This window comes from Solanum lycopersicum, chromosome 8 (assembly GCF_036512215.1).
Source record: "Solanum lycopersicum chromosome 8, SLM_r2.1".
In the NCBI taxonomy this organism is placed as follows: Eukaryota; Viridiplantae; Streptophyta; class Magnoliopsida; order Solanales; family Solanaceae; genus Solanum; species Solanum lycopersicum.
In genome coordinates this window covers 57339491-57483669 of record NC_090807.1, presented here as the reverse complement: position 1 = coordinate 57483669, position 144179 = coordinate 57339491, and the positions used below count along the sequence as shown (strand labels likewise).

Here is a 144179-nt window from a genome sequence, read left to right as displayed (position 1 = left end):
TTTTTAATTCTCATATTTTCTACACTAAAGAATGAAAGCGAAAAATTCAACATGAACAACAAACTCAAATAATGATAAACAAATATATTCATAAGGGAGATAATTAAGACCAAAAATAACCGTTGAATTAAAAAGCTCAAAAATAAAATCACGTGAAAAAACTATTTGATTTTCCTCTATGTGAATATTATTTGGTTAAATTACTAAAATAAATAAATTAAAAATCTAAAGTATACCTTTTGTTAGTCAAAAGAGGATATATAAGTTATTTAATTTGCTCATTTAACAATAAATGCATATGTGACATTTTCTTTACGGAATATTTATTATCTCTATATCACAAAATTCAGGATTATATCAAATCCTTTTCTCCTAATAATAATTCAACATAATTTGCACCATATTATTATTATTATAAAGATCAAACAAACAATGTGGTATAGTAATGAAATGTAAAAAAATATTCTATATCTTATTTGATTATTCTATATATAACAATGTTCGTATTATATTAAAAAGAGAGTAGTCAACCTTGATATTAAGACAATTATATAATAAGAAATAACTTTCTTAATTCAAGACATCAACGAAAATTGCATTATTATTAATAGTTATTTAAAATATCTAAGTCCCAAGATTATATTATTATTTTTCTAAAAGAAAAACACGCACGATGTATAAATAGTTAATTAATTAGTGAATAATCGTATTAATCATTATCATTCAAATTGTAAATTTCAGAATCCATATTTATTTTACTTATATTGCATATTGCTGAGAATCCCTGAAAGTAACGTGTTAATTTTAATTATAGTCTTGTATCGACACTATATTACGTCAAATTTGATAATTTATAGATCATTACTCATATTTGTTATTAATATGAAAAAATATAACTTTATAAATTATTATGTTTAAATAAATTTACGCTGTTTATTTGAATATTTTAACATATAATCTAGAACTATATTAATAACGACAATCAAAACTCAAAACACTTTAGAGATGCAAATATCACAATATTATAAAAATCATATATTTCATTCGTGTCGATCCTATTTAACAACAATCATATTGAATATGTGATAGTTTTGCACCCTTATATTATATTGACTTGATAATATGTGAACAGTTACTTATTTATTATTATTATTAATATGAGTTCTAACTAAATAAGTTTATGAAGTTGCGTTCAAATGAATTTAAAATACATATTTAAATAATTTTGTAAGTATAATTTAAAAATGTTTCAATAAAAGTCAAGCAAAACTCAAAACACTTTATATATGATAAACATCAAAACATACAAAAATCATCAAATTTTTATTACTTATAAATATCGACCCTAATTAATTTTTTTAATCTATTTTTATTTTATTATTTAATAATTATATTTTAATATAATTAGTTAGAGATAAACTTAGTTGGAGGTGTAACTATATATTTCTTATAGTACATAAAGTGTAAATGTTTAAATTTGAAATATAGAGAGTGTATTTAAAATTGAGTAATATTACAAAAAAATAATTAATGTATTAATTATATATACATAGAGAATTTGACATTAAGAGTGTGTTTGGTACGAAGGAAAACATTTTCTGGAAAATATTTTTCAATTTTTCCATGTTTGGTTGGGACAAAAGTTTTGGAAAATGTTTTCCAAATCAACTCATTTTCCTCAAAATTAAGGAAAATGACTTCCCTTCAAAAATTAAGGAAAACATTTTCCATGACTCTTCTCCAATTTCAAATTACATTTTTTTTTGGAAAAAACATCAATTTAAAAAAATATTTTTAATTTCAAATTTTTATTTTTTCACCTGATCCTTGACCTTCCCCCCACCGGCCAGCCCCCACCCCAACCCCCACCCCCTCCCCAAAAAATTAATTATGCTTTTTAAAAATATTTTCAACTTTAAATTTTTATTTTTAAACTCCTACCTCCCCTCAACCGGCCAGTCCCCCTACCAGCCTCCACCCATCCCAACACTAAAAATCATTTCCGAAAAATATTTTCTACTCACCAACCAAACATGAAAAAATAAGTCCAAAATCTACTTGTTTTCCAGGAAAACATTTTTTAGGAAAACATTTTCCATGGAAAACATTTTCCTCCATACCAAACACACCCTAAAGCAAATCAATTATGCTTTTTTTTCCAGGAAATTATGATTTTCTTTGTGCTCTTAAAAAAATATTTTACATTAATGAAGTTCCAATAGATACATAAGATAAACTTTTATTGTTTCATTCATAGGATGAATTTAACCAATTTAATTGCTTAAATATAATAATCTATTTTCACCAAATTCTAATTTTTTTATGAGGAGTAAAAAAAATAGTTAAGAAGGAGACGTGAGATGACAAAAAAAAAAAGAATTGAAGAATAATAAAGTATGGGACCTAGAAAATTAATCTTATCAAAATAATTAATGCTCATACTATTTTGAAAATATCAAAAAGTTAATTTTTATTTTGGAAGGAAAGGCTATAATATAAACTTTTTCACTATTCTCGCCAAATTCTGATCACATTTTTCTGGCCATTTAGCACTTCTCAATTAGATATTGATGGAATCAATTTTAAAGTATTCATCAAGCATTATTTAATGATGAAATTAAGTAAGATATGTGAATAAAATGACCCGTACTTTACTCAAAAACATTTTTACGTTTTTTCAAAGCAAAAAGAATACTAAGAGATGAAATTCAATGCACCCCACATTGTAAATGAAATTATGATATTTAAAATTAGTCCAACCTTTAGACTTTCAATTGAACTACTATAAAATAGTATAAATACCACTCATTTTCCTTAAATGGATAAAGGAAGTTGAAAAACTAAAACGATAACTATCCATCTAATTATTTTACAAGATGGTAAACTTAATTTCATTATTTTGACATGAATATGTAATAATAGTTTGACTAATTCTCATTCTTAATTTAGGGAAGATATATTTTTTTTTCAATTGTAATAGACGTATCTGCTTTGAGTGTTTTGTTGATACTATCATCTGCGCAGTTTTATTGGATTTGTGTAATACAATAATTTTATATCTATTTTCTTTTGTTATTTATTGTAATTGACACTTTAGTTATATTGTAATTTTCTTTTAGACAACATTTGAAGTTTCAAGTACAATGAGGAAAAAGGTGAACTTCATTCGAAAAAAATTATATATGCTACAAATTTTAATAGGAGTATGCCAAGAATATCTGAGGAAACCATGACTGGTGAGATGCAAACAGGCTATTGAGTGCATCACTGCAGCTGCATAAATTAACCTTTTTAGTCCTCTTTTTTGTTTTGTGTTAGTGTGTTGTATGAGCAATTTGATTTGTATCTTTGACATTTCACATTAACAATAAGCTCCAGTAATGAATTTAGTTTTCCTATTTCTACATGAAAATCCATTTGTGCAACAATCTTCTTTTGGTAGTGTAATCAGTCCTTCTTGAAATATGAAATGAGACATCGACAACACGTGTTTGCTTCAATAATATCACCAGAATTCAACTCATTCTACACTGGTTGTATGTTGTTCAGGAAATGTACATAACGTATAATTAATGTCTTAAGGACATAAAGTGGCATTTCATACGAAAAAAAACTATACACCAGCATAGAAAGACCCAAACAAGGAAATATGATTCGATTCGTTGTTCTAAGGGTACTCCAATTGATGTAAAAGCACATAACGCAAGGGAAGTTTCTGTGAAGAAAAGAAAATCGAGGGAACAAGACTATTTAGGTAATGACTTGGTTGAAAGTAATGACAATGCTTTTTACAGGAAATTGAGAAAACACAAGAAGTTGAAGGTAATTCAGACTGAAAAAAAGAAGTCCAGTAGAAGCAAGGGTGAAGGGAAATCGAGAAGGAGAGATACAGGAATCAAGGATTCTGCTCCGACAGAGAGAGAACAGCAGGCGAACAAGTATGGAGTAAAGCAACAGTCTCAAGCAGAATGTGGCATGATGCGCAAACCAGTTTACAAGAAGGTCATTGGATATGAGAAGGTTGCGAGTGCCTACATTGCATTTTGGTAGAGGAATTACTGTATTTGCAGTCACTAGTTCTTGTTTTCTGTTAAATTTGTTTATATGTTGAAAGTATATGAAAATAAGCGACTGATGATTCTGCTTCACAAGTTAATTTTAGGTACTTTGAAGATTACTATAGTGAAATAACAAATTCAGGCCAGTCATAGTCTTCTAGATATCTGTGTTACAAGGTTATTCAACTAAAGTTATACTGTAGTGGCATGAATACTTTTAAAACAAATGTGAACGAAAGATTTGCAACCTAAACACTTGTAGTAGAAATTATCAATCAGACTCTGTAAATGATTTGTACCAAAATTCAGTGAAGATGACCAAACCTGTATCCAAGTATAGCAATGTAAGTATGATTCTAGAAATTCTGCTCATCGACAATTTGAATCACAGATAAGCTAATGTTGAAACTTGTTGTCTTCAGACACACAATCTCATGTACTTGAATCCGATTTTCCAGAAGTAGATCATACTGTATGGTTCCCAATTTCTTTCGGTTTTACTGCCTCAACAACCTTCATTGACTTGAAGGTCTGGACCTGGTTTTTGGCCTGATATTCCGGTTCATTCACGTTCTTCCTATTTTCAATTTGTTCGCATCCGGTCCTTCTCATGTCTCTTCTAGGATCATTTTTGTGCAGATGACGGACTCAGGGAATGCTCTGACCTTCACATTCATACTGCATATGATCACTGGAAACCAATCCTAAAGAAATTGTTAAATAGAGAATCAGATTTGTTTCTGATTTTTCTCGTAGCAGCTCTAGACAAGATTAAGACTACAGTTTCTCTTAGTTTATGTATCTAATCAAACACCTTTAATATTAATTGAGAAATAATGCTAATGGGCATGCGGTTTTGTTTATCAATGGTGTGAATAGTCGGAGAATATATTAGAGATAAAGTTGGGCCAAAAGATTTCTTTCATAGAGATGGTAGAAATATTGGGCGATTAAAATTTTTTCAACACATTTATAGAAGTTTTTAAAAAGTTATGGTCAAGAAAGATTAATAATTTACTAATAGTATATGTTTATATAGATATACGTGCAACACACATGTCCAGATTTAGTTGAACGATAACAACCCAGAGGTAGGCTAGAAAGTTGTCATCCTTTGAAGTGTAACTAGGAGTTGAATGAAGATAATGATTGAGACCTGCAAGTGTTTTTAAAATGCTGAGGGTGAGGCTTTAAGCAGTACATGGCGGGAAGTAAGTCCTAAGACACGGTTGCGTGAGTCTCATGGATCTACAGAACGTATATTTCATGTATCTTCAATTTTATGAAAATAAGCGATTGATTCCGCTTCACAAGTTTACTTTATGAATTATGTACTTTGAGGATCACATAAAAGAAGCTAAGATCGAGCTACTAAATTAATTGAACATCAAACTTATAATTCTTGCTATGCTATTTATATAAATCTATTTGGGTTGCTAAGGGTTGGATGTCGAGCCACAAATTCGTTTATCATTATCTAACAAACAAATTCAGAACTTCATTAAAATAGATCACAAGCATAGTGAAAGAACATAGAAATGCGGAAGGGGAAACCATGGTTAGAGGTCATTCATGAAATACGTTCTGCAACAACATCTAAATTGAATTCCAAACACATATATATATATATATATTTCATTTCAAATAAATTAAAAATCTCTTATATGCAAATTCTCAGTCAAACTTAAACTATAATTGACTCTCGAAAAACAAATATTCCCACATAAATGGGGATAGAGAGAGTAATTATATACTTTTTACGTTCACATTTGTTCGTTGGCTCTTATAATTTAAAAAATAAATGAATTATAACATTGATCTCATATTTATTATATTTTTCACTTTTCATTAATTGAAAAACTAACGTGTCTATTTTATTTTAATTTAATATGTTGCCAATTGTATTAGTTATTTAGATTATAGCAAGTCGGTAATAGGTTACTAAATTTCCTATTTCGATTATGCAAATGGCTTATTACAGTTTCTAAATTTCCTACAAGTTACGCTACTTACCTAATTACTTATAAATAAACGGATTCTTTTGTTAGGGTTGCAAAGAAATTTAGAAACTGTGAGCTTAGAACTGGGAATCAACAATGGCGGAAGAACACAAAATTGAAGGAGGAGAAATTTATGATGATTTAGTTTACGGTTATAGTGATGTGAAAATTCCAATGGAAGAAGACGAAGTTGAAGAAGGAGAAATACATGATAATTTTCATATAGACATTGATGCTAAGATTCAAAGTGTTTTGGGGGATTATATGAAAGATTTTGAAGGAGCTGAGAATTTGGGACCAATATTTGGTGTTTATGGTTCGTTCTTGGGGAGTGATCAACTTGTAGTTCAACCACAGATATCTCAAAAACTCCTTTCCCCTACCCCTGTTTCTTCTCACAAACCCATTAGGATTAGGATTAAGCTTCGTTCTTCTAATAAAATTGCTGCCCCGAAGAGTAGTGATTCACCACCACCTGCTCCATTCATTATACAAGAAGATTGGATTCGATATTCTACATGTCGGAAGAGGAGGCTTCTCCCCTATGGTACAAAACCCAATCAACTTTCTCAGAGTTGGATCTGCACTATGTTAGACTGGCTTCCTGGCATGAACTGTTGTGACATTAGTGAGGACCATACCACAAGTGCTCTACATGCCCTCTACCATTCTCTCATCCAAAGTAACTTTCAACTGATGTAAAAGCACGTAAAGGGAGGGAAGTTTCTGTGAAGAAAAGAAAATCAAGGGAACAAGACTATTTAGGTAATGAATTGGGTGAAAGTGATGCCAATGCTTTTGAGAGGAAATTGAGGAAACAGAACAAGTCGAAGGTGATTCAGACTGAAAAAAAGAAGTCCAGTAGAAGCGGGAAATCGACAAGGAGAGATAGAGGAATCAAAGATTGTGGTCCTATTGAGAGAGAACAGCAGGCGAACAAGTATGGTGTAAAGCAACAGTCTCAAGCAGAATGTGGTATGATGCGCAAACCAGTTTACAAGAAGGCCATTGGATATGGAAAGGTTGCGAGGCCCTACATTGCATATTGGTAGAGGAATTACTGTATTAGTCTGCTTCACAACTTCACTTCATGTACTTTGAAGATAACTACAGGCTTCTAATCCCAATTGCAGAATTTACTCACTCTTAGCTACTATATTAATTAAATAACCAATGCTATTTATCTAAATCTATTTTGGTGTTAAGGGTTGGATCTCAAGCCACAAATTCCTTTGTAATTTGTAATAATCTAACAAACGATTTCGGAGCTTCATTAAAATAGATCATGAGGAGTTAAAATGACTTGTGTGGTTATTTGGTTAATGTGAGGAGGGATGGATCTTATTTTGTTACACTTTTTCGATGCTAACTTTACATTCCCCTGCTTAAAGAAATCACAATGTTGTATCCATCTTGTAAAGACTATCCACTGACGACAAGAAGACAATTTTTGTTTGGATATTGGTTTTGAGTATCAAATTGTTCTGTTTCATTAGTGAAGAATTCAGATATCTGTGTTTCAAGGTTATTCAGCTAAAGTTATATTGTAGTGGCATGAATACTTTTAAAACAAATGTGAATGAAAGATGTGCAACCTAAACACTTGTAGTAGAAATTGTCAATCAGACTCCGGTAATGATTTGTACCAAAATTCAGTGAAGATGACCAAACCTGTATCCAAGTATAGCAATGTGAGTATGATTCTAGAAATTCTGCTCATTGACAATTTGAATCACAGGTAAGCTAATTATGAAACTTGTGGTCTTCAAGCACACAATCTCGTGTACTTGAATCTGATTTTCCAGAAGTAGAATATAAATAACAACTCATGATGATAAATATGTGTTCAGTTTTTCAGAATGAAAGCATGAAGAAGAAGAAGAAGAGTAATTCATATATTCTGGAATATTCTCAGAACAGAGAGTTCAACTTGAAAAATATAAGAGTTCATCTTGCCTTATTTACATTCATGTATATATATATACACATTAAAGGAATACTATTACTACTTTAACTAACGCCTAACCAATTAGTCCTCTAGTTTGTTACAAATTACATATATACCAACTTATTCAAGTGATGCCTTCTTTAATACTCCCCTCAAGTTTGAAGGCATGAACAAGTTCATTACACCAGACTTGGATAACAAATATTCATGTTGAGATTTTCCTAAACCTTTAGTTAGCATATCAGCTTCTTGTTCCTTTGTATGTAGATACTTTGTTTCAACTAATTCTTGCTGAATTTTCTCACGTATGAAATGACAATCCAACTCAATGTGTTTTGTTCTTTCACGTAACACTGGATTAGCAACAATTTGTATTGCTGACTTACTGTCACTGTAAACATTGACTGGAGTTTGAATCTTAGCTCCCAATTCTTTAAACAACTTAACTATCCATGTAATCTCAGCTATAGCACTAGCCTACTTCCATACTCAGCTTCAGCTGAGCTTCTAGATACTGTGGCCTGTTTCTTTGATTTCCAAGAGATCAATGATTCTCCCATCTTCACCATAAAACCTGAAATTGATCTTCTTGTGTGTAAACAAGCTCCCCAATCTGCATCACTGTAAACCTTTAAATGTTTGGACCTTTTACTAGATAATAGTACTCCTTGTCCTGCTTGACCTTTTATGTATCTTACAACTTTGAGATCAACATTTAAATGAGATTGTTTTGGTTGATGAAGAAATTGACTCAGTGTTTGAGTAGCAAATGCAATATCTGGTCTTGTAACATTAAGATATAATAACTTGCCCACTAGTTTTCTGTATATAGTTGCATCTTCCAGTAACTTGTCTTCTTTATCTTTTCCATTCATATCATCATACTCCTTAGTTGTTAGTGTAACATATGGATCCAGTGGTGTAGAAACTGGTTTAGCAGCACCAAGTCCTACCTCAGAATTGATTTCTAAAGTGTATTTTCTTTGATGCATTACAATACCTTCTTGTGACCTGGCAAATTCAATCCCAAGAAAGTATCTTAGGTCTCCTAAATCTTTCATCTTGAAATTATTCAACAGTATTCCTTTTGTATCCTTTATCAAACTAAGATCATTTCCAGTAATCATCATATCATCTACATACACTAAAATTACCACCAAGGATTCACCAGTACTTTTTATAAACAGTGAGTAATCTAGATGACTTTGAACAAAACTAAGATTAAGCAGTGCCTCTGTGAGTTTTACATTCCACTGTCTAGGTGCCTGTTTCAAACCATATAAGGATTTAATGAGCTTACACACTGGTTTCTCCCCCTGCACATTAAAACCTTTGGGAGTTTGAAAACCTTGAGGAAGGGTCATATAAACTTCTTCTAACAGATCACCTTGAAGAAATGCATTTGAAACATCCATTTGATGAACATGCCATTTCTCAGTAGCAGCAAGTGCTAATACACTTCTGATAGTAACCATTTTCACTACTGGAGAAAAGGATTATTGATAATCAATACCTTCTCTTTGATTGAAACCTTTTGCAACTAATCGAGATTTAAACCTATCTACCTCACCTGAAGCTAAATATTTGATTTTAAACACCCATTTGCACCCAATAGCCTTCTTGCCTGGGGGTAATGGAACAATAGTCCAAGTGTTGTTAGCATCCAAGGCTGAAATTTCAGAGGTCATAGCATTTACCCATCTCTGATCAGAACATGCTTCATCAAATGTTGATGGTTCTAACATTATTACCAAAATTAGATAAAAATGTCTGATAGGGTGTATGTAAATGATCATAAGCAACATATTTGTCAATAGAGTAAGCTGGCTTATTACCAGACTTGAGTTTTGCAATTGCTACATAGTCTTTCATCCATAAAGGAGCTTTGCTACTCGTTGTAGACCTTCTTTGTTCAGGAATGGAAACATCTAATGTAGATGTACCAGGTCCATCCTCAGTTGTAGATAAATTTCTAGGATCAGAATCAACATCTGATGAAAAAGTAGTAGGAAATAATTGCCAAGCTGTGGAAGCTGGAATTGCAAAAGGAAATGTGGATTCTCTGAACAAGACATCTCTGCTAAGAAAAAAATACTTGTTCTTCAAATCATAAAGTATATATCCTTTAGTATTTTCACTATAACCCATATGAACAACAACTACACTTCTTGGTTGAAACTTATCCTGAATATACATATTTTTGGCAAAACATAAGCAACCTAGTACTCTCAAATGTTGAAGTGAGGGTTGCTTCTTGTGGAACATTTCATAAGGTGATTTACCATGTAACACTGGTGTAGGAAGCCTATTAATAATATATGCAACACTCAATATACAATGTCCCCAAAATTTGATTGGAATATGACCTTGAAACTTTATTGCTCTAGCTATCTCCAAGATATGTTTATGTTTTCTCTCAGCAATTCCATTTTGCTGAGGTGTATGAATACAGGTTCTTTGATGAATAATCCCTAGACTGGTGAACAACTTGTTACATTCAGCATTTACAAATTTAGAACCATTATCAGTTCTAATGATCTGAACTTTGGAATGAAACTGAGTTTGAACTAAAACAAAGAAGTTTTGTAGTACAACACAAACATCACTTTCAACTTGATTAGAAAGATCCACAACATTCTTGTACAATCATCAACAATTGTTACAAAGAATTTATTGCCATCATGTGTAGTAGTATTGAATGGCCCCCATACATCAATGTGTGACAGTTGAAAAGACTGAGTAGACATGAAAGTACTATGAACAAATGGTAGTCTATGTTGTTTAGCTAGTGGACAAATTGTGCAAGTATGTACTTTCTTGGAACATTGAGTGACAGAAAAGTTAAAAAATTGTGTTAAGACACTAGGTGAGGTGTGGCCTAGACTTTGATGCCATAGTAGAACTTTTGAATCAGATATGGATGGAGATACATATGGAGTTTGTGTTTCTTTATTCTCTTCTGCTGTGAAACACTGAGTATGTTTTCCTCTACTGACTTTGTGAATAGGTAAATGATAGAGACCTGCATTTTCTCTACCAACCCCCCTCACCTGCCCACTGTAGAGGTCCTGAAAGATGACAAAGTCAGGAAAGAAGGAAACAACACAATTTAGATCCTTTGTAAGCTTTGAGACTGACAACAGATTAAACTTGAAATCAGGAATTAATAGAACATTTTCTATAGTGTCTTGTGAAGTCAGATGACAAGATCCTGTGTGAGTAACTTTGACATTATCTCCATTTGGCAAATATACTCTTCTAGGTTTATCTGATAAAACTTGCTGTTGATAATCAAGTATAGTAGGCAAGGATGTCATATGATTAGTAGCACCTGAATCTATAATACACCCCTGCTGTTTATTCCAACTGTAAGTGCAATATCTTTACCTGTTGAGGATGAATAATCTTGAACTAGATTAGCATTTCCAGCATTGTTAGACTGTGAAGTTGATCCTTCTGTTCCTCCTTTAGTATTTGTATGTCCAAGCATTTGTAGTATCTGACTATATTGATCCTGAATAACACTCATTCCTCTAGTATAATCATTATGAGTTAAACTTCCACTATAACCTTGACTATAAGAATTGTTGTGTGAACTTCCTTCTCTATTAGAATTAAAATCTTCTGTATACTTTTGTTCTTGATCATTACTAACAGTATTGTGAGCTATATGAAACTATTTTTTGTCATTATGATTTCTTTCTCTTCCATATGATGGTCCTTTCTTCCTTCTTTCCAGACCAGGTGGATATCCATGAAGCTGAAAACAAATAGCTCGAGTATGTCCTGTTCGATGACAATAATCACAGTACACACTTGGATCATAGCTAGGAACATTAGGAGATTTGTGTTTAGGTAGAGATGAATTTCGAGCAGTAAACATTGCATGTAATTCCATATGTTCACTACTAGTAGATTGTGTAATTCTACGCTGACTTTCTCTCTCGATCAACATAGAATATGCCTTATTAAGAGAAGGAAGAGGTATCATCATAAGGATCTGGCCTCTAGCTTGATCATATGATTCATTAAGACCCATAAGAAACTGCAGCAATTTTTGATTGTGCATAAATGTAATAAAATCTCTTGAATCAGGACAACCACAACTAGATATAGGAACCAAACTATCATACTCTACCCATAGCTCTCTCAATCGAGAAAAGTATACAGAGATAGTGCTCATACCTTGACTGATTGTTGTAATTTCTTTGTGTAATTGATAAATTCGACTCCCATCTACTTTATCATACCTTTCACACAAATCCTTCCACACTTCTGCTGTATTTGTTGAGTAAACAATTCCACTAAGCAGTTCTTTTGATACACAATTCATGATCTATGATAGAACAATGGCATTACATCGTTCCCACAGATTCTTCAAATTTTCTCCATATGCTTCCTTCTTGCAAGATCCACTGATGAATCCTAGCTTATTTCTTCCCAAAATAGCTATTCTCATAGCTTTGCTCCACACCGAGAAGTTTTCAGATCCAGATAGCTGGATCGAGATCAACATAACACCTGAATTATCGATGTTATTCAAGAACAATGGATGATTATGGCTCAATTTTTCAGGTAATTCATTATCAACAGTTGCCATTGCTGCTTCAATTTTCCAGATCTAGCTTGAACAAGTTTTGATTATATCTACTGCAAAAGCTCGATACCATGTTCAGTAATTCAGAATGAAAGCATGAAGAAAAAGAAGAAGAGTAATTCATATATTCTGGAATATTCTCATAACAAAGAGTTCAAATTGAAAATATAAGAGTTCATCTTGCCTTATTTACATTCATGTATATATATACATTAAAGGAATACTATAACTACTTTAACTAACTCCTAACTAATTAGTCCTCTAGTTTGTTACAAATTACATATATACCAACTTATTCAAGTGATGCCTTCTTTAATAATATGATGTTGGAGTTAGTTGTACCATAATCAAATTTATGTCTTATATTAATAAAATTTTACTAATATAATCATTCATTTACCCGTTTACGAGATGATTTCACTAGAATAGAAAATAATTTTTGAAGTTAAAAATATTTTTTAAAAACAAAATTAAATTTTTTATGTGTGGGTGGGGGTGGGGGTGGGGGGCTGGTCGGGGAGGATTGAGAGTAGGGGATGAAAAAATGAAAAATTGATGTTGAAAATATTTTTTAAAAACAAATTTAAATTTCTTTGGGGGTCGGGGCTTGTAGGGGGTGGGTAGGGGTGAAAAAAATGAAAAATTGTAGTTGGCATTATTTTTTAACCACAAACTTAAAAAAACTTTGGGGGGGGGGGGGGTAAGGGGGGATCGAGGATAGAGATGAAAAAATAAAATTTGAAGTTGAAAATATTTTTTAAAATAATTTTTTTAGAGGGGTGGGTGGTGAGTGGGGTTAAAAAATGAAATTGAAAATATTTTTCTAAAATAAACTTAATTTTTTTTTGGAATGGGGGTGGGGGTGGGGGGAGGGGCTGGTAGAGGGACGAGTGGGGGAGGGGCTGGTAGAGGGATGAGTGGGGGAGGAGGGTAGAGGGTATGGGTGAAAAAATAAATTTTGAAGTTTAAAATATTTTTTTAAAAAACAAACTTAAATTTTTTTTAGGGGTGTTTGTTGGTGGGGGAGGGGGGGGGGGTCGCTGGTAGGGTGAAAAAAAGGAAATTTTGAAGTTGAAAATATTTTTAAGAAACAAATTTAAATTTGGGGGAGGGGGAGGGGGAGGGGAAGAGAGCTTAGGAAAATGTTTTCCTTAAGTTTTGTAGGGAAGTTATTTACTTAAATTTGCAGAAAATGAGTTGATTTGAAAAATATTTTTCGAAACATTTAAACCAACCAAACATGAGAAAATTGAAAAATATTTTTCGGATAATGTTTTCCTTCATACCAAACACACCCTCAGTGTAGTAGTTCTTTTGTTTCCTTTTCTATTAAATTTGTCTATATGGTGAAAGTATTATCATATCATATATCATACATCATATATATTATTATAAATGAGAAGTTTCGAACTTCAAAGTTAGATTACCATTTTGCTCTTATCTTACTCCTACAATAGATTAAATATTAATATATATTTAATTACTTAAAAATTAAGTAATAGGTATATTTAAATTCACGCTAGCGGGGTAGGCGGGAGAGTATTGGAAGGGAGGAAGGGGGTAGAGGGAGGAAGGGAGGAGGTGGAGTAGAGGGGGGAAGGGGTTTGGGGAGGGTCGAGGCGGAAGGAGGTGGGGGAAGGGTGGTAGCGGGAGAGAGGGTAAGGAGGAGGCGAAGGGAGATAAGGGTAGGGGAGCGCGAGGGGTAGGGGAGTTGGAGGGTTGGGGGAGCGATGAGGTTGGTGGGGTTGGAGGGGGGTAGAGGGTTTGAGGCAGGGTAGGCGCGGAAGGATTGGAAGAAGGCGGGGTAGGCGGGGGATAAGGGGAAGAAGACGGAAGGGAGGAAGGGGGCGGAGGAAGGAAGGGAGGAGGGTTAACGAGAGAAGGGGGAAGTGGGTGGGGGAAGGTGGAGGTGGAGGAAGAAGAGGGAAGGGGGTGGGTGGATGTGGAGAGAGATGGGGGGTAGTGGGAGGGTGGAGGCGGGAAAGGGAGGTAGGGTGAGGCGGAGGGGGGAGGGGTAAGGGGTTGAAAGGAGGGGAGTTGGGGGTAAAGAGGGGAAGGGGGTTTGGGGATGGTGGGGGCAGAGGGAGGTGGAAAAGGGGTGGTAGGGAGGAGGCGAAGAGGGGTAAGGGTAGGGCAGTGGGAGGGTTGGGGGAGTGAGGAGGTTGAGGGGGTAGGTGGTTCGAGACGAGGCATAAGGTGAAGAAGGCGGGGGAGGCGAGGGGTAGAGGAAGGGGGTGGGGGGAGGAAGGGAGGAAGAGGGGTAGGGGTTAGTGGAAGAAGGGGGGAGGGGGAGGGTGGATGCGGGGATAGGTGGAGGAGGGGGTAGAGGGAGAGGGGGCTAGGGGTGAGGTGGAGGGAGGTAGGGGTAGGGCAGCGGGAGGGGTAGGGGGTTGGGGGTACGGGGTTGATAGGGTGTTGAGGGAGCGAGGAGGTTGGAGGGGGAAAAAGTAGGGGAAGGGGGTTGGGGGTTAGAGGGGGGAGCGGGTTAGGCGGTAGGGAGTTGGGGTGGGAATGGGGGTTGGAAGGGGGAGAGGGGTTGAAGGGAAGATGGGGGTTGGAGGGGGGAGGGGGTAGAAGGGTTGGAGCGGGGATGGGGGTTGGAGGGGGAAGGGGGATTGGAGTGGGGAGGGGGTTGGAGGGGGTAGGGGGTGGAGATGGGGGTTGGAGTGGGGGTAGAGGGTAGGGGGGTTGGAGAGAGGAGGTGAGGGGGTATGGGAGAGAAGGGGTAGGGGGTAGGGAGGTGGAGGGAAGAAGGGGAGAGTGGGTTAGGGAGGAGAGGGGTTGGAGGTTTGGAAGGGGGAGGGGGTGTTGGAGGGTTGGAAGGGGGAGTGGGTTGTGGTTGTAGGTGGAGGGGTTGTAGGGAGGTAGGAGGGGTTGAGAGAGGGAGCTGGGGTGGGGTGGGGGGGGGGTAGGAGGTTTTGAGGTTTGGAGGGGGGTTAGAGGGGTTGGGGGGCTTTTATAGCATCTTCTTAACCTGAAATGGCTGGGGAGAGAAAAGGTTCCTTTTTTTGCACACACACACAACCTTAGATTGTCGTTCCCCAAGGCCTCCTTAATTACTTAAAGAAATAAAAAAATATTTACACTTAGACAATTTTTTAAGGAAAAACACATTTTTTTAATCATGTTATTTTTAAAAGATTAGTTATTTATTTTTCAAAAGTACCTATCTTTTGGGAATTTTGAATATGGTTAATTTGGACCTAATGTGCTGATTTTCTTTCAACCTTTTTCACATGTCCTAAAAAACTAACAATAAGGCTGCCAAAAAAGAGATGGTCTTTGGCCCAGTTTTATCACAATCGTGGCTGGATATTTTGAGGGCTTTTGAGCCCATTTTTCGTCCCATATATATAGTGTATGCAACCCATTTTTTGGACTTTTGATCACTTGCAAGTAATTCTAAGCCTCTCGTACGTCTGTTTCTGACTCGAAAAGGGGCAAGACTTGAGCCTCCTTGGCTTAAAGTGAAAGGAAGAAGAGACAAAAAAAAATGAAAAAGTTTGGTGGATTCGGAGTCACATGCATCAAAGAAAGAAAATGCAAAACAAAGAGTTAATATCCAGAAGCAAGATGATAAATAGAATTTGTATAACAATGTTTGATTAAATCAAAATAGTAGAACATAAGCAAACATATACTAATTTGATAGTTACAAACTTACACTAATCTTAAAAGGCATCATGTGAGATGTTTGTAAAATCATTTAGTCAAATTCCAACTTTATGATGAGTTACATCATAAATTCACTACCCAATCATTTAATTTGAACAAGTTAGATAGTTATTAACATAAGGGCACCAAAAGGATGTTGAAATTAACAAAGGAAACTACAAGATTTGACATATAAGGCATGAAAATCAAAGCAAGACAAACATGTGAATCAAAATGAACATAAAAATCAAGCTTAAGTTGCTCCAGATTCGAGTTCATACACTAACTTATGACAACGAATGAATATCACCACATTGAATACTGATTATTGACACCGGTTCATAACCACTTAAAATAAACTAAGACAAACAAAATAACTCAGGACTAATCATGATACACTTCTGAACAACATGTCAACATCTATTAATTAGAAAAAGCAACCATTTGGCGAAGAAACTGATTATGTTTGAATCGATCTATAACAAGAACTCGACTCTTAATCATAGATTAGAGAGAACTTGACCAACCCAAAATCACAAAAAAGAATAACCCAGGCAAAGAGAAATAGAACCAACACAAAATGAAAAACCAATATCTAAATGACAAAATACAAACATCATGGACCTTGAGATGCTTGCAACACCATGTCGGAAATAAAATAAAAAAAATCAAATAAAGCATTCTAATTAAATGATTATTTTGTTGACCGTATGAATGCATTCTAATCAAATATTTTTACCTCGCCCAAAGTCCCACCCCTCCCCCTCCCCCCCCCCCACCCGCAGCAAGCCATACCCAAATGCCCACCCGGACCCCCCCTCCAGTGGCAATGCATTGCCCAGAGGCACACCTGACCTAAAGATTTCATACAACAAGCATCAAGTAAAATACAATATTATCAACAAGTTAATCTTAAAATTTTTATTTAATCAAAATAAATAAGAACTAAATTGTGTGAAAAGGGATTTAATGCCGCAACCATCAAGTCCTTGAGAGTTTTTGAAAAATGGGCTAAGAAAATTTTATTTTTGGTCTTGTTGAGGTTTTATATAAGGGAAGATAGGATTGAAATGGGGGTAAAACGCATGGGAATTAGGACAGAGAAAGGATTTTCAAATTGAAAATTCTTAACAAATACCATGACAATTTTCACACCATTTTTGTAACGCCTATTTCCGCTTTTACAAGACCTTTTTTTTTTTTTATAAATTATCAATATTTTTTATTTTTCGTGCATATTATCCTATGGATAGAGTGTTTCAGAGCTCCCTAAAGAAAATTTGAAATTTTTTTATGAGGACCTCCATAAGGAGTTGTAATGGAACCTCAGAACACCCAAAAAAAATTAAAAAAATTTTATGCGGACCTCCATACTGAGTCGGGGAACAACTACATATAGTCACACCATTTCTTAACACGTATTTTCGCATTTGCAAGCCATTTTTAGAAATAACCTAAATTCTCCAATTTTCCGTGTGTATTACCCGTGAATCTAGCGCCTTAGAACACCAATTTATTTTTGGAAAAAACTTTATGAGGACCAATTTAATAAATTGAGAAACCACCGCGTATATCACATCATTTTTAACGCCTATTTTTTCATATACAAGACTTTTTTTAGGATTACCCAAATTTCTCTATTTTTCATGTGTATTAAACCATGGATCTAGCGCCACAGAGCACCCAAAAAATAATTAAAAACTTTATGAGGACCTCCATAATGAGTTACGAACCACCACATATACTCATACTATTTTAAACACCTATTTCCGCATTTACTAGCCCTTTTTTAGAAATGACCCAAATTCCTTAATTCTTAGTGTGAATTAACCCATAGATCTAGCGCCTTTTCATATAACTACCCAAACGATCGTTATTTAGAAAGGACAAAATTCACAGAAAATCTAGACCAGTCCCGCTACAGCAGGAAAGTCACCGTTGGCGCGGCAGCACTGCAGCGGGGTAAGTTGCCGCCACAGCGGAATAGGCTAGACAGAATGTAATTACGAGAAGTCCCATTTTCTCCATCTTCCTAAAATACCCAGAAAAATTATAAATTACCCTAAAATCTCAGAAAAACTGCTCTTAGTTGGGGAAGGAAGGAGAAGGATATTTTTAGCGTAGGGATGGTGGAATCTTGCAAATTCTTGGCCAAACTCACTTGAATTCGAAAAAGCTGAAAACGAAGTCAAAAACCCCGTACAACCGCTTGGCATCCAGGTGGGCTAGGTTTTATGCATTAAATAGTGCTTACCATGTAATGTATGAAATCAATAATATGGATTATGTGTAGACCTTTGTGCAACGAGTGAATTTCGTGGAAAGTTGTTATAATTCAATATAATTGGGTTAGTGCTTAAGTACATATTTTAATGACTTGTCAATGTTTTCGGAATTTCTTTCTAGAATATAATTGCTTCAAAAACAAGGGTATCAGTAAGGTGGAACAAGATTATGGGTGTACGCTATGTTCAATCTATTATATTCATAAAATTGATGAATTTTAGTTATTAGGTTAAACCTAATGACGAATCCTAGTAAAGAACTAGCGCTGAGCTTGGGCTACTGTAAGTTAGGAATTAAGGAGTAATTTGCAACAAATGGTTGTGATTCCAATTTCGTGTGATATATGTTTGTGATCGCTCCATTATAATGCATGTATGTATGTGAATGTTGTGTTATTGATCGTTTTAACCGTAACTAAGGATAATTGAATAATTGTATACCGTCAATAACCTCTTGTTGTGTGATCCTGAGTTGTGATATGTGAATAGGGATAAGATATCCACGTTCCAACAATCTAACTTGGATCCGGTCTCCACGTTCTGACGCAACTATTGGATTAGATTGCCACGTTCTGACAAGCTAACTATTTGAGTTTGGGTTCCGTGAAAGGACCAACTACTTGTGGTAAATGTGCATTGTGAAGCATGTTATATTTGTGTGTGTGTGAAATCCTTGATGTTCGGGTGTTGGTGGATTTATGTGTATGCATGCGAATATGTGGTGATGTGGATATGTTCTCTAATGTATACTTGTAAGGCAATAGTGGAAGGTCAAGGCAACTGGTGAATAGTGAGGGGTGTTCGTTTGGGTAAGTATCAAAATAAAGTGGGATAAGGTTAGAGCTTGAGGTAACGAAACGACATGGCTTGGTTAGGCAATTTGATGAGAATTTAGGGGTATGACATGATCGACGGGTAGGAATAAAGGTTGTAATACTTGGGAATGTTTGAGAGGGTTAGCATGTTTAGGCTATGATCTAATAAAATCGAAAGTGTTGGTACTTGATATACTGGTTAAAATTCATAGCATTGGTGTAAATTGAAGGTGTTTAAGAGACGACAAAGGTGGAGAAGCGAGTGGTTTAATGCATGATCTTACTATTTATTTCTTATATTATGAGGTGGGCGTTGGGTGGACCAAGGATGCCTACCAGTACGTGAGGTTGTTTTTATACTACTCTTGCTATGTCTTTGACATAGTCTGGACGCAGGATTGATGATGTTTCATTAGGTGAAGACGAATAAATTCTTCAGCAGCTTCTATTCTTCTTTCTTCTTGGTGGGAACTGTGTCTTTTGTTATTTTGTCCAAGTTTTACTCTTAGTAGCTCTTGTACCTGTTAGACTAGATCTTTGGAGTTGTTAATTACTTTACAAGTCTTAACTAGTTCGTTGAAAAATATTTGTTTATAAATATTTTGATCTCTATATACATGTATTTCGTTAATTTTCCGCATGTTTAAACTTTTGGGGTATAAGGTTCTCCTACTTAGGTGTTAGAGTGGGTGCTCGCCTGACCCTGTGTGTTGGATCGTGACACTTCAGCATCCAAATTTTCTTTCAACAAGAAAACTTTATGAAGACCACTGTAATGAGTTGGGAAACTACCTCCTATACTCACACCATTTTTTAACGAGTACTTCCACATTTACAAGACCTTTTTTGAGTAATCAACCAAATTCTCCAATTTTTCATGTATATTAACCCATGAATTTGGCGCCTAAGAGCAATCAAAATTTTTTTTGAAAAGCTTTATAAGAACTTCCTTAATGAGTTCGAAAACCACCGCGTATACTCACACCATTTTTTAACCTCTGTTTCCTCATTTACAAACCTTTTTTTACGAATTACTCATATTCCTCGATTTTTTATTTATATTAGCCCATGATTTGGCGCCTCGAAGAACCAATTTATTTTTTGAAAAAAACCCTATGAAGACCTCCATAATGAGGTAGGGAACCATCGGGTATGCTCACGCCATTTTGTAATGCTTATTTTTCATATTTACAAGACTTTTTTTAATAAAATTTATGAAAACTCCTTAGTGAGTTGGGAACCACCGCATATATTCACATTATTTTTTAGCACTCATCTCCGTATTTACAAGCCCTTTTTGGGAATTACCTAAATTCCTCAATTTTTCGTGTGTATTAAGCCCATTGATTTGGTTCCTCGGAACACCCAATAAAAAATTTTGAATTTTTTTTTGAGGAATTCCATAATGAGATAAAGAACCACTGTGTACATTCATCCCATTTCTTTAATGTTCATTTCCGCATTTACTTTTTTTAGGAATTATCCAATTTTTTCTATTTTTCCACCTATACTCGCAACATTTTTATATCGCCTATTTTCGCATTACAATCCCTTGTTAGGAATCAGCCAATTCCATGATTTTTATTGTGTAATTAGCCCTTGTATTGGGAGCCTCAGAGTAAAAAAAATCTCAAAAACAATTCTGAGGACCTCCATAAAAAGTTGGAGAACTACCACGTACACTGACACTATTTTTAACGCTTATTTTCTTATTTATAGACTCTTTTTTAGGAATTAAGGAAAGAAGTTGCAATAATCGACATGAGACCATGAGAGCTACATAGAATTCGGTGTATTACTCTCACGCCAAAAAGAGAGGGTTAACACTTGCCTAAGGTGTAACCTTTCATACATAGCTATCTAGATGGATCCACTAAGCTAAAGTCCTATGTATGCACATAGTTAAGGTTCAAGGAGATTGTTACTAGAAACCCTAACTTGCTAAATGTGGGGGTTTCCATCTCATGAGACAACACATATATTGGGAACCCGGACTTACTAAACGTGAGGAACCCATGTGGGGAGCCAGACTTACTAAATGTGAGACCCCCATCTCATTTTCATGCTCTTTCGGTTCTAAGCATCTATTCCCTTTAGTAACCATCTTTAGTCATCACATAAGTTCACATTAGCCTTTACTAGACCCTTATGTAAACCTCTTATAATAATAACTCTTGGGTAATCATTAGTGAGAATAATCCTTTCACTTTAGACACACTAGCAAGTGAGTAAACCTTTTACTTTAACACTTCATTATAATCGTGAGACTACCTTTCAATCATATAATAATCATATCATAACATACCTACATACTTCATATCCAATTCAAGTGTATAGGTTTAAGGATGAGGAAATTGTCATCAACACCAAAACGACACATTAGCTACAACATCATTACTATTTGAGTATCATCTTTCATACTCTAAGTCCAAGAAAGAACCAACATTCACACCTTCTTGCCCTTCATGGGAATTCATACTTCAATCACGAAAGAATATATAACCAATACATAAAACAAGGTAAATTCATTGAGTAATATCATAACTAACATCAAAGTAACCCATTGACATGTTTATCCCCTTCAACAATTCACCTTACTCAATACAAGATTTTAGGTAGTTGGGGAAAGACATGGGTCCAAGGAGAACTCATAGAAAATCAACAATTAACCATCAATATATACTTAAACAACATTAATTGATCATAATTCATCACAATTGAGAAAGGAATCCAAGAGTGAAAGGAATCATACCTTAAAGATTATTAGCCACGAATTTGAGTAGAACTTGGGGGATTTGGTCTTATTCTTCAAGCTTCAATGTCTCTTCAATGGAGGTTGGGTGGAGAAAGAATGTAGAGAGAGGTGGGAGTAATTGGGTTTCAATTTGTGTTTAGGTTTTGATGTGGGAATTGAATGATAAATGACTTAAAATCAATATATATTTAACCCTCAAAATACCCAAAATACCCCTCACTAAGTTGGACTTTTAAAATCAAAGTCCAACTTGACCACAACTTAAAATCCCATCCAGCCTTCACGCCCCACTTCATGAGCCGTGAAGTGCTCAACGGCTTGCTTTGGTGCTCGTAAAGTGTAGGGAAGTAGCCTTTCCAAACGTGAACTCCTAGGAGATTCTAAGTAGTCTTCACGATCACCTCTCCATTCTCGTGAACATGCACCATCAAGTGGCTCGTGGTGCTTTGGGCAGTAACCCCTCCAAACTCTCCATTTCCCTAAATGCCTAAGGCAAGACCACGACCAAGCCTTTCTTCCGTCAAGTGCACCACGAGTCGTTAAGTGGCTCGTGGTGCCTTAAACAGTATCTAGTCCAAGATGTAATCCTATCTCCATGGCCAAGGCATCTTCACGAGCCCCCCACTTGCTCGTGGTCATGACCACAAGTTGGGTCATGCTCGTGAAGGTTGAGGCAGTAGCCTCCTTTTTTGGGGCAGTCTTAGCCTTTGGCTTTGGCTTGCCCCTCGAGGTTGGCACTCCTCCCTTGGCCTTGATCCCTTAAGCCCCCTCTTAGGCACCTATATCCATCTCCATCATCTTTCCATAGTTAAACACTTAGAAACTCCTTTTTGTACCATCCTACCACCACTAGCACCACATTAGTTTAGGTTACTAGTTCACCGGACATCATGGTCGTTTTTTAAAATTTAGATTCTAATACTTCTCAATCAAGTTGCTTACACTTATTTAGGTCTAGAATCATCATTAATCATGATGTGAGACTCTAGTCTAGGTCATAGAATTTTCGGGGTGTTACGTAAGCGCATGTATAATTAAAGTGCTAAAGTAAATTTTACTATCAAGCTCAAAGGAAATTTGATGTATTTACTCCTTCAAAATTAAGGACAAGTGTGACCTATCCAATTATAAGAAAAATAATTAACATTAACTACTGATATTTGTGAATGTTAACAAATCATAAAGGTAACATGAAAGCACAAGTAATTCTCGAGACTATAATCGAAATTCTAAAGACACACCTTAACTAAATTATAGTCCTATTATCACTTCGAACCTATTTTATTGTAATTTTATTTATTTTTTTATCTTACGTTACATCCAAACATTTCTCACACGCCTCAACTATGTGGGGTTACAAAGTGTACAACGTAAGCCAGTGACCTCAACCCTTTAAAGATACTTTTTTTTTTGTCTGCAAGAGTAAGTGGTCGTCCAATAGCAAACAATTCACCCAAGATGAGTTGGGCATTGTGTAGGTATTGTGTGATAGAGAGATCGTCTTGTTTTAAGTTCTGTAATTACATATAAAAATTGAGAACTCGTGTATTAGATGGAGAAGATAGAGTAATTAATAGTGCGTCCTAGACTGCCTTTGTTTTATTTAGTCCGATAATTATTGGAAGTATTTCTTCGGATAAATATGAAATAAGAAGACTAAGGATCAACTGATCTTGTTGTATTCAATGTGTGTAATTTCGGTTTGGCTTAGCACTAGCAATATCACTGATAGTTGATGATAATAAACTGGTTAGACTCGTCAATGTAACCATAAAGATTTTGTCTTCGAAAGAAAGGGAATAGTTATATATGTGCCAAAAAAGGTAGTTTTTCGAAAGAAAGACAATAGTCATTTTTTGCCTTATTTCATAATTTTTTATTTTATTTTTACACACCTTAACAAACGATCTCTAATATTATATGTGCATTTCACTACTACATATATTAGTATATAAATAAAATATAAGAAAGTAGAGAATTTTTTTTGGGTGAAAATGTAAAGGAAAAAAATAAGATAGAGTTATTGAGGAATGGAAAGATGTAAGATTTGAAAAAAATATTAATTTTCAACCAGTCAGAGTTTAGTTAGTTTCCAACTGGAAAACTTATGAAACTATTCAAAATTAGCAACTAATTATGAAAAAGTAGATATAGTTTAGAAATATATTTAAAAAAGAGCAATGTGTTATTTTTATAGAAAACTCTTCCCCTCTCTCCTTTGCCTCTCCTCCCTCTCTCTTGCCCTTTGCTTTCTCACCATCTCTCTCTTTCTCTCTCAGTACTCATCCCCTTTCTCCCTCGTCTCTCTCCTCCCTCCCCTCTCCCCTCTCTCTCTCCCCCTCCTCTCTCTCTCTTGCCCTCTCCTCTCCCTCGTCTCTCTCTTCCCTCTCTCTTTCTTGCCCTCTACCCTCTCTCTCTGCCCCCTCCTCTCTCTCTCTTGCCCTCTCCTCTCTCTCGCCCTATATTTCTCTCTATCGAGCCAATAAGAAGGAATCCATTCAAATGTTATATATTATGTATCAATTGTAATCAAATATATGTGAGACTTTTGTATTTTTTATTGTAATTGTATTCGAAAAATTTTATTTTGTATTTTTTTATCAATTGTTTTGTATTCATACGAATACAATATGCAATGATCCTCCCTATCAAATGAGGATGAATATCATTGTATTCGTTGTATTTCAAATACAATTTGATACAAAATAAATAAAGAATACAATGTAAAATAAATTCAAAATACAATTGAAACGAAACAAGTATAGAATACAATGCAAAGTAAATGCAAAATACAATCCTCTCTCCTCCCTCTCTCAATATGACTCATCTGTCTCCTCCCTCTCTCGATTCCGCTCGCCTCACTCCTCTTAATATGTTTTATTTAGATACAAATCAATTTGTATTTGTATTTTTTTTCCTCCAAAATTCGCAAGAAAATACACTCTCTTCTCTCTTCCAGATCTCGCTCGCTTCCCTCCTCGCTCCTTCTCTAGCACTTAGTTATTATTTAATAAATAAGCAAAGTACAACTATAAAATACCTAATGTTTGCTATTTTTGAAAGTTTTCCTTTTCAATTCAAGCTACATCATCTCGATCCATTTATTAGCCCAATTAGAACTGTATGGGCTCAATTCATTTTGACCCGTTTGTTTTTGCTTAGTAACTGAACCCGCTAAATTAGGGCAGCAACACTTTTTAGGCTGAAATTGTCACTTGTAAAAATCTCTACAAATAATCAGTAAATTAGTTCATATTCCCTCGGTTCCATTCTAACCGTTGTTTTAACTCTTCACGCCTATTAAAAAAAATAAACGTAAACTATATTTTATTGAGTTTTAAAATGTGTCAATGGAAAATGAAGAGTTACGACTTTTATAAAAAATTATGACTTTTATGAAAGATTGTGATATTTCCAAAATATTGTGACTTTTCCAAAGGTTTCTAACCTCTCCGGCAAGGCACAATAAGAATTTTTTCACACTACCCTTTAGTGGCAGAGCCAAAAAATTTAATGATGGGGTTCAAAATCTGAGAAGTAAACATACAAACTAGTGGGAGGGGGTTCGACATCTATAATACATACCGAAAAAATAATTTTAACCATATATAAATAGTAATATTATTTCGCTGAGGGGGTTCGGATGAACCCCTCATTATACACTGCTTCCGCCCCTGCCATCCTTTGTTTTTTATAAATTGAGGGATTTTCTCTCATTTTAGTTGAACCAATTTTTCTGAACTTCTTCTACTACAACTAAATCTAGTATTTTAAGTGTACTATACTATCATTGAGTGGTTTGCTGATATCGTGGTTTTAGGTACCGATACACCGATGAGTAAGATCGTTCTATCCTGGGAGGATATATTCCATTAACCTCGGGTACTTAAGGAGAATAATTTTCTTAAGGGGACACTCAAACATTTAGTGGGCTCGATTTTCTTTCTTTGAAAAAAATATTATTATATTATTTCCAATCTGTTTCTGATACTATTTTCTCTACTAGTTTTAATTTTCTAGCTTGAAAATACTTTTAAAACTTTGTTATTTTTTACCAAATTCTTCAAAATTTTGTTCTAAACATCTTTAAAATCTTTGTTAGAAATATAAGATGAACAACGTAATTTACTAAAGTCACTCTTATTTACTACTAGTTTTTTCACAAAATTTTTGAAGGGCAGAACATTTTTACACCCCACAAAAAAAATGAAGACTATTTTGTTTGGATGGAAATGGAATATGACAAGTAAGAGTTGTCATGCTGGCATAATTGAATGGCACATTATTTATATATGAATTGTATGTATCTAACTTGTTAGGAAAAATTAAGGCTCTTTGCTTTTGTATTCTACTAACCAAGTGGACAATGACTATACTTTTTTTTGGAAGCAAATGACAAAATCTTGAAAAAGTAAACTATAATATTAGTTGAAAAATGAAGTTCCTAACATTTTAATTGGAAATGACGTTTAGAATAATCTCTATAACCATTTTATTTTGTCTGCCTAGCTGTCCTAGCAGCATGAATTTTATAGTGCACTGCATCATGCATGAAATATTGTATAGAAAAAAAATTATAGCAACTATAATTTACTTTTTTTTATTTTTTGTTCGATATTTGATATTTATATTGGAGTCTAACTAAATTCAAATTTGTAATAAGTATAGTTCCTATTGTAAGTTGATTGTCTAAAATTATGAAATATATATCCATAGGAATTTATATTTAATTATAAAACTTGTGGCACATATACTTGGAAATATTCTTAAGGGAAAGGTTATGTACACATACTCTTTAGGTTACACATTTAATCTAGATATGTTATTATTGTCGCACTTTTATCCTAAAGGTTTTGATAGATTTTGATCTCATTTCTTGTCATATGTGGCTGAGTTTTAACTTTTAAACATTCGTTAACTAAAAATGGGTGTTTTAAAAATATTTTTAAGACTATATTATTCTTAATTAGAAATAGGCAAACAAAATTTTTAAAAGTTCAAATTTGGGAGTTATTGTATTTTTTCTGATTATGATATAGTTCGATATTTCATATTTATTTTTTTTGCCAGTATGTTGTTGTAATAACAAAATTTTCTAGTATTTTTATTAATGAGTAAGAGCACTTTATTAAAAGCCACTTTAAGTTTATGCTAAGAGTGGCCAATCAGCCAATCAATAATAATGTACAAATTTTTCCATTTTATTATGAACATTGTGCTTCTAACTTGATTACCCCTATCAATAATGAGTTTGGCCGGTGAGATCTATCAAATTCTTTTCGTTCTTAACTAGATATTTTTAAGACATCAGATCGACATCATATTAAAATTTTTTAATAACTTTCATTATTATATCATAATCTTTCTTGGTGTGAAGAGGATTTCATTAACAAATAACAATAGTGTATATATATAATGAATTTTTAACGTAAAGGAGATTCAATTAGATTCTTTCTTTCTTCTATTTGATTCCGCCATTATGAATAGTACATTTCCTTTTTAAATGAATCTTACGCGATGTAAATTGAAATTAAAAACGACCCCCAGCAAGCAAGAAAGATGCAATGTGCACTCAAGAAAACGCGTTAACCCATTGAAATGGACGTTGATTGGTAAAAAAAAGGACAAACAAAAAGAAACTAAAGAAATATAACTAACATTCCATAGATAATTGGATGCTAGTTTCCATACGCAATTTTATTTTTATTATTATTATTATTTTGTAATGAAGGAAATAGTAGTCAATCAGTAACTCTGCAGTAGGTAATTCCCAACGTGTTGAATACGATCAAAATTAACAATTTGACCAGCTTATAAAGACTTTAAGTTATGAATACATGATAATTGATCTAGATTAAAATCATGTTTGTCGTTATTGAAAGGTCAAAAAATATTTTAGAAAAACTTAAGCGTTAGAAAACTAGTAATTTATTATTTAAATCAATTTACAACAGTAATATATTTTTTCAAAATTTTACAAAACTAGTATAAACGTTGTTGATAGTAACGTATTAGGCCATCTATTAATTCTGCCAAGAAACAGACCAAAACTAACGGGGGACGGCGTTAAAGTTATAATACGTTACTACAAGTAACATTTTAGAGTTTAAGTTGGAATACGTTACTGAAAGTAACGTTTTAGAGTTTAAGTTGGAATACGTTACTGAAAGTAGCGTTTTAGAGTTTAAGTTGGAATACGTTACTGAAAGTAACGTTTTAGAGTTTAAGTTGGAATACGTTACTTAAAGTAACGTTTTAGAGTTTAAGTCGAAATACGTTACAGATGGTAACGTTTTAGAATTATTATCTTATAACCCATTAGCCGCACTTCCCTCACCTTCTAACCTAAATAAACCCTATTTCATATTTTCCCCCTTTTTTCATTCCCTCGCTAAGAGAGCTGGTTCTCGTCGTTAATGTTGCCGGAAAAGGGGATTCACAATATTTCAGCGCCATAAGTATTTCGAGAGGTAGTTTCTTTGCTTAAGGTATGTTTTTCTTTACGAAGGAATTGAATTGAATCGTAAGTAGGATTCTATCTTGTATAAATTGAAGAACGTGCCAACCAACTCATGAAATTGGATTCCAAAATAAGTTGTTATCTGGTAACTTGTTTTGTTTAGTTCGATTTAAGGATTGTTTCATGGTCACTGAACTCAGAATTGTTATTTAAAGTTGTAACAATTGTATATTGTTGAAGAAGATTGCGTAGCAGTGCATTGAGAGAATAGCTATAGTCATTGTTACATTGTCTTTTAGATTAGTATATGTTTGTTAGTTAGTTACATAACATAATTAATTTGTTAGCCTAAATTGCTTAACTCATTAGTTGGTTAACTTTGATTATTGTAATTAGCACTTTAGTCATTTATATAAATAGCCTACTGTACAGATGTAAACATATAATGAAACTATCTAATAATGATAATCTATATTCTTCTCTGTGATTCCTTAAATTTGTCTCATCTATTCAAACAATTCTCTGTAAATTTTGATTCTTAACATATATCAACAAAAAGATTATACTCAAGTTCTATTGTTGCTTAGTGTAGTCTAAGATGGTTTGTCTTATACAACACACTTCCAAATTAAAGAGAATGACCTTAAAATTTTTAAATGTGATTTCATAACTTTACATCACTTTTGAAGTATGTCGCCAAGAAAAAACTACATAATAGTTCGGGCTAACATTTAAGTTTACTTTCATGTGTATTTCATAGGTATTTTTTATGGCTAATGATAGTGAATACAAGTTGGATCCCGGTCCATTGGAATCGAATGTATTAACGGGACAACTTACTCATAGATCACAAGATATATGGGAAGGAAATGTTAATATGATTCTTAATACGAGGAGAGAAGATGGAAATTTTTGGAAGCTCATAGAGAAATATCCCATCCATCCACGAGTTCTTGAAGTAATTAGGTTATCTGGATTATATGGTGTTTACAAATCTAATCGGCCTGCTATTGACCGTAGTTTGATCACTGCACTAGTTGAGCGTTGGCGTCCCGAAACTCACACTTTTCACTTTAGAACAGGCGAAGCAACAATTACCTTGCAGGACGTAGAGGTGTTGTATGGATTACCTGTGAATGGTGATCCAGTACTTGGTAATGAAATGATAAGGACCATAGAGGATTGGCAAAACATTTGTCAAAGATTATTAGGTTTTGTTCCTTCTCGTGAAGACTTCAAAACAAATTCCATCAAGGTCGCTGCATTTAATTCATACATGTTAAGCCAGCCACATTTGTCGAACATGGCAACACAAGATATGGTTAATCAGAAGGCAAGATGTTTCATGTTCTGGATGATTGCAGGTATGATGATGGCGGATACATCTGGTGGTTATTTGAAGTTTATGTACCTGCCTATGCTCGAAGACGTCAATAAAATTGGATCTTATAGTTGGGGGAGTGCGACCTTGGCATACTTGTATCATTTTCTTTGTAAAGCTTCACAGAGTACCCAAAATGAGATAGCCGGATTTTTGCCACTACTTCAGGTATACCTAATGATTGTACATATAATTTATTTATATTTCTTTCAATTTGTCTCTGTAGTGTTATTGGAGGATGAAATTTTTTAGAGATGTAATCCTAAAACTCTTTCTCCCAGATTTGGGCGTGGGAGAGAGTCACTGTTCTCCGTCCTCAAATAGTAGCCCACAGAGATGCGAGAACTATTTGTCATGTTGGTTTGCCTAGGGGTCCGCATGCTACTAGATGGTTTGCACATATTAGTTGGACGAATACTACCAAGCATGTGTTGAAAGTTTATAGGGATGCACTTGACTCTGTGATAGAAGATCAGGTACATTGCTTTTACTTATTTATAAATATTGTAAATGTAAAGACTCACTTTGCTCTTTTCTTTTTTCATGTAGTTTATTTGGGAACCGTATTCTGATGACTTAATTGAGAGTCTTCCTCTCTATTGTCATGCTGGACGAGACATATGGCGAGTTAGAGTTCCAATATTTTGTTGGGATGTGGCCGAGGTTCATTTGCCAGATCGTGTTATGAGGCAATTTGGACTACAACAAGCTATACCAACTCCGTTTCCATTTGATTCCAACCACTTTCGCCATGATCGTTGAGGAAGACCAAATACAAATTGGGAGTTGGAACATGCACATTGGTTATCATTTTGGAACCAACGTCTCCAATATAGTTGTGATGCACCGGTTAATAATGAACCACTTTGCTATGATGATCCATATCTTATTTGGTTCAGGCGCATTACTCGTCTTGTTATTGGTAATCCTAATTCACGTCCTCAAAATCAACAAGGTTATGTGCCTAATTCGACGTCATATGAAACTATGGTATGCCATTTATTGATTACTGTTGTTTAGTGTTGTTGCTGCCAAGTGATTTATGTGTCTTTATTGATTTTAGTGTCATTTATCTTGTTTAATGTAGTTGCTGGCAAGTTTTTCATTGTTCTTGGTACTGCTAAGTAATTAGAAAAATGCTAAAGGTAATATATCTAGGAAAATTAAAAGAGTGAGAGTAGTGAAGTGGGGATACTGATGAGGAGATGTAGATGTTATTTTCATTTTTATGAATGATTGGAATTCAGCCAGTTGCATTCTTTAGTTGGCAGTGAATTCATTGCTTAAGTGATAGTCCGATCTAAATCATCAGATTAATGGTGCGTCATTAAATAACTTTCGCTTTAATTTATTTAGGTGCGACATATTCATTCGATGGTTGATGAAGCTAAAACACTTAGTGATAATCCATCATATGAGGCCTTATACATGTTTAGAAAAATGGTGCGAGATCAAGGTTCTGATTGTTTGAAATATGTCCATGAGGCTGACAGGGTTCATGTGTCAGCCGATTATAGAAGAGATGTGGTACAACCTGTACAGTTACATCACCCAGTTCGTAGGCGAGGAAAAGGTGGTGTTGCAGGTAGGAGAGAACGTGCTGTTGAAAAAGCACAAACACATATTGAAATAGATCAGGCCACACAAAATGTCCAAGAAGCCTTAGAAGATGATCAAGCAACATCCAATTATAATATTGGTTCTATTTCAGGAGGTTGCACTCATGAATTCACTCAGGCATCAAATATGACATATCAACTGTCAGAAACAGATATCATGCCATACGTGACGCCACAGACTCTACAAATATCAAGTCATCCAAGTCTTTCATCACTTGAGAATGTCATTGGTAATTTTGAGAATGTCCCAAATTTTAACTCATCTCCTGTGCCTCTGATCATTGAAACCCCTGATGCCACTAATAGTTTAGAGGACCCGAATCATGATGTGGACGATAATGCTCCAAAGGATGCAAGTGAAGGCGGTGATACGACTATTCAAAATAGTGAACCATCAAGGAGGGAGAAGCGTAAAATTAAACTTGAGCCTTGTGGGACTGGTACTTTAACATCTGACATTTTTTATTTAGTTTTACTCTCTTTTAGAATAATAGAATATTTATATTTTCTTTACAGGCGGTCACTATGCTATCCAACATGTCCAAAAACAGAGAGCCAAGAATAAGTAATGAAAATTGATGTTGCTGAAATCTTTTGGTGTTGCTGAAACCTTTTGGTGCTGCTGAAAATTGGTGTTGCTGAAGCCTTTTGGTGCTGCTGAAAATTGCAGCCAGTACTGCTGAAAATTGAAGCTGCTGAAACCTTTTGTGGCTGCTGAAAATTGCAGCCAGTACTGCTGAAAATTGGAGCTGCTGATATATTGTATGTATCTATAGGTGAATTTGCAAAGTTGAATGATGGAGCCATTGATGAAGATATGGAGCTTTGATCTTGTGGCATGGAGGGGTTTCTTGTTTTCAGCATTGATACTTAACTTTATATTCACTTGCCAACTCTTTTTCCTTCAACCCCTTGTATCTGCTTTAGGTAAAGATCAAATTTTTATGATTATTTTTGTTTGATTTTGATTTGGGGTTTTCGATTTTTATGTTAGCTGTAAATTTGGGTTACTCAGATTTGTTTGATTTTTAATAGTGACAGTTGATTTGGGGATTTTTAACAGATTTGAGCTTCGTGGTAAGGGAATTTGTTTACATTGTAGAGGTTTCTGATTTTGAGCAAAATCTTGAATGCATATTGCTGTTGTATATGAGTTGGTGAATCCATTTGTGTCTAATTTCTACTTGGGAAGTGTAAAGATCATAACTTTAATTGTTGAAAGAAATTAGTAGTGAAGAAGAACTTTTTTCGCGATGAATAGGCGTATTGCTAGGCAATATGAGACTGAGGAAGTAGTTTTTGCTGTTCTTTTTGAGGTGGGGTGTCAATTAACCTCTAAGATTTGTATCCTTTATGTTCTTTTTAATGTTGATAATGAGGATGTGAGACAATTTGCTGGGCAATTTGTATCATTTGCTACTCTTGATGTGTAGACGCCAAACCTGGTGATGCTGCTGCATTGTTTGAGAGAGTTACACAAAATGTAAAAGTTAAGAAATAACAATTGAGAGTTTATCCATTGTGTAAATTTGGTTTAATAGAACAAAGTCTATTTCTCTGAAGACAAAAGAATGATATTTATGGATATATATATATAGAAGGATTAATTAGGCTGTTTTTGCTCTATTTTACTTTGGAAGGTGGACAGTGAATATGGGGAAAAGAGAGGTTAAAAGAGGTATAAAACATAGTAAAACTTTGTATGTAACATTAGTTTATATATTTGCTAATGACGCAGTCTTGCACAAATTAAGAACAAAATAGGGATCAATATTGTCTTGAAATTGAAGTAGTATATTATTATAATATTTTTATAAAGTAGGTAAGGTATCATGTCCTTCTCCTTCCCTCGTCTTATCGGCTACGGATATATGTGATTTTAAGCGGGTTTACACTTATTTTCAACTTTTCACTGTGGTAGTATATTATTTAAGTTAGTTTCTTAAAGCTATAAAAATATTCAAGATAGTGAATGAAAGCAGTTTAGTAAAAAATAGTACAATTAGAGCTGTTTGAAAGTTAAAAAAAATACATAATTAGAGCTGTTTGAAAGTAAAAGAAATACATAATTAGACTACCCACTTAAATTTGATTTCGAGTTGGACATCGACGCCTGTCATGCCCAGTTTGTTTACACAATCCACAAGCCCGCCCATATGTTGCAGTATCACGATCCATCTCATTATGAATTCTAGTGGTCCTTGATCGATTGGGACGTCGATAGAATTCATTACTTCTCATTATAAAGCTTGGTGATGGCCAATATGCCTCGTGTCCAATCGGTGAAAATGACCCAGAATATGTTGTAACATAATTCTCTATTGTGAAATGCTCGCTGACAAAATTTCTAGCTAATGCTCCCATTCTTTCAGTAACCTTCATGACATGTGAACACGGGAAGTGCAAATTAGCCCATTTTTCACAATCACATTTTTTTTTCACTTAATGAAATACAATGAGGATTACCACCAATACCATCAATTTGTATTGATCTAACCTCATATACCCCTGTGGATATATTCCAATCATAAACAAAGTGTCTTTTTGAATTTTCATAGTTTTTCTCTCACTTCTTTTTGAAACTGCTTGTCCATAATTCCTTTTGCTCAATAAGTTGGTGAGTTTTTTGACATCTACGAGTATATCGTTCAACGGTTTGCTCCAATGAAAGTCTAACCATAGCAGTGACGGGCAAGCCTCGAGCTTTCTTTAGAAGTCCGTTGAAAGACTCTGAAAGATTTGTTGTCAGTACTCCCCATCTTTTTCCATTATCATGACTAACAGTCCATTTGTCCAATGGAATTCGCATGAGGTATTCATATGCTTCTCTATTTTCTTCTTGAATTTCCCACATCAAAGCTTCAAACTTCCTTACTTGATGAGTTATAGCAGCCCTCCACATAAGATTACTGAGGTCCCTATTTGGAAATTGAGATTGAAAATTACTTTTAAGATGTCTCAGACAAAATCGATGAAAGGCCCGAGGTTCCTGCAATCGCCACAACTCCGATAAACTAGTCAAGATTGCTTTTGCCCTATCAGAGATAATACAAATATCTTCTCTATCTTTTATCACATGTGCACTCAATTTCCTAAAAAACCATTTCCATGCCTCTTTCGACTCTTTGTCAACAATACCAAACGCAAGAGGAAGAATGTTATCATTTCCGTCAACTCCAACAGCAATTAACAATTTTATCTCATATTTACCATACATATGAGTTTCATCTACTGAAATAACAGGACGACAAGTTTGGAACCCATCAATGCATGGCTTGAAAGCCCAAAATACAAACTTAAAAGTTTTTACCTCTGGTGAACTCATTGACTCTTCGTGTTTCCATTCCACAACTGTTCCAGGATTAAAGTATTGAAAAGCTGCAAAAAACTTAGGAAGCTCACTAAATGATTTCTGAAAATCACCATATACCAATGTAAATGCGCGTTGACGCCCAAGCCACGCTTTTCTATATGTTACTTGATGACCAAATTTTTCATGAACCTTAGATATGACATCCACTACCAACAATTTTGGATTTTTACTTATTTGATTTAAAAATAGAGATGCAATTAAATTGGTGTCTAAGTTAGTGTGACCTGTTGTAAGTCCTTCAGTCTCACATCTATGATTATTAAAATACTTTCCTATCTTCCAAAGGCTACCTCCAACCTTACGACCTCGAAGAAACCATGGACAACCCAAAGAATCATAAAATCTGCATCTCACAGTTCATACGCTCTTAGTTGATATTACAATCTCAAATTCTTTATTTTTGCGCAAACTCCAAATTGTCACAGCCCGTTTTAACTTAGTTTTACTACTAAAATACATATTTTTTTCTAAATCTTTTTTTGCATCCTCGACCCAAACAGAACAACATTTCATTTCGGATTCACGAGTAGAGATAAAAATATCTTCCTCAGTCTCCAATGTTGTAAAGTAAGGTATATCATTATTTTGCATTTCATCAAATTGATTTTGAAAATTCACCGCACTTTCATTTTGAGGTAAATCTCCAATATCTTCATCGGATTCACTTTCAATGACTTTACTCTCTCCATCATCTTCTGAAGGTTCATCCTCCTCCGAATTTTCATCACTTCTTTGAGCATGTGCATCATTACACAAATCAAAGGTAGCTTCATCTTCTCTGTAAAAAAAAAAAATTCATGAAATACAAAAAAATGAAAATAATTAATTATTCATGCTATTAAATAAAATTAGCTAAAAAGATTATTCTACCTGATTTCATATTGATTGTGTATACTCTCAATATGTCTTTGACTACCCGAGCCTTCATCAAATGATTGATGAATACCATGTATTGCAGTGTATGTAAAATGAGGCTGACTGAATGTGGCAAATCCATAATTTTGAGCCAATAAATTCATATGATAACCATGTTGATCATTCATTCGAAACAGATTATTTTGATTTATTGGTCTAATCTTTATATACATCTCCAAAAGATTTATATCAATCTTGTTCAAAAATTTCTGAGGAATGGCAAAAAATTGTACCAAAGATTGGTCATTCTCAATTTTGAACTCAATAAATCTTATAACGTTACCTTGAAATGAGCATGAATATTTTCCAGAAATATCCAATTGAATATTTTCTCCATCAGTCCCCATTTTCTCATGCAACAATTTAATTAATTCAACGTAGTTGGTCGAAATAGACATGCTAACAATCATTCTGGCACATTCGTTATATCGAAATCCGTTTATTTCAGTGATTATTTCACCGCCCCAATACAAAGCAATCATCACGTTATCTTCAAAATTAGCCATCAAAAAATCCTACACACAAAAATAAAATGCATTATAGTTATTAAAAATATGTTATAAGTACATTACAATATATTGACAAGCCATACCTATTGAAATTTTGTGAGTATTGATTCAACGATAGGGCATATACGCAGAAGCTTTGTAGAACATTATTTGAATGTGCTAAACGTTCTACACAACCATTTCTTATAATGTTCTGTGGCCAACACTTTAAGAATTTATTTTAAAGTTAAAACGTAACATATAGTAACGTTTTATTGGACGATCAAATCAGCAAGAAATCTTCACATACCCGTGACATGATAGAATCGTTACTTAGGGTAACATTTTAGTCTTAAAACGTGACTCCCAGTAACGATTTAACGTCACATTTTGTACAAAGATTCTCAGGTGGCAGACCTGTGATTTGATTTGATATAATCGTTACTCAAAGTAACGTTTTATATGTAAAACATGACTTCCAGTAACGTCTTCGACGTCAAATTTCGTACAGAGATTCTAAGGTGGCAGGTGGCAGATTTACAAAGATACGTTACTGACGGTAATGTCTTAAGCTTAAAATGTTACTGTCAGTAACGTAATGCTTCTTAACGCCGTCTACCAAATACTTTTAGTCTGTTTATTTTTTGAAGATGAAATATAGCCTAATACGTTACTACCAACAACGTTTATACTAGTTTTGTAAAATTTCAAAGTTTCATATTATTTTGGTGAATTAAATGAAATAATAGATTATTTTGGTCACAACTTCGAAAAATCAGTAAAATTGCTTTCAAGTAGTATTATGTTATTTTGGAGAAGTTAAGAATTATACTACTTATATTTTTCAAGATTAAAATATTTTTTTCATGTATACATATTATTAATTAATCCCTTACGAATTATTAAGTCTCCGTTCCAAAACACTTCAACTCTGAGAATCTAGGTACTGGGAGCGACTCTCTGAACTCCGCGACGGAACTGCAGCACGGACCATCGTAGACACGACGGATCGTCACAAGCTGCGTAACCCGACTGGGTCGGATTTCTGCTAAAAGTTTTAAAGGGGTGTTTTGGACTATTCATGATTATAATTATGGAATTAGTGGGGTAAGTTTAATAATTTATTTACTTGGGGGTTAAAGAAGTTAATAAGAGAATAAATAGTGGGTTACTTTTATCATCATTTATAATTGATTATATGATAATTAGGGTAAAAGAAAAAGAATCTGGAGAAGAAAAATAAAAAGAACAGAGAGGGAGAACGAGCGAGAAAGAGAGAACGAAGAGGAAAGCAAAGGCATTGGGAAGGTAGCTTGCTTGATCACGATTCTTCAGTGGAGGTAGGTTATGGTTTATTTCTATGTGATAGATAAACTCTAAATAGCAATCGATATGTATTGGGTGGTATTGTAAAGTCTTCTATATGCTTGATTGTGAGTTTGTATGTTGTGATTGTGTAATTGTGGTGGTCAGAATGATGAAACTGTTGAATCTTCAATCTTAAATCCTCTCTATTAAGATGGCGCCTTGACATAAAGAAGGCTTAATGAACTAAAATAATGAGATAAATGGGTCGGAGTGTCACGTTCCGACACGGTAGTATTAGTGGATCGGAGTGTCACGTTCTGACACGGTAGTATTAGGAGATCGGAGTGTCACGTTCCGACACGGTAGTATTAGGGGATCGGAGTGTCACGTTCCGACACGGTAGTATTAGGAGATCGGGTGTCACGTTCCGACACGATAATGATAAAGAGAATGAATCTTGAATTATGTTAATGTACTCAAATTCAAAGAACCTATTTCCCAAATGAGTATGGTGTGGAGGCTTGAGTCCTCATAGGTGTGCTTGGTGTTGTTGTCAATGGTTCTTATACTTGTTGATTGTCACCTGTTAAGTATTATGGTTGATTTTATATTATTATTCAGTATATATTGTTTTCTATTTTGAGTTGGCCAATGATACCTACTCAGTGCGTGTTCCTTGTACTGACCCCTACTTGTAATTTTCTTCTTCGTTATTTGTGGAGTGCAGCAAGTGTGCCATCGACTTCGACTCGTCCTCAGATCTAGCCATTCTTCAGCATATCAGAATTTAGGGTGAGCTATTATTCCTAGCTCGTGCTGGATTCTCTCCTTCACGTCTTGATGTCTTGAAGTTCGGACATGGACCATCTTTTTACTATTTTTAGCTTCTTAAATACTTTTAGATTTAGAAATTCGAGGATAGATGTTCTTGGTGTGATGACTTCCAGATTTTGGGAATAATAAGTATTAACTTTAGAAACTTATTTAAATTAATTGCTTAGTATCTTTTGAAGCTTCCGCATTATTTATATTATTTCTAGTTGAACTATTGGTATATGTTGGAGTTTAGATTTGTTGGTTCGCTCACCTAGGAGAGTAAAGGTGGGTGCCACTCGCGGCTCGTTTTGGGTCGTGACACTTTAATAAGAAAATAGGTTTTGAGAAATTAGTTTTTTAAAAAAACAAATTTTAGTACGCTCTGTGTCCTATTTTAACATGATCCATTTTAATTTTTTTATTTATTCTTCTTTATTTATTATTTTTGAAAAATTAAAAAAAATGTAATATTTTTTTATTTATTATATACTCAATTTATTTAGAGAGTTAATGTTTTTAAAAAAGATAATTACTCTTTAATGAGTAAATTGAAAAAAAAAATTAACGATAAATAAAGTGATTTTTCCTTACACTAATCAATCACTACGTAAAATAAAATTTAAATGCACATAACAAATATTCGAAACAGACTATTGAGTATGTATAAAAATTTGTAACGCAATTTACGCAGGACATAGATCAATTAATAGAAGTAAGGGACAATTAATAACAAGAAGCTAAGGAACGAAGATTCCTAAATCATTCTAATCAGCAACTGAATCAATTTGTCAACTGTCATCTATTAATAGCAATGACAGACTATGAAGTATTGAAAATATCTCTTGAGTTTTACATAAATTAACAGTCTTATTCTTCGACTATTAACAGTAACAAAATTTCTATCTACATGACTTATTAAATTTTTGGTACACCTCTGATTTATTATATTATATAGCAAATAATCTCAAATTCTTTGAAAAATATGATTTTCTTAATAGAAAGTTGAAAGAAGTGTTGAAACATGAATATATCTTATTCATATTTTAAATTCAGTTAATCACACTAAAAAAAATCTGTAAATTACATGGGAATTAGTATAAAAATTCGCAAAAAACTTATTTTCGGACAAATTTTCATACAAATTCCCAAAGAAATCCCTATATGATTTACAGTTTTCTTGTAATGTCAATTAAAGAGTATTTTTTAAGGTTATTAATTATTTAAAGATTAAACTTATAATTTAGATCGACTTTAAAGTATTTTCAATAATTTTCTTCTAAATTATAATTACAAAGTATTAAAAAATAAAATCACATAAAATTTAATAAAATATATTAATAATGTATAAACTTAATTTTCAATAATAAAATCAATATTAATCGACACTCCTCAAATACACGTCGCTTCGTCAATGATTGGTAGTTTCACATGTGACATCCTTTGACGATAATGAGAGTGAGTACTACACACGCAGGACCAACTCAGAGGCGCCGCTTTGTTCCTTAACTTTTTCCATGATCCAGAAAATTGAGTAATTTGAAATCGAAAATTTTAATTATTCAAAAAATTTCATTATTTAAAATTAAAAAATTTAATAGCTTAGTTGATTAATTTAATTATTCATATTTAGATATATTATATAAGTATAATACAATAGATTAAAATTAAAATTTTGATTTTATGAATTTAAATATTCAATACTATGATTTTTTGGTATGACTCTTCACATATATTTTGATTATTTTTTTTTATATATATTTGATGTAGTATTGAATATTTATAAGAGGATATTGAATATCGTACTTAATTATATAGTTGCACATATAATTTTTATATATTATTGCAATACTAACAAATATATCATCAAAAATAGTATAAAAATAAATATTTAGACATCGAAACTTTTGACTATTCTATCCTGATTAAAATATATTTCTTATGTAATTGGTTAATCCAAAAAATTATTTGTACTTTCATTTGAATAAACAATCTATATGTGCAAAGTGTCAATATAATAAAATTGAAATAACTTTTTAAAACGTTGAATTCATAATTTCATATTATAATAAAATAGTAAAATCAAACTTTTAAAAAATAAATCTTAAATTTTTCAAATAAAAATTTCAAATATTATATCATGTCTAGGTTACCTATATTCCCATCTTGTAGTCTCTCTTTCTTTACCCGTTATAATTTTTATTTTTGTTTTTTTTTTTAAAAAAAAAAAAACTACAATAGGGAAGGAATGTCGATGAATTCCCCATTTCCCTACAATTTTGGCAATTTAAGGAGGGCGTTTGACATAAGAAATTATGAAAATATTTTTTTTTAACTCAAAATTATTTATACAATGTTAAAAATGACTTTAATTTGTATTTATGGTCAGACACAACTCTTTTAACATCATTGTTCAATTTAAAAGGAAAAAATTGTCAAATTTATCTCTAAACTATCGTAATGATATGTAGATATTTTTTATTATACTTTCGGAATTTTGATGTTTATGTAGTCTAAAAACTAGAGTATATATGACATTTACTCTAACGAAAGACTAAATAGGGACATGTGACACAATCTTATCCGTCGATCAGATATTTAATAAATATCGAGTCAATGAATAAAATTATTACACATGTATGTCCATTGATATAAAAGGTATACATACTCTAATTTTTGAATCGCAAGAACACCAACAAAAATATAACAAAAATTATCTACATACTATTTACAATATTAAATATAATTATCTTTTTTTTCATTTAAAAATAAAACTCATTATCTTAAAATTTCAAAAATAAAACATAATCTAACGCCAACTAATTAAAAACCAAAAATAAACACTAAAACCTCCATCATTTTTTCTTTCTAGAGACAGAGACAAGCTAGTGGGTAGGTGTTTCAATACTAGTTTAATTTAAAGGTAAAGAGGTGCGCTTGTTTGTTTGCAATCCAATTTAATCCACCTTTGACTTTGAAAGTCTAGCCATTAAGAAACTTCTTATTTAGGATTCCTCAGTCTCAATTTATATTACACATTTTATATTTTAACAGTCAAAATAATATAAATTTAATTAAAAATTTATATATAGAATCTTCAATTTTTTTGAAATGAAATTTATATTGTTTGTAAACTACGTAAAAAGTACTATGAATTAAATAATTAATCATTCAAAATGTTTATAAGATCTATGAAAAATCTCGTCAAAAATAAATTTGTTTGATTTTTGAAATCCGAACAGTGACATATGAAATGGGACGAAGGTAGTATTATTTTGCCCCTAATTATTTGTTTATTTTTTTATAGATATACTTATTAAGAAATAATGATTGACATAGTAAGTTTACTATTTTATTCCAATTGATTATGAATTGGATGAGTTCAAAATTTAAGATTTTTAAGAAATTCTAACTTTTTCAAAGTACTTATTGAGGATACAATAGATTTAAAAATTTTCATTTTTTAATTTGTCAAAATGGACAAATAAAAAGGGACAAGTGAAAAAGGAAAATTGGACAAATAATTAAGGATAATTTTTCTATATTTTATTAAGTGAACCTTGAGGTCTTTTTCCTAGTTTAAAATAAATGAACTATTCAAAGTTCAAGATGAATATTTGTAACTTTTACATATTTATCTTTTTATATAATGATAATTTAATATTTAGGAGATAAATTGCACTACTTACAAAGTTGCATCAATGATTTCACAAAAAATAGTACTCCCTCAATTTCAAATTAATTGAATTTTAGACATTTTTATTTTTCAAATTAACTTAATTATTCAATCTTTAAGATTATTTTCAGAATATTCTTTCAATTTTATCCTTTATTGGCTAGTATTGAAATTAGTATTATAATTAATAATTATTTTAATCATAAATTTGACAATAATCAATGAGAGACCAAAAATGAAAAATTTGTTGAATCCATCCCATTGTTTTAATCAACTTTAGCTATTCAATTGGTACAAGCAATTGTTAAAAATGAATAGTGTTGGAGTTGAAAAGAAAAGATTTGGTAGTTGGCAAATTGGTAAGATTTGCAACCATTTTTGACTTTGCTATGTTTACATATGTCATTAGTGACATATGTATGGTTTTATCCTTCTATAAATAGAGCATTCTTGCTCATTTGTAGAACACACCAAGTTAGAGAGAAAAACCATTTTGAGAGCAATGTGAGGTATTCCATAGACTATATAAGAAAATAGTCTGTGAAGAAAAATAGAGTGTGAGCGATATTTTAGTAAGACGGAAACCAAAAGAGTGTTGTTCCTTTTGAGTGTGTAGTAGTCACTTTGAGTGTTGTATTCGTGACTACACAGCGTAAAATTCCTTACTATAATAATATCAATTGCTCCTCTTTGCCCGTGGTTTTTTCCCTTATTCAGAAGGGTTTTCACGTAAAATTCTTGGTGTCGTTATTTTCCCATTTTATTTCCATTACTTTTACCATATATACTTTTGTGCTTGTCCGCGTTTTTCCAACAAACTGGTATCAGAGCCAAGGTTTTATCTGAGTATGCTCTGTGGTTGCAGCACAGTCTGAACTTCCACATCAGAAAAGATTTACTTTGATTTGCGATAACTATATTTTTTGGGGAAAACAATGGAAGCCAACACAAGTAGAATGGTTACTTTGAATGGTGTTAATTATGCCATTTGGAAGGGGAAAATGGAAGATCTGCTTTATGTCAAGAATTTTTATAAACCAGTATTTACCACTGTAAAGCCTGATAATATAACAGATGAAGAGTGGAGTCTGTTGCATAGACAGGTTTGTGGATTCATTAGGCAATGGGTCGACGATAATGTGTTGATCCATATCTCTGGAGAAACACATGCTCGAACCCTTTGGGAGCATCTTGAAAGTTTGTATGCTCGAAAGACTGGCAACAACAAAATGTTCTTAATAAAGCAGATATTGAGTTTGAAGTATCATGATGGTTCTCCGATGACAGACCATCTGAATAATTTTCAGGGGATTATGAACCAATTATCTGCTATGGGCATCAAATTTGATGAAGAAATTCAAGGCTTGGTTCCCTACCAGATTCATGGGAAACATTTAGAACGTCATTATCAAATTCTGCTCCGGATGGTGTAATCTCTATGGATTCCGCCAAGAGTAGTGTCTTGAACGAAGAGATGAGAAGAAAAACTCAAAGCTCCTCTTCGTCGGATGTCCTGATAACTGGCCCCAGGGGGAGAAATAAAACTCGTGGTTCTCAGCATAGAGAACAAAATAGGAGCAAATCCAAAGGCAGACTTAAGGATATTGAGTGCTATCATTGTGGCATGAAAGGGCACACAAAGAAGTTCTGCAGGAAGTTGAAGAGGGAAAACAATAAAGAGGAAACTAAACAAGATGGCAATGAAAATTGCCTAGCCACCATTACCACCGAAGATCTTGTTACCGTTCTTGATGAAAACATGATAAATATTGCTTGTGATGAGTCAAGCTGGGTTGTGGACACTGGTGCCGCATCTCATGTGACATCAAGGAAGGATTTTTTCTCTTCCTACACTCCTGGTGATTTTGGAACCTTGAGTATGGGTAATGAGACTGTTTCTAGGGTGGTTGGTATTGGTACAATTTGTTTGGAAACTAGTTTTGAACAATGTGAAACATGCTCCTGATGTTCGTCTGCACCTAATTTCTGTTGGTGTTTTAGATGATGAAGGATATGTTAGTACCAACGGTGATGGAAAATGGAAGCTCATTAAGGGTTCCTTGGTTGTGGCTCATGGTAACAAACGTCGTGGTCTATACTGGACTACGGCCTCTGCTTGTGTTTATATGATGAATGCGGTTGAGAGCGATAGCTTTTCAACATTATGACACAAGAGGCTTAGCCACATTAGCGAGAAAGGACTTAATGTTCTAGCCAAGAAGAAATTATTGTCAAATTTCCAAAGTGCTAAATTAGAAAAATGTGAGCACTGCTTGGCTGGTAAACAAAATAGAGTTTCCTTTAAGTCCTACCCTCCTTCGAGAAAGACAGAGTTGCTTGAGTTAGTGCACACTGATTTATGTGGTCCAATGAAGACAAAGACATTGGGTGGTGCACTTTACTTTGTCACTTTCATTGATGATTGCTCGAGACAACTTTGGGTCTATGTCTTGAAGACTAAAGACCAAGTGTTAGGTGTCTTTAAGCAGTTTCAGGCTTCAGTTGAAAGAGAAACTGGAAAGAAATTGTAATGTATTCGTACTGATAATGGTGGTGAATATTGTGGACCATTTGACGAATACTGCAAGCATCAAGGTATTAGACACCAGAAGACTCCTCCCAAGACTCCTCAGCTTAATGGTTTGGCTGAGAGGATGAACAGGACCTTGATGGAAAGAGTTAGATGTTTGCTTTCTGAAGCAAAGTTGCCAAACTCATTTTGGGGTGAGGCTTTATTGACCGCTGCACATGTTACTAATCTATCTCCTGCTGTTGCTTTGCAAAGTGATGTACCAAATAGTGTTTGGTATGGAAAAGATGTTTCCTATGATCATTTGAGAGTATTTGGTTGCAAAGCTTTTGTACATGTGCCGAAAGATGAGAGGTCAAAATTAAATGCCAAGACAAGGCAATGCATCTTCATTGGATATGGCCTGGATGAATTTGGTTACAGGCTATATGATCCAATTGAAAAGAAACTTGTGAGAAGCCGTGATATTATTTTCATGGAGAATCAAACAATTGAAGATATTGACAAAGCGGAGAAGGTAGAATCTTCAAATTTTGATGGTATAGTCCATCATGATGAAGTTCCTCATACAAGTGTGCATGATGTTATTGGGTTTGATAATCATGGTGACGCCCAGAATCATGTATCAAATCAACATGTTGATGTTGATAATAACAATGATATTGTTATTGATGATCCTGTTGTTCATGAAGTTGTGGACGAATCAAATATTCCGCTTTGGAGGTCCACAAGACAGCGATTTCCTTCCTCTCGTTATTCACCCAATGAGTATGTGTTACTCACTGACGTGGGAGAACCTCAATGTTATGAGGAGGCCATGGAAGATGAGCACAGGAATCAATGGATTGAAGCCATGCAAGACGAGATGAAGTCTTTGCATGAGAACCACACTTATGAGTTGGTAAAATTGCCCAAGGGCATGAGAGCTTTGAAGAACAAGTGGGTGTTCAAAGTTAAAGTTGAAGAACACAACTTGAAGCCCAGGTACAAAGCTAGATTGGTTGTTAAGGGATTCGGTCAAAGGAAAGGTATTGACTTTGACGAAATATTTTCTCCTGTTGTGAAAATATCCTCGATTCGCACAGTTCTAGGTTTGGCTGCTAGTCTTAATTTAGAGATTGAGAAGATGGATGTGAAGACGGCTTTCCTTCACGGTGACCTAGAAGAAGAGATTTATATGGAACAACCTGAGGGCTTCAAAGTAGATGGTAAAGAAAATTTTGTATGCAAACTCAAAAAGAGTCTCTATGGCCTAAAACAAGCTCCTAGACAGTGGTACAAAAAGTTTGAATATGTTATGGGGGAGCAAGGTTATAAGAAGACTTCTTCAGATCATTGCGTATTTGTACAAAAATTTTCTGACAATGATTTTATCATCCTTTTGTTGTATGTGGATGATATGTTGATTGTGGGCAAAAATACTTCCAAGATTGACGAGCTAAAGAAAGAGTTGTGTAAGTCTTTTTCTATGAAAGACTTGGGTCATGCCAAGCAAATTTTGGGCATGAGAATTACTCGTCTTAGAGATAAAAGGAAGATTTATTTGTCCCAGAAGAAGTACATTGAACGCGTACTGGAGCGCTTCAATATGAAGAATGCTAAGCCTATTAGTATACCTCTTGCTGGTCATATGAAGTTGAGCAAGAAGATATGTCCTACAGCTAGGGAGGAAAAAGAGAATATGGCAAAAGTTCCATATTCCTCCGTCGTCGGAAGTCTAATGTATGCAATAGTGTGCACTAGACCTGATATTGCTCACGCAGTTGGTGTTGTCAGTAGATTTCTCGAAAATCCGGGAAAAGAGCATTGGGAAGCTGTGAAATAGATACTCAGGTATCTTAGAGGAAGCTCAGATGAATGCTTGTGTTTTGGAGCATCAAATCCAATCTTGAAAGGCTACACAGATTCTGATATGGCAGGTGACCTTGATAACAGAAGATCCACTATTGGATATTTGTTTACTTTTTCAGGGGGAGCTATATCATGGCAGTCAAAGTTGCAGAAGTGTGTTGCACTATCTACAACTGAAGCTGAGTATATTGCGGCTACTGAAGCCGGCAAGGAGATGATATGGTTAAAGAGATTTCTTCAAGAGCTTGGTTTGAATCAGATGGAGTATATTGTCTATTGTGACAGTCAGAGTGCAATAGACTTGAGCAAGAACTCCATGTACCATGCAAGAACAAAACACATTGACGTTAGATATCATTGGATTCGTGAGAAAGTGGAGAATGAATCATTTCACGTCAAAAAGATTCACACAAGTGAAAACCCTGCAGATATGTTGACCAAGATGATACCAAAAGACAAGTTCGAGTTATGCAAAGAACTTGTGGGCATGAGCTCTCTCTAAAGAAGTTGAAGATACCTTCTTCCAGTAAATGGGACTGGAGGGGGAGATTTGTTGAATCCATCCCATTGTTTTAATCAACTTTAGCTATTCAATTGGTACAAGCAATTGTTAAAAATGAATAGTGTTGGAGTTGAAAAGAAAAGATTTGGTAGTTGGCAAATTGGTAAGATTTGCAACCATTTTTGACTTTGCTATGTTTACATATGTCATTAGTGACATATGTATGGTTTTATCCTTCTATAAATAGAGCATTCTTGCTCATTTATAGAACACACCAAGTTAGAGAGAAAAACCATTTTGAGAGCAAAGTGAGGTATTCCATAGACTATATAAGAAAATAGTCTGTGAAGAAAAATAGAGTGTGAGCGATATTTTAGTAAGATGGAAACCAAAAGAGTGTTGTTCCTTTTGAGTGTGTAGTAGTCACTTTGAGTGTTGTATTCGTGACTACACAATGTAAAATTCCTTACTATAATAATATCAATTGCTCCTCTTGGCCCGTGGTTTTTTCCCTTATTCAGAAGGGTTTTCACGTAAAATTCTTGGTGTCGTTATTTTCCCATTTTATTTCCATTACTTTTATCATATATACTTTTGTGCTTGTCCGCGTTTTCCCAACAAAATTATGTCTTTTTTATGGTTTAATCTTTTTTTTTCTAAAGGGTGTGAATCACCTAAAAGATTCAATTAATTCAAAATAAATAAAATATAATAATGTTGCATAATCAGAAAATTTGATTAAAATTTAGCTGAAAAATTAAAAAGTCTATAATATCATTCTTATTTTAAAATAAACTAACTTTTTTCATTTTTAATTATAATATGTTATTGTTAAAAAGGTAAAATATTAAAAATAAAATAAAACGACATAGGCTAAATAACATTCTGGCCAAATTAAGGATTTTTTTCTACTTTAAGTTATATCTTTTTAATACCTTTCTTAATAAATAAATATGTGTTGCCTTAAAAAAACAATTAATATGAAATATAGAAATCAGCATTTTATATGACATATAACTATAATTTTAAATGTGTACGTTTCTCCAATCGCAATAAACCTTGATATGCTGCTTAAGTTGCGGCTAATGAAGTCTTTCTTTTTCCTTCTTTAACTAACTTTGAGTTTTTAAATTATTTTTAAAATAAAATAAGTTATTTATATTTTTTATCTCTCATAAAAAAATCACTTTTTATGTACATGAAAAACTATAAATGATTAATTTTGACTTATTTGATGAATATTAATATAATTTATGATCACATATTACATACTATATGCCAAAGTATAAGTACTTCAAAGTAAATGAAAATAAGAGCACAAATGAACACTTAAGTATATAAATGAATTATTCGAAAAGATTCTTTTTATATATAATATTATTTTTATCTCGAGAAATAAATAAAATATCAATAATAATTATTTGAAAAGATAAATTCTAGAGACATTAATTTTATTTAAGCTTCAAAAGAGAAATTAGAGGAACACTAAGCATGATGATGACTTTGAAAATTTTTAACTAATTTTATTTTGATTTAGTAAGTAATTAAGTAATTTGGTATAAATATTTTTAGAAGGTAATCAGTCAATGTGGGAAAGAGACATATTACATAGATTTCTTAAAGTAACTAAAAAAGTTTCATCAAAATTATTGAATTATGTCAAATTCATAATCTATAATATGATAGTTCCATCCCCATTTTTGAACGTGCTTTAAATAAAAAAAATATTATTAAAAAATATAAAGACCTTCTTATATTTAATTGGTTAAAATATTTTCGACATTTTAATTTAGCTTCCACCTATCCTTGCCTCATTCAACTTGAATCCTGAACTAATAATTTGTATATGTTCAATTTTTTTAAGTGTACTGCCCTTTTTCCAATATTTTGTTGTACATTCCTTTCTCATTCTGGTCACATAAACTTGGTTGAATCGTTTTTCTTTTAAAATTAGTGTTTTTGAGTTTAAATTTTATTTACATTTTTTTTATGTTAGGAGCGTTTTCCTTTTATATCAGCCTTGTATGTCTCAACAATTCAACATATATTGAATTAACGGAAAAAGGAGAAAAATATCTTAGAACTATAAAAAAAAAGGTCTTAAAATACTCTTCACTTATTTTTTGATCTAAAAAAAATACCCTTCTACACATCTTTTTGATCTAATCCAATACTGTAGACCAAAAAGATGAGTAGAGGAGTGTTTTTATACCAAAAGATGGATGAGGAATATTTTTAAGCCTTTTCTTGTAGTTTAGGAGTATTTTTGATCTTTTTCCATTGAATTAATAAAACAAATTCAGTACTACTATCGAATATCGGATTAAAAAAAAATTGAAAATTTTGGAGCCTGTGTTCTTTTAGTAGTGACTTGAGAGCCTCGAGCCCCTGGATAAAAGAACGATACGATAAAATATCTCGTGTATACTCTATAATATGATTTCCTATATTTTAACATAAAAATTTCTCGTGAATTTATAATTTGAATATAAAAAAATAACTTTACACGAATCACTTGCTTATTTTTTCCCATTTCATACGTTATAATATACAAATTTTCTGTATAAATTGATCATATAAGTAGAAGAAATTTTGTAGTAGACCATAAATTAATCTAGTTAAAAGTTCCACCAACCCATAGTGCTATAAGCCTACACTTTTTAATCTTTCTTTTTTGGGATTAAGTCAATTTCATTAATTTTTTACTTTTTGACAACACTAAATTTGCTTCTTAACCACTAACCAGACAGAAATTTGATCAATACAATAATTGGTCACTACTCACTATTGGCAAATTAAAAATAAAAAATTAGTCCATTAAGCATGATAATTAAGAAAAGGAAAATGATGGATTTTAGAATATTAACAAATCGTTAGTGCAGAATTACGTTCAAACATTAGCTGGCAACAAACAACTTTTTATCTACACCACATCCAGTCTTCCACTATAGACCAACCAATATAATATTATATTTAGCAATTAGGATAAATTGCATATTTTAAGTAGGGCCTATTTATATTGTCATTTTTCCAACTAATAAAAATAATATTTTCTAAAAAGATAAAAGGGAAATAAACAAAAGGAAAAGAGTTAGTTAATGTTCAAGTTTTCAACATTTCATATTAGAGTCCGTTTCAACCTGCTATATAAAATCATGATTTTAAATAATTTATATTATATTGATTTCAGATTAAAATTTTGTTTGGAAATAATTATAGGTTGTATTATTTCTCATAAATATGAAATTGCTATAGGTTATATGATCCATCAAAATTTTATCAATTCTTATACAATCTTTTCAAATGAGCAAATCGTAATTCATAACTAAGATATCACAATATGCTAATACGTCATATTAAAAAGTTACATATCTCAATTCTTAACGTTCATTATGAATAAATATTTTAAATTTTTGAAATACGTAATTTAATAAATGACAACTTTCACATATAGCAAACACAAAATTCATATTTTTATGCTATAGCAAAGTTAACATAATTGCGCTCCATAGGAAACATATATACGTATAATTTGTTATACATATACAATTAAAGTGAATTGTATAAAACAAATTGTATATATCGATAAAGAGAGAAATTATATAAAGTAAATTGTATAAAACAAGAAGGAGAGAAAGGCAAAAGAGAATTGGGTAGGGAAATATTTGTATTGTATAATCATAAGTGTGTAGGACGATTATATACAGTTTGAATTTATATAAAATGAGAAAGAGAGAAATGCAAAAGAGACTTGGCAGTGAATACACAATTGAATCGAATTTTATAAAACGAGAAAGAGAGAAAGACAAAAGAAACTGGACAGGGAATTATTTTTATTGTATAACTATAAGTCTATAGGACGAAAATATATCTATTTGCATGTGTATATACAATTTTCTCTCGCTTTATACAAACAGAAACGCAATTTATACATTTCGATTCTGTTTGTATAAACGAGAGAGGCAAGGGTGGCGAACGAGATTAGGGAGAGTGGCGAGCGGAATCTGGAAGAGAGGAGAGAGTGGAACAAAAATATATGTATTTATACAATTTTCTTTCGCTTTATACAAACACATAAACATTTTTATACATTTGTGTTTGTATAAAAAGCGAGAGAGGCGAGACTGCCACCAAACGAGAATGGCGAGCGAGATTCCACCAAGGAGAGTGACAAAAATAGTTATAGTTTGTATAAGGTACAATTAAATTAAAATATATTTATAACATTTAATTTAAATTAATAATTTATTATTATATACAATTTAATTTCCCACTAATAAATTCACTAATCCACTATAGTAGTAATAATTTATTCTTAATTAATATAAGTAGTTCACATGTTACAAGTAACATATTTACATCAAGCATGCCTCTTTTTCTTTTACAAAATGTAAAATTTCGGGTCTTTTTCTTTATTAATTAAATTTTACATGTAGAATTTTTAAATCTCGAATCATATTTTTTGAAAAATAATAAGATACAAATTGATAATTTTCAATTACATTATTTATAGTTGGGTACATAACAACAAAAATATTTTTTCGCATGATAAATTACTACATAGTTTGAATTGACGTTGTAAGTCGACAGCTTCCATTTGTTTATGTCTTGGTCCCTACTAAACCAACGCGTGAAAATTTACCGTATCTCTACGAGGTAGAGATGTAATATTTGTATACATTACCTTTTTTCATATTTACTCATTCAATTACTCTAAATATATAATTATTTGTATAATTCACATTAATTTCATATTATAAAGAGTAAATTATATTTTGTTCCCATTTTTTTATATTTATAATAATCCTTAAAATTTATATCTTTTGAATACATTAAAGGCTATCTCGGATACATTATAACATAAACCGGATACATAATATGTAGTTCGGATATATAACTAGTTCAGATACATAATATGTAGTTCGAATATATTAAATACTAACTTGGATACACTATAAAATAAACTGGATAAATACATAATATGTTGCTCGAATACATTAAATACATTAAGAGAGAAATGAGAAATTTTAGAGATTTTTAGAAATAGAAGGGGATATTTCAAATATGGAAAACATAAAACGTGCATTTCATTAATTTTTCCAAGAGGGAGTATAACACAAAACCATTCAATTGAAGGACTTTTAAGTGTGAGTTTATTTTGCGCTATCTAACTACAACCACTTGTAGTGTATCGTCGGTGTATATAATAAGTGTATGATAAATATATGTAATATGTATATTTGTACGTATTAAAGCTAATAAAAACTACGGTTATTTTGTAGTTTATAAGGCAACTTTTTAACCAATAATACGTCTTTTCACCATCTAAAAGGACAACAAATTAAAGAAACAAACTTTATAATTAAGATGATACTCATTAATACTATTATTAATGTTATAAACAATGGAGAAATTCAAGTCTTTCACTAATTAAAAAAATCTCTTTTTTTTCATTTAAATTTCATTTTTTTTTTCAATCATGAGAAATATTTTAAGTAAATTTAGTTGAACAATTAAGTCAACGTAGGTGTAAAAAGTCAACCAATGTATACATCAAAAAACTAAAAAGAATAGTGCGGCCCCTTTCAATATATTCTCATCAAACATAGGAAATATTTAGAAGTAAAAGTTTTCATATGAGTTATTCATTTTATTAAATCAAAAAAATATTCTATATTATCCTTTAATTTTTTTTAAAGTGTTTAGATTTGTTTGTAAAAATTTCAAAAAAGTTTTTTAAAGAGTGAATTACTAACATTATCTTCTTATTTATAATTTTTTAATTTTCTTGTAAATTTTTTTAAAACTAATATGAGACAAAAAAGGTAATGCTATTAGCATTTATTTTTGTAAAATATTTATTTTTGTAAAATATATATGGATTTTTTTGAAGTGTAACGAAATACACTGAAAGCAAAAGTTAATTGATCGTATGTCTAGTGCCTTGTACATATTAGTAATGTGTTTTTAAAGCAAAAGTTGGATTTAGATGTGTGTATGTAATTGAAGGGAACGGGGAGGGAATTACGGATAATCGAATCTTCACTAATAAGATGAAAAATTACGTAGATAATCAACTGAGCTATACATAAAGTGTAAAATATTGTATGTATTATAAACTCCGATAAAGCAACATCAATTTTCTAGTGGCCAACTAAAACGTCAACGAACTTCGGCAACAACAAATGGATGAGGTTAAGGAGTGACCGGCACATATATTATTTCCTTCGTTTTAAAAAAATAATTTTCTTTTTTTTATAACATTTTAATTTTAATTTTTCACATGACATTTGCAAGATCAAACGATTAAAGTGTGTTTTTGTATATTTAACATAAATTTAATTTAGTTTTAAAAAAATGACTTCTTTCCTTTTTTCATGAAATTTTAATTTCAACTTTCTATATGACATGTATAAGACCAAAGATTAAAGTGCATTTGATACATTTGACATAAGTTTAATTTAGGACCACAAGATGGTTCAGTCTATTTTTATCGTCTCAAATTTCATTTCAAGTCAAATTAGATAATTCTTTTCTAACTAAACGGAGAGAGTATAAAATTACATGATTTTGCTATATTTTATAATTATTTAGAAGCACCACTGTACGACAATAAAATAAAATATTTAAAAACTTAATATTTTAAAGAAGTCAGTGTGATATTAAAACTTTAGTGGAAATAGCTCAATGGATTTGAGGTTTTTGGATATCAAAAACAATATTTGATAATTCACTCATGGAGTTTACTTCCAAAGAGCAAGCGTCATCAAAATGATTTATTTATTTACAAACCTTAGTACGAACTTCGATATATTAATTTAATCGCAAACACTTCGACTTCTTAGTTTTATTCTGTGTTTTATTTTATTTTTCCTTAAAATTCTTTGTAATTTGTAAGAAAAAACTAGAAAATATAATATAAAACATACAAGTATAATATTAATTTGTGCTCTTTAAGTACTAACCTTCTAATAACACCTTCCTAATAATATTTTAAAACACTGATAGAAAATGTCTTTTCCAAATAGATTTTATGTAACACGAATTTAAATTTATCGAACTTTAATAAAAACGTCAGATACCGAATAAAGAAAGAAAGAAAAGATGTGTAAGAAAGAGCAAAACATGAAGCAAAGTGATGTATTATTGGTTGGTGGATATATGACTCTTTGGAAAAGCTTTCACATTTTGTCCAAGACTCATATTCAATTTGCCAACTGTTAATTATAATAATTATATAATTGATGGATTCTTTAAAACTCTTTTTCATTAAATTCTCATATCAATTAAAGGAATTCTCAAGACATTTATGGTGTCATTAGCAAGTAGTTTTTGCGGAAATTTAATAATTTATGTCGTGATTTCAATTGATATTTTTGAGTGTGTATAACTAGACATCTAAATTTATTTTAAGTTAAATATATAGACATAGATATTTTATACGATATAATACGAATCAATTCGATTGTGTTTCACACACACTTTCATGTAGGACGAATATGCCTATACTTATTTGATTTTTTACAAATTTAAATATTTATTTGAGGACAACCAAAATTAAAGTACATAGATGTCAACTGAAATTCAAGTTGTATTTATGTATTAAAATTGGCACGGCCCTCCAGAAGGACGTTAAGTATAAACTGGAAAATGTTTAAACTTTTTTCGGGGAATTTTACACAGCTTCTCCTAGTTTTATGAACTGATTACATCCTATTCCTTTTTCTTTTCAAATTACAAAAATTCATTAAATTTGGTGGAATCTGGATACGATATCTCAAAGCGTCCTGGTACATCGCGTCCCGATTTCGGATACATCTCTCAATGTCCTGATACATCTCATCTCGATTTCACATACATCACCCGAAATTCTCATACATCGTGTATGTCTCGAAATATCGCGTGAAGTGATGTATTCAATCGATGAATCGCGTAAAATGATATGCTAAAACTGATATATCGCGTAAAAATGATGTATCAAAAATAGAGTCTTTTTATTGTTATTTTTTCAAATGATAGAAAATTTTAAAAAATATGATAAAATAATAAGTTATGTATTTAAAAAAATTTTACATTTTTTTTTAAAAATCAAACACGCTAAGAAAAGAGTTTAGATTGTGTCTATCAAGGAAACTTCAGTACTATTTTTTTCCTCACTCTTAGGATTATTTTATTTAGGCATAATACATAAATATGCCCTTTAACTTGGTTTTGAATTATATTTGTGCTCTTCAATTTTGGGTGTGCACAAGTAGACACTTGAACTTGTATAAAGTTGAACAAATAGACACACATGTCCTACATGTCATTATATATATCATTTTTTGTCCAATGAGGTGTCCTACGTGTATTTTGTCATGTATGACTCATGTGTTTATTTATTTGAAAGTTGAATAGTTAAAGTGTCTATTTGTGCATAATGAAAGTTAGAGGTCAAAGTTAAAATAAGTCAAGTTTAGGGTCCAATATATGTATTATGCCTTTTATTTACTATATATATATATATATATATATATATATATATATATATTAGATGCTCTCTACTTCTCAATTTCCATGACATCGTTTAACCTGGGTGATATTTAAGGAAAAAAATAAAAAAAATAAACTTGTGGTTTAATATAATTATTATATATTTTTATAATTATAAATTATTCCATTAAGGATAAAAGAGAAATTTTAAAGTGAAATTATTTCTAACCATAATAAATGTTTTTTTTAGAGGAATTAGAAAAAATGGTATCAATTGAGAAGGATAAAGTGATAACTTTAATAGTTGAAGGGAATGGTAGCGTTGCCTTTCATTTTCACTCCATTTAAGATCCTTGACGTCTTATTAGATGCAAAATTACCTAAATTTACCAATTTCACAAAATAATAATTTCCTTAATAATAGAAACAAACCCACCATAAAAGGCTCAATTACAATTTAAAGCTTATGTGTTCTGAATTCCCCATTGAATAAGTAGTTGTCATAGTTGTTGGATTTACAAATAAATATTTATTTATATTTAATAAATTTCTATAGAATATAAATTAAATTAATAATAAAAATATATTTTTTTTAAATATCTTAAGTTTTTATATGAGACAATCACAATTACAATCACAATCTTCAACATAATATTATAATAGATAGAGTTTCTGAATTAAATCTAATACTCTCCTTTTGCCCCTGCGGCTACCACCCCCACCACCTAACTCTCCACCTCTACACGCACCCTAGAAATTCAAACCTGTTATAATACTATGTTGAAGATTGTGATTTTGAAATCGAAACTAATACTCTCCCTTTGCCCCTTGCGGCGGCTACCACCTCACCACCTACAAACCCCCCCTAAACCCCACCCCCAAAATATTAGTATTTTATAATAGAGAAAAGTAAAGAAAAGAAAATAGAGTTGTTTAAGTGGAAGGTCCAAAAAAAAAAAAAAACTTCTCTATATAATAAGCATAGGATGAAAGGGCTTTTTGTCAAATATCCAAATACTATTATTGTTTCACCAATGGCCACTAGAAGTGTTTTGTTCTCTTCTTCTTTTCTTCTCATTTTGCTTTCATTCTCTTTGGAGAAAAGCAATGCTTTGGAAGGAAGAAAAACAATTGAATCCAATTTCCACACTATCCAACTTACCTCTATTCTTCCTTCTTCTTCTTGCAAGCCTTCTAGCAAAGGTAAATTAATTAAGTCTCCCTTTTATATCCTCAAAACAATATGTATTTAGTTTTAGCATACTAACTAATATGTGTATATTAATGTTATACATTGCTATATCACCATTTTCATTTTAAATATTCATCTATTTGGATTTTTTTCTTTGGTGTAGTGTGGTGTGGTGGCCTAAGCTTAGATTCATTTTAAATATTCATCTAATTTGATTTTTTCTTTGGTGTAGAGTGGTGTGGTGGCCTAAGCTTAGATAAGGCAAGAAGGGGAGGGAAAAATTTTTTATCCTTTCGTTTCATTTTCTGTGGCATTATTTTTTATTTAGTATTTTGGTAAAAATGTTATGGCATGTTCTCATAATTATGAAACTACAATCATAATACGATAAAGCTCACAAAATTAAATTTAAAAAGTATTCTTAATTATGTGTTTAAAAAAGCTTTTTTAATTCTTAAATTTTACGATTAGTCAAACATTATGTCTAAAATGAAATGAATGTAATATTACCTCTCATCAACTACTTTATTTTTGTAATTTTCCTTTTTAATTGTCTATTGTTTTTTTTTTTGGGGGGGGGGGGGTTGCATGGGTGTGGGGTTGTGGTCAACGAATGGATGATATTTTCTTTTCAAATGTTGTGGGGTTAAAAATAAAGCAATAACCCATCTACTAATATATTCGAATAGAAATTAATTTACCATAAACAATTACATTTATGCTGGGGACCAAAGTTTTTCCAATATAGAATATTGATGGAGACATTCTCAAAATTCAAAAGAATTAATTACTCTACAAACTTACCTATATATAAATTCACATGAATCAAATAGTTATTAAAAGGATCTTGACTAATCATGTTACTTTGCAATTATTGATGTTTTTCATATTCACTATATTTGTTATTTTATTTTATTTCTTGTCTCACTTTCTCAATTATTTGGAGCTCCACCTTGTCATGAAAGTTTCTGAAAAGTTAAACAATTATAGGGGGACAAGTTTGTTTTTTTTTTTCAAAAAAAAATGAGAATAGAGATAACTCACTAATGGTGAAGATTAAAATAAACAAAAGATTTATCCAAAATTTGGTGAAGATTCATTCAAAATACAACCTAACAAGAAGTCAAAATGCAATCAGTATATATTAATGATTTTAGTTGCAATCAATCAAAGTATAAAATTTCTGCCTAACTTTTCAATTAAGAAAATTAGGAACCAAATGATGAGATTGAAAATCATAGTCTTTGTCTTTATGTTATTAATTTGGAAAATAATTTCTTTATCTCTGCGAGGTAGGAATATGAAAAATACATTTTATTTTTTTAAAATTCTATCTATGAAATTTTATTAGGTTTGTTATTGTTATCGTCATTTTTATAAATAAAAAAATTGAGAGAAATTTATTCCATAGGTTTCCTGACTTTTATTTGACCAACTTTTAATTATTTATTTTTAAAAGAAAGACTTCGTGTTGGTCTTGTGATATATATATATATATATATATATATATATATATATATATATATATATATATAATGCAATTTAACAACTATAACTCTCTCTCTTAGATTTTAATTTTAAAGAATGATATTCTACTAGTCACTTGCTTATATTTGCGGTGTAAACTTGTTTTATGTACAATAATTCCAACTTATTATATTGGAAAATATTTTTCAAACTTCTTCTCCGCATGAATACGTATAACTGATTTCAATTTTAGTCTTTTTTTTTTGAATTTTATAATAACAATTTTAAATAGGCTTTAAATTTAATATTTGTACATATTCCATAAACTTATTGATACAATAATAATATTTAAGCAAAATCTATTGAGTTCAGTATTACCTCCACCCCTGCTAGCACAAACACACATAAAAGATACTCCGATCTTTTCAATTTACATGACATAACATCACTATAACATTTTATGATTATAATAACGTGTCATACTATTATTACATTAATTTTAATTTTTGATTGAATTGTTTTATATTTATCATTTTTTTTTAGGTAAAAGAGGAGGGGCATCATTGGAGGTCATCAACAAACATGGGCCATGTTCTCAACTCAACAAAAAGGGTGAAAAAGGCCCAACTTTAACAGAAATGTTGGCCCATGATCAGGCCCGAGTGGATTCAATCCAAACCCGAATCGCAGCCCAAAACTTCAACCTCTTCCGAAAGACCGAAAAAACCTCCAAAAAGTACAGAGCAAAAGACTCGAAAACCACTCTCCCGGCGCAACCAGGCATCGCTCTCAGCACCGGAAACTACATCGTCACCGTCGGAATCGGAACTCCGAAGAAGGATCTCACACTCATCTTCGATACCGGCAGTGACCTTACATGGACTCAATGCGAACCCTGTTTCAAAACATGTTTTCCTCAACAACAACCAATTTTCAACCCATCGTCTTCTTCAACTTACTCCAACATTTCCTGCAGTTCCACAGCTTGTTCTGGGCTTAAATCAGCTACCGGTAATAGTCCTGTTTGTTCTTCATCTACCTGCGTTTACGGTATCCAGTATGGTGATTCATCGTTCTCTATTGGGTTTTTCGCGAAGGATAGGCTAACTTTATCAGCAACAGATGTGTTTGATGGATTTATGTTCGGTTGTGGGCAAGATAACAAAGGATTATTCGGGAAAACCGCCGGATTAATCGGTTTAGGCCGTGATCCTCTTTCTATTGTGTCACAAACATCTGCGAAATTCGGGAAATACTTCTCTTACTGTCTTCCTACCAGAAGAGGATCTAATGGTCATTTAAGTTTCGGCAAAAATGGAGCAAAATCGAACCTCCAGTTCACACCATTCGCTTCATCACAAGGAACATCGTTTTACTTCATTGATGTTTTAGGTATTTCTGTAGGTGGAAAATCGTTAGCGATCAGTCCAATGGTGTTTAAGAACGCCGGAACAATCATTGATTCCGGTACTGTGATTACCCGTTTACCTTCTACGGCTTACTCTAATCTTCGAGCAACTTTCCGGGAGTTCATGAGCAAGTATCCCAGAGCACCAGATCTATCTTTGCTTGATACTTGTTATGATTTAAGCAATTACACTACCATTAGTATTCCAAAAATCAGCTTCAACTTCAATGGGAATACGAAGATGGACATAGTTCCAAATGGTATTTTCATCGTAAACGGTGCATCTCAGGTTTGCTTGGCTTTCGCTGGAAATGGAGATGATGATAGTATTGGGATTTTTGGGAATACACAACAGCAGACAATGGAGATTGTATATGATGTTGCTGGTGAGAAATTAGGGTTTGGTTATGGTGGATGTACTTGAAAAATCCAAAATACTGCAGTTGAATACTCTATATTGTAATAAGTACTGAAAAATGTATATCAATTTATAGTTTATGAAAGCCTGATCTTAGTTGAATGGTTGCATTCTACTTGTTTTTCTCTATCCCTAATATTTATACAGAAAAGTCACAAGTTATCGAATGAAAATTATGTGTTTTAGCTTAGATTCGATTATTAGCAATTGAATTCTAAAATATAAACAAGTTGTCCATTTGTATCTTCTTGTTGTGTTCTCAATCTTTTTCCATTCATAGGTTTCTTTTATTTTCTGGATGTATTATTAGGATATACTAACTGGCTAGCATATTTCCATCATTGAAACTAGTACACAGATGTTGTCATATTCTTTTGGAAAGCCAAACTTACTCTAACAAAACATGTACAAAGAAAGATAAAATACATGATTTGATAACTAATGATAAACTGTTACAATAAAAGAAGTTCAAAAGGATTACCTCATAAAATAATAATATTAGAGACATCTAAACGAAAACAAAATATATTGAAACTTTGATCGAACCATGTCATCAGGACGGTTAAGTAGATGTAAATAAATAGAGAGAGCATTGGATGTCCATTACATCATGGGAGCTAAAAATCAGTTTGAACCTTGCCATATTCAGAACAATTACCTGAGTCATATTTTTGCTGCTGGAACTAAATTAGACCTTTTGCTGGCCTAACTATGTATTGTATATATAATCATAAAATGTATATATAACTTACCAATTCGATCATTCCTTCAGTTATTTACGATATAAAAACCAAAGTCAAACCAAATACCGTCCATTTTTAAAAAAATGGAAAACCCAAAACTGACTTTCCCCACCCAAAGCAGAATGCAAAAAGTACCTTTGCAACATAACAACTTAGATTTTCATATCAGAATGGCGAGGCGGTGGCATCATAAACTATCTTTTTGCCTGCTGTGTGTAGCCAGCTAGGCTATTATCAAATGAATCTTGAAGACTATCATCCCCACAGATTAAACAGTATACAAAGGAATTATTTCAAAATATACCTAGAAGAAACAGAGAGAAGGATGAAGAATATCAATGGGCCACAAAACAAGAGCTCTGCCGCTGCAAATTCAAGCCATGGAAGTTGTCAAGATCAACCAAAACCAACACATGACTAGTCCAAAATAGGCCTTCACTGACATGAAGAACCCCAATTCCTCCGTACAAGAAATCCTAAATAACATGGCGTGATGATGCAAATCCAATATTTCGTAAGCAAGCAGTCTGAACATTACTCCCTATGCCAATTCTAATAGCCAAGCATAAAAAATTATTCAAAGGCATCATAAATCACACGCACACAACACCAAGCACACAAGTTTTAAGTATCCAAAATGCCGTCCAGAATCCACTACATAGGAAAAGACTATCCATTTGGCCAAGCCATAGTCGCAGAATGGTGAAAACTCAAATACGTATGTCCAGTTGCACTACTCAGCAACTACATGTACTCCTTATCCCGATTCAGGAGATCCATCTCCATAGGAAACCAGACCTGCCTTCCCAGGGGGACTCGCCGAGGATGATACTGACTTGCCTCTGCTGACTTGCTTTGGTGATCGTGAGCCCCGAGATGATTTCGACTCTGATCGGCTTCTGCTCCGAGAAGGTGATTTACGGCGTTCAGCTGATGGTGACCTGCGATATCTGTCCACAGGAGAGCGACTTTGTACAGGGCTTCGACTATAACGGCGACCACGGTAACGCACTGGACTACGTGAGACGCTGCGGCTTCGGCTTCTTCTGCCTCTGTATCTGCATTTTGGCAGTGACAGATTAGCTCCCTGTCAAAGAAAAATCCAACAAAAGTAGCATGTAGCAGAAATAACAAACCTGGGCGGTGTTCTTCCTCTAGGTGGACTCCTATAACGCCTAGGTGATCTCCTGTATCTCGAATATCTTCCAAAAGAAGAAAATTAATGAAAGAAGATATATATTTTAATTTCCTGTACCAATTAGAAAGGTTTGTGATGTTCACCTGTCACGCTCACCATAACGGTATGGCCTAGCAGGGGACCGGTCAGGAGACCGACTCCTGTATCTACGAACATAGGAGTAACGCTCACTAAAGCCCCTTCCCCTCCTAATGCGCTTGGGAGATCCATCCACTGAAGCACTTCTTGAAGAGCTCCTCGCACGATCATACACCGGAGATCTAGCCCTACGACCTGCACTAACAGGACTTCTTGAATAGCTGCGTCGATTGTTCCTGCTAGGAGCCCTACCTGGACTTCGGCTTGGGCTTCGCCTAGAAGGAACCCTACCTGAACTTCGGCTTACACTCCGTCGAGAAGACTTGACAGGGCTTCTGCTAGGGCTCCTTCCAGCAGGCCTAAGCCTTGAAGGAACCCTACCTGAACTTCTGCTTGCACTCCTCCGTGAAGACCTAACAGGACTTTTGCTTGGGCTCCTTCGAGAAGACCTAACAGGGCTTCCACTTGGACTCCTTCTATAAGATCTAACTGGTGTTCGACTTTTAGATTTCACCGACTTCCTTGATGAGGCTCTGTGTGGACTTGGGGTAAGTTGCCTTCTAGGAGATGCTGACGGACTTCTGCTACTCCTTCGGCGTGAATGAGCTCTCGCTGGAGGACTCACACTGACACTTCCTCCCCTCTTGCCTCTCACTGGGCTTCTACTAATGCTTCTTGCGGGACTACCACTACGACTCTTAACAATGCTGCTGCTCCTTCTCTGTGAGACGCGATGAGGACTTCCACTGCGACTTGGACTTCTGCTTACACTATGTCTGGATCTCACACTTGGGCTCCTGCTCACACTGCGCTTTGGGCTAATACTTCGACTTCTGCTTAAACTCCTCCGAGGACTAATGCTCATACTCCTACTCATTGTCCTTTTGGGACTTATACTTCTGCTCCTGCTCAATGACTTCTAATAAAATTCTGATTCTGAAAGAATCCATAAGCAAAAAGAATAACCGAGTAGCAATGAGAAATGAAGAGTAAACCTAGATTTGCCAGGGTGATCATCCACCACATCAGGCTGCCTATCAACAGGTTTATCAGATCTAATTTCCATTTTGGTATTATTGCTTTGACGCTCTCCGTTCTCCTTGGGAAATTCTACCTCCTCTCCTTCAAAAATGTCAGTTGCCTCTTTCTTGTGATGAAGAGAAACTGCTTCTCCCTCCTCAAGCGAAGGAGAATGATTTCCTTCTGCAAAATGTCCATAAACCAGTTAACCATAAGGTTGCAATATGACCAGTATAGATTAAATGTTACATGCATACTGTAAATGCAAGAGCTTAGACACTTTTCAAAACATAATCTCATCAACTAGAAAGTGTGTACAAGAAAACCTCTTAAATATAGATGAAGAATCAGATGTAGTGCCATCATAGATAGAACTTATGAAACCAGAAACGAACTTATAGAACTTCAAAAATCTTAGAAAAATTTAAAGAAAAAAGGATCAATACTTGACAGCAACTAGTGATAACAAAATACACCCAGAAACAGAAGAGAGGTAAATGGATAGCTCAAGGATTTATCTAATTTTCATGAAAAATCACAAAACGGTGAAATAGAATTTGCTGGTGAGTTGCGTGATTATTGGTGCATAAAGAAGCTTGAACAACAGTGTCAATCAATAAAAGATCAACTGCAGTCTGCCCACCTCCAGAATTAAAACCCGTTTGGGTCGACTTAATTGTTCAAATTAAATTAAGTCGAAAAATTCTTGAGACCTACTTATGGTTTCTTAACTTATTTTAAGTTATTTTTAACATGCCAAACACTTCCAAAAACTAAAAGTGACTTAAAAGTGGGTTTGACCGACTTTAAAGCCAATCCAAACAGGCTCTTAGAATTGTTCAGTAATGATAGGCTGAGAACCTTGCCTGATACGAAAGAAACTCAAAGAATCCTGCTGCACATGCCTAACACAGAACGTTGACTTGGAAAAGAGTCAAATAAAACTAATGAAAATACAGTGATTTTGGGGGAATCATGCAGTTAGGTTTGTTATTTGATGCAACCTTAGACTTGATTGCTTTTGAGCATTTTTGATACTACAGATAAATCTTAAGAATCAGTTGGAAAAATATTGTTCTTATTGTATACCTACACAAAAAATTCTACAGTAATTAACAACTTTCTCACCACTATACATGGCCTATTGCTGCAATTATACTGGACGGAACCATCATTTGGAAATGCAAGAGATACAAACGTATGCCAACTTTTACAACTCACAAATTAATAGAGTTTTAATGCATCGGAAAGAGTAAAATCTGATGCACATAATAAGACTTGGAATTGACTCTTGAAACCAGAAATGATCGAAGGAGCTGAGGGCTAGAGACCAGCAAATACAAGATTCTCTGAAGTACCTGTTTTCTTTTCCATACTTTTGTGCTTTCCTCCGGAAGCCCGTCTTACACCATCTTCGTCTAAACCATCACGTCCACTCTCACTTTCTGAAGGACTGTCTGATGCCCTGGTAAAGAATATTGGAATGAAAAGACCGTCAGTCTCTTAAATTCCCGCATTAAGAAGAGATGGAATGAAATTATTGGTCATAGATAAAAGGAAATATTCCAATTGTTACCCCCATTATTGAACATATGGCATCTAAAACTGCACAACTTAACAATGTATGGAGCAAAAGATAGAATACTGAAGAGCAACCTTTTCGATTTGCGCTTAGATTTCTTGTCACGTCTTTTGCGCTTTTTCTCACGTCGCTTCTCCTTTCTTTTGGAACGTCTATGCCTGTCTCTTTTAGATCTCTTCCTCTTCCTCCGTCTATCATCACTTGATGAGCTAATTTCAGAATCAGAAGATACATCCGAGTCGGAATCACTTTCAGACTCAGAAGACTCAGTATCACTATCTGTTGAGCTCTCTGATTCTGATGTATAATATCTCCTCCTCTTTTTCTTTCTCTCTTTGGCGGATTTTTTGTGCTTCCCATTTTTCAATTTATTTAGCTTTCTCTTATCTGCATCAAGGAGAAGAAAAATTAAATAAAGCCTCATAACTTGCAGACTTTTCAATTAACAAAAACTACAGGGAGAAACAACAGTAAAGGAGTATTTCAAAGCAAGCTTCCAAGAGCAATGGAACTGCAGAAGTCTCACCATCAGGTAACTCGCCACTATTGATTATCTTCACAGTTACATCAGGTTTTCCCTCTTCATTTCCCACACTCTCAATTTTCTTAAGAACTTCAAGGCCATCAACAAGTTTGCCGAAGACTACACATTTCCTGTCAAGAAAAATATTATGCAGCGATCTGTTAAAGCAAGCTTCCAGCAGAGTAGGAAATTACAATCAGCATCTACAAGAGGCACTAAACTTTCTTTAGAAATTATAACAAACCTGTCAAGATGATGATCAGCCTGAAAGGTGATGGAAAATATAGAACCGCGTGCATCACGATCAGCAATAGCCATAGATAGTAGACCTTGGGAATCATGTTTTATCTTCGGCGACTCATCTGAAATATTAAATTAATTTCACTTGTTACAGAGCCTGTCTTTTTTCTTTCAACCAATTGATTTAACAGAGAAGGGCCAAATATGCATGGACTATCGCAAAAGGTCAATACACCCTTTCATCAACCTGTTTTGCCAAGAATACCTAGATAGTTATATTTTTGGCCAACCTATGCCCTTTGACTAAGGGTCAAAGCTGAATTTAAGAAAAGTTCATTAAAATAAATCCACTCACCCGGTTTTTCGATTTACCCAACCCGAGCACTTACCAGATTTTGTTTTTTTTTTGTTTATACTCTTCAATCTATTTTTGTGAAAAAACTGGAAAACATTTTTAAAATTATTTTAAACAAGATCAACCTCAACATGTAGACTTTTTCAGTGCCAAAACCTGGAAATATGCAGAGACTTCCAAAGATCAGTTTCACAAAAAGTAACTACTATAATTATTATTATTATTAACAAGATCAACATCTAGAAGCCGGGCTTTTTAGAGTCGAAAACCGGGATCATGCAAATTGACCTCTAGAGGTCATCTTTTTATAAAAATTTTTGAAAGAGTTCAAAATCGCACCAATAATAAACTGACATGTTGAATTTAAATAAATGCTTTCAGAATTCAGTGTTGATCAATGGTCAAAGGAAATAAATGAGCCCAAAATGTAACCAAAGGGGTATTTTTAGCAAAATAGGTGGATGAAGGGTATTTAGGCCTTTTGCGATAATCCGTGGGCATTTGTGACCCTTCTCCGTTGATTTATTAGTTCAAGCTATCACATCAAAGAGATAAATCTATAGGCCCTGCAAAAATTGCACCTCCAAAAAGGTGATGCTAGACCCATTTCATTAAGCAATGGCAAAACAACTAGTTGCACTTGAGCAAGTGCACTATACCATGATTTACAAAACTAAAACCAACAAGACAATTTTAATTGTAAAGTATGCCCTCTCAATAGCCATTATTCCAAAACTATAATTGTTTGTCAGGTTTTGTATGTAGAAATTGATAAGAAAGATCCATTACTGAATCTTTCCAAAAGATATTTCTGTAAGATCACCTACACCTAGAGAATAGTCAGGTATCAATATACCTGTTAACATAAAATGTTTATATACAGATAACGCAAGTATTATTACCCATAAAATTACAAGCAGGCCATTTTTTTCACAAAAGGAACTGCTAAACTTTGCCAATCTGCAATTTTGCCCTAGTGACAATTTTTCTAGGCAATCATGACTAATCAGAAATTCTACCATACAGCTACTGTTCTGATCTGATAACCAATTACCTCAGTTCTGCAGTAAAGTTATAATAGATTTCCCTGGGATTGTTCTGAACAAAATGAACCATACAGAACAATCAAAATAAGGCTTAAATCACTAGGGAAAAAAGCAAACAGCAAATTAAATTTCAAATTCTCAAACTACTATAAAGTATAAAACCAAAAAAACAATATCGACAAAAGCACAGGCAACATAGCCTTCATGTCCCCTACCATTATCTGAGAGGAACAATGTCCAATACCAATGGATTGAAGCTCCCAAGCAGCATAGAATTAGATCAAAGTCTGCCTCAACCTTCACAGGCAATACAAAAGGAAAACCCATGTTCTTTCAAGATAAACGATTTTTTGCTAAAAAGGAATACACACACTGTTGTTTGTGTTTTGATTTACTATCCATTATATTCTAGTCCTCTAAGAAAAAAGTAGGGCAGTCATTCAGTACATGAGACGAACATCAAGCAGTCATAAGATATGAGGCAAATTCAAAAATAAAGGTGGGAATAAAAAAAGAGGTCTCACCTGGAAACTTTCCCCCATAGATGCTTTCCCCATAGTTCCCTGCAAAGAAGTAGGCACATCAACTCAGAAACTTTAACCAGGACCTGTTGTAGTGTTCCGATTCAGCCTATTGCAAAGTTTTGACCGAGTCAAGAAACACTTAAATTTTAAAATATGCATACGAGATTATTTTCAACTCAACAAAAGGTAACAGGATTTACAATTAGCAAATTTAATACATAAAGCAACTGAAACACCGTTTATACCAGCAATTTGTTTTTCCATTCGTTGCAATTAGTTTCTTGAGGCTCCAGACTACACATATTCACTTATTAATTCATCCAAGTTACCTTCACATTGCCAAATGATTATCCTCACAAATCTGACAGAGAATGCCAGAGACTAACCACAGCCAATAATGTCCTCAACTGAGAGACCATTCAAAAAAAGGTGCAACCATGCATAACATCCCTTCTAATCGGTCTACAATAATGTCATTGACAAAACCAGACTACAATCCACCATTCTTTCTACTCATATTTCAGTGTCTCAGGTCATATCATGGGAAGAGACTTGTATAGTTCATTTAACTGGTTAACGTCGTACTTTTCCCAGGATATAGATAAAAAAGATAACACACACAGATACTATAATCAACAACAAATTTTAGTCCCAACTGTGAAACAGGATTCCTTCAAAACATATCGACTCATGTGTGGGGGGGCGGGGTTCAAATGCCTTAGGAAAGCCTTACATCCAAGGATAGGACATACTGGAAATTATGTGAAGAACATAGAGTGTACAAAGGGGGGTAAATTGGGGAAATGAAGAAGCATGTCATTCGCTCCAACTTAATAAGCTGCAAATCTAAAACAGATGACTGTATTCTATATGGAACAAGGCAACAATATCACATCAATCAATCATTCAAATATGACTCCAAAATGATTGGGGTTCACTGTTGATTACAAGAATTTCCGTTCACTCTGCTCCATTCAGTTTTTTCATTTCAATGCTAATAATGTGGTTGTCAAGGCAAATTAGAATTTTCAAAAACTAAGATTCTCAAAACCTAGTACTTAAATTCACATGGACATATGAGTCTCTGGACACACTAGACATAAAGTAACAATACTCAAGTCTTGATGGTTTCTAATTGTATCTAGTCATATCCCCGTACATACATTTTAACACCTACATTTCAAAACAATTCATCTTTCAGATAAATTAGAGCTTTGGAGACCCAACACTCACTAACATAAATTGTAGTTACACAACCATTCTATCGAACTTGTTCAGTAGCTGCTCCCTTCTGTAAAATACTCTAGTAGCACTCCTACATCTCATTCAACCTATACAAATTGTGTGTGTTATATCATATATCTACTCCCAGAAAGACTCAGCCAAAACATATGCCTCGTCTTTGTCTGCATGCAGGTACATCAATTTTGCTGATCTCATTTCACCAACAATTCCCTTAACAGGGCAAAAACACAAATGGTCAAAATTAAACCCAAAACAATAGTATACAATCAACTAAGATTAGTCCATCAAACACTGAATTTTAGCAGGCCATCAGTTGATTATATTCAGAACTTAATGTAGTATGTAGATCAAAGGCATACCATCTTGTCTCAGCATGTCACCTGCCTGAAATAGAGAGGGGAAAAAACAATTAGTTAACTATTACAAAATAACATGAACAATGAGCCTTGTAATATGCTGAAGCTCGGTAATACAGAGGACAAATGACTCAGTCAATACAACCTTAAAACTACATCACAAGAAATGCAGTTGTGACCATCAGCCCTGCATCCTACAGCACAAACAAGGATATCTGACTAAAAGGAAACACCACTTCTTAACCGTGCTCAACCACAAAGCCAAGAGCTGTGTAATGGAGCACTTCTTTTAAGGCAAGAGTGCAATGGAGCACATTCAAACTACATGTCAACAGAACAAGCATAGCAAGAACCTACAAACATACCTGAGCCACGGATCCCTTGACAATACGATGGAAAAAGGTTCCTTTATAATGCAATGGTCTTCCCGTCTTAGAGCTGACTCCTTTCTCCCCTGAAAAATAACAATTTCTTCCTATGTCAGTTGAGGATACCACAGCACTTAACATGGAGATGGATAAAGCATCCAAGAAAACGAAGAAGACAAAGATCAGCTCCCACAAGATGACGATTTATGTCACCCTATAACATAAGGAACTTGTTAAGGTGACCTGAACCACTTTTCTATTAGAAGAAATCTAAGGAGATAACTTAAAGAGCGAGCTGACAAACTTCCATGAATAAAGTGAACATCTAAGCGATTTTATCAACCTGACAGCTGCACTGCAAGTGATTGTTTATCCATAGACTGTTTGCGGGTCAGTGTACATTTTGTTTTTAGAAGGAGTTTCAAGTTAGTTACAAAATATTTTACAGCAAGTTCATTATTTATAATCTTTTTGCCTTTTTGATTAAGTATTATACTTATCCTTCTTCTCATGGGTAGTTACTTTTACGTGGGCAAGCATCGTATAAGAAATTATTGTAGCTTAACAAAGAGAAAATTCAAAGACAGCAAGAAAGTTGACAGATTTTCACTGTGTTTGTGACGGTATGTAACAATTTGGCAACGAAAAAGAATACAACTTTGGATCTTTCAAAAAGAGAGAAACTACGAATTACTCAAAGTCAGTCCCCATTCAATCTGTCTGATTGAGTTTATCACTAATAATTTCCACATTCGGGAGAATAATTTTGCAGCCCTGAAACCCCATGTCATGTTATGGAAACACAATAAGGTCTGAATGCAGATTAGAAGTATGTTAAAGAAAAGAACTCAGCAGAATACGGGCAGGATAAAAGGTCACAGAAGGGAAAGTAACTAGAAAACCAATCCAACAGGCTTAGACTAATATATGATACATGAGCAGCACTCTTATATTTGTCACCTGTACACAGTGCACGGAAGTTCTCTGCAGTTTTTGGAGCCACGTCGGTGAAAAGCTGCAAATAAGATAACTCAAGGGTATCCAACTGTAAGTATCTCGTTATGTGAGTTCAAATAAGTATATTTAGGGATAACAAATCTAGCGGGTGGATAGCTTGATACCTCAAAAGCCATTCTTTCAACTGGGTCGCCATCAATTGAAACATCAAGGAACACCTGCGGTTTCTTCTTACTCATGTTTAAGGAACTTGTTGCTTCGAGAACTCAGGCTGGCAGGTATATCTTCAAATAAGAAAGAGGGGAGTAAGAGCATGAACTATAAAGAATGTTGCAATTCTACTTAACTATGAAAGGAAAGATACAAGGGAAAGCATGTCAAAGGAGGAGGTTGTATAGGTGCGAAATTGTTCACTTTGGAATTAACTACAGAATTTCGTATGCAAACAAAATTCATTTACTTGACGCGAACAAAAACCAAAAAGAACAAAGGAGAAGGTTGGCTGTTAAAATATCCAGTAACATATGGCTAAATTCAATGAAGCATATGGCTAAATTCAATGAACCACACATCCTCTACCAAAGATATGCTTGAAGTTACTCACAACACACAATCATCAAAAAAGGTTGGTCAAAAAGTGCCACACCAAAAAAAAATACTAAGGCCTACACAAGATTTACAAAGATATAGAATGATATAGCGCCCCAACCATCAAAAGAGTAACCTCATATGCATCTTTATTGCTAACAATCCTTTAAAAGGGTATAGACACCAACAAGAAAAAAGTAAAGTGTGTTAACATAACATATCTTGATTAACCCCAACCATTAAGTATACACTGCAAAACTGCACACCCTAAAGGTTATACTCAGCTAAATTCCCATCCATCTAATAACACATACTTAACTCAAAGGGAAAATTAGTACACAGAACTAATTGCAAAAGAGAACAGAGAAAATTCGAGCCACTTGGTCCCAAATATTATTTATAATCTTAGAATCACTAAATTCACCCAAAGACGCTACGAAAAGAGTGCAAAGCCCAACAGAGAAGAGCACAGAAAATGGATCCACTTCAATACACTAGAAACCATCCTACCTATCATACATGACACAGACTCGGGCACATCTACTCATCTAGTAAAGACACACAGCTTAAGGATCCAGGCAGTGTTTGTAGAAGATGAAATGTGCTTGGATTGTTGAAGTTTTTACTCATCGTTTGAAGATTTGTGAGTGGAAGTAGATAAGACACTCCCTCAACCCTTTCAAAAAGAAAACCCCCAAAAATTGAAAAAAATTGAGCTTCAACAATTTTAACTAGTTATATTCTTTAATAACTTGAACGACCTGCAAACAGAAACCACAATCTATTTATATCATAAACTTCAAGCATGAAAACACCAGCATCTTAACAAATTTATGCAAACAAAAGAACCCAATAACCTCGCCATTTGCCAAAACCCTACCCAGTACCTAAAACCCTACTGTTATACCTAATTTCAGCTAACAGTAGCCAATCAACTACATTCAGAACTTCGAAAAAAGACAATAAACAGCACAAAATTCATTGTTAATTATACTACAAACGCTACCCAGCTTCACTAATCAGAGAAAAAAGCAAGTATAAATGGTGAGAAAAAGCGATAAACATCTCAAAATTGAGCAGAAGAAGAGAGATGGATACCTGAAAAGTAGGCATCAAAATGATGAAGGAGCAATGTAAGGACGAGAGCGGCGATATAGCTGTGAGAATTTTAGGGTTTTCTATCTTCTCCAAATTCTGTACTCTGAAGATTTATAAATCACACTATAGGGGAAAAAAATAAAATTTGGAAGGTGCGACAATTTCTAGAATTCTGGACATAATTGTCAATATACCACTAAATTATAGCTCGATAAGAATTAACTTATTCGTATATTAATTTATTATAATATTTAATAGATAGAAGGGAAATATAACATTCTACAATTCTATTAAGGGACATAATTGTTAATATACCACTAAACTATAGTTCGATAATAAATAAGATATTTATATATTAATTTATTATAATATTTGATATGTAGATAGGAAATATGACATTTATGTATAGAATTAATCGGATGTTTCGTTGATAATTTAGAAACTTATATAACTAATACATATAGATAAATTATGTGGAAATATATGTTTGCAAAATATAAAGTAGAATAACTAATATATATTTAACTAATATCTCATAAATAACTAATTCATGCATAAAATAATATCAGCTTCTTTCGTAACTATCTTTATATTACCAATACGTTCATAACTCTAACTAGTTACTAAATTTCATTTAAAATTTGTATCTATTGAACACATCTACACTTTGATTTTGAATCAATTGATATAAAAAAAATTAATAATAAAAATTGAAATTAACGTCTAAGGAGTACGTTTTTACATGTAAAACTTACTCCTCAAATTTTAAGGCTTACGCCTTATAAACTTATGCCCTAAATTTTTGCCCAAAAGCATTTTTGGTATGCTACGCCTTGAAAACACCTTTAAAGATATTAATAAAGATTTAATAGATTATTTCTTAGTATATTTGTCTATTTGCTTATATAATAGATGATTTAAGGTGTAAAATTTTAACTTAAATAGAGCAAATTAAATCATCATTTTCTGTAAATCTAAATTTTTTATTTATAATCTAATATAAAATTGAATTAGTCATCGATATTAATTATGAGAACGATGCTTGTCTACCCTAAAATAGATATAGACGATATGAAACATTAGCAAACAAGTGAAGACACAACTATCAACAAGATAATTGAATTTCTTTTACTATATTCAATCATGTACATTTTTAGAGCACAATTATTAGCTTAATAATATTAATATTTATTGAAACAAAAGTACAAACTACTATGTCAAGCGATATATACATATCTTAACGACATGTGTCAAGAACCACAAGAAATGTATATGTCAAGAAACTAACACATATATAAATAAGGTTCATTTTCTTTTCGTGCGAACTCTTATTTCATGAAAAAATAATTGGAATATAATTCACTTTCGCATAATAAACCTATAAATAGAGAAAATAATATATCAGATTCATATAACCAACCAAACTAATTTAGATCTAAAGTCATTGATTGATGAAGAGTGATCATAATATTAATCGTTTAGATACATTGGAAGTTACAATAACAAAAAAAAAATTAATTTGACCTTATGTGCACCTAGAGGTTAGCCGGGTTTTTCTTATCATAGAAAAAACTTTAATTCGAAACCAAATAGAAAGTTTGGATATGATGAGTTGTTTGTTGTATGAATTTGTAAAGCATTCTTTGATATGCATATTTTTCTTTTCTTTGTTGACACAACTCATTTGCTTATTCAAGCAATTGAGTCAAGTGCAAAGTTTGAATGAAAGAGTTGCTTAAAAGAAACGCTATGTTTAAAACGGAAAAATATGTCAAACAAATTGAAACGGAAGAGTATGAACTTCAACGATACAAGGTATGTTAATTAACTCAACGAAGATCCTATAAAAAGAAGCTCACATATATCCCGACATCTATTTGGGAGAGCTGGAAGCCTCACTGAGAGATGAGGCTTTTAACGCTACCTATCAAGGCGCCCCAATGATGAGTTTGCAGACAAAAATCTAAGAGCATTGCTAAATCTTTATAGATATGTTGAAAAAAAATTGGCCTAAATCATCCTCATATTTATACCAAACTTTGATTACATCTTTAGGATATTCTACATGACTAAATTTAACTGGATTTTAGTCAGAATTAATGGATTTTGGTTATTCCACAAGTAGTATTATTACTTTTATTGGACTGTCAAAGTGCAGCAATAGACTTCTATTATACTACCTCACCAAATGTGTAGCTAGTATCTACATGCAGCGCCTATTTCCCATGTTTTTTCTTCTTAGTTACAAGTTACAACCACAATAATAAACAATATATTCTGTGTAATCCGACAAAGTTGATCGATTGCATATGACTTCCAACTTATCTAGTGGAAAACATAGTTGTCATAATGTCCATAGTTCAATCAAGGATACCACAGTTAGGATGAACTTCTTGAGGAGTGAGCATGCAACGCGTCACCCCCTTTTTTGAACTTTTCACCTTTCTTAACGATAATAACAACAATATATCTAGTGAAAATGCCACAAGTGGGGTCTGAGAAGGAGGGTAAAGTGAACGTAGACCATACCCCTACCTCGTGAATTTTTCACCTTTTCTTTATATTGGAAAATTTGCAGGAAGAAGAAAAGTAACAAAAACATACATATGTGAACTAACAAACAAACCAATTGATGCCTTGCCACTATTCTTATATAACAAGAAGATGAAACCTTGTATTTCTTATTAATTATTTTCACTTCCTCAGGAAATACATTCAATGAATGCCAAAAGCACTCTTGCAGCCTGCAGCTAGTTCAAATTGATCACGTAACATCATCATGATCAGTTATATTCTTATGAAAAAAGAAAACTAAACCAGAATTTAAGAAAACACACATCACAAGAAATGCATTAGTATATGACCAATATCGCGAAGTTACTTTGAATTAAACCATTTCGACCTGACTTCTAGACGTATTATAACTAGACTTAGCAGCTCCAGCAGCAGTATCAGAAAATCCTGCAGATTTCTCAAGCCTATCACCTTGTCCCCAAATAGCATAAGCTTCCTCACCATGTGCAGCTTCATCTCCAATTTCCATATCTTCCTCTGACATTCTGAGTGGTACAATGAGCTGCACCAACAAACATATCAAGCTTGTCATCACAACGTTCACCACCACGATGAACAGAATCCCAAGAAGTTGGAGACCCATTTGCCTGAGTCCTTTGTGGGCTTGTCCGTCGTGAAGCCCATAGAAGAGGCCATAATAGTTGTTATAGTAGCCATAGAAAAGGTAACATAGTCTCGGGTGAGCAAAGAGCCCCGTGAGGAGTCCTCCTAGGCATCCAGCCACAGCATGGGTGTGGAAGACAGCCATTGTGTCGTCCACTTTTTGAAGAAGCTCAGATTTCTTGTGGACTACCATCATTGTGAACCATGGAATTGAGCCTGAACATAGTCCTACAGCTATGGCTGCCCATCCCTGTATAACACCTATACACCACCATGTATTAAGGGCTAAAAATATCGTGTTTAAGTTATATACACTAACACGATCAATATAACTTAATATGTTGTAGCATGCTATTTACTCATATTCTAGGTTATATCATTTTGTTATAGACAGTTAAGTCCTACTAGAACAGCGAACAACCTAGTCTGATTCCCTGAGAAGATTGGTTCAGTAGATAGATGAAAGTAGTGACCAGTACAACCCCATGCTTGCCTACTCGTCTTAACTCACTGGCCTATTTGTGCCTTTCATTGATTAAGGAAATCCCTACTCTTTAAAGCAGAATGACTAAGCATGTCAGTCTAATCTAACCTTTCATGTCTACGCATAGAATCCTTTTATAAATGTATATGTTTTATACACTGTCAGTATACACTAACTTACGCTCCTGATTAGAAAATGCCTGAAATGATCCTAATAAGGAAGTGAAGATAAAATTGTTATGGTACCTGCAGCAGGTGTGATTGCAACTAAGCCAGTGATCATGCCTTGGACAGCACCAATAACAGAAGGCTTTCCAAAGAAGATGACATCAAGAATGAGCCATGTTAACAAGCTTGTAGCAGCAGCAACATGTGTGTTTAACACGGCCAAGGATGCATCAATGTTGGCTGCATATGGATCACCTCCATTGAACCCTGACCACCCCATCCACAGGAGTCCTGCCCCAGCCAACATCAGAAGTATGTTATTTGGTGGAAATCTCTCTCTGTCCTTGGTTGATCTTGGACCCACCTGCGATAATATTTCACTAAAAGACCATCATAGGAAAGTTTACTCTTCAATAGAGAGCTATAGTTTTTTCCTTCTCATTGTTTTCTTCTTTAGCTTTGTTCATTTATTCCTTCTGTCTATTTCATTTTATATTGTGTTGGTTCGGCCAACGTTTAAAAAAAGAGTTTTAGCAAAGTTATCCTAAAAACTTGTGATCTTAAACATATCCAAACAATTCTATAGCTATAAGAACATGTTAGTAACGATAAACTGGCAAAAACGATGTGTCCTTACCCAATAAGCAGCAGTAAAACCAGCTACACCAGAAGAGAGATGAATGACATATCCACCAGAATAGTCAATAATACCATTAACAGACAACCAACCATTAGAAGACCAAATAGTATATGCACCAAAAGTATAAGAAAATGTTAGCCACAATGGTACAAACAACATCCAAGCATAAAAATTCATCCTTCCAAGCAATGCACCCGCTATCAGAACCAGAGTGATAGCCGCGAATACAAACTGGAAAAACACCATAGTCGCGTTAGGAAACATCCCCAGAAATGCTTTCTGGAAGAGGTAATCTTGTTCTAACGCAACGTCTATTTTACCCCATATTGGTATTAGTTTTTCTCCAAATGACATTCTATATCCCCAACAAACCCAACATAGTAGTACACAAGCAAAGGCATATAAAACCATGAAAGCTGAATTTACTGCCCATTTTTTTTTAACTGCTCCTCCATAGAGTATTATAAGGCCTGGTACACTTTGTAGCCCCACTAAGGTGGCTGCTACAAGTTGCCATGCATTGTCACCTTTGCTCATCCACGGAGGATTCGCATCCCCCGGAATCAAGTTTGATGGGAGCACAGAAAAGTTAAAGGCTGGTGGAGATGATAAACTCATATTTCTTGATTTTGTTTTGCTGGTCTGTTAGGAGATTAATTAGGAAAAACGTTGATTTTCATTGTTTGAATTGTGAATGGATTATATAAGAGTTCATTAGAGTTGATTCTCACGTCAAGCTGTCTTTCTACAATGGAGTAGTTTTCTTGTAAGTTTTTTTTTGATTCTAGCTATAGTGAATCTTATAGTATTTATGTCATAATTAGTTAAATATAATTTGTAGGTCATTGGTCACTACGCTTAAGTTTTGTAGAGCTATTTATCTTACGGTTATTACAATGTTATATGGCAGTGTAACGACATTTGCAAGGAAATTTTATAGGAGCTGCTGCAACTTTTTGATCCCTTTTGATCATTAAATTAGTTTGCGACTGATTAATTAAATGAGAAAATTACAAAAAGCAAAAAAGAAGACGAAACCAAATACAATTTTTGACTGCAATATTTCTAGACATCTATTTTTGCATGCTACAGATATTTCTCAAGTGCTTTTTAAAATTACAATATCGAGTAATAAACATCATTTTAACCTGTTCAATCAAGGAGGATTAATGAAATCTACTTCTACTTAATTTCAAATGTTTATTACAATTAGGCAAGCACCTCTTGCGGTTGGCAATGGCTCCAATTACATACAATTCAAAAAATATTGTGAGTGCAGCTGAGAACCATTCTATACAGCCAATATGCAGAATGCAGAAGGGGCATCTCATATCTCTCTTTTTAACGCGATTTGCTGGAGTGAAAACACAACCCTCTTGTTAGGATCAAGTCATTGAAACGCTGGTTACAGATTGTTCTTCTGCATCATCGTGTCAGCACTGTGTTTTTTTTTTTTTTTTGAGAGCATCCATCATCTACTAGACCCTCAGGTTCAGGGGAAAAACTGTTGGATGTGAATTTTTATCCAGCAAAACTTGTGCAGATGGAGCTTCAGATAATAGCATAATCATAATCATGAATGGTTGATGAAGAGATATTGAAGCAGTGGAGCAACCACTCCCACACTTAAACTGTTTCCTAGCATTGCATAACTGCACCAAATACCCCCAAGGCATATATATGTTAGCACGCGATTCTTTTATGAAACCCAGAACAGAATTGCTCAAATCTTGTAAAGAATACAGGAGCCCAGGACGAACTTTCTCATTCTCAAGGGAATAGCATTAAAGCTCACGAAAGTGACAACTGTAATTTCACAAGGCAACCTCGGGCAATTTTGTATCGTATTAATGTACTCGTTTGTTTGTTAATTTAAATGTTCGCTTGTGACAATATGCATTTATAAGTAAGGTCTAATCACCTTCAATCCAACTCAAACAATGAAATGATCAGAATCATGATATACTCCCTCTTTCATGTTAAATGACACTTTCCATTATAGTCAGTTCCAAAATGAATGACACCTTCCCGTATTTGGAAATTCTTGAACTTTAAACTTCACGTTTTACCCTTAATCATATGTTCTTACAGCCATAAAAAGTTCATGGCATGTTTAAGACCACAAGTTCAAACGGTAGTGATGATGTGTGCATGTTTTTCTTTCTTAAATTCAGTGCCCGGTCTAACACCACCACATAAAATGAAGGGGAGGAGGTAGACTGTTTTAAAAATAGGAAAAGTCAAAATGGCCCATAGCAAGACAGGGACATGGAAATTTTCTAAAACATCAGTACAAGATCGACAATGCCCTTAAGGCAAATGCAACATCAGTTTCTATGACTAACAAACAACACTTACATTTTAACAATTTGAACTAAAAAATCACAGGAACTGAGAAAAAATGATTCATGAATAAGTACAAGTACTGGGAAAAAGATGTACCGTTGGCGAAGACTGATGTGTTGTGGAAACTGGAAGTCTTCTGGAAAAGAATGCAAATTCGCAACCTACAATCAAGATCTGTGAGATGGTCTTCAATCTATATTGCTTTATTTCCCAAGAAAGCAAAGAAGCAAGAAGACAACTATTTCACAAACTGAAGAGAAATCAATACCTCCCTAGGTGTGAAGTATCTGAGAGACAGATCCTGCAGTGAAGGCATTCTATTCTCTGGTTTTTCCTGTATTTATGAAATGGCACCCCATGAAATCATTGGAGAGCAATATTTTTAGAAGTGAAAAGCACAAAAAAATTACAAGGTGCATGAGGATTGAAGAGCGTTAAGTGAAGTGCATGCTTCTTTGGAGTCAAGTGTACAAGTTATAAAAAATTAAACACATAAAGAGTTTAGTACCATAATAGCCAGATTACATCTAAAATAACTAATGTTAGCCTCCAATATACAATAATGCCTCTGTAGACACGAGGTGTGACAGCTGCTACTAATCCAAATCCTCAAAGTTGAGATTGCTTCTTACTGGGATCAATTTTACATCATTGTTTGAAGCACATGCTTCTCCATGAAGCGATAACTCCTCACTTCACATCGATTTAAGTGATGAACCAATGACTTTTAATAACACGAGAAAACAGAAGGAATAATCCAACATCAGTATGAATTATCCAGATCAAAACTAAATAAAACAGAAGAACGTTTTGATTAATCATAGAAATCAAAGAGAAAAACTAAAACTTTCAGATACACAACACTTCATCTTGGGAACTAGAGAAACCAGCCTTAATCAAATGTAGCAGTTAAGTACTCCCCCCCACCCCCCTCCATCTTTACATGTCTATAATACTAAAAATGGATGTCCACGATTACTTGTCCAGTTTGGAAGCCAATGAGATAATATGTCACTTTATACCTATTTTACCCTTATTATTAAGTACTAGTTATTTCTAATTCATTTCCCAATGAGTGAGATGACTTATAATAATTAGGGGTAATAAAGTAAAATTACCACTTCATTTATTGCTTCTTAAGGGGTGTGCCAAGTCAAACATGGACAAGTAAAGATGGACGGAGGGAATTTAATGTCGCGGCACGACACAAGCAACTTCATCACTTATACCTCCATTTGGAAGATATGAACCTCCGCCCCAATTTCAAATCAAGAACATGGCTATGCTCATGGGGTGGTGACATCAAGGCAAAAAGGCCACATCCCGGTGTCGCATCTTACACTTCTTCACCTTTAAATGAGGGATGTCATTTTGTCTCCACGATTAGTTTCACAGAAAAAAGTAAGTCAAAAAATCCTCCTCATAAGCAAATCTAGAATTAACTAACAGGCAGTACATATTATAAAACCATTAGTAAAAAAGAAGAAAATTTACAAGTAAATAAATTCTGTTTCAAGTAGATAAATGACCATAACTATTTTTTTATAACGATGCTTTCCTGGTCAAGTTGTGCATACCACAACTATTACATCAGTACCTGCATCCTTCCACTAGTAAATGTATTGGATAACTCTGTCTTCCAAGACTTAATTTGAGAAGAAATTAACTTTACCCTTTGCTGAATTTGAACCTGGGTCAGAGACACTTTGCTTAGTGTTAAATACAAGGTAAAACTTGTGTGAGGGTGGTCATTGCTTGCCAGAGGCATTTGTTGGGCCCGCATTATTTTTCTCTCCCTGTCTCTTCACACACTAGCCCACCAAGCCCAACTCCTATGGGATACGAGGTGGCCATCATGAAATGTAGGCTTCTTTCCGAACTTCATAATACACCATTATTGTGAATTGGGGATATTTCAAGAGTGGAGAACAATGTCCAAGATAATTAGATGTCCAAAAGGAGAGGAAAGAACTAGGTTTGATTATTAACATTCAACTAAGAGATGCAATCCAAAGGAGAAGGGATATGAACTCATACATGAATTACTAACTTGTAGTAATTTAAGAGAGGTTCAAAAGAATGGAACAAATCCCCAACTCTCAAAGAATAACCTAAACTCATGATCGAAATAAATCTCCTTTCAAAGAAAGACCTAATAGCCTATTTATATTAGGGCTCATTATTCCAAGGAAAAAAATTACTAAAATACCCTTTTAGGGCCTCTTCATTTAGGACCAAGGATATGGCTTTACTTCTCCTTTTGGGCTTCTAATTGTCTTGGACCTTGTTCTCCACTCTTTAGATATCCGCATAAGCATATTGTGGGATATGGTCTTTCTTCTTAACTGGCAATTTATTTTGGAGGATGAGTTTAGGTTACTGTATAAAAGTTGGAGTTAAACCACTCTTAAATTACTACAAGTTAGTAATTCATGTATGAGTCATATTGCTTCTCCCTTAGGATTGTATCTTATTTGAATATTATTCTTATTAGTTCCTAAATTCCCTTCATTGTTTCTTTGAGTTAGTTGATTGCACTGCAACTCTAGAACAATCCTTTCTTTCTTCTTATCCTGGATTTAAAATTATTGATTGCATTTACACATGTCTGGGTAATTACTACATAGGTGTGTGTTTACCCTAACAATTGTCTTAATCTTCCCATCCTTTTATTGCTTCCCATAATTGTTCTGGTGTTCATGTGAGATTGAAGAATCCATCTTCAATTTCTTTGAATTCCCAAGCATGTTTCACATCATCTCTCCCATACACGTTCACCCATCAGCATCTTTAGGTGAAGTTCCAGAACTGGTAAGGCACAAAAACCTCAAAAAGTCAAAATCCACTGAACAACCTCTAGGTAGAAAACCTTCCACAAAGATTACCCTGAACCAAACTGGCACAACAACATATCTCTCCCCACAACAAGCACCATTCACAATGGCCCTGGCACATTATTCTACTTTTACAACAGGGGTTATACCCACTTGGACCTGGTTATTCAAGTGAATTCAAATTAAATGCTATCAAGTTTCTTCTCTACCACATTTGACTTTTTATCCCATACATATTCCCAAGGATGACTGTACAAATTCTTGGAACAGATTGGACAAGAGAAAATAAAGTTGGGCTTCATTGTGCAGGACAGTCAATCCATCTTCCACTTCTATTTCTTCAATTAATAATCCTTTCATCTAGTTATTTCCACCCAACTAATAAAGGAGCACAGAAGATCCAATTGATAACAGTGGATGGTTTGTATGGGATACTGGGAAAGGAGGGGTGATGTGACAAGCAGGGAAAGAAAAAGAAAGAAAAAGAATGGATGGGCCCTCAAAAGTCATTGCTAGTATGTTTGATACAGTTAGTGCTATACCTTAGGCCTCAATTAGCAGGGGTAGGGGATGCGCTGGGGGATGTGTGCAAAGAGAGGGAAAGATACATGAATGAGCATTATTGTGGCCCCACAAATGCCACTTGACAAGCAATGCCCATTCTCACACAAGTATTGCTAATTGTATTAACATAGCCAAAAAACCCTCCTCACTCTTCTACCTATTGACTTTTGAAGTAAGAAGCATCCATTTCCATGTTGTAAGCATGATTAGGGTTAAGGGAAGTACTGCAGCTAGATGGTAGGCAGGGGAAAGCGTCAAAATTTCATTCCCCCTTCACTGACCGTTGAACATCCTTAGGTTTTATAACTGCTCCTGTTACTTCAATATCTAACATCTAAAAGAACACTTGACTGTTGAGGGGGTGGAAGAGCGATAAACCTCCATAACAACAAGAAAAGAGAGCCCATGTGACCAGTGTGAACAAGACCCACATGAGTCTCATAGAACAAAAAGCTCAAGTGAGGGTTTGAATTAATTTAAATACAGAAAGAGCCATTATAGATAAGGAAAAACTCTCGTAAAATTATAAAGACTGTGGAACTACTTATTGTAATGGGGGTTATGAAGATAAAAAAAATCAACTTATCCACCATGTCATGCAGAAGCATGGTTACATGTATGATATTGTAAGTTTCTTAGAGTTCCCAAAAGGTTTCCTTCTCCATTTCTACAGAAACCTTCAACAAGAAATATCAAGGTAATCTTATGGAGTAGCGAAAGAGCAAATAAGATTATAACCAACTTTTCAAAGCTACAGAATCTCTTTCTTAATTGTTATATTATATTATAAAGGCAACTGAAACATAGTCAAGGAGAAACGTTAACATCGTGATGATACTTTAAAGCTTTACCTGGAAAGTTGCCTCGGCAGTTGCCAACAGGGAGCCAGTACCCTTCACATATCTGTAATAGCTTTTTGTAAAACAACAGCAACGCTTTGAATGAGGATAAACAATATCTGTGATCTTTTAAGGATGTAACTCAACAACAATTGACGAGCAGAGAGAAAGATATATATATGACATAAAAAACAGAGGAAGCTGTAGGGATCAACAGGAAGAAGGATACCCATGGCACTTCCCCATCTTTCAATCAGGCTTGATGGAACAAAGCACACATCATTTTCCTCATCAAGTCTATCTGATTTTACAGAATCATTAGCATGGAAAGAATAAGTTGATGAGTCCTTCCGATTGCCAAAAGTTTTGAATACAAGAAAATCATCTACAGGATGACAAGCTTGAAGCAGCTCATCCCAGTACTCTGGTGACAGCAGCTGTTCCTTTTCCATTGTGCTTTCAGTCTGCCCAAGTAAAGGACCAGGGGTTCGAAGTAGCTGATTGTTAAATTCAGGGACTTCAAACGATAAAGGTTTCCTCTTGGCCTGCAGTAAAGTAATTTCAGTATTTTAAATTTGTGTTTTGCAAAATAAATAGATTAATACCCATAAGTTGAAGCATTACATAGACAAGGAATGAACTAATTATGAAATGAATTTTGATCGCCAACAAGCCACATTTTGCATCCTAAATTTACTGAACTCCCATGTCTATTTAGTCTTTAACAATTTGTTTTGATTATTAAAGGTTACTTCATTGCAAATACAGCAACAAGAAAGTGCTCTAGAGAAACTACTGAGAGAGCAGCTCAACACTGCAGAAAGTGTAAGGAGCAATCTAACATGGCATCCATATCATTTGCAATAGCCATGTTACACCCAAAAAGGTGAAGGAGATACATCTGTACTTCATGCTGATTACAGATTCAATTTTGCTTTCAAAAACTCTTGCATTCCTTCTTTCCAAATGGTCCATGAAATAGCGGAGGGGATTGAGTTCCAGGTTTGCACTTTTGCCTTTCCCATCCCGTTGAAGAGCCAGCCTCAGTAGCTCCATTGAGGTCCTTGCATTACCCAATTCACTCCCATGATGTTAAGAATGACAAGAAGTGTTGATTATTTAGTTTCCAACTCAAGCAGGTCTTCTGCAATCTATAAGACTGTCCATAAAGTCACCAACACTTCCCCAATACTCCTTTTGCCCAATTTATGAGGCGATGATTGGGCACGGAGGTTAAGAAAGAAATACAAACTCTTGAAACTTGTAATCTAGAAAAAGTAATAGACATTTGTGTGGCTATAAATCGTCTCATCAAGGGTAAAATGAAAGTTCATAGTCAAATGATTTATAGTATGATATTCTTTTTGAGACAAACTAAAAAGGAAAGTATGACACATAAATTGGGATAAATACAACACTAAATAACTGTTTGTTGCCTATGGGATTACATAACAGGTAAGAACAATGGACTAACATAAGGATAACTCAAGACACTGAGGGCTCGTTTGGTGTGAGGGATAAGAATAAATAGTCCTGGGATTAAAAAATAGTCCTTGGATAAAATTTAGATGTTTTGTTTGGTTGACATGTTTGAATAACTTATCCCACCAATTCTGAATGATTGAGAGATTGGGAGGATATAACAGAATTCTATAACTCAGAAGCAAGTTTAAACAATCTGACTGACGAAGTGGACAGACTAGAATGGAACAGAAACAGTAAAGGAATTTTTTATGTCAAATCTGCATACAGGGAGCTAAATGTAGAAGTAGTGAAGGAAAAAGAATGGCCTTGGAAGATGATATGGAAACCGAAAATTCCCTACAAAGTTAACTGTTTCATCTGGCTTCTGGCCAAAGAAGCAGTGTTAACTCATGATAACCTGAACAAAAGAGGTCACCAACTAACCACCGGTTGTTTTTTATGTGAGGAACAAGCTGAGACAATCAACCATCTTTTTTTGCACTGCAAATGGACAGACCAGCTTTGGAAGATGTTCATCAGTTGGAAAGGGATTAGTTGGGTGAAACCTGGAAGCATTGCAGACGTTCTAAGATGCTGGAATGTGGATGGTAATGTGAGCAAGAAGGAAGAAAAATGGAAGATCGTCCCAGCATGTATTTGGTGGTCAATTTAGATTGAGAGGAACAAAAGGTGCTTTGAGGGGACTTAAAACAACATTCAGAATCTTAAAATGAATTGTTTAGGCCTTTATTATTTTTGGTGTGAGCAAAAACTACTAGCTCAAACAGAAGATATTTGTGATGTTTTCAACTTTTTGTAAGGCACAGAACTGAATTACAAGTTGTAAGTTGTAATATTTTTGAAGGGGTACTACACCTTGGTTGTAGTATACCTGTGCATATATAGAAGTAAAGTTACCATCATCAAAAAAAAAAAACTTACTTATCCCACCAGTTATAGCATAGTGATGGGATAAGTTATCTCATATACATGGTGGGATAAGTTATCCCATGATAACTAATCATGGGATAGTTTATCTTGGGTAACTAGTTCCAACCAAACGACCCCTTACATTTTCTTATTAACAAAAAAATTATCAAGTTTTGCATGGCTTAAAACTCAAAATGGATAATGGCCCACTTCTCTACCCTTCTCTGCTTCAAGGCTTTCGTCTGCCACAACGTTTGAACCCTTGACATGCACCTATAACCTATACATTACGCGTTGCCTTCTTACCACCACACCAAATCTCTGGGGGAACTCAAAACAATTACTTACTTAAGAACAGATCAAGGGCTACAATAAGGTAAACCAAGATATGTGAAGCCTAAAAATAAAACAGTACTGCAATTTTTACCTTTAAATTGTTAGTCAACTATGTGACCCAAGTTTTTTTATAAATGAAGCATCCAACTGTATACTAAAATGTAAGATTACTTGTAATGATTATTCAAGCATATAAAAAAAAGGTAACTGAAAAAACAATTACAAGAAAACTATCGTGTACTGAATGTCATTCAGAGGTTTATGAGGAACCATGTTAGTTACTAGATGTTAAACATTTGACTAAGCTTTCTTATCTGTGCTCGTCTCTGCCTAATATTAACCTTGATTTAGACACTTAGTAATCAATCAAACGATATACTTTGCTCTGCACAACATGTTTGCTTAAGCACGACGAACTTTAGGTTGTGAAGTGCAACTTACAAGTTTCAATATATTAAATTTAGTTGTTGAGAAAAATCGACAACAATCAGCAGGTAAAACTAACTATCCTTCCCATTATCTGGGAAAAATAGGAGAACTTTTATTCAAAAAACATGTTGGTTAGCTTCATAAGCCAAAGAAGAGAAATGACCAAGTTCTCCTAATTTTTTTAATGTTTTCTTTGTGCTCCTCAATGATCTTTCCCCGCAAAACACTTTGTCTTTATTGAGGAAATTTCAGTTAGTTCCCATAATGCATCTCAATCATTTCTCATCAATCATGTAAGTGTAATCCATCAAACAATTGACTATACATCAATCGAAACTAGTTGGGTTAGGTATATGAAGTTCTTTTTACTGTTCTGTTCTACTCAGCTCATTTCATTTCAACACATCAATTAATAAGTGTAATTCAAATATTAACAACATCACGGATAGACAACTATTTAAAAAATAAAAGAAGTCCAGAACATGGGCAATGAATGAAAACATACATGTGATGAAGATTGATACTAGTCCTTTTTATTGATAAAATCCAAAGAGGAAAACATAGAGACATACCAAGCAATAATAACGAGGCCGAGAATATGGCAGTCCAAATTGCAGTGGACTCAAAATAAATTCTTGTGTAACAAAATTATTCTTTTCCAATATATCAACCAATATTGCATGGGTATCAGAAGTCTGCAATGAAGGAAAAAGGCTTTATATATATATTCTAAGATGACCATCTGCCCCAATATAGCATAAGACAGCTGGATTAGTAAAAACATAGGTGGTAGAATGAAGCATGAATTGGGAAAGGCACAAACCTCAAATCCTACAACATTTTCCACAAAAAGATATGATGGAGGACGTAATAACTGTGGTACAAGTTCCAGAATTTTAAGAAATGATGATGCACGTGCATCACTAGAACCTTTCTGGAGTCCTGACACAAAAAATGTACCAAAAGGGTTACAGTTAATATGGCCACAAGAAGAAGAAAGAAAAGCTAAATGGGGGAACACGGTTGCTGGCCTGGGCACCACGGTTATAAAAAGAATGGGGGAATGCAATTCATCACCTTGTCGAGTATATGGCTGACAAGGAGGAGAAAGTAACCAAGCATCAGCATTGTAGCCGTCAAGATCAGCGGCATTCAGAGTCTGAATGTTACCCTATTGTCACCCAAAAATATAAACTTTATCAATACTAGTTAAGTATCATAATAAGATTTGAAACTACCAATGTATAAGCAATTTCTCAGTGAAATTCTTTTTTGACTAGTATAAATTATCAGAGACATTTGTATAACATTCATAGAGTAAAATGCTCCCTCCATTTCAAACTGAGAGTCCACAATATTTTTCCATGTGAGAATAAAAAAAGTAAACATTTCATGCATGGTAAAGAACTCACTTTTACTTCTCTGCATACAATTTTTTCTCTACTTACTATGTATAATAGAAAAGGAACCTAAAAAGCTCCGCTATATATGTTTTGTTACTGAACAATGCTTATTGATCTTAGAATGGAAGTTTTACTCCATTCAAGTCCAACAAACTGAATAATCTTGTATCTGAATACCCCGACAGGATTCTGTATTTTCTCCTTCGAGTTTTCATCGACAGAATAAAGACTGGAAAATCTACTCTCACAATCCAAATTTACATGAAATTGTTGACAATTTGATACGTTCAAAATGTAGAATACCATTTCACCAATAAACACTTCTATACAAACTTTCAACACTACGAAATTCAATAAAATTTTCAAACTTCCAACTTTGATATGATATCTTCTCGACTAAATCTACACTAGCTAAACTAATGTACCAATAAACGAGAGGGAGTACAATTTTTCAACAGTGGACGAGAATTAGTAAAAGTAAATTAATTGTTAAAAACAAAGCAATTATGTGGTTGATTTTTTTTCTCAAACACCTGAAAAGGCCGGTGACCGAAGTTGTGCTGGTAAACATCATTAGCAACGTCGTTTATATCGAAAGCTTCTACAACAGTGGCGTCGACGGCGGCTTTGAGCAGAGAATACCGCAAGCCACCAATTCCACTGTAGAACTCCAGCACTCGCCATGGACTTCTAGAAACTTCCGATTCCATCAACTAGCTATTGCCAAGAATTTATAGTAAAACTGAAAGCGATTCGCAGCTCTGCAGTATTTGTCCAGACGCAAGCAAACAACCGTCGGCGGGCAGTGCTCTGTAATTGTTAAAGAGTTTTTAACTCAATTGTGTCCCTTAAGTTTTAGAATTCATCTGTTTTGGTCCTTAGGCCAAACACATACACAGCCCAAGAAAATCCATAATTGTTTTGAAGAGTTTATCTATATTTTAGCGTAAAAATAGTCGACGATGTATGTTCGTTTTCTTTTTTAAGGATCAATTAAATTAAATAATTTTTTTTTGTCATACTCTAAGCTATTTAAATTTAACTCAACAGACTTTTGTTGAATTATTGTTGATTTTTTAAAAAAAATAAAATAAATATTTTTTATCGATTATTCTTCACGTAACAATACAAAGAAACTCTAAAAAAAAATTCTTATTTTAAAAACCAAATTTTCATTAGTCAATTTTTATTTTGTTTTTATAATAATTAACATGGCCAATGTTGATTTTTTTAAAATGCAAATTATAGTTGCTGAGCATATTTTAAAATAAAGAAATCATATATTGATATTTGTGTTTCAAATGCTATATTAAAAATAGAATTGAAGGGTTAAAACGAAACATGATTAAGATAAAGTGTTAAAATAAAAAATAAGGACAAGTTAGAGGGGTTATATATGTATTTGGCCTTGTTAAAATATTTAAATGTGTTTGTGTGGTTAGTTTAAGAGTTAAATATTTTGAGTTTCATGCTTAAATTTATTGAATATAAAATAATTAATCGCACTTTTATTATATGAAAAGATTAATTTTATCTTTATTATATGAAAAGATTAATTTTATCTAGATACTATAACTAAAAGTATCTTTGAATAGGCTTATTACTTTTGACTTATAAATTAAAAATCATAACTTAGATTTTTTACTTAATTATTTTTATAATTTTAACTTAAAAATAAAATAAATCACATGGTCTACTACTCTTAATATAATTTATCCCAAAATTAGTAATCAAACAAGTATAAGACAATTCAATTTTTTTTTATCATAAAACAATTTATTGTTGTTTATCATACAAAATGACCCCTTAACAACTCGTTTGGAATTGAATAGTTGTTATCTATTATCTTGTATTATATCCCGTAAATATAATATTCAGTCGCTATAATATTTTGCTGTGTACGAATCTGCAAATCACATAGGCGATATAATCCCTTATGCAATAGGCTCGACTTATAAGACATTAAAATTTGATAGGATCAATCCAAGTCATTCGTGTAGATAATCACCCTCCAAACTAATTGACTCATTCTGCGAGTAACTTTTATTTTAATTGTTCTAAAATTTTACTTTTAACCTATTATTAAATTTATTGTTATATACTAATGAAACATTCGACGAGCTTGGTAAAAAGGGAGCAAAAGGACACCATTTTTGGGGATTTAGGGTTTATTGTGCTTTTGACTTGTAGGGGTCTTAGCGTTTGCAAACTAGCTAAAAATGAAAGCTTTACTCCCTTCCTCTTCGCAGATTCCTCCATGGCTAATCCTCTATTGCAGACGCCATTTATGCATTTCTTCAACCTCATCTTCACTAACAATCCAACAACCAAAAACTCCTCCGCCTCCACCTCCAGACTCAACTACCAATTCTCTTGATACTGACCATTCTTGTGGCAGACCCAATTCGGAAGATGTTAAGTTCACCAAGAATCATGTCGTTGATGTTCTTCTCAGTCACAGAGATGACCCTGACTCAGCTTATAGGTACTTCCAAACTGCTAGACTCCAAAGGGGTTTTCTACATTCTAAATCTGACCCTTTCTTTGTTCTGCTTCACATATTAGTGAATTCTGCAATGCATCAACATAAATCTCGACGTTTGCTTGATTATTACGCTTCTAGTGACTCCGGTCCGTCTGCTACTGTTGTTTTTAATGGTCTAGTGAAGTGTGGTAAGACTTTTGATTTTGGGTTAAATCCCAAGATTTTCAATTTCTTGGTAAGTAGTTGTATGAAAGCTAATCGATTGAATGATGCTATTGATTGTTTCAATGCGATGTTGGAACATGATATAATGTTGTGGATACCAATCATGAACAGCCTTTTAAAGAAATTGGTGAGGCAGGGCATGGTTGGAGTAGCGGAAGATTTGTATACTGATATAGTGTCGAGAGGAACTCATTATGATTGTGGGACTGTTCATATTTTGATGGAGGCTTGTCTCAGAGAAGGGAAAATGAAGGAGGCTGTGAAGCTTTTAGAGGAGACTAAGATGAGTGGAATTAAGTTTGATGCAGGATTATATAGCTGTGGGGTTTATGTTGCTTGTAAGGAGCAGAATCTAAGTTTAGCGTTGAAGTTGTTGGAGGAGATGAAATGCGGGGGTTGGGTTCCTTCTGAAGGAACGTATACAAACATAATTTTGGCTTGTGTGAAACAAGGGAATATGGTCAAGGCATTGAGGCTCAAGGATGAAATGCTTAGTAATGGCCATCTGATGAACTTGGTGGTTGCAACAAGTTTGATGAAAGGGTATCATCTGCAGGGGAACTTATCAAGTGCTTTGGATTTGTTTGACAAACTGGTCGAGTATGGACTCACTCCGAACAAGGCGACATATGCAGTTTTAATAGAAGGTTGCTGTAAAAATGGGGATGTTGAAAAAGCATTACTAGTTTACAGGAAAATGAAACTTGCAGGTATTAAGTCTAATGCTTATATTGAAAATTCGTTGATAAAGGGATTTTTAAATGTGGACTTGTTAGATGAAGCAATGAATGTGTTTGATGGGGCAATAAATTCAGGGACGGCCAATGTTTTCGTTTACAATAGTATAATAGCATGGTTGTGTAAGAAGGGTCAAATGGATAAAGCTCAAAACACATGGGATAAGATGGTTGCTAATGGAATTTTACCTACTATAATTTCATACAACAATATTATTCTCGGAAATTGCAGAAATGGGAATATGGACAAAGCATTGGATTTCTTCTCCCAGTTGCCAGAAAGACATTTGAAAGCTAATGTTGTAACATATAGCATTTTGATTGACGGGTATTTTAGAAAAGGTGATGCTGATAAAGCTGAGAACATGTTTGATCAAATGGTCTCTTCAGGAATTTCCCCTACTGACTACACATTCAATACCGTGATCAGTGGTATGTCTAAGGTTGGCAAAACATCAGAGGCAAAAGATTTGCTTAAAAGGATTGTGGAAGGAGGAGACCTCCTTCCAACATGCATGTCTTACAATAGTCTAATCGATGGATTTTTGAAGGAAGATGATGTCAGCTCAGCTTTGTCTGTTTATAGAGAGATGTGCAATAGTGGTATTTCCCCAGATGTTGTCACTTACACAACTTTGATTGATGGGTTATGCAAAAGCAATAACATAAATCTAGCTCTAAAACTGCTGAAGGAGATGAGAAATAAAGAAATTAAGTTAGATGTCATTGCATACGCTGTTCTTATAGATGGGTTTTGCAAAAGAAGAGATATGAAAAGTGCTTCTGAACTTTTTGATGAAATTCTTCAAGTTGGTATCTCTCCTAACCTATTTGTTTATAATAGCATGATGAGTGGGTTTATAAATGTAAATAATATGGAAGCAGCACTAGTCTTGCGTGATAAGATGATCAATGAAGGCGTTCCATGTGATCTGAAAACATACACCACATTGATTGATGGGCTTTTGAAGGATGGAAAAATAGATCTGGCGTCTCATTTGTTTACTGAGATGCTTGGAAAGGGTATAATGCCTGATGACATCACATATACTGTTCTTGTACATGGTCTTTCCAATAAAGGCCAGGTTGAGAATGCACACAAAATCTTAGAGGAGATGTATAAAAAGAGTATGACTCCTAGTGTTCTGATTTATAATACACTAATTGCTGGATACTTCAAGGAGGGAAATTTGCAAGAGGCATTTAGGTTGCATGATGAGATGCTTGACAAAGGTCTTAAGCCCGATGATGCGACCTATGATATTCTTATAAGCGGAAAGTTGAAAGATAATAGTTTCGGTCGTGGTAGTTCAATGCCACAATGAACCAGATACCCTTAGCAATTTGTTCACGAGATACATTGGCTGTCACTGCTGTCTGCAAGGTAAGGTGAACTTGGTAACTAGTTGCTGCAATAAATTAAGTTAGGTGCCAACGAGATTTGGCTTCGCTATGACCATTCATTTATACGTATTTTAGGTCGACAACTTTAATGTTTGGGGTCCAATGAAGTGCTTTCTCTTCGTCATCTCGAGCCCCTCGAAGGTATGAATTCTAGTTCTTCATCTTTCTAAGTTTTCAGCTGTTTCAATGATTCAGGATTTCATTGAATGGTATTATCTGATTTAGAAATGAAATTGAGTCTTCAAAAAACTTGAAATTGAATCCATGAGTTCAGGCTGTCATATATATGTTGGTGAATAAGTAAAAATCTGGATCTTTTTCTTTTTGTTGGAAAATTAACAGTGTAATTTGGATGTATTCCACGTGTGATGGTGCTTTGTTTTATTTGGACTTTATAGAAAGATGAATTCTAGATGACCTTTTTTATAGGTAAGCTTATTCTTATTAACCTAGTGCCACCATATTGTGCTGGATATCACAGAGGAGATTAAAGTATAAGTAAGCTCCCTATTTTTCAGCCGAAAAGCTGCGGAAATCGATAAGATCTCTACCCATTTACCATCTCCATCTTACACCAATAATCTGGAGAAAGAAAGACTTCTTACTTTTAAGCTATGAATTATTGGACATCCTCTGGATTTGCTTGCGAGATATCTCAAGTCTCTTTCTTTCCAAATGATCCCCTTAAACAGGGTGGGATAGCATACCAAATCTAACTTATGGCTTTGTTTAGTCCTTTCCTTGTCCAGCTATGCAGTTGCTCCTGCTGTATTAGGTGTTACTCATCTTACTCCATATGTAGTAAGGAAGACAGCGCGACAGTTCGATGCCTTTTGCAGTATTGGAATAAATGATTGCTATCTTAAGCCATCATTCTTTTTTTTATTTATTACCGTGATGTCCGGGCCAATTTTTTGTGCACCTCGGCTAATTCCACTGGATCAGCAATACGGTACCAAGGCTACCAGGCAACTCTGTCTACCAAGGCTAGGACATATGGAAAGAATCATCTAGTGTTTTTTTGTCTTCACTGATCTTAAGCCACCATTGTACAGAGGTATGATTCCCCTCCATCGCAATTTGCCAAGTCGGGGCTGCCTCATAAGACACCACCTGACATAAGCAAAGCCCCTTAATATAGAGCCTTGTTCCTCCAAATTCTCTTCCAAGGCCATTGACCGTGTTGATCAGCAGTATGTAGCAGATTTTCTACACTGAATTTTTGTTTTATAGTGAGTGATGAATACTCGAAGTTGGGCTTATATGATCTTGTTGCGCAACTGAAATTTCATTGTTTTATGCAACTCTTTCTTATGCTAAAAGAACTGTCCTGATTGAGGGCCTTCCACAATTTGTTGGTTCGTTGAGTTATTTTGCTATCCCTCCCCCCCCCCCCCCCCCCCGTCTTCCATTTCCAACGCTTGCACAAATTTTATGATCTTTTGAGACCATGCAGTTTTGCTTGCTCTCTCTCTCTCTCACACACACACACACAGAGATCCTTCTTGCTGTTTGCAAAATCATGAGGTAACTAGATACACACCTCGTTGGGAAGAATCTTTTAAAAAGAACAAACAACATTCCTTCTTACTAATAATCGAGTCTCGTGTCTGACCATTTTTTACTCTAGGTTGAAAGCCTGATATTAGAAGAACTTAAAAAGGTGTGATCATAGAGAGTTAAACCATATTGTCAAGCCTTTTGCTGAAGTATGAGAAAAAGACACTTGAATTATCGGATTCTCTGGAAATAAGGACGGTGAGACTTGCTGTTTTGTTTTTCATCTTTACGTAGGGAAGTTCTATTATATTTCTTTAAGACTGGAAATGAAGTTGCAAATAATTTTTCCTTGTTAGTCATAGAAGTGGTTGAAAAAGCTCATGAAATTGATTTGCAGATGATTAATTACCCTTTTCACTTAAACAGGGAGACCTGGCCTCTCTTTTTACAGCTTTTTTAGTCCTGCCAACTTTTTGTAAGTTCATGCACAGGTATCTGAAGAGTCTCAAAGAGGCAGCGTTACCTGATTTCACTTCGTATGTGAAAGCTTCACGGGAAAACTAAATAAGTACTACACTGAAACATTTACTTGGATCTCTTGAAATTTTGAAAAGCAGGCTGTAGAGACTTCTACTGAATTTTGCGCTTGCAAATCAAATTTGGAAATTGGTCCAGGGATGCATCACATTTCTGCTTCTCATGTAATCTCAACTGAACTTGTGAACATACTGGATGTCCTTTACAGAATTCTCTCCTGAAGAGGAGGGTAGAAGTGATGAACTATTTATGAGAGGTGTGTGCGCAAAACATGTAAATTGAGGTTTAAATCATTAGTATAGAATACTGTGAACAATTAGAATTTTTTAGGTACCTGAAATGTCCCTCTCCAATTTACTTTATCAAAAAAGAGAACACAAGTCTCCAACTCTCCAAATGAGGAAAGATGAAGAATGAAGCTTCTACATCTTTTCTTTGCCCCATTGGGTAGAATGTTCAGTTTGTTTGCTCAGAATTTACTTTTCCATTGTCGCAATGCAGTGAGCAATATTTCCAACTGCATATAATAGGACAGATATCATGATGTGAGGAATAAAATCTCCAGATAAATACTTATGAGCAAAATGCTGGATGTAAGCAGTTATGATAAGTTTCAGTTACCATATTAATTGCATTATCAATCAAGAATGTCTAGAAATCCTCAGAAAGAAATGCTTAAACTTTCCTTCTGGTTTCGTTATCAAATGCTTGCAGGGGGGGCAATTTATCCGTTCACTTATATGTGCTCTTCAGCTTGTAAATCAAGATGAGGGATGCTATGCATCAGAATTGTTGTTTTCATATGGCTTAACTTACGTGAGGTCACTTAAAGTTGTCCGCATAATTCGCTTAGACATTTTAACTAAGACTTGTGCCTATTGAACACTTTTATCCTTTCAAATTTTTCCAATTTGAACCATTTGAACATTTTTTTCTAGGTGGCACATTGCATGTGATTTACATCCTATGAGTGCGTGAAAGGTATTAAATTGAGCACTTTTTTATGGAAAAGAATTTCTTCTTCATCTTCTTTGGCATCCCATCCTTCATCACACCACAAGTTTGCCTCTACCGCCGCCGTTGCTATACACCCTTTTTCTTCTTCTTCAATTCTCCGGATACTTCAGTTCTTTTACCTCTATTAGTTTTTATTTTTTTTTGCCCGTTGTCACTCATATTAGAATTGGATGCCTCACCATTGAAACCACCACCATTATCACCATCATTTTCATCATGTTTGATTTGTAAAGGTCTTTGGAGTTTGTCTCTTTGCTATTAATGCAGTAAATTGATATTCAGTTGTTTGAATTTATTGAAGGATTATTCAATTTATTATTTGATTTGTTCAATTTTTTATTGAAGTTTTTTGGATTTGTCATGAATGTGTTGTTTTGCCTTTAAATTTATGTATATTGACAAAATGTAAGGATGTTCTTCATCACAAAAAGTTAATCAGTTATGAAACACAAAAGAATTTTTAGAATTCTCCATTTTTCCCGAGAATGGCAGTTGAAACTCATTAATTTTTCGGCGAGTTTTTTTCTTTTTGCAACTTTCTCTACCTTAAATGAGACGAAGAAGAAAGGTTATAATTGAAAAATAGGCTGATGGAAAGGAAGATTTGTTGTGTTGGAGATGAGATCGTACATGAAGAGGGAGATCGCCATGAACTGGGTGATATTGTAGAGGTAAATCTGAATTTTGAGCTTTAGTGGATAGCACGGGAAGTTGGTTTAAAGTTTCAGCTTTTTCTTTACTTTATAATGTAATGTTTAGATAATTTTTTGGATTAAAATAAACACATGTCATTATTTAATTAGTCAAATTGACATGTCATTGTGAGTGTAATTCACACATTTTCTACTTTTAGCTTAGGCTTAACACATAAACAGCCCTTGAAGTTGCACGCGTTTTTCGATTCGACACCTTAGCAAGATCTTTTTCCTATTAAACACTTAATGTTACTTGAAGTGTGTCTATAAGACACATATTGTTGATCTGACATAGTGATTGTGATGCACTCATTAAAAGCGCGTGAGATGTTTGTAATATCTCTTTATTCCTATTTTTTCTCCTCTTAACCCTTCTCCTCTGTTTCCCCAGAGTCATAATCATCTCTCATTCACCTCTTGAGAATATCTTCTTCCTTCATTTTCTAAAGTTAAAATTAAAATGGTATTACTAAAGCAACATCAATCTTGATGGTTGAATTTTAAAAAAAACATGATTAAACAAAATCCATAAACAAAGTTGCTAAAAATAACTAAATATGGAGTTGTACCTATTTGATTTCTTGGTAATTTCAAGTTTTAATCATATTTATTAATGATAAAAAAGAGCGGAAGAAGAAGAGAAGATGTTCTGAAAAAAATTGATAGCTTCACGGGGCAAGAAACAATTGAGCTATGCAAGTTAGAGAATATTGTTTGGAAGGAAAACGAGGATAAATTATGAAATATCTTTATAATAAAAATAAAAAGAACAATAGAGAATTCATAAAATTATTAATGGTGGAATTTAAGTTAGACAGTGAGGAGGGGTTTCAAAGAAGATGATGCGGAGGGGGATGCTGGATCTGATTAAAAAAATTTGTAAAATTTTGCCACATGTCATGGTATGATTCACTCTTTCTTCATGTTATAATGTCTGAAAGTCACGCACTCTAAATACTTTCGATGATGTCATTGAAGTGTCTGATAGACACCCTTTGGATATGCATAAGGTGTACAATAAGAATATGGCCTTATTAAGGTGTCTAAACGGAAAAATCATGCAAGTTCAAGGGGTTGCTTATGTGTTTAGCCTTTAACTTATTCTCAAAAAAATGTTCAAATGATTCAAATTTAAAATGGTAAAGGTGTTCAATAGGTAAAAGTCTTAGTTTAGATGTTTAAGTGAATTATCCGGACAACTTTAAGGGAGCACTTAAGCCCTTTTCATATTGTCAATATGAGTTGAGGAGGAGAATGGTGTCAAGTTTAGAAGGCAGTGGCGTAGCCACATAGTGATTGGACACCCTTCGTTGAAAAAAATAGCATATCCACAAGTAAAATGATATACGAAATGATTAAATAATCTATTTTAGACACCCTTAACATAACAAGTTGTTATTTTTAAACATTCTTGAAGATTTTGCTATTTTTCATGATATGTGATAATATTGTTTGTGTAAACGTTAAGCAAAGGTTCGAATAATTAAACATTTATAACAATATACTTTGAATAAAAGCAGAGATATTAACTATTGAGTTACAAGAAAAAACTCTTAACTAATTCTATAAATAATAACTTGTGTTCATGTGAGTTGAACAGGTGGGAAATAAGGAAGACATTTACTGGTAAGACAAGCACTCCAAGTACTAAAGCAACCAACTCCAGGAGTAGTAGTGCAACAGGAACAATTAAAACCCAAATAGTTGAAGGGTACACATCCATGGTTTGTTGTCAAGTTTGCTATTGGAACCACTGGTCCTGGACCATCTTGAGGCCTACAAGGGTCCTTTGCACCTGCCATGTCATCGCACAAGAAATTATAACTAATTTTTCCTATCGTAACTCGAATGGTAAGTACTCTTCACCTTTAACCCTAAAGTTGACGATTCGACTGGAGCTAAAATATGGGAGAGGTGTAAAACAAAAATGCAACAATGATGACTCGTATATTTCTGGTGGCTGAAACTCGAGATTTTTTATTGAGTGCGAAGGAGTATCATTTCTTTAATATAAAATAAAAAGTTAAGCACGTAGAAATCGATTATAGAATATTCTACTGAAAGAATAAGTGTTTCTCGCTCAAATGATTGAAAGCTTGGATTGATTCTTTTTTTTTTTTACTTATAAATAAAAAAATCATAAGTTATATATTCAAATTTATGACCTTTGATTTAGTTTTATTATATTGACATAAAATCAAGTATGTATAAGCACTAAATTCATCCCTATTTAACTTAAAAACACTTAAAATAAGTTAATTCAAACACGCTACAACTCTTTTTTCAGATAATTACTCATGATCGTCACAATAATAATTCAAATTAAAGTGTTGACGTGATGGTTCATTCAAATAATTAAAATAAAAGAATTTAAGTCCTATCAACGAGTAATTCGTTTGTTAATTCTGGTGGAAGAGTTTTATCATTTATGATTAATAATTAATAGATATACAACTTTTTAAAACCATATATATATACATATATAAAATAAAATAAAAGTTGAACATACCTTCGTATTGCGCCAAAATGGAAAAAAATACACAGCAAGCCACAAAGAAGAAACGAATGGCCATGTTGAATTAGCACACTAATAGGTAGTAGTAAGTTTTTTTTTTTTTTGAAAAAATGTTAATTTTCAACCTCTTTTTATAGTGATTTCAACTTATTGGTCAATAATTATAGGGATGTATTGAATAAGTTTTTTCCCTAATTTGGCTGGTATAATATAATCAACCTGCCTTTAAAAAAATAAGATTTTCATATCATTTTTCTATAAAATTTGTTAAACCACATTAACATTAATCAAGATTAGTCTCTTCTTATGCGCTTTGTGCATGCACCCTATATTAATAATACACTCAAAAATCAATAAATAATGTTATTTTTAAAAAAATCTTGATTTTTGAATTTTATTCTAAAAAAGGTTTCTAGCATATTTTCATGCAATACTCATCTTAAGTTGATTATTTAATTGAATTATTTATTAATTAACACACACAAATGTGTGTTTTAAGCACGGTGTCATTTTCTATATTTTAATCATTTTTTATTAATAGATTTTACACACGATAGAATAGTCATTTACACTTTGTTTGTGTGATTGTTACGTGTCTTTTTTATGAAGCATATTGTATAGTATAGTATTGTATTGTTTTTAGTAAATACATCAGTTGGATATATTACATAGTTTTCCATCATACATAATGTCACACATCAACAACTTGAATGACAGACATACAAGAAAAGTAGGGTATGATGTAGACTTTATGATCCTCTTTCAAGTTTCAATGAGAATAATTTTGTACCATTTTCAATAATTTAAAGATAATTTAAACTTTTTTTTGTTTAAATTTTAAATATTTTTTTTTTCAACTTATGAGGAAAATGAGGAAAACAACAATGATATATTTACATAGAAATGATTAGTTGAATAAAAAGTGACTTACTTATGTTCCTATATTGCACTTTTCTTCCATTTGTATCCAATATTCAAAATAAAAAATAATATTAACATTTCCTATGAAAAGAATATGAATATATAAGTCATTTTAAAGTCTGAGTTTCCGATATAAGAATAAAAGGTTTTAAAAAGGAGGAGTGAATAAACAAGACAATTGGATAAATAATAGAAAATGTTCTATTAATAAAAAATAATAATATTTTCAGATGGACAATCAGGGGGAACGAATATAAATTTTAGTTGAATCCCTAGTTATGAGTTGGATATAATTAGTTGAGAGTTGATTTAAAATAGACCAATAAAAAAATATCATGAGATTAATAGTTTTTTGAAAATTATTTTCAACTAAAATAGAGTCAAATATGAATCATATGTCGTTTTCAATATTTATTTGAGAAAATTTTGAATTTGAACTAATTAGACTAGATAACATAATAATTATGGTCATGTGATATGGAATCATGATATCATATCATAATATGAAATCACGAGATGAAATTGAAATTTTGTTTGGATATATGATATGCACTTTTTGTATGGTATACTTTTTCATAAACATAAGAATCTCATAAGTTATAAAACTATTAAACGACCTCAATTCTTTATTTAATTTTATCAAATAAACAAAAAATTATAAAATCGCCTAATAGTTTATTACAAAAACTATTCATTCTCCACTTAATTAATTGTTTCATCTAACTTTAATTGATCTAACTTTAATTCAATAAAAAAGATTAAACATAAATTGTAGTGTACTAGTCTTTAGTTCTCTCACATAGTACGAACAATCTTCTCTCGTTGAACTTACATTTTTCGATCATATGACCGAGAAGTCGTAAACCAACATTGTTAGTTAGAACCATTTGTTAGTTAATACTATCATTTGCAACTATAATTAAGTAACACCGTACAAGTTATGACAATTTTCATTTGTGTCATCAATATCACATGGTTCATGCCTTGTTTTACTTTATTGCACATTTTTAGTGCATTAATTTCATGCTAAAATCAAACATATTGAAAGCAGTGATTATTAAACATAAATCACTAATTTTGTCCTTTTTCATATTAAATTGCTTTAAACATTTTCATATGTAGCTGAAAGAAAAGTTTTTTAATTATGAAAAATCCAAAAAACTATTACTCCTTCTGTTTGTATTTATATTTACAAAATCAATTCTTACTTTATCATCTATATTTATCAAATTGAATGCAATAATAAATTTTATATTGGTAAAAATAATAAATTTTAAAAAATAGTAATTTGATTATTTTATTTTATTTTCATATGAAATAAATATTTAATAAATATATGTGTAGTTGTATTAAACAAAATATAAATTTATAGATCAATTTTTATATTTAGAAATCTCAAAATCATGATATGAAAACTAGAAATTTTAGAAAGGCAAGAGATTTTAAGGAATTTGGAGCCTTTTTTGGATTAGGCCATAGTGTGGTGGATTATGTAGTTTTGGGCCTGTCGGCCTAGTGCCAACTTTGTACCGAGGTTATTTGGCAATAAAAGAGATTTAAGCTCAATATTTTGAAAAAAAAAATTATTTCGTATCATTTTTTTTTTTTTTGGAGAATATGATATTTCATTCATAATATAAAATTATAAGATGGAATCAATATAAAATTACTTGTAACACTGATTCAATCTTATGCTTTCATATTGTGATACAATATCGCATGACTAAGCACCTATTTAATAATTTTACTTTAGGAGATTTATTAAAAATAAGGGTAATGAACTAAAAAATTAATATCAGAGGTATTTTCAAGTCAAAAAATTGATATCACGTGCATTTAGGGGTCGAAGATAGATAGTGAATAATATTATACTAATTTAAATATCTAAAGATATTTTAGATTCTTCTCCAATATATATGTCTTAAGGTATTTTGACAAATAAAATAACAAAATTAGCATCAGAAACTAATTTATAAAATATGTTGACCCCACTAAAGTTTATCTTACTTCATTTAAAATTTGATAAATTTGACCAGTTAATTATACTAAAATTTGGGTGTCAAACTGAGATCCTTTATAAAATTTATTCGAAAAGTTACTCCCTTAGTTTCTAGTACGGTACGATTCTATTTAGACATTGTAATTACTAAATGACATTATTATTTTTATTTTATTCTTAAAAATATGCATATTTAATTGAATATAAAAAATTAAGTAAATATTTTTATCTAATAATAGTTGTTCATTATATTATTTTGAAATATTCAATAATATTTGTCCATTTTATGAAATTAATAGATAACTTTATACTTGATTTTTAATTTACTTTTATCATTAATGATAGTCATTTCCCTGTTATAATTTTAACATATGTTTATTACTCTTTTTGTTTGTTCACTTTTGAATTGACACATCTATTAAGAAAACAATTATTAATGTAGTGAGTTTACCATTTTACCTCTACTACTTAGGAAGTATATGGATTAAAAATTTATGAATTTTCAAAAAGTTTTACAATTTCCAAAATAATTAATTAAGGGTACAACAGGTAAAAAAAAATTGTCCTTTCTTGATTTGTTAAAATGGGTAAATAATTAAGGACAACTAAAAAAAAAGGACAAGTAATTGAGAAGAACTAAAAAAAATAAAAGTGGACAAGTAGTCAGGGAGTAGGGACAAAAGAAGTATGGGTTATATATTAAAATTATCTTTCTATTTATCGTTTCTTAAAAAGTGTATAAAGTCAATAATGAACAATTATTATTAAACAGAGAAAGTAATTCATGTTAGTCAAAATAATTCATCAAAATAAATTAGTTCATGCTCACAATTTGACTTCAAGAGAATACTTATTATATAGTACTCATTTTGTTCCAAATTTTCAATTTATGTTACACTTTTCATTTTTCGAAGTCATAATAATTGACAATTCAAAATATTTTAAAAATACACAAAAACTCTACAATCAAAGATTGGCTAGTTTGAATCTCAAAGATAAACTCACACAATTTCTTAAGCAACTTACAAACTAGAATGGTGATAACTATTACTCCTATTGTCCCAATTTATGCGACTTACTTTCTTTTTTAGTCAATTTAAAAAAAATGACAAGTTTTTAACAATTTAACTATAAATATCTATTTTATCCTTAATGAAATAATCTACAATCATACAAATTTCTATCATTCATTGTGGACCACAATTTTAAGAATTCTTTCTCTTTTTTTTTTCTTAAATCTTTTGTCGAGTTAAAGTGCCACACATTAAATGAAACGAATAGAGTATTACCTAAAAAAGAAAAAAAAAAAAACCCGCACTAAATCAACGGTCAAAAGTTGTGTATGGCCCATCAAACGAGCCGCTCTACAAATCTTCCATTTAAGTATACAAAAATCATTTCTCCTTGCTGCCCTAAAAATTCGAAGCAAAATTTCTGTGTCCCGCTTTCAACAGCAAACTCTGGTAACCGTCCGCCGATATGGGTAGCTCTTCTAATGCCGCCGCCCCTATCAACAACGTAGACAAGGGCGTCGATTATGCTAACTATTTCTGCACTTACGCTTTTCTCTATCACCAAAAAGAGATGCTCTCTGATCGTGTTCGTATGGATGCTTACTACAATGCTATTTTCCAAAACAAACATCATTTTGCTGGAAAGGTAAACGGTTTATGTAACTCGTATCTTTTATTTCAAGTCGTTCTCTCAATGTGCATGTTTGATTTCTAACTACATTTTTACAGTTACTAATATTTATGCTTAGCTAGCTTTTAGTTTCCTTCTATTGACTGTGATAACTTGCAGTTTCGATGTCAGTTTAGTTTTGAGTTTCTCTGTAAAATTTGTATGTATGGTGCTGATTTTCGCAAATGCAGGTAACTTCGTTTTTGCAGTTTCTCAGACTGTCTGGCCGAGCTTCTAAAATCAGTTTATTTTGAAAAAGTGCAGAAAGTGTTTTTTAAAATAGTTTATGATTTTTATATGCATACAAATATTCAGTTTATTTTGAAGAAGTGCAGAAAGTGTTTTTTTCAAAGTAGTTTATGATTCTTATATGCATACAAATATCAGAAAGTAGCTGGTACTAATTTGATTGAGTAGTCAGAGGAAAAAGCTGTCCTTCTCAATTTGTTAGTGAGATTCGACAAACCATTGCACAGTATAAGCTTCACATTCAATTTCTGTTGATGACTCTTGATTGAATGGTTGTACTGAACTACATTTGTGCTATTAATACATTCACTAAGATCTTGAGTTGTAGGTTGGGATTAATTTAGCTGGAAACTGGTTTAGGCTGTTTTGGATGTAGGGACAGGGAGCGGCATATTGGCATTATGGTCAGCACAAGCAGGTGCAAGGAAAGTTTATGCAGTCGAAGCCACCAAGATGGCAGAACATGCTCGTGAACTTGTTAAAACAAATGGGTTTGAGCATGTTGTTGAAGTGATTGAGGGGTCAATGGAAGATATTACTCTGCCTGAGAAGGGTTAGTCTTTAAATTTCTTACTATTCCCTTGAAAACAAAGCCAGTATTTTATAGTAGCAACCATTTACGTCATCTCTACAATACTGCTGTCTTGAGTTCTAATTGAATAAATCGTGCTATGCAGTTGATGTAATCATTTCAGAGTGGATGGGATACTTCCTTCTACGTGAATCAATGTTTGACTCAGTTATCTGTGCTCGGGATCGTTGGTTGAACCCAGATGGAGTTATGTAAGAGTCACTGCCTGTAAATATTACCTATACTTTTCCAGTTTTTTTTCTCAATATTATTGCTTTTCCTAACTTTTGCTTGTCTAATAACCTCTGCATTTCTCACTTCATAAATGTACTGAAACTTTGGTTTGGTATATTTTGAAGTAATACATATGCACTTCTAATCTGGTTGGATCTTTTCACCAGCCATCTGGAGGGAATCATTTTCTCAAAAATATGGCGTGTTTAAGTTACATGTAGTGCCTGCTCCATCCTGCTCTGTAGATAAACTATACATTTAGATTTTGTTCCGACTTTAAGATTTACACACTTGCCTAGTTGGTGATCAATTAGTGAATCATTTTGTCAAAACCTTAATTCTGGCTTTCTGCATTATTCTAGAATAGCTATTTTTGTTGACTGTTCATGGATATCTTACATCCCACTTCTGCATAATATAGTATCAAAATATATAATTTTATTTTTGTTATAGTACACTCTGATTTGATTTGATCTTAAGATCATATTAATGTGGGAATGTCCAAGTATCCACAATTATTAGCACAAGTTCGGGAATGTCAGGGTGGGTTCTGATATGCCATCTCACTCTAAATCTACTTGCTGCTATCATAATTTTGAAATATGAACAGTTGGCATGAAATAAAAGTTCTGTTAGAATATATGGATGTTGAATGGGGTGAGATGCTGCTGCTCAGTAACTTTTAATTACTAGTGAGTGCCTCTTTTTGATTTTTGAAATTGGTATTCCCATTGCATATGCACATTATAATTTCAATATATGAATTTTTTCCATAGATTTACTACTACAGATAATCTCTCTGCATACTTCTTTCATATTTCAGTTCTTCTAAGCATTACCACTTCAAAAGAAAAAAAATCACCTAACCAGTAATGAATGTTTTTTTTGGCCATGAAATTAACTTCACTCAAAACAATCATCTATTCCTAAGGAGTCGTTTTGAAAAGAATGAGAGATTCAGAGTTCAAGGATCAAATGATTTAAGTTTAATTCTTAACTTTTGCAACAATTTATTTTTTCAAAAAGAAAACGTACATATTAAGAAACAATATAAAAGTACTCTAAGTAATAACTTTTTATTATTAGAGTATTATATTAATAATAAATTGTAGTCAATGAAAATGTTTCTACTCTCCAAACAGTGCTCCCTAAAAGAAGATGAACCATCAATTACTTTAACCATTTGGTGATGCATGAGGTATGCTCACGTTCTAGCATTGGGAATAAGCTTGAAACTTAATTGGGACATTGCATATGAGAGCGCACTACAAGGAAGAAGCTTGACTGGAATGAGTGAAGGAGGACCCTCCTTGCACGCACACACCAAGCAACCTTCAGCGTAGGAGAAAAAAACTTGATCTCCATAGAAGATCTCCCACCCCTTACTTTCAGAAGCATGAACGGGCTTATCCTTACTTATAGATAAAGAGAAGTAAAAAAAGAAATGATCGTGCAGATGACTTCATGAATGGGATTATTTTATTTTCAAATTTTGAATTTCTTAATTATATCCTTCTCAAAAAAATATTAAGCATATCGATTTGAGATATCTGCTACTACTGTTTTAGTAGTTCATATTTAATCACAGATTGTTTCTGCTTGTCTGTCCTTTGGTTCAAGAAGCTTTGGTTTTCCAGGTACCCAAGCCATGCTCGAATGTGGGTTGCACCAATCCGCTCTGGATTAGTGGATCAAAAGAAGATTGATTATGATAGAGCAATGGATGATTGGTCCCATTTTGTCAATGAGACGAAAACGTTTTATGGTGTGGATATGGGCAGTCTGACTAAGCCTTTTACGGATGAGCAGAGAAAATACTATCTACAGGTTGATGTTATTTCCTTTTCGTTTATGCAAACTGTGTGGTTCATTATCATTATAATGATTTCTTAATTATGGTTTATATTATTTTTCCACTGCATTCTTTTATATCTGCATTAATACTGAGTTTTTTTGCAAATTCTCCTCTTCCATTGAAAAAAAATCAAATTCATCAATAAACTAACTGCTGTTGAGCTGGCCTACTTGTTTATTGTGTTTATCAAATTATCCGAATTACAACTGTAGATCATGCATTTTTTTCTGCGTTCTTGAAGTTTGTTCCACTGTCTTTGTAAGTGAATATGTGCAGTAATGACTAGAAACTGTAAAAAGATTAGATTGATCAATACATTAACTTTTTGTCAAATACCATTTTCTCAGTGAATGTGTCTATATAACCATAGCTTCTTATGGTTGAAATACAAAATACACCTTTTGTTACATTGTGTGATAGTTTATTTGATGAATATAATCAGACATGAAAATTCAGTTGGGGACCTTGAACAGAATGAGGCAACTTGAGAGTTGAGAGACATTTTCATTTGATGTGAATGCCAAACTAAGAAGTTATTGCACTTTCCAGTATTACTATTTTCATTGATAGATTTCTCATTTGCTTGGCTCCTTGAACATCTCAAAGACCAAACTCATGTTTTATGTAGACATCATTGTGGAACAACCTTCATCCAAATCAAGTAATTGGAAAACCTGCTGTCATAAAGGAGATTGACTGTTTAACATCAAGTGTGAATGATTTACTCAGTCTTCAGGCAAATATCTCATCAATCATTACTGCAGAAAATACACGATTCTGTGGGTTTGGTGGATGGTTTGATGTCCACTTTCGAGTAAGTTGTCCTTACTGTGTCTTTTCTGCATTGTAGTGAATGCAAATTAATATTATTTTGAACTCACTGATTTTGTCAGGGACGCAAGGAGAATCCAGCTAAAAATGAGATTGAGTTGACAACAGCTCCAAGTGAAGACCTTGGAACACACTGGGGGCAGCAGGTTAGTTGACTAAGCCTGTTCAAGTGAAGACTTTTTAACTGTCAGGCAAACTTAAAACTAATTGAAATTTGCTAGAAAAATTGTGTTTTCAAAGTCATTGTTGACTTTGTTGGCTAATCTCTTCAAGGTTATCATCATCCATCAATCTGATGACCTAAAATTTCAAGTGTTTTATTTATCCAATACCTAGAATAATTCCATAGTACTAGAGTTAATAAGAGAGCCGCCCGCAAAAGTAGGAGCAAATCAAAATGTCCTGAATACACTGAAATGACAATCTTCCGTTACAATATTCTAAGATATTCTAAGATAGCATGAGTGGATACCCTTACAATATCTTGAGAAAAACAAGGCTTCTCTTTGCTTGAATAATTGTGTGATTTTCTTTCAGTAGAAAATTATTTGCACTTTTCTCTCTATTTGAGGACATTAGTGGAAACTCTTCATATGGAGGAAGGATCATATGAAGATCTCCTGTAATCATCAGCTGATTGACGCCTTCTTCCACAAAGACTTCTTCTTTGTCTCTGATTCTGTGATTCATCCCCTTTTATCCCAAGCTCATACCTGATGAATGCCTTGCACTCAATCTGCAGTAACATGTGATTTTGTTTGCATCTGATAACTGAATTACATGAAGGCGTGAAGCCTCATCACCCATTTCAAGATGCCCATGAGGACATTTCTTTTTTTCACCAATCAATCTCCAATTCAAATCACAAATCTGATCTTTTTCCAAATTGTATCATTCAAAGGGAAGTTTGCTTTCATAGAGAAGTTGTACATTAGATATTTTCTTAGGTGGGAGATCAATCAAGAGTCTATGAGAACATAAATTCCCATTTGTAACAGTGCCAAAAAGTCCATCACAAAGACATGGCAATCTCAAACCAAAAAAACTTAAGGAACTTTGATTCTAAAAAGTTACAGTAGCTGCACAAAGAAGGAAATATGCTATAACAAGATGAACAAAAGCTGCTACGATACCTCTCAAACTCCACATATATCTATAACACTGGTTATTTTCATCCCCAAAAGTATTAGTAAAACTTCCTACTTAAAGTGAAAAAAGTAAAGGGTCCACCTTTTTCCTGATAAACTTGCATAAAGTTCAACTTTCTCCACTTAGAGACCACCAATTGACTCCTTCAAGAAAACCCAAGAGCAAACAAACTAAAAAAAAAGTATCCATCAAATTATAAGCTCTGCATCAATGGAAACTATTATTTCTTGATTTGGGTTACCCTAATAATGAAATGTTTTGAAGTTGGGTTGAGATGGAACTTTATGTTGGATTGATCCCACCTCAATTAATTTAGTTTGCTATATCTCTGTATCCACTCCGTTCTGTAAGTTACTCTATATCTAAGTGTTTGTGTTCGCTATGGCCAAGTTCTCGGAGCTTATCTAAAGCGATAATTATTTTTATTGCTTCCAAAATACTCTCTAATTTTTTTCAAGGTTTTACATTGCCTGTTCTTGTATTTGCAGGTGTTCTTGTTCTATCCATCCACACGTGTTAGCCAAGGAGATAATATGACAATGAATTTCTCAATGAATCGCTCTAAAGAAAACCATCGGTTGTTGGAAGTTGAGTTTGATTGTGAGCTTAGACAATCTTCTGGAAAGTCACTTCCATCATTCAGCAAAAAGTTTTACATAGAATGAGGAGCACGGCCTGATTTTTCGAAGGTATGGTATATATCTTGCACTTCTGAATATTCATGTTAAACCTCCTATAGTGATCAAATCTAAAGATATGACTGAACTGGCTCCATTTATCTGATTTGGTAAAAAGAAAAACCGGAACCTGTTCCTGACCAGCCATAGGCCGACAATTTTTCTGGATAGGTCTTTGATCTCTCCTTTCCTTCTATTGATCATATTGCGTCTCTTTACTGTAGTTTTGGGTCAACTTAGTTAAGATTGACGTTTCCTCTTGTGCCAGCTTGGTGCTGCCCTTCTGCTCTTATGTTTCATGTTTCCTAATACTCACCCTTTTTCACCATTTTGATTAACTAGAATAAAATTTTCAATGTGCAGTGTCATGTCTAAAGGCCAACGGGATGATCGCTACTGGTGTACACGATCCTCTGGGGAAGAAATTCAGCCATTTCTGCAGCTGACTTATGCTATTGTGTCTTGCCCCCCTAGACTCCTGTGCCCTTCTCAACAAATTTGCCTCTTAAATCCATTTTGCATATTTTTTTCTATTTTTTTTTTTGGGCCTGGAAACTAGGCGTGTTCCCGGGGGCGCTAGAAGCTTTGGAATGTTTTGTAAGCATGCAGGATCACCCACCTACAATTTGTGCGGGAAATGGAGGACTGGTAGGTCAGCATGATGTCCACTTTAAACGCAAGTTTGTATCTAAAGACGAAACTAGTGCTACCTGCTCTCGTCAGTGTGCAAGTATTCTGTAGTCTTGTTAGTGCCATCTATTCTAGTAACTTCCATTTGGAATGGAGTATTCATCTTATGAAGCCAAGAGACCAAAAATGAGATAAATTCATTCTAAAAATAGCTTAGTTTGTTCTTCTATCGTCCTTTTTTATTCCTATTGAAGTTCATTGAAACATCAAAAATTAGTGATTTTTGTTGGATATGAAAGGTTCAAATTTACGATCTTATATCCTGTGACAAAATAAAGTATTAATCTGTATCATTGTGATACAAATGTATCAATTTTCTAAAAGAACTTCCGTGTAAGAACACCCTTATTTTCTTTAATTGCTAATTCAATCAAAATATATACGGAAATAGCCTGTTTCAACGGAAAATAATGATTTGTGATACTGAAATTTCTAGAAAAAGGATAAGTGATGTGCAACGAGGAACTATAGTATCGGTGAAGGAGGAACTCATTAGGCGAGGTAAAAGACATACTTCCCTAAACTCTTGAACGGAAAAAGAAGAGAGACAAGGACATTGTGTTGGGGGAGTTGGAGCCTCTGAGCTGACTCTACACTTCGAACGGAATAACTGAACCAAGCATACAAGCTAACTGGTCCAACTCTAAAATCAAGTAACATTTGATGAATTCAAGAGTCTCATAAATGAAAGCGTGCTGGATAACTAAAATTACAAGCCAAAAATAAGTGAATCCAACTAAAAATTCAAAAATGATGGCAGTTAAATGTCAGAGTTGGAGCAGGACTTCTATGCTATAAAGAGGCTAATGATATTGACTACTATCATACAAGATCAATAGCTTTGATCTCATCATAACCCTCCTATTTGTATTTTTATTGATCAGAAGCATTTAACAACACGCTAAGCTGCTATTGGAGAAGTTGATATTTGCTTCCCAAGAATATGACATTCTAGCGAGGCAATGGCCCTCCAAGTATGAACTAAGCACAGTTCCCCAAATTCAAAAAAACGAACACTTCACTTGGAATATTGACCCTCTATGAAAGATAGTTTTTGGGTCTGAATTAATAGGGGTGAATTTTCCATATACCCTGGTGCAACTGAATACTTAGGCCTAGGCCAACAAATGTATTTGGTGGTTTTATGTCAAATTCTATTAACTAAATATCAAGAGGAACACCTATGATCTTCTTCCTTCCCCTCTCTATACCCATCAAGATTCAAGAACATCCACCACCAAGGCTGTTCTTATTATCTTCTCCAACACCATCACTCAAGAGACTAGACTCTTTCTCTCTATTAAAAAATGGAGTCTTTCTACTCGTTGTTACTCTCACCCCCTTTCTACCCACCCCCAAATAATAAAATATCAGAGAGGGAGATTATGGTTAGATGGTGGACAGCAAAATATTAACTCCGAATGCATAAATATGCAATAACTTTTCCCTAAAAATACATTCAAGAAAATACAGAGATGCTATCCGACTGTCTGTCAAAAGAAATCAATTAACCAATTGAACTGGTGCAGAGAGTAGAATCTCAACAGACAACTTGAGCAAAGCTCGAAACTATAGACAATGGCCTATTGATGTCCTTGATTATGTGGTGGAGGCCCTGGCGGCAGTGGCGGAGGCATTCCAGATTGATGACCAAAGTTTGACTGCATGTGCATTCCAGGAGGTGTGTTTGGATTTCCAGATTGCTGTTTAAGGCAAAAAGAAAAAGAACAACCAGGGTCACTGAACTGAAGAAATCAACTCAACAGCCCAAAACAGCAAATTTTTCAAGTTCCAGGAATCAGAACATAGGTATTTCATATATTCATTAGTCAGTTAAACATACGAGGACGAGAAAGTAAATTACCTCACTGATCTAATACTAAGAAGATCTAAAAACATTAAAAAAAAAAAAAGAGAAGAGAAAATTATCCAGACTGGGAACTTGTAAAGGTACACTTCCATTGGGTTCAATATTACACATACACAGTAGGTAAAATTCCTTCACATTAATATCTCTTCACAAAATCAGAGAACAGAAAAGACACAAATTAATAAAAAAGCTCAGCTGGTTTGAAGAACAATATGGGCAGATCAGGTTCAGTATAGGTAATCTCATGAATTGAGTTTTGGCAGGAAGAGAAAGCTAATAGAGAAGTTCATTAACTGCCTCTCTCCCATGTAAATACAATATATGGATCAGAAAGCCTTTCCACTTTACAGGGTAATTTGAGAAGGCAAATTATTTTTATTCTATTAATCGAAAAATATCAAACAGCCAGTAGGCGCACAATTTGAAACTTGAAGGATAATGGACCCACTTAAATTCAGGCTTCTGCAGGAAGGTTCCAACGCATACATCCAACCCCCTACCTGTCACAGATTTCACTCTTCCCACTAGATCAAAGCACCGGCAGAGTTCAAAGACATTATACTCACTAAACCCCCCTACCCCTCTCCACCTAAGAAAATAACACACTGTCTACCCCCCAATACCTCCCAACAGCCAAGGTCTACCCCGTGGAGAAAGAAGAAACAAATCAAAACTACATCTACCATATAAATTAAATTGAGAAAATGTCGCAGAGAAGTAGGGACATTCAGCATTCATGCACACAAAATGACCTCAAAAAGAACTTTTGATAAGGTAAGATAATGAATAGTACCAAGGAGGTACTGAAAATATACAAAAATGCTGGAAGAAGCACAATTAAATCAGTAGCTCATATGCTCGTACTATCCAAAAAGTCAGAAAGATAGATCTCATTCATCTATCCAACTATTCTCACACAAGTATAGAAATGACCTTGAAAAGAATGTTCAGTTAATCACCAAAATATAAACTCCCAAGCTTTACCCTCAAGCATAACTAGCCCAGGAATGGCGAAAATTTGAATAACTCCTAGCACCTTCTAAAGAAAATACATATAACTTCCCCAGCTTTCAGTAACAACTACTAGAAGAACAAATAATTATGAAGTCGATGTCATCATCCCAAATTCATTCAGACCCCATTCTTATTTTGCCCCTAACAAAAGCTCACAGGTATAGATACCTAACTTCTCCTTCTGGCAATAAACATTTAGTATCACCCATGCAGATCCTACCACTTTTGATATACTGGACCGAAAATTGTTGACTTACTCTATTTAGAGTTCCTTATCTTCACACTTTTTGACCACCTTTAATCCTTTAGTAAAACTGGATTCAACTCATCTTCACACATTTTTCAGTTCTCCAGCATAAGTTGAAGTTGCAGTCTTTAAGAAAATAATGACAGCAATTGGAATTTATTTCTGGAAAATTGCTCGGAACAATAAGTTTTAGACTGTAACTATCTCTTTTCAATCCGCTAAAACTACCCCAACTTAATGCAACGATAAGTAGGGGAACCTATGTAATAAATAATAGTAGCAAATTATTAACTGAATAGTTAGACACATTTAACTGAAAATAAGAATCCAAATAAAAGGGGATCCCTAACAGAATGAATAAGCTGCCAAAAGATTATCACCATGCACTCTAAGGTCTCTTAAAGTATTTACATGTCATTCACCTGATAAGGATTAAGTCCAGGCATGAGCGGCATCTGTCCAGCTTGTGGCCTGTTGAAGCCTCGTACTGGTGGAAACATCTGATTGCCTCCTGCATTTTGAGGGCCTTGCATGTTTGGCAATCCATTTGGCATTCCACCAGGGGGAACATTGCCCTGCGGTCCAGATCCAGGAGGCATGCCAACAAAATGACCTTGAGGCATTGGAGGGCCCATCTGATTCATGTTACCTTGTATCCCCTGAAAAGAAAAAGACAGTCAATCTGTGATGCTGAAATAACCTTTTGATCCTCTCAATATATTTCCTTCAAAGCAAATGCACTTTGTATCAATTGACCAACTATGCCACAATGCAAAAGTAGTTGTCCTTGCTACCAATTACGCTCTATTCAAGAAGAGGCGAAGACCCTAGTAAAATTAGATCCATGCATGCTGTATCACCTGCATACTGTTGAACAATGTGAGCCCGTCTCGTATAAAATCTTAAGTTGTTAGAGACATGACACATCATAAATGTGTTTTATGCCAGATAGTGCCCTCTCGCATGCAAACCTGCCTTTTCCCCCTTGTGCCAAGCATATGAACATATTTTGTTGGTGGACGGCAACACTTGACTGAGGACCCTCTGCCATCTCTAAAATACCATTTGGCTACAAATCTCATCTTCATACAAATGCATGGCTAACTCAAATTATTTTATGGCCTCAACCTTGAATATCAGTTACTTAAGAGTAGGAATCTTTCAAAATGGTCATCTCTGTTCTGTAACAGTAAAAATTTCATATAATCAAAGTTTTATGAACAATGCACAAACTGAATCTGGAACTACTACAGAAAAGATGAAGTTCTTGCACTCAAGGGGGAAGTTCAAATGAAGAATCAGAATTCAGCATAAGCAAGCATAAACTTAGAGATACAAATCAATACAAATAGGTTTAGCAAGACAATTATACGCAGAGATACAAATGAATACAAGGAAAAGTGAATCTACACCACTAATTTATTTCCATTGGTTTAGCAAGACAATTATACTTAGAGATGCACCAAGAAGGTGACAATCAAGATAAATCATGACACATCTACAGGAAGAAAAGAGAGATACACGCAATATACAGACAGCTGCAGAAATATGATACTTACCATCGGAGGCATTCCTTGGATGGGTCCAGATCCTGGCATTGAAGACTGAATGCCGGGCATGTTTACTGGTTGTAGTTGATGTGGTGGCCGAGGTAGATGAGGATGTGGCATTAGAGGCATATGTGGAGGCTGTAGCTGTGGCAAATTCGGTGGTTGCAAAGGAAGAGAAGTCATTTGTTGAGGCAGTGACTGCTGCTGAGCTTGCTGCATGTTTTGTTGATATGCTTGCTGCTGATTACTTGCAAGAAGCGATGGATGTGGACCAGGAGGAAGGGGAGGAGCTCCTAAAGGCATTGAAGTCTTCTGTTCTCCTTGAGAAGGTGAATCAAGTGACGGGATAGACAGTGGCATTGCAGCTCCAACTCCAGGTATTGTACCCTCCGTTCGTAACATACCAGAGGCAAATGCTCCAGGAGTTGATGGGGGCTCAGGACCTGGAAAATTACCAGGCATGCGACCAAGAACATTGTGTTGATCACCCAAACCTGAAATCAACCAAAATACCTGTGCTGAGGCTATTTAAGCACTATAGTTTGGTAGTTCAACGTGATAGTCAAACTAAGACTATTACGTGCCAATGAAAAAAAAATTGATAATCTTTCAAGAAATTTCTTTAAAACGAAGCTGATTTTTGCCCAGGTCTACAAAGCCCACAGCCCCCTTATCTAAACATATGAACAATAAACTTGTATACAATCTGAAGTACACTAAAACAATAGCATAAAAAAAATAAAAATAACAACTGCATGAACAGGAATTAGTAAACACCTTGTTGTCCTAAATTGAATTTATCACGAGCGGAGTCCCCAGGCCTATTTCTGCACCAGAACTTTGTTGTCTGATCATTACTACCGCTGCACCAGCAAAAAGACTGATTAGTTACCCGGTTAGGTTACTCCAGTTGTACGCTTTAAAGTGAGAAATTTTATTCCTGTTGGCAGAATACCTAGTTGGGAAGGCCTTAGGATATCCACAGTACTAGGGAGGATAAGAAACAAAATAACACAGCAAGAAAGGCCAGAACCAGCCGCTAGAAGGCAATGACATACAATTTACAGTACAAAACACACAATTCCCCTCACACACACACGAAGATAGAGAGGGAGGGAACAAATTTTATTCCAGCCTGTGGAGGCTGTGCAGGATTTGAATCAACATAAACACAATGAGGCTTAAAATGCAAGTAAGCACCCACAAAGTCACCTGCCAAGAAAGGTTTAAATGAAATGACAAAGTCTATACATAGATAGACTATACCAGCTTGCAAGTTTCATCTGGTGGACAATCTGGAAAGAGAGGAACTTGAAATGTTGAGGACAGTAGCCATTCAATACAGAAGATCAATTGAATTGCATTAGACTCTTTTTGTTTTAGGTGTAAACAGATTTACATAGAAGATATAGTTTCAATCATAGAAATCCTCGATTTTGCAAGGACAGCTGACAGTATTCTTCCTTTGTAAATATGGTTTTAGTACACAAATGTAATGGTTTTGATATACACAACTATTACTATCTCAAAATAACATAAAATGGAGGAACTATTACTATCGCTAATTGTATTTGTACATATGCTTGATAAGTTCTGTAGAAGGGAGTTAGAGCCAACATACATGGAAAAAGAAGCTACTAAAGTGAGGGCCATAGTTGAGATGAGCATACAACAAAGCTACAGACAACCATCTACCCTATGATTTAAATCTGCAGCAGACTTCTTATGGAAACATAAATTTACTGGATAAAGAAAAAGTTGAGAGCCCGCACAAAAGAAACCTTCACATTCAAGAAAGAATTAGTACAGCAGAAGCTTTAATCCCCACAACCATCGACTGATAGACTTCTTAGAGTGGATAGAAGGCAAACCGAGAAGGGACAATCTAAATCCATAGCCATTATGTGGAAAGAATAAACATATAAGATTACAATTAACTTTCAGAAGGACAACTGGCATGAGGTAAGCAATCTGGAAATGGCCTTTCCAGATATCTTCAACTAGTTCTTCATCAGCAAAGGTCTATAGCAGAAATGAGGACACTTCAAGGATGGAGCATCATTTTCAGAAGACAAATCAATGATTGGGAATTGCTAAGAGTGGCTGATTTCTTTAGTGTAATTGAGCAGTTTGGGCTACAGACAAGTGGAGATGTATTATGGTAGAAAGGAAACTATTCTAGGCAAATGCAGCTTACAAAATGATGGATCACTCCAACCAACCCAGTTGGACATGGAAACACATCCTGGAAGACTAAAGTCCCTCACAAAGTAGTCTATGTTGTGTGGCTACTAGTTAAAGAAGCAGCCCTTACACTGGCTAATCTGTCGAGAAGAGGGATTCCATTATGTTCAAGATGTTATTTGCGTAAAGAAACAGCAGAGACAGTTAACCGTTTCTTCTACATCGTAATTTCACGGCACAATAATGGAGAATTATTTTAAACCTCAAAAAGACATCCTGAATTTATTTTTTTTGAACTTGGTAACTTAAAAGACATCCTGAATTATTCCTGAAAAGGTCACAGAAGCTCTAAAAAGTTGCGAGTAAACAGGCTTACGGGCAAAGGATGGGAGTAGATGGAGAATTGTCCATGCCTGCATTTAGTGGACTATTTGGAAGGAGATAAGATGCTTTGAGAATATAAAGAATGGTGTGCAAAATATCAAGTTGAACTCCATCCTACTTTTGTGTTTTTGGTTTAATCAGATATACTAAAATAATAATATTTCTATCATTGATGTTTTAGATTCATTATAGATAGGGGACAAAAGAATTTGAGAGCTCTAATGTAAATATGGTTTCAGTACTACCTAAGTACTGTTTTGATTCTTTTAATATATAATATAATACACACACGCACAGAATTACCAGTTTAAAATAAAAATAAAAAACTGAAAAGAGCAAAATCAAACAGAATTTGCAGAAGGTATTCTATTAGAAAATTGGAAAAGGAGTACTTTGGGAATGCTCTGTGTTCTTACTGGGGCTCTGTGTTCTTACTGGGGCATAGAATTGCAGGGTGAATACTAAACATGCTTTTGGAATTAGCTTCAGCTTATATTGTCATGGTAAAGCAGCAAATTCAGCACCATATAGATCCAAGCAACAATAAAATGAAAAACCTCAAAAGAATATCCAGCAACACCCAAAATGAATTGACCAATATATTTAAATATGGGACAAGGCACAGAAGAAAAGCACACCAGTTATGAGAAGAATCCTAACAATTGTTTTCTGCAACTGGAAAGCAGTACTAGTGTAATAAATGGCACATAACTACAGAGCTGCAGTTCAAGAAAATGCAGTATAACCTGCAAAGGAGATAGCCAATGGGGTGCCACGCAAGATCCCAAACACCAGTTTCATGTGCATTTGTGATTTCTACTTGAGGAGCTTCATGCCTGTGGGTAGAGCATCAAAAAGACGAGAGAAAAATATATTAGAACTTACCCAATCACTGATAATAGGGGGATTTGATTTGATTAAAAGTTTCATTTTGCAAGTGAAATCATATTCTGGACTATCTCATCACATGTTTGGATGACAGACTAAGTAGTCCAGAGAGCTCTTTTATTCCCCAGTCACAGAAACTGTAGGATGATACTGCACTGCTCAATACTAGGTAGAAAGAACTTATTTGTTTGAACAGAAAGGGAAAAAAATGTTTTTATTCAATAACTAGGGCAAATAATGCATATGACCAAAAAAACAAGCCTCCCTCTTACAGGAAAAGCAAATAAAAAAGGAATTTGAGTGGAAGGAGATGATTTTTCCCAGAACGATCCTGAACTCATCGCATCGAATTGACACCTTCCTAGGAGAAAAGGGCAATTGCTCAAGAACCATAGCACCAGATTCACATACAACAACCATGTATCCCCACTGTTTTGGTTTTATTTAAGATCAGAATGCTTGATGAAGTAAAGATACATGCTAAGAGGAGCATTAGAAGTGGAAACAAAGTTCCTTCTCTTATCTACAACTTCTTGTTGCCTGGAACGGTTGAAGTATTTCACAAAGATTAGAAATAAGTAAGATCATAAAATTGATTCAAGTTAGTTTAAGTACATCTATCTCTTTTTAGAAAAGGGCAAGTTCATATTTTAAACTTTCATTCACTCTTAACCTAGACTTATTATCCCATAAGTTTCTTGATAAGTCTAAGCCACTAGCTATGACATTCATCCTGAATTGTCCTTTGACAATCATCCCAACTCGAATCCAGCCAAAGAAGTGGAAGGAGTACCACACTTCAATTTTAGTAAATGGTTGCAAAAGAATATAAACAAAAGAGTAATGTTATGACAGAGCAATTAGCAACACTTCCTCAACCGATAGCTAGGTATCCTGTCTATTTCACCAAATAAGGCTTGTTATTCCTATGGCTAACAGTTGACAAGAATAAGAAACATCAAGATTAATGTCTTAAACAAAGTGATATAATGGTATTTTGAAAGCGCAGGAGATGAAAGTAGCACCAATGATTTATAGTTGATAGCGAAAGAAGTTTCAAGGAACTTACCCCACAAGCCAATGAAATATTGAACCATCAAAGCTTCCACTGACGAAATATTCTTCATGAAATGGATGCCAGGCCAGTGCTGTCACGGTTACATGAATATAAACAGACAATTAGCCAGTATCACAGACAGATGAAAGTTAACCATGAAAGCATGGTGCAGGAACAAGACAATAAGTGGAACAAAAAGGGTGTTTATTATCTGAATAAACAAAATAAAGAAGCATTAAATTTATTGTTGCAACACAGATAGTAGAAAACGCTAAACGTGATTAACTCTGAATTTTATCATGACCAACAATTCAGCCACCATCTCCATTTGTATTATCCACTTTTTCATCAACATGACTGAAACTTCTTATTCATATTGTACCTTGGAGAAATTTACTGAATAATACTAGCATACGAACTGCAAATTTTCATCCAAGCTCATTTTTCTTTATCAAGTCATCCAAACCCATTACCTGGCTATTACGACATGCTAGTGTTGTATGCATTGCATAAGATATTTATACACACATACAGAAGAAGGTAATTATTACATGTCACATCCTTCTGATGCCCTCGGAATGACTCAACCTCCTTCATAGCACGTATGTCATAAAGCTGAAATGAAACAGCACGTTAAGAGGACAGAAAAAAAGCAATTGAACATAAATGTTTGACTTGAGACAATAATCATCTATACTATTTGCAGGTATTCCTTCATTAGCATGTTGATTAAAATTCATATTTATATAGGTTTTTTTCTTCATTTCGAACTATATGAAAAAATGAATACTGCAAACAGAAAACAGAGAAGTGGTAAGAAGCAATGCACTTGCAGTAAAGAAGCAGTTGCAACTTAAAACCAAGCTAAAATCGCAATCTTGTTACCAACCCCCTGATAAGAAATTTAGCCAGGCATCTCAACCCCACAGCTAAAAGTTTAATGAACCTGACTGAATCCCTAACAAAACTAGAACATGTTCCCCTAAAGCTTCATACAGCTCAAAAGTACAACTCCACAGAAACGAAAATACACATTTCAACTGAACTAAGCAACTTCAAGTTTATCCTTCTTTGTTTTTCAATTCACCCATATTTTAAATACTTTTGACACATCTTTGTGCATCATTAATGAAAGCTTTTCATTTGTCAAGGGTAAAAAAAGATAGCATAAATCTAGTTTTTGTCAGTTCTGTTAAAAACTGGCATCCTCCCTCAAATAACAACAATCACATATCATACAGTCAAATTAACAAATAGTAATAATATTATTATCATAATTATTTTATTGTGTTTCAAAATTGATGGACATATTCCACCTCCTACCACGTCATACAAACAGCAACAGGACAGAACAAGTAGTTGTTACACTTGTGTCAATCACCATGCGATTTCAAATTAATGAATTTGTGAAGCAAACATCAGATCATTTGGTCATTAACAACAAATTAACACCACACGATCATTACAAGCAAAATCAGAAAAAAGATTTGCCGGTTTTAGGAGAAGTATGACATGGAACAGCCTACCTTGATAATTTGATCCTTGGAAGCAGTAAGGACCCAGTTACCATTTTGATTCCACTTTACACAGAGAACGGTATTCTTATGTCCATGACTGCAAACAGCAAACAGCATCCATATTATTGCTAAAAAATTGTAACTTATCAAGTGGTAAAATCCTAAGTTTATAGAAGTAATAACATTGCAGAATTAGAGAGCAGTTTTTGACTGACAATGATGAAAGCTCCTTTCCTGACTTGGCATCCCAAAGTTTAACAAGATTATCTTTTCCACCTGCAGGCGGGACAAAACCAAGGTGTCAAAGAGTGAATCTAACAACCCGGAACGTTTCTACGATAAAAAAAAACTAAGTGAAACAATTTCTAAGAAAAGAAAAGAAAAAAGCATATACCTGAGACTAAGAGAGACTTTGTAGGGTGCCAATCAACACTCTTCACATCCCAACCGTGGCCTGCCTGAGTTCAAGTGACATAAGAAACTATTCTAAGATCACCTCATGCTCAAGTTAACAGGTAAATTAACAAGTGTTGATAGCAAATTGAAGAGCTACTGCCAGTGAATTTTTTTAACCAATTTTCCATTTCATAGTAAACTGCTGCTGGAAACATGCCTAAACATGTCATAAATACTTCCATAGCAGTAAGAAGTAATGGAAGGCGGAGTGTCAACTGACACATAGGAGCATGCATATTATTTAGAAAAAACAACTAAATACCCCTAGCATAAGATCAGAGATATGCAGCAAAACCATTACTAATTATACTTGAATCAGCAAGCTTCTTATAATAAACAGCTTGAGGAACATTACCAGATAATGAGCGCTCTTCTTGGCACCTTGCGAAGTCCCATATTTTAACGGTAGTGTCGTCAGAGCAGGAGCAGAATTTTAAATCTGTACTACAGAAGCTGTTCAAATTCAAGCATAAGACTCAGTAACCAACTAACACTTTTTTCTGCGACAGAACCAACTGACATTGCAATAGTGCATATCCTAAAAATATATTTAATGATGCAAGTGAGGTTGATAGCGAAAACCAAACAGAAAAAAAAAACAAGAAATACATAGTAACTCTCAAAACCAAGTCACATCATTTAGAATAATTACCTCAATTCCCGTATTGATTCTTTATGTGCATTCTTATGGGCTTTGACATTATTCATATTGTTTTGCCAATACCTGTTACATGATATAGATGCAAATTCACAAAAGAGAAAGAAAAAGACAATATAGAGAATGAGTGTGAACTGCAGATTGTTCCTAAATTTTATTTACTTTATTGTGCCCCCGTCATCACCAGTGACCATCCAGTTATCATTGTGGCTCCATACCATTGACCTGACTGCTTGATCATGAGCCTGCACATGAAATACATTACATTGTCCACCTAATTTGCTGGTCACATACTAAGATCTGAAATTACAACCCCAGTTTCATACCTGAAGAATCATTTCAAAGTTAAATGATTGCCCATTCCATAGTGTGAATTCACCACTTTGAGATCCAGTAACAAGGCGCCGCCCACTAGGAGTCCACTTCACGTAATCCGAGAGAGCAGGTTTGAATAAGAGAACAGAAATATAAAGATTGATACACATAGGATGTGACATAACCAAAAGAGAGACCCAGAAAAGTTTTAGCTCTACGTCTTGTGGCATAACACAAGCTGGATCCTCTTTACTTCTTTTATCAGTTATTAGAATGACGATGACATAAAAGAGACCCAAGAGGGTATAAGATTTTAAACTACAATATCTGACAGGATGACTCCTTCCATGGCTTCTTTTATAATTTTATTTCCAAAAGAATAGCTAGTAAGAAAAAGCTGAATACAAAGAGCTCTACCAGGAAAAACTAGTACTTATCAGAGAAAAACAAAAAAGTCATAAGAGACTTTGTTAGCAAATAAAATCATGTTTCAAGGATCCAGATTCATACATTCAATCAAGGCCTTGCAACTGTGTGAATATTTTAGACACTCAAATGTGTTGCATTTAAATTCTCCGAAGAACATACCATGATTGCCGATTGTACTACTAAATATTACTTCCCCCACTCCATTTTTTACAAAACTGCTAAGGTTGTATTCTTCTGCATTAAGGTTTTATCCTCCATAGTCCGTTCCATTTATTTTTGTGATCAGTAGAAAGAACTAATCCCTGCATTTCCTTTTTATGTGATGATGTTTCATTTAACACTAAGTTTAATAAGTTAATTTGACTTATAAATAATATTAGCAATGGAGGAACATCATATTACAGTAGTCTGGAAAAGCTAGTTTGACAGAGATATTTGCCTCGAAATTTGAACTTAAAATTTTAACAACTTTGTACTCTTCACAGTAGTGACAAGTTGCATAGAAATCGAATAGTCTCAACCATTTTGGGACATCATGAAAAGGAGAAAGTGCCACATAAACAGGGAGGGGGGGGGGGTATTACATAGATGCTAACTAGATGGCACATGATTAAAGATGCATGTGTGCTTCTGGACACAGTAATTCAATCGAGTATGAACAAAAAACCAAAGATATACACAACTAAAGCACAAACGTAAAGATAGAAACCAAGAAGAATTCTTCAACTCACCGCAAGACAATTGATTGAACAACGGTTTTTATTTAGAGATGTATGAACAAATTTAGCAGCAAAACTTGTAGATGGATTATCCAAATAGGCAACTGCTGGCAATATCTGCACCAATGAACAATAAAAAAATACTGGTCACCTATTGACTTTAGAGAAATAAGACCATTTTTCTTTTCATTTATTTTAAAATAAATTGTCTGGGACTCTGGGCCAACTTATACACAGTATGTAAAATCATTAACATTTAGTTTGCTGGCTTCAGGCCTTTAATAGTATGTTCAGTTGTGGGTTAAAAGTGAATTTGGTACTTTTTTGGAAACCTATGTTACTAAATTCACAATTAATTCATCCATTAGGTGGTTCTAGAATGTTCTTGGAGTCTATAACTAGCTTACATGAACTATTATCACCTTCTGGGACTACATATATTTTTATGTCAACTATCCTCATCCTCAAGAATGCCAAATGTCTATCTGAAACAACTAACCTACCTTCACGAAGCAGGAGTACACTTCACTTTATTGTTTGAACATCTATTTTAGCAAGTACAGAATAAGGGTTTGAAGAGCTTCAGCATAAGAAGCTTGAAACCTACAGGACTTCAGCTAATGTTTTGTCTCTTGCTACTTCAATGGTGGCTCACAGTAGCTTCGTAAGTTGTATTTTGTACAAACCAAGAACTGAAATATATATATTTTCCTTTTCCAGTAATGAAAGATTCAAAAAATAGATCATGAAAATATATTGAATTTTGCAGAATCAAAGACCAATACATAGGTGGAGTAAACTGACATCAACTGCTGCTGCTGGGCTCGGTTGTAACACTGTCCTATCCCTTGAATCGCGCTGCCACATGCGGATCTGCAGAAAACCTATGATTCTTAACTTTGGACCAAAATAACCTTAAAAGTTGAAAAATGTTATGAGTACAATTGCCAAGTTGACAAGTCCACCAAAAAAAGAAGCATTGAAGTTACTAATGGACGAAACAATCAAGACGACTTTGGTTTCTTGGTCTCATTTTTCTTCCCTTTTTTTTTTGAGAGAGGAAAAAAGGTTATAGAACTTCTTTTCCTCTTTTTATTTCTGCTCTCACTTTTTTTTCTATCCTCGTTACCTAGAGTTAGGGCAACCAAAGAGTATAGTGAGGTATACATATACCAGAACATCAATACAGCTCATATGGGTGCTAGCTACTGCAAACCAAAAGCACATATTTGGTTCTTATGGAACTGGAATTAGGAAGAGGTTGGACTTCTTCAAAAAATATGTTGGATTGCGCAAGATCGCCTTGTGGAACGATAATCACAGCTCTAGCAATATTCCTGGAGTGTATGGCTAGTGCTAGACAAATTAACCACCATACAAGCTCTACTTACTGCTACTTTACAGCTAGTACTAATGAATCAGGGTACAGGCTATATTTACTGTGACTTGAGACTAGTCTTTCTACTAGAACAATTAGAAGAGCAATGTATGGACTATGGAAAGTATAGTCCAACATATTGTTCTGCAAAAATTTACCGTTGCACTCTAGTACCTTAGGATCACTGTTATACCATCAATGTTATATGGGATGACTGTTGTGCCTTTAAGGCCCAGCATATCCACAATATGATGTGTCACATAAATATCGATGTTAAAATAGATGTGCGGTCATACAAGATGATCATCGTTTAATAGAAAGTGCAATATAGGATGAAATAAAAGAAGGGTTGTATGAGATTGCTTGACATGTACTATGTAAATCTCAAAGTGCATCATCCCGAAGGTGCAACACCTACGATAATCGAAGGAGACCTAAAACCCACAATCTCTTTGCATCAATAAGGATTTAACTAAGAACATAACACAATGAAAACAAATGATCAAATAGTCAAGCAAGTAGATAAAATTAAGGCTTGGTCAAAGTAGTTACACGTGCACTAAATGAGTGTTTGAATTTAGTCTTTTTAATATGGTAAAGACTTGTATGTCAGCATATGGATAAATGTGAGATTTAAAGCAGTCAATAACAAGATTACAGCTCAGTATGTCTTCACAGTTACATTAAGGGAAATAATAGACAATATTTTTCTGGTTTAATAAATAACTTGCAAATGAGTGCAAGGATAAGTTTGAGATTTAAAAAACCTCTATTTTAAAAAAAAAACCTAATTAGCCTTAAAATAAGAAATGTTTATTATCGAAATGAAATGTACCAAATAGAAAAGATGGATATAGAGGATTCTTCTTTTTAATTAAGGAGATTTCTTTATAAGTATGCTAACTAATTGGAATTGAATATAGTTGATTGACTGATACATAGGATTAAAGGGGATTAAGATTGAGATTAGAAGCCAAATTTTAACTGTCAATTGTGATGGAGAGTTGAGTTGTGTTAGAGGATAATTTAAGAGAGTCTAGACCCAAGCTTCTCTCATGTGAACAATAGTAGGGAATAAAGGGTATCAAAAACTAATGTTATGGTGTTACAAAAAGAATTTTTTTAAAAAAAAGAAAAAGAAAACAAATGGTGTTCATGGACAATGGAACAATGAATCCAAACTATCCATAGAAGGTTTTTATCTTTGATTATACCAAACCCTGTAAAAGGATTTCCATAATGTTGGTGAAAATGTTGGGGCAGATGAATAAACACGTACCAACTATTCCTTACTGTTTATTTCCCACATTGATTCCCAACTGTACACACATTTTCTAGGCAGGGATAGGTTGATATTGAATGAAAGCAATCTTGCTAGTTTTTCCTAATGGTAACGGGAAAACAGCTTGTGGTTGTAACCCCTTTGAAAGAAAGAAAAGAGGAAAATGAACCCACACTTGACGTAAATTTTCTTAGTGATGCAGGATAACAGCTACTGATTCTAGCCCCTTGCTGATCTATATAGAAGTAACATATAGAAGAACATTTACGCAACACATTGCATAACTAGTTCTCTGGGTAAATGCCAACATTCAACAGTTATTACCTGCATATATCTTACAACTGTACTGGTGTAGTCAACTGCTCTTCTCTGGCCAATTTTTCTCATTCTCTTTGCAGCAAAACTGTCAGCATGAGCTGCAAATATAAGGAAAAGAATAAGATTTTGGCAGACATCGTAATCAGGTCCTGTAAATACTTAACAAAATAAAAATTAGGTGAAGTGAATTATGTGTCATCAAAGCAAATGGAAGTCTCTAAGAACAAGGTAACTTTCATCCTCTCTTTAACTTTATGGACCTAAACCTACCCAAGCAATAAGAATTGGTAGGTTCTATGAGAATTTGACAATCTGAGACACTCATAGTCTCATTATCAGTCAACTTGCGGGAAAGAGGCGATCTATTCTAGCCGCCGTATCTCATGACAAGAAATAGAGAAGTCATGAGAATCAACCTTCTTTTTGCTTCAAACATTCCGTCTTTCATCATGCTTCCTCTTATAAAATGAATGAAAATGATAAATGGCAATAAGAGTTCAAGATGAATATCTGTGAGTTGAAACTCTTCTTTCTTCTCCAACAAAATAGAAACTACATGAGCCATGAAATAACGACTAAAGAGGTCCTTCCCAGAGAAAACAAAATAGCATGTTCAAATGACACCTAGTTTCTACTAAAATTCTCTCTCCCTTTTTCCCATTAAAATTACAGTCAATTTCCAATTTTCAGTATCTAGCCATATATTTTTTCAGATTAATGAATTACACAGCAGCAGTTTGATAACTAAAATCAAAGAAATAAAAGAGAAGAAGTAGAAGCCGAAAAGTTGTAGCTAGGTATTTTTTCCTACAATAAATCAATTTGATAACAACTAGATTCTTGATTCGAAAACCAGCTGCCCGCTCGGCTGAAAAGCATATCAATCAATGATAAAAGTAAAAGAGTAAATGAAACATTAGTAACACACCGTCATAAGAAGGATGAGGAGGAGGTCCAGGTAGCTGAGAGTTAAGAGTAGTGGAGGATGCAGATGGCTGCCGCATCATGGGTGGTGGACCTGGCAGAGGTTGTGGACCCCTTGGAAACTCTCCAAAATGTGGAGGGTGTTGTTGCTGGTGCAGTTGCTGGTGCTGTTGCTGGTGTTGTTGCTGGGGCTGTTGCTGATGTTGTTGCTGCGGCTGTTGCTGGGGTTGTTGCTGGTGTTGTTGCTGGAATTGTTGCTGTGGCAGCGGTGGGTGCTGGTGCTGCTGATGCTGATGAGGATCACCACTCGCCATCATAGTTGCGGATCCAAGATTCAAATTTATGGATCCAAAATTCAGAGTTCTAGGACAATGGCCTTGAGTTAATATACAATAATAATTGGACCAAGTATCTGATATAGATATTCAATACATATTTGAAGAAGTTAACAACCACCTAAACACAAACATGTAAATCTTTCAAAAATAATCAATAATTACATTCATTGGGCACAAGTGCAAACACAATAACCTTTGATTTTCTTCAAACACCAATTGGCTCAAATCACAATATGCAAAATACCTAACAAGAGAGATTGCATTCCATATCTAATTGAGGAAGCTAAGAATTAAGAAAGCACCCAAAAAAATCGTTTCAACAACACACATACTGTACTGTAATGCAATCTAAAATATAACTCTGGATAATATTAATGAGAAGACACGGATTTTCATTCTAAATTTCTAATTTTTAATATGAACTTCACATAAAGAGACTGAGAACCACCCACTAAAAGAACATCGTGAAAGAAACCCCGGAATCAATCACATCGCATAAAAATGACAAACTGAAATTTGAATTAAAAAACTATGCCAACCTAAATTCTTAGAATATAGTGCTACACAAATATAAGAGATGAACAGGAAAAAAAAAGTAGCTGGTGTACCAGTTACAGAAACGTGAAGGAACCAGCAACACAGATTCGGAACTCCAGTAAAAAGGACCTTTAGCTAGTGCTACAATGGATGGCTGCAAGAAGTAAAAAGGGTTTAGGGTTTTTAAACCAGGAGTTAGAGAAAGAAGGAAATGCAGAGAGGTATCTAGTGAAAGAGGGAAGAAACGGAGCAACTTACTAGGCAAAATCTTCGCCGGAGATATCAACGGCGAGGGAAGCGCGATGTATTCGCCGGAGAGAGCAACGGCGAGGGTGTAGTAGCAGTGGACAGGTTTGGTGGTAATTTAGTGTGGGCTTAATTTGGAGTCCATGTTTTGTGTAAATGGAGATTTGGACAATGGAAAATGAAGTGAAATCCTCAAGGCCCAACACCAAAAATTACAGAGGAAAATCTAAAAGTTATTTGCGTAAAAAATGGAAAAATCACATCTATCACATAAATAATTAAGACTTTATATTACTATTAAATATAAAAATAAATTTTTATTTATCAAATATAATAATTATTATTATAATAGACTTGAATTAATAACATACTTGTGATCTTTAGGTTAATTTTATGAAAAGAAAATATGATTTTGGGGAATAATTACTGATGGCTTAGTTTCAAATATATATGGCAAAGTACTTAGAACCCATTTGGATTAATTTAAAAAGAAAGTAACTTTAAAGTCAAACTTAGATGACTTTTGGATCAAAAAGTAAAAAGTATAAGGAGATCTACTTTGTTTTAACTTAGTTTAAATTATTTTAAATTAATTTTAAATTATTTTTAATTTTGTCAAACGCTTCCTAAGTATTTTAGGTCATTTTAAACTTATTTTAAAATTTATCAAATACTTTTAGAAATCAAAATTGATTTAAAAGTAGGTTTGACCATCTTTTAATTCAATCCAAACACCCTCTTAGTTGACAATGAATATAGTCATGTTTTATTAATATAAAATAAATAGCCAAAAATCATAGAAAGTATTTATTGACTGTACAATATAAGTATACACGTAATATACATATAATTTATTTATATATGAGTTATACACTTACTATATATTATGATAAATTCAAAAAGTTGAATATTGTTTAACTTTATATAAATCGTACACTAACTATACGAAAAGTATGCACTCACTATTAAATTTCAATTAACTTTAAATCTCATTTAAACAATCAAAAGCTCTTCCTCTTTTATCCCAAATCACCATGTTTTTTCTACCATTGTGACCCACCAGCATTTTACAACCTGTACGAACAAAGACAATAGTCTCAACTCCTAAAATCTTAAGACGTTGCTGGAAAATAACTAGATGAGCAAATTTCTCACTTCAGAGGACATTATATCAGTGTTTTAACTACTGCACACTTTTTTTTAATAATCTCCTAGTAGCACTTAGTCGCTCACACTCCACCAACGAGCTTGTTTTTCAAACAACAAAAGTTATCCATCAATGGGTATGTATTAACTTCTCTTAGTTTTTTTTTCCAGTCAGGTGAGGGTATTGTCCTCTCATAAATGTGTAGGAATTATAGTTTACAACCTAAAATCATCGATAAGCAAGAAGGAAATCAAACCCAACCCTGAAAATGCTATTATATTTTTATAAACTGATGTATGGTAGATTTGCACTCATTTAAGTTCCATTTAGCGCAATAATTAGTGTTTTCAATGTCTAATTTTGTCCTATTCTAATAATATTTTCGATGATTTGCAACTATAAAGACAAAGACTGATGTTTGAAGAATGACCAAAAATACAAAAAGAAGTATAAAGTAAATATTGTTGATCGTCTAACATGAAGGACAGATCACCAATTGAGCAGGACCTTGTCCAAATTGACATTGCATAACACTTGTGTATATCAAAGAAGGTCGGCGGATACCAGTAAAGAAGGCGATGCATTGAATGAAAATGATGGTCCTAATGTTGTAGGGCAATCAGCCCAATCAAAATCACTATAACATGTCAAATGATCAAGTGAACCACCGGGTATATATATATATATGGGATTGAAATTTTATGTAAATACTGTAAAATACGTTTTACTCCAATATAATGCTGAAAGAGTATCAAATTATGGCTACATATGAAGAATTAAATGAAATTTGTGAATAATTAAACAAAATAAGATGTAAAATTGTGAATATATTAAACATAAGTAAACTAGCAAATGGTCATACAATTCAAATAATCCTCTATTTTGTCCTCATGGATTCTAAATCACAATTCCATAGTATTAAGCCTAAAGACCAAAAATACCAAAACGGCTGATTTGTATAACTTAAGATGCTTTGTTTTTAGGAAAATTTTTCAAAATGTCAATATTTTAGCATTTAAGAGGACTCATTAGCAACAATTTCAATATTTAGTAAAAATGTCATTTAGTTTGTTATGTATTCTATTTATGTTTTTATTATTTATTTTTATTTAAAAATATAATTATTTAATAACAAAAAGGAGAAAATTAAGGGGGGAATATTTCAAAAAGGCAAGCATCCTTAATTTTCTCATTAGTTACATTTTCAAATAAAATTTAAATTTTTTTTTCTCCAAAATTTTTACCTTTTTAAAATTATATTCATTCCACAATATATTCTATTTATATTTATTATAGTTTTTTATTAGTTTGTATTCATTCCAATAGGAATACCGAATTTATCTATATAGTCATTTAAGAAATATATTTGTATTTTCATATATTTTTTCCCTATATAGTTTTTTCTTCTTCAAAAATCCTGTATGTATTCATTTCAATGTGTATTTTATTTGTATTTCTATTTATTCTAGTTTTTATTTAGAATTTTGTATAATAATATATAAAATACAAAAAATTAGTAACATGAAAAAGTGAATGAAATATAAAATTTGAAAAAAAATAATTGAATATTTGGTGTACTCATTCTTAAATAAAATATATAACTAATTGACATACCTTAGAATAAATACAAATTAGAAAAAAATGTCAAATTCAGTTGACATACCTTTATTAGTTTGTATTCATTCCAATATGTATGTCAAATAAAATGTAGCTATTTAATAAATACATTTGTATTCGTATATATTTTTCATTGTGTATTTATTTTTCTTTTCAAAATCTTGTTTCCTTTTCTAAGTCGTATTCATTCCCAATATGTCTATTATTTGTATTTGTATTCGAATATAAATAAACTAATAGAAAGTTGTTGTTCTTATAAATAAAATACATAACTAGTTGACATACATTTGGATGAATACAAATTAGGGACAAATACAAGATTCATAAACCATGCAACATGAAATTTTTAATAAATACAAAATTGATAGTATACATAGTGATTTGAATACAAATTAAGAAAGCATACCAAATTCTAAAAAAGAACTATAAATACAAAACAAACTAATAGAAAATTGTTCGACAACTATCCGATCTTCGTCGTCTTTTTTAAGATCCTCACGAGTAGACAAAGATTCCATATTTCCGTTCTGAATTTGAGGAAGGTTTTGCACACCAATGAGTCTTGTAAATGTTCTTACCCTCTTTCTTCCCTCATTTTAGCAGCGGATCATACATTATACACTATTTGTTAAGTAATAAATAAATTTAAGGATGAAAAATCACCAGAAATTAGTTGATTAAGATGAATACCTCTAGTAAGCCTCTTGGATTCAGCCATTGGAGAGTAAATCATAACGGAAATTGAAAAATACAAACAACATTTTTTTAAGATTTAAACAAAAATAAAATTAGAAAAGAAATCTGAAAATAGGATAAAAATTAGAGGTACCTTAATCAAAGAGATTCTTGTTGATTCAATTTTGGATTAAAAAAACAATCAAAATATATGGCAAAAAAATATTTGCAACTTGAATGTTAGAGGAAAATCAGAAAAGATAACCATGAGAGAGAAAAAAAAATTACAATTTGAAAAGATAAATATGAGAGAGAATTATTTTTTTTTTTTAAAAAAGATATATAGAATTAATTGAAAAAGAGAGATAAAATAGGAAGAAAATTGGGACACATAATTTTTTTAAAATAATGACATTTTTGACATTATTGCTAATATTTATAAAGTATGGATATTTTTACTAAATATGTTATTTATTTTGACTAATTTACTAATTTTTCCTTGTTTTTAAGTGGGGCAGAGATAGGTAAAGCTAATTATACCTTATATCTCTACAAATGTAAATGTAAATTAACAAATATAACCACTCAATCTTCATCCAAGCCACCTTTTTTATTGACTAAAAAGACAATGGTTGCTTGAATTTCTAGTGTTACAATAATCATTTGCTCAAACTACTTTTGAGTTCTCCCAAAGTCAAACCCAAAATGTAATACATAAACCACTCAACACCAATCAAAATATATATATCATATATACTTCTTTGCCTTCCATTAGACATTAGTATAGTACACATGCATAAGATAATGCCACTAGTAGTAAACAAACCAAAAGTAAGATAAAATAGAGCTCCCACCTTCTTTGCTTCATTAATACAACCAAATTTAACTCATAAAATCCACCGTATTTCATCAAAATACATGTCTTAGAGGACTCGACGATGGGTCCTTACACTCAAGAGAGTCACATCATCGACCACAGGGCCACACAGGGAAACAAAATCATCACTCCTCGTGTGATAGTAGGTGCTAAGGAACATGATCCTAGTCCGGCTAGCAGTGGCCTTGAAACGGAGGATAGCACGCTTATATCCACCTTTTCCCATAGACTCATATGGGACTTTAAGTGTATCCCTTCCAGCAAAGGCCTCAACAATCATAGAACCTTCACAAGCATTACTTGCATCTCCAACTTTGAAACTAAGTTGGTACATTTTGCCAATTGTGGTTCTTGCAACTTGAGCAATGGCACTTTCTTTACCAGCAACTAACTCTATGGCTCTCTTGCCATGTGGTACTGAAAAATGGTCAGAGTCTAAGTATTTTACTGCCTTTAGGGACTCAACCATCCATGCTGGCAATGGGGAATGGTCATCTTCAATGTTTGGTGGTACAAGTACTCCCCAACTTGTGTTTGGGAATACGTATGGACCCTCTTCAAAATCTCCATTTTTCAACAAATTCTCTGCATAGTAATTACATGATTTAACAAAACATAAAAGGTATCGGATAAATTGCGGCAGAGAGAATAGTTTCGATTGTAATAGTGCGTTGATGTATTAAATCTAAGAATGCAGGACAACATATTAAACGCAACAAAGTTAGGAACTTGGATAGAATAAGCAATTAATTATGAATTAAAATATACTTAAATGAGCATGACATAAATAATGAATTAGCTATGACCCTACGATAATATAATCACATAACAGCTCTTTTGCAATTTAATACCTAAATTATTTCTTCGAATTGAATAACGGGAAAGTAGCATCAATAAACGAACCTAAATGAACAAAGGATTAAAATTTGGGTCCCTTTTTTACAACTGGTCCCAGCAATACATGTACTTCAAATTCACTCTTTTTTCTACCATATTAATTAAATCAAGCACATAATTTTAGAGTGAGAAAATGAGATTTTTCGATTACTTAAAAATTGAATAGAAGAAAATGACCTTTTCATGTTTATAATAATAATCTCTCAAATATAAAAATGAAGATACGAAAAATTATCAATAATGACCTTTTCAGACTTCATATGTTTATAATAATAATCTCTCAAATATGAAAAATGAAGATACGAAAAATTGTCAGTAACCTTATAATATCGTTTAACTTAAAATTTTCCTAACACACAATTTCTTTTAAAAGAAAATTTTCAATAATCCAACAACAAAATTAATGAATTAAAAAAAGAGTAATGAAAATTCATGTGAAGCAACTTTTTATGTCCTTTAGATAATAATAATTGATATGTGTATTAGTAAAACAGTATTTCAAATATTAATTAAAAGTTAATAGTGATAGAGAAGTGTAAACCCTACATCCAGAAAAGCAATAGATAATAAGAGTGGTCCAACAGACAACATCACAATCATGCAAGGTCACATTTTATTTTGGGCATGTGTTAGTGTGTGACTATTCATCTATAGGTGTCCAAAACTAGATACTAGCACAAGTCAATATAATATATTCACCTAATAAATAATTGAATCATATATTAAAATCATTTAAGCATATGTCTATTCTAGATTCAATATGTTTATCAATTATCGTCGTTGTAAATTATTATAGTTCCTTTTTAATTTCGTATTAAGTATGATATAAAGTGAGATGGAAAACTTACGATTAGTGGCCCTAGGAGGATATAAAGTACGAATGGCGATCGAATCGATGAGAGGACCACAAGCAGGATCTTCCTCAACACCTGGATTATGAAGCAAGATCTCAACTTGGGGAAATTCAGCTTGAAATGCCCAAGCATATGAGTCCCAACCACTGCTACTATACAATGTTTGGATAGGCAGGACTCCGAAATCAGGTGTAACAGATACGTTGATACGTTCTTCTTGAGCACAAGTTCTAGCAGCACTGAACGTTAAGGAATAGTACATTCCTTTTGTAACGTTTAGTATTTGCTTGATCGATGCTTCGTTACCTAGACGTACCGCGGCGTAGCCCTCGGGTACGACTAGAAGCATATCACCTTGTTTTTGGCCAGCTTTTATGTACTCTACGAACCCGGAAATTGACCATTCCGGTATGGCGTTGTGCTTTAGAACCTCCGTGCCGTTTAAGTCCGCTTTCGATGGGGGCATTTCGAAGTTTCCATTCTTTAACAATCCTGCAGCACGAGTGAAATTGACTTAGATTCAAAATTCATTTCATAATTTTATTGATATTTTATATATACATTAGTATCACATTTAAAAAGGACAGACAATACTATTGTGAATAGAGTCATTCATATCGAGGATCTGAATATTTTAAAGAGAATACTTCATCTGCAAGTAATATTTAGGAGCAAATGATGGGTGAGAGGAATAGGTTTTCTCTGGAAAATCCAAATTTTTAAGTAGGGACAATAATAATAAGAATGTGATTACTCTTTGTCCCTATTATTGCACCACCTATTCCCGTAATTATTCAAAATAAAATAATCAAATATAGTGTGTAAGTTATAAAGATGAAACTTTAAAGCAATTATGTAGAATTATATGCACTATACCCAACCACTCAACTAAATAATCATACTCGCTTCCTCCTATTTTATATTATTTAATTAAATACAATATTCAAATTTTTATTTTGAAATATCAAATAATATTATATTAAAAATAAAGAATTTTTAAATTAAATTAATCTTAATTATAGTAAATGTGATATTTTTTCAGACGAACTACAAAGAAAAAGAGTCATATGAAATGAGACAGAGAAAATATTAAACGCGATAAGTATTGAAAACAATTCTGAACTTGCCACAAATTATTATTTTTATTTTTGAACTATTGACAACCTTAAAAATATCACTTTACTTGATGAATTTAACATAGATACACCCTCAATATGCGACGTAACATAACAAATGGTCACAAATTCTTGTAGAAGCATGATTTAAATAAAAGACCGAGAAAAATGTTGGATATTACCCTAAACTTAAGGACAATTTAGAAATATATTTCACTCATGTTGCAAGATTGAGGGTACATTTAATTTCAATTAGTCTAACAAATGGATATTTTTAAGAAGTTCAAAAATGAAACTAATGATTCAATCAAGTTTAAGAGTATTTTCAGTACTTACTTTATATATTTTACTCTTTAAAATTTAATAATTAAATTAACTATCTGAACTCTCACCTTATCATTAAAAATTCAATTCTTCGTATCATAATCTTTTTCCCAACCCCCATGGAAAGAAAACATTTAACTCGTTGTGTGCAATAATAGGTTTGATTAATTTTGGCGTCCTATGTAAATACTATTAGGGATGAGCCAGCTAACGCACAACCCATAAGCAGCTGTGAAAGTAACCTAACTTTTTTCAAAAAGTGTCTTCTTTTACTCCCCCAATCACTAAAATAAAATCCTACATAATCAAATTGCAAGACTTTTGAAGTTTGATGGGTCATTTTTACTCATAAAATCCAAAAGAGGAGTCACTAAAAAAGTTAGTAAGCAGTGTCATGTGCACAGCTCGTGCTACACTACTTGCAGTAGGTTTCCCTTTCAGTTGAAACGACAGGCACATGCATACCTCTTTAAGCATATCATTCTTCTTGTATAAACCAAATGGATAATAAACTTCTCATTCTCTCACCTAGGCCTTCATTATTATTTCGAATATGTGTATTTTTCATTTTAAAACAGGAGGAGTATAAGTTATTAACAATAGGAGTAGATATTTTTGAGTGAAAAACTTTTGTGCATTGGATGTCTCTTCTGAGCGGTGAGTAATTGGTTATAAATAAATGACAAAAATGACCTCCAACTAGCTGGTTGGTCATTTAAAAAAACTGACAAGACATCACAGAAATTAAAGGCCTCACTGTGCTACTCCTAACTGACTCTTGCTACCAGCCCATTAGTCATTTACTTTCCTAATTTTCTCCATCAAATTGTCTGTTTTTTCCGTCTTTTGAAGTACTATTACGGTAGTGTTTCGAGTCCATTTGAATTCTGAATACGAAGAAAATTTTGTCGAAAACATGAATAAATTTTGCAGCGCACAATTTCATTTTAAATTGAGCACCAATGCAGATGAAAATCATTTTTTTTTAAAAAAAAACAAACTGTGAATCTAGTTTACTCAATTTCTTCTCCATTGTTAAACTGAAATCCCAATGCTTCAATACATTATCACAAATAACAAGCTTTCAGTTTAACAATACGAATGTCTATATGAATCGCAATTGTTAACCATATTAGAGTACCAAAAAATCATTATATAGCGAGAAATGACATACATAAAGAGATTAGTAAAAAATTCAGCAGCAGCAGAAGTAGATATTGAAAATTATGACTAATGGAAGGAATAATTAAAAGAGATTACCATCAATAACAGCAATGGAAATGCTGGAAATGGCGCACAATAGCACGAGCAGCAATAGTACTTTTATTGAGCTCTTCATTATTAGTACTACTATTTTTCCCCAGTGGTAAATAAGAGGGAGAAATGGGTGAAAGAGGAAGAAGAGGAGGACCGATTTGTTTGATTTGAATTCCGGGTTCCCCTTTTATGCATGTTTACTTACAATAAGGTCCTTCCATTTTACACATATTGCATATCTGTCCTTTAGTTATATTTAAATTTTTATATTTATAAATAATGTGAAATGTTTTTTTTTTTTTGTGATAATACTTTTGGCAAAGATTGTTTGGTTATAGAATATGTCTTAGTTTTTGAAATATTCCAAAGATCAAATCACAAATTTCAAAATATTAGCTACTCATTGTAATATTAGTAGTTTTTATTAAAATGTCATGTTATGAATTTTAGATAATATATTATTTAGTTCTAAAAATAATAATGTTGTGCTAAATTTATAGATATGAGTCATGTTTTATGTTTTATTTTTTTAAAATAAGATATATATATATATATATTGTGACAAAACACAGTTTCAAACTTTACTCGAAACTGATTTTTAAAAAATATTTACAAATTTATGACGAAAACTAGCTAATTTAAGACTATAATATTGGGGTAACTAAATCAATAAACCAATTGTTATTATTTTGAGAACACTCCCTTTTTTATTTATTCATTATATGTTATAATACAATTAGATTTGGAATTTTAAAAAATATATTTTGAAATTTATAATTAGAATAATTTGAGATTTTTATAATTATAAAAGCATTACATCAAGTATATATTAAAAATCAAAAATAATATTTTCAAAAATATGTCATCCGAATAATAAGAAAATACTCGCGAGAAATCGAATAAAGTTGGGTTTTAGATAATGATGAGTTCATCCCTATTTGGTTATTATTATTTCTTTCATTTTTACGGCATGTCGATTAAGAAATAATATTTAATATAACTTTTTATATTACTTGATATTTAGTATTAAGTTTTAAAAAATAATTTAATAAAAAATAATATAAAGATAAAATATAATTAAAAAACAATAAATAATAAAAATTTATTTTTAAAGTAATGAATAGATAAATATGAAAATAAAAAAATTATTTTTACAAGTTCTATAAATAGAAACTATTTTGGTGGGGAAGATGAAGACAGAAGCTGGATGGGAGTCACATGGTGTTCTCCCCCCAACCTGGTACAAAGCATCTAAAGACATGACCTTGACAATTTTGGCATTTTCTTTTACTCCTAAAATATTTTTTTTTCATACAATGAAAAATATTAAAGATTACACATGAACATTATCTAGGGTATGAAAATAGTGACGGAGCAAGAAAATTTATAAAGGGTGTTCATAAATAATATAATAGTAAAAAAAATTTTCAAAAAATCTCATTCTAAGAAGGTGAGATAACTGTCCTACAATAACTAATTTGTATTAAAAACGTTAATCATTTCATTAGAAAAGTGTCAAAAATATCTTTGAACTATTAGAATTAGCTCAAATATACCCTTAAAGAATATTTCGGCTCAAATATATCTTTATCGGCAAATTATAGGATCAAAAATATCATTCTCATTAATAGAATCGGTTAAATGCCACTTAGATGTCACATGACATGCCACATAAGTCGATAGAGTTTCACTCATGCCACGTAGACTAATAAACTTACCCCTAATTTCCCCGAATTTTCTACATTTTCCGTAGAATTTAGAAACGATATCACCGAAGAACATAGAACCCCTTTTTCTCGTTTCTCCATTTTCTTAGAACGATTTCACAAAATACATAAGTTCTAAGAGAAAGGGGTTCTATGTTTTTCAGTGAAATCGTTTCTAAATTTTAAGGGAAATAGAGAAAATTGGAAAAATTAAGGGAATGTTTATTTTCAACGTGGCATGAGTAAAACTTAATTGGCTTATGTGGCATGTCATGGTATACACATGGCATCCAAGTGGTGTTTAATAGATCCTGTTAACGAGAAGAGTATTTTTGACCCTATAATTTGAGAAGAAGGATATATTTGAGCCGAAATATAATTTAAGAATATATTTGAGCTGAAATATAGTTCAAGAATATATTTAAACTATTTCTAATAGTTTAAAAATATTTTTTACCCTTTTCCATTATTTTATATATTATTTACTTGTATATGTGATTTTTAAATAAAAAATGCTTAATTGAACGCCTTGATCACCACATGGCTACGCCACTGTATGAAGAGGAAGGGACCAATCAAGCATATATAGATAGGATAAAGGACCAGTTAGGAAGGAAAAAGAAAAAAGAAGATACAAATTTAGATATTTTTGAATGCTTAATGTTTCTTAAGCTAGTCTTCTTATGAAATGACTTTATAATTTGATAATGAGTAGAATTCTTTATCTATTTAAAAAAAAAAGGAAAATAGAAAATTTAAGATAGTTTTTCATATTTTTCTTTCATTTAATAAGGTTCTTTATTATACTATTGAGTAGTTTTTCTTATTTTTCTTTCATTTAATAAGGTTCTTTAACTATATTATAGAGTAATAATGAAAGTAGCCTTTAATTTATATCCTTAAATGATTTTCTTAGAAAGTATATTATACGTTAAAAATTTAGATTAGAAATGATAAATACTTTTATTTCTTTTTGAATTTAGTAAGTGTTTTATTGTGTGTATATAATTGTGAAAAATATTTATTTTACTTTAAAAATTGAGTAACAAAATAAATAGAAACCAAATTAGTGAAACATCGAATTTAATTGATTTGATATATACTTGCATCTAAAAGCTCGACTTAATTGGTTTGGTCATTTTTTAAATAAAGAATAATTGAAGTCGAATCATGAACATAATTATGCTATGCTATTGAAATTTTTTAAGAGCAAAAACTCCATATCGTCGATTGTCTCGTTTCATAATAATTTTTTTTTGTATTTATAGCTTTTATTTGCTAGAAAGTATATTTTTTTGTTTCTCTTTATGATGATTTGAAGTTAGTGTATAAACAATCTTCAATAATAGTCATAAGGGGTTGAAGTCGTATATCTAACCTTGTTAATAAGCTTGACAATAAGTAGTCACTCTATTTTCACTTCTAATGCTCCATGTCCCCTTTTTTAGATATATATTTGAATCAAGCATTTTGATTAATTATTAATCAAATCAAAGGTTGAATACATCATGAATCAAAGATTTTGATGGGGGATCTATTATCCACTTCATAGCATCAGTTATAATATCCGAAGTCTGAGCTAGTTTGTGGGCACATTGATTCGCTGATCTTTTAATGAAAGACAAAGAAATAAAAGTAAAGTCATATATAAGTGCTTTACAATCATAAATAATAAAAAAAAAATTTATTATCTCTTATAAAAATTAATATGTCTTATCTGAAACACTATCTCTTTATATTAGGCAAATACCAAATTATTGATTGATCTTGTTTAGAAATAAAGTTTTGGTAGGAAATAACAATTTTTCTAACATAAGCTCTAATATGTTTGCAAATAACACATATAGGTAGATATTTCTTTTATTAAATTTTTTTAGCTTTCTATTTATGTATATCACATGATTGAAATAAAAAATGTGATCCTACAAGAAAATGACATGTATAAATGATTGATAATAGGAAAAAAGGTCGAATATACCCCTCAACTTTGCCATTTGGAGCTGATATGTCCTTCGTTATGAAAGTGGTTCATATATGTCCTTACCGTTATACAAACGACTCACATTTACCCCCTGTCTTTACAAAATGACTCACATATACCCTTCATTTAGAGGAAGTTAAAAAAAAATTAATTTATATTTATTACTTTTAATTTTTTTTTAAAAATATTTAGGGGTATATATGATTCTTCTATCAAAATTCAAGGTATATTTTAATTTTTTTCATACATAAATTATTTTTTGACTTCTTTTATTATAATTATTTGAGTTTCTTATTCTTATTTTATTTTTTTCTTTCATTCCTTGGTTTAAAGAGAAAAAAAATTTAAACTATTTTTTTGTCTATATTTTAATTTGATTTTTGTATTCAAAAAAAAAATTGGTCATCTACAATAAGTTTTACAAAAATATTAGTGAAACATAAATAAATTTGATTATCAAAATAATAATTCTAAATTAGTCATTGAAACAAAAAAAAGTCAAAAAAATATATTTGACGAGGATTAAATTTAATCATATGAGATTATATTTTTTAGAAAAAAATAATAAAAAGTTAGATTAAAATTATTCTTTTTTTATTTTCGTTAGAAGAAAAGGATATATATGAGCCATTTATCTATAAATAGAGATATATATGAGCCACTTTCATACAAAGGGTTTAACTTTGTTTTGTGAGATAACTTTGTTTATAGTACCATCATATTATTCGATGACTTGATGAACTTCATGAAGAGTTTAACTTGCTTGACATAATTTTTATGTCTTATAAAGTCAACTAAAATATTTAAATTTTACAAAAATGTGATGTTTCGAGATACTAATGTTTTATCTGTCTTTTGGAATTGTATTATTATCACAAAATGTTCATATGCATATTTTATATTTATTTTTTCATTACCTAATTTTCAACAAAGAAAACATTATATTGTTAAAAATAAAATATTAATTATATTGGATAGATTAAAGGATATAAACTACATAATCAAGATATAAATCTGTCACGACCCAAAATGAGCCGCGAGTGGCACTCACACTTATCCTCTTATGTGAGCGAATCAATCAATCTAAACCCCAACATTTCAACCATAATAAACAGAATATAATGCGGAAGACTTAAAACTCATTAACGGAATCAATTAATAACTTCTAAAATTCAATACTTATCATTCCCCAAAATCTGGAAGTCATCATCACAAGAACATCTATCCTCAAATTACTAAATCTAAGAATGTCTAGGAAGCTAAAACAAATACAAGAGATAGTCCATGTCCGAACTTCAAGGATATCAAGACATGAATGAGAGAGAATCCAGTCCGATCTAGAAACAATAGCTCACCCTGAAATCTGACGTGGTGAAGACTGGCTAGAGTTACGGTTGAGTTGAAGACGACGGTACGTTTGCTGCACTCCACAAATAACAAAGAAAAAACATACAAGTAGGGGTCAATACAAAACACAAGTACTGAGTAGATATCATCGGTCAACTCAAAATAGAGAGCAATATATATCAGATAATAACATAAAATCAACCATAACACTTAACAGGTGACAACAACAAGTACCATAACCATTGGTCACAACACCAAGTACATCTATGAGGACTCAAGCCTCCACACCATACTCATTTGGGAAATTGGTTCATTAAATTGAGTATATTAACATCATTCAAGATTCATTCTTTTTACTATCCTGGTGTCGGAACGTGACACCCGATCCACTACTACTATCCTGGTGCCGGAACGTGACACCCGATCCATTTATACTATCCTGGTGCCGCAACGTGACACCCGATCCCCTAACCTCATTCTTTTAGTTCATCAAGCCTTCTTTTATACCAAGGCATCTTCATTAACAAAGAGGTTTTAAGATTTAAGATTCAACAGCCTCATCATGCTTATTTTATCACAATTATATAATCACATCATGCAAGCACACAATTAAGCATATAGAAGACTTTACAATACTACCCAACACATATCATTCGCTATTAAGAGTTTACTATGAAATAGCATAAACCATAACCTACCTGCACCGAAGAATTTGCGATCAAGCAAGCTATCCCCCAAAACCTTTGCTTTCCTCTTCGTTTCTCTCTTCTCTCGATCGTTCTCCCTCTCTTTCTGTCTCTTTCCTTCTTTTTCCTTATTCAAACTCTTTTTCTTTTACCTTAATTACCATATAATTAAGTATAAAAGATGACAAAAGAAACCCACTATTTAATCCAAGGTTGTCTCCTTTAACCCCCAAGTAATTGAATTATTAACATTAAACCACTAACTTTATAATTATAAGCAAGAATAGTCCAAAACGCCCCTTAAAACTTTTAACAGAAATCCGACACAGTCAGGGTTACGCAGACTGTGACGGCCCGTCGTGCCTGCGACGGTCCGTCCTGCTGCTTCCGTCACAAAGTTCAGAGAGTCGATTTTATTTGAGACTCTGTGACGGTCCGTCGTGCCTACGACGGTCTGTCCTGCCATGTCGTCGCGAAGTTCAGAGAGTTGTTCTCAGTACCCAAATTTTCAGAATCTAAGTGTTTTGAAACGAGACCCCCTCGACGGTCCGTCGTGCCCATGACGGTCCGTCGTGGGATCCGTCGACTCGGACAGTTATTACCAGAAAATAAACTCTACTGCTCAAAACAACTAACAAGTCGTTACAATAGACCATCTAATAGACTAATACGACATCAAAAAAAAAAATTAAAAATGTGATCTGATTAATATTAAGACTAATCAAATTTGTCGATTAGTGGTCCATAATTACACTTAATCAAAAAGAAAATTCATTTTCTATCTACTTCTCTTACCTTCTTCTCTTTAACACTGTGCTCTTTAATTTAGTTCTATTTTTAAGAGAAAACTTTTCTATTATATTTAATTTGATTTGATATATTAGAAAAGATCGAGTTAATATCCAAATAGAAACATTCAAATCTCATATAGAAAATCTGATTTCTAGCTTTCAACAACTGAATATGAAGTGGTGTATAAATAAGAAATGACTATAGAGTTGTATGTGCTCTTCAAGACCCTGACCGTGCCATTTAGAAATACAGTTTGTTCTTTGTGAGTAAGTCGCTACAAAATGAACTATTTTGCCACAAACAAAGGGGACAAAGATCAAAAGAAATCCTCCTATTTACAATCTTTTTATTTTTATTTTGTGTGAGTAGAAATAGAAGCGGACCCACATTGATACGTGGGGTGCACGTGCGTATACTCATTTACTTTGAAAAAAATCACATGTATACATGTATATCCATCTTGAAAAATTGACAAAAATTAGAATATAACTAACAATTCACTCATGAGGAATATAAAATTTCCCTTGTACTGCTAGTACAAGCTAGAGAAACTACTCGCAAGACCAGAGTTTGAATACAGCTAAAACCCCATTTCTTTATTTTTATTTTAAATTTATTAACGCATTTAAAATCTTTAAATTCCGAATTCGCCTTTAGCCTCTGCAGAGAGTCACAAGTTAATAGGGGTTTGGTGTGGGCTCATAATCATGAAAATACCCCACAAAAGAGAGGAAAATGGTAGGAAAATGTGGATGACCTAATCCATGAAACAAAGATCATGGCCTGTTTTTGGGCTTTCTTGAAGTTTCAACAGACATACTGGGCCTCATTTATTTATGCATGTGGGCCGGTTTTCTACCTCAGCCTCACTTTTCTCTTTTCCTTCATTCATATGGTGGCAAAAAAAAAAAATTACTATTGTCTCATTAAATTTCCCGCTAAAAAATGTTCGGTGGTTATTTTTACATATATTTTGACTAAATTAGAAAAAAGAAAGAAAATATCAAACTACTACTTTCAGTATTTTGATGACAATTTATTTTTCGTCGTGTATTTTTCAAGTGAGTTGATTTCGAGAAATAGAATGAGAAAATTATGTT

At 33.3% G+C, this 144179-nt stretch overlaps 11 protein-coding genes across 31 annotated transcripts; 4 read left to right on the top strand and 7 right to left on the bottom strand.

The window, feature by feature from the left end:
* Nucleotides 1–11682: 11682 nt before the first annotated feature.
* Nucleotides 11683–12606, bottom strand: LOC138338063 (uncharacterized). The gene is made up of 2 exons (XM_069288531.1): nt 12366–12606; nt 11683–12284 (listed from the first exon to the last, which is right to left on the bottom strand). The coding sequence occupies exons 1-2, from the start codon at nt 12604–12606 to the stop codon at nt 11683–11685; spliced, it is 843 nt and encodes a 280-aa protein (XP_069144632.1).
* Nucleotides 12607–28447: 15841 nt separating this feature from the next.
* LOC109120907 (serine/threonine-protein phosphatase 7 long form homolog) lies at nt 28448–33073 on the top strand. Its single transcript, XM_069288150.1, has 8 exons — nt 28448–28600; nt 29333–30121; nt 30235–30429; nt 30503–30943; nt 31310–32012; nt 32089–32137; nt 32349–32499; nt 33006–33073. The coding sequence occupies exons 2-4, from the start codon at nt 29342–29344 to the stop codon at nt 30713–30715; spliced, it is 1188 nt and encodes a 395-aa protein (XP_069144251.1). The 5' UTR covers nt 28448–28600; nt 29333–29341; the 3' UTR covers nt 30716–30943; nt 31310–32012; nt 32089–32137; nt 32349–32499; nt 33006–33073.
* A 1065-nt stretch (nt 33074–34138) lies between these two features.
* On the bottom strand, nt 34139–34897 carry LOC138338062 (uncharacterized). The gene has a single exon (XM_069288530.1). It carries the CDS (start codon nt 34895–34897, stop codon nt 34139–34141), a length of 759 nt encoding a protein of 252 aa, XP_069144631.1.
* A 21288-nt stretch (nt 34898–56185) lies between these two features.
* On the top strand, nt 56186–60087 carry LOC101264237 (aspartyl protease family protein At5g10770). The gene is made up of 2 exons (XM_004245149.4): nt 56186–56703; nt 58703–60087. The coding sequence occupies exons 1-2, from the start codon at nt 56487–56489 to the stop codon at nt 59989–59991; spliced, it is 1506 nt and encodes a 501-aa protein (XP_004245197.1). The 5' UTR covers nt 56186–56486; the 3' UTR covers nt 59992–60087.
* Nucleotides 60088–61222: 1135 nt separating this feature from the next.
* LOC543757 (peptidyl-prolyl cis-trans isomerase CYP95) lies at nt 61223–72119 on the bottom strand. Of its 5 annotated transcripts, XM_069288153.1 has the most exons (15): nt 71907–72065; nt 70385–70504; nt 70224–70278; nt 69261–69349; nt 68899–68923; nt 67295–67333; nt 66986–67067; nt 65374–65491; nt 65133–65260; nt 64681–64993; nt 64383–64489; nt 63000–63207; nt 62010–62909; nt 61865–61930; nt 61223–61786 (listed from the first exon to the last, which is right to left on the bottom strand). In XM_069288153.1, exons 5-15 carry the CDS (start codon nt 68899–68901, stop codon nt 61486–61488), a joined length of 2265 nt encoding a protein of 754 aa, XP_069144254.1. In that variant the 5' UTR covers nt 68902–68923; nt 69261–69349; nt 70224–70278; nt 70385–70504; nt 71907–72065; the 3' UTR covers nt 61223–61485. The 5 variants fall into 5 exon arrangements, with proteins under 5 accessions (XP_069144254.1, XP_004245196.1, XP_025888105.1 ...); XM_004245148.5 differs by lacking the exon at nt 66986–67067 and having other exon boundaries at nt 71907–72119; XM_026032320.2 differs by lacking the exons at nt 66986–67067; nt 70224–70278; nt 70385–70504; nt 71907–72065 and adding an exon at nt 69041–69089.
* A 2433-nt stretch (nt 72120–74552) lies between these two features.
* Nucleotides 74553–76992, bottom strand: LOC101252612 (ammonium transporter 2 member 5-like). The gene is made up of 3 exons (XM_004245353.3): nt 76372–76992; nt 75813–76098; nt 74553–75344 (listed from the first exon to the last, which is right to left on the bottom strand). The coding sequence occupies exons 1-3, from the start codon at nt 76990–76992 to the stop codon at nt 74794–74796; spliced, it is 1458 nt and encodes a 485-aa protein (XP_004245401.1). The 3' UTR covers nt 74553–74793.
* A 416-nt stretch (nt 76993–77408) lies between these two features.
* DNMT2 (tRNA (cytosine(38)-C(5))-methyltransferase) lies at nt 77409–88431 on the bottom strand. Of its 8 annotated transcripts, none has more exons than XR_011210955.1 (10): nt 88053–88431; nt 87194–87287; nt 86940–87058; nt 86689–86811; nt 83187–83502; nt 82970–83083; nt 79839–80070; nt 78989–79054; nt 78817–78881; nt 77786–78026 (listed from the first exon to the last, which is right to left on the bottom strand). XR_011210955.1 is itself a non-coding variant. In XM_026032318.2 (9 exons), exons 1-9 carry the CDS (start codon nt 88227–88229, stop codon nt 77853–77855), a joined length of 1254 nt encoding a protein of 417 aa, XP_025888103.1. In that variant the 5' UTR covers nt 88230–88431; the 3' UTR covers nt 77409–77852. The 8 variants fall into 8 exon arrangements, 2 of the variants coding, with proteins under 2 accessions (XP_025888103.1, NP_001353690.1); XR_011210953.1 differs by having other exon boundaries at nt 82970–83076; XR_003247651.2 differs by lacking the exon at nt 79839–80070 and having other exon boundaries at nt 77409–78026; nt 78817–78894.
* A 1191-nt stretch (nt 88432–89622) lies between these two features.
* LOC101252311 (pentatricopeptide repeat-containing protein At3g54980, mitochondrial) lies at nt 89623–98276 on the top strand. Of its 9 annotated transcripts, none has more exons than XM_026032317.2 (4): nt 89640–92350; nt 92446–92511; nt 94001–94128; nt 94362–94992. In XM_026032317.2, the coding sequence occupies exon 1, from the start codon at nt 89739–89741 to the stop codon at nt 92289–92291; it is 2553 nt and encodes an 850-aa protein (XP_025888102.1). In that variant the 5' UTR covers nt 89640–89738; the 3' UTR covers nt 92292–92350; nt 92446–92511; nt 94001–94128; nt 94362–94992. The 9 variants fall into 9 exon arrangements, with proteins under 9 accessions (XP_004245400.1, XP_025888101.1, XP_025888102.1 ...); XM_069288151.1 differs by having other exon boundaries at nt 94297–94882; XM_004245352.5 differs by lacking the exon at nt 94001–94128 and having other exon boundaries at nt 89623–92350.
* Nucleotides 98277–102920: 4644 nt separating this feature from the next.
* LOC101263337 (protein arginine N-methyltransferase PRMT10) lies at nt 102921–109751 on the top strand. The gene is made up of 8 exons (XM_004245146.5): nt 102921–103213; nt 103847–104039; nt 104164–104269; nt 105929–106118; nt 106775–106960; nt 107040–107123; nt 108615–108815; nt 109167–109751. Exons 1-7 carry the CDS (start codon nt 103034–103036, stop codon nt 108789–108791), a joined length of 1116 nt encoding a protein of 371 aa, XP_004245194.1. The 5' UTR covers nt 102921–103033; the 3' UTR covers nt 108792–108815; nt 109167–109751.
* A 1151-nt stretch (nt 109752–110902) lies between these two features.
* On the bottom strand, nt 110903–128222 carry LOC101263044 (flowering time control protein FY). Of its 2 annotated transcripts, none has more exons than XM_010326812.4 (20): nt 127817–128222; nt 127630–127712; nt 126688–127046; nt 125766–125857; nt 123586–123654; nt 122794–122898; nt 121645–121740; nt 121481–121563; nt 121313–121384; nt 121016–121113; nt 120599–120658; nt 120420–120480; nt 120214–120301; nt 119239–119302; nt 118700–118778; nt 117489–117578; nt 114952–115037; nt 114184–114668; nt 113036–113283; nt 110903–111196 (listed from the first exon to the last, which is right to left on the bottom strand). In XM_010326812.4, the coding sequence occupies exons 3-20, from the start codon at nt 126998–127000 to the stop codon at nt 111034–111036; spliced, it is 2352 nt and encodes a 783-aa protein (XP_010325114.1). In that variant the 5' UTR covers nt 127001–127046; nt 127630–127712; nt 127817–128222; the 3' UTR covers nt 110903–111033. The 2 variants fall into 2 exon arrangements, with proteins under 2 accessions (XP_010325114.1, XP_004245193.1); XM_004245145.5 differs by having other exon boundaries at nt 113047–113283.
* A 3612-nt stretch (nt 128223–131834) lies between these two features.
* Nucleotides 131835–137031, bottom strand: LOC101262737 (BIIDXI-like protein At5g11420). Its single transcript, XM_004245144.4, has 3 exons — nt 136571–137031; nt 133866–134363; nt 131835–132705 (listed from the first exon to the last, which is right to left on the bottom strand). The coding sequence occupies exons 1-3, from the start codon at nt 136647–136649 to the stop codon at nt 132167–132169; spliced, it is 1116 nt and encodes a 371-aa protein (XP_004245192.1). The 5' UTR covers nt 136650–137031; the 3' UTR covers nt 131835–132166.
* Between the last annotated feature and the right edge of the window lie 7148 nt (nt 137032–144179).

What these genes read in the sequence shown, in the direction of transcription:
- LOC101252311 (XM_019215277.3), top strand. Translation starts at nt 89,739, where the DNA reads ATGAAAGCTTTACTCCCTTCCTCTTCGCAGATTCCTCCATGGCTAATC.
- LOC101264237 (XM_004245149.4), top strand. Translation starts at nt 56,487, where the DNA reads ATGAAAGGGCTTTTTGTCAAATATCCAAATACTATTATTGTTTCACCA. An exon ending in TTGCAAGCCTTCTAGCAAAG is followed by an intron (nt 56,704 to 58,702) that starts GTAAATTAATTA and finishes ATTTTTTTTTAG; the next exon opens with GTAAAAGAGGAGGGGCATCA.
- LOC109120907 (XM_069288150.1), top strand. Translation starts at nt 29,342, where the DNA reads ATGGCTAATGATAGTGAATACAAGTTGGATCCCGGTCCATTGGAATCG. An exon ending in GATTTTTGCCACTACTTCAG is followed by an intron (nt 30,122 to 30,234) that starts GTATACCTAATG and finishes TCTTTCTCCCAG; the next exon opens with ATTTGGGCGTGGGAGAGAGT. An exon ending in ACTCTGTGATAGAAGATCAG is followed by an intron (nt 30,430 to 30,502) that starts GTACATTGCTTT and finishes TTTTTCATGTAG; the next exon opens with TTTATTTGGGAACCGTATTC.
- DNMT2 (XM_026032318.2), bottom strand. Translation starts at nt 88,229, where the DNA reads ATGGAATCGGAAGTTTCTAGAAGTCCATGGCGAGTGCTGGAGTTCTAC. An exon ending in GGCCTCGTTATTATTGCTTG is followed by an intron (nt 83,503 to 86,688) that starts GTATGTCTCTAT and finishes ACTTTACTGCAG; the next exon opens with GCCAAGAGGAAACCTTTATC. An exon ending in CACATCAGTCTTCGCCAACG is followed by an intron (nt 78,027 to 78,816) that starts GTACATCTTTTT and finishes TATTTGGTGCAG; the next exon opens with TTATGCAATGCTAGGAAACA.
- LOC101263044 (XM_010326812.4), bottom strand. Translation starts at nt 127,000, where the DNA reads ATGATGGCGAGTGGTGATCCTCATCAGCATCAGCAGCACCAGCACCCA. An exon ending in GCCCAGCAGCAGCAGTTGAT is followed by an intron (nt 122,899 to 123,585) that starts GTCAGTTTACTC and finishes TCATTGGTGCAG; the next exon opens with ATATTGCCAGCAGTTGCCTA. An exon ending in AAAGTCTCTCTTAGTCTCAG is followed by an intron (nt 120,481 to 120,598) that starts GTATATGCTTTT and finishes TCCCGCCTGCAG; the next exon opens with GTGGAAAAGATAATCTTGTT.
- LOC543757 (XM_004245148.5), bottom strand. Translation starts at nt 70,459, where the DNA reads ATGAGTAAGAAGAAACCGCAGGTGTTCCTTGATGTTTCAATTGATGGC. An exon ending in TCAAGGGATCCGTGGCTCAG is followed by an intron (nt 68,924 to 69,260) that starts GTATGTTTGTAG and finishes TCTCTATTTCAG; the next exon opens with GCAGGTGACATGCTGAGACA. An exon ending in GCTGATCATCATCTTGACAG is followed by an intron (nt 65,261 to 65,373) that starts GTTTGTTATAAT and finishes TTTTCTTGACAG; the next exon opens with GAAATGTGTAGTCTTCGGCA.
- LOC138338062 (XM_069288530.1), bottom strand. Translation starts at nt 34,897, where the DNA reads ATGAGTTCACCAGAGGTAAAAACTTTTAAGTTTGTATTTTGGGCTTTC.
- LOC101263337 (XM_004245146.5), top strand. Translation starts at nt 103,034, where the DNA reads ATGGGTAGCTCTTCTAATGCCGCCGCCCCTATCAACAACGTAGACAAG. An exon ending in TTGAACCCAGATGGAGTTAT is followed by an intron (nt 104,270 to 105,928) that starts GTAAGAGTCACT and finishes TTGGTTTTCCAG; the next exon opens with GTACCCAAGCCATGCTCGAA. An exon ending in GGTTTGATGTCCACTTTCGA is followed by an intron (nt 106,961 to 107,039) that starts GTAAGTTGTCCT and finishes TGATTTTGTCAG; the next exon opens with GGACGCAAGGAGAATCCAGC.
- LOC101262737 (XM_004245144.4), bottom strand. Translation starts at nt 136,649, where the DNA reads ATGAAGAGCTCAATAAAAGTACTATTGCTGCTCGTGCTATTGTGCGCC. An exon ending in TTCCATTGCTGTTATTGATG is followed by an intron (nt 134,364 to 136,570) that starts GTAATCTCTTTT and finishes CTCGTGCTGCAG; the next exon opens with GATTGTTAAAGAATGGAAAC. An exon ending in TCCTCCTAGGGCCACTAATC is followed by an intron (nt 132,706 to 133,865) that starts GTAAGTTTTCCA and finishes ATTACTATGCAG; the next exon opens with AGAATTTGTTGAAAAATGGA.
- LOC101252612 (XM_004245353.3), bottom strand. Translation starts at nt 76,992, where the DNA reads ATGAGTTTATCATCTCCACCAGCCTTTAACTTTTCTGTGCTCCCATCA. An exon ending in GTTTTACTGCTGCTTATTGG is followed by an intron (nt 76,099 to 76,371) that starts GTAAGGACACAT and finishes ATATTATCGCAG; the next exon opens with GTGGGTCCAAGATCAACCAA. An exon ending in TGCAATCACACCTGCTGCAG is followed by an intron (nt 75,345 to 75,812) that starts GTACCATAACAA and finishes GGTGGTGTATAG; the next exon opens with GTGTTATACAGGGATGGGCA.
- LOC138338063 (XM_069288531.1), bottom strand. Translation starts at nt 12,606, where the DNA reads ATGGCAACTGTTGATAATGAATTACCTGAAAAATTGAGCCATAATCAT. An exon ending in GAAGAATCTGTGGGAACGAT is followed by an intron (nt 12,285 to 12,365) that starts GTAATGCCATTG and finishes CAACAAATACAG; the next exon opens with CAGAAGTGTGGAAGGATTTG.